The sequence below is a fragment of the Megalobrama amblycephala genome, linkage group LG12 (assembly GCF_018812025.1).
Source record: "Megalobrama amblycephala isolate DHTTF-2021 linkage group LG12, ASM1881202v1, whole genome shotgun sequence".
NCBI classification, from domain to species: Eukaryota; Metazoa; Chordata; class Actinopteri; order Cypriniformes; family Xenocyprididae; genus Megalobrama; species Megalobrama amblycephala.
Window position 1 is genome coordinate 32,606,310 of NC_063055.1, and position 121,896 is coordinate 32,728,205.

Sequence of the window (121,896 nt, forward strand, 5' to 3'; positions counted from 1 at the left end):
TTAATTCTTCACCTTAATTCTTAATTATTTTGCAGTTAACATGTGTCTTTTCTTTTCCACCTGTTTTTGTATGACCCCACTGACCCAATGAGCATTTTGCTGTCCCTTGGTCATGCTTTAACTTTGCAATTTCTAGTATTGCATTAGTATTGCGTCCTTCTCATGAGTATTTAATAATTTTTGACTTTTCAGTCCGAGTTAAATCTCTTTTTTGGCTCATTTTGCCTGTAAAAGCAAACCTGCCTTATAATTCTGCACACCTGAATATAAGGCTTTTTTCATTTCCAGCCTTCATGAACAATTTATATCTTATAAATGATTAAAAACATTTTAAATTAAGTGTTGGTTGGAATTGGTAAAATGTGCTTGGAAAAAAAATATGATCAGAAAATCAACTTGCCTAGTAATTCTGCACAGTGTATTATTACTAATTTAAAATAATTATTAATAATTCAAAATGATTGTATACTGCCTTTCACAATAATTATTAGCCCAAAGACATTTTAAAGTGTTGGTCTATATAACAGGTAGGCTATTAATATTTGAAGAGATTTCCACCTGTTTTTTCCCCACCTTTCAATTATTCCATAGAACATGAAATGTTATGTATTATAGACATAGAACATGAAATATTATGTGTTACGAGCAGTGTTGGGCAATAACTAGTTACAATAATAATATTACATTTTGCAGTAACTAGTAGTGTAACTAATTACTAATAAGATTTCAGGTTAATGCTTTATTTTACAGTGTCATTGTTACATGTTAAATGTAGTTACTATAGTATTAACTTTCAATTATGCATAATTACATGCAACTAACCCTAAACCTAACCAATCCCTAATCGTAACCCTCTAGTAAGTACATCCTGCTACTTAATATTACTCAATACTTAAATGTATAATTACAGTGTAACAAGGACACCTTAAAATAAAGGGTTACTTTATTTTACAGTGCCGTAGTTACATTGTAATTACTCAAATAAGTACTGAGTACTATTAATTAACTACTTGTACTTACTATAGAGTTACAGTTAGGGTTAGGGTTTGGTTTAGGGTTAGTTTTTTGTAATTATGCATAATTGAAAGTTAATACTATAGTAACTACATTTAACATGTAACAATGACACTGACACAATGACATTACTATAGTAAGTACATGTAGTAACATGTAACTACGGAACTAAAATAAAGTGTTACCTAATAAAGTGTAACCGATTTCAGTAAGAACAGGCACATGAAGCCACCAGTGCAGCAGGCAAGCTTGGAATATGGAAAAGTTTAGTGGATGGAAATATTGCCATTACATTGATTAATAATTTTCCTACTAACTTATGTGATTTCTTTTTATAAAATACATTATGAAATATAATCATATATGCACTGTGCTCATTATCATGAATTATCAATATGCATGGAATAACTGCATGATCTCTCCTATTGCACTGCCAAAATATGCAGCACACCACGTGCTTATCCATACTAAATAGATAATATATCCAACAATGTGCTTTCTTCTATAACCAGTGTGACAAAAGAGCCAAATATTAACCATGATTTCTAACATCTTCTTGATGTATTATCTGTAAGTGCCAAAGTTGACATTTTTACAAAAAATTGCAAATTGACTACTTCGGTGATAACTGGATGTCGCTTGTTGAGTTCATATGCAACATAATGAGGTCCTGTGACAATGTTATATACATGCTTTGCTCTTTTAAAAAATACAGTATACAGCATATACCGTGCAGTACTGTATAGTACACTAGCATTTCATTACAAACCGCCACAGCCATTGCTCATCTATATCCACACAATAAGTAGAGGAGCGCAACAAAAAAAAAATTTATTGTGAGATCAGAAATTCAGTAAGAAACCCATATTTTTCAAAAACATATTCCAGTTCCCAACATGAAAATTTAAAAAAAAATCTTACATCAACATAAAAGTAACCTTTTACAGCAAATAAAAGACTGGATTGCACTGTTATTAAATGAGTGATGAGGAATGTGTCTTTTAGTCTAAACATCTAATATTCCTATGTGTTTTTCAGCAGCTAAAATGTTTAGACATCTAATTTCATTAAAACAGAAAATAAACCGTAAAGACACGATAAAGAAGTTTTTGTAACAAAACAGCAGTTGTTTTTTTTTTTTTTTACAAGAGCAAAGCATCTTACATTTAAGAAGAGGTTTGATGTAGGGAAAATTCACCATGGTGCATTCATTTAAAGGCTTAATGTCATAAGTAGTTAGATTCAAGTTTAAACTAAAATCAGTAATAGAAAAAGAATGTTTTCATCATGCCTGTCCTGGTAAGACACATGAGAGTTTGTTACTGACATGAACTCATATCCTTCATTACACAGTAGTGCAATATTCACCAGCACAATTTAGTCTTTACAGCAAGTTTCCTCTCCCACCTTTTAAACGTCTGCCGAGCTGTTGGCAGGGTCAAAACAGTCACTAATAAGGGTCATCAGTTGAAGAAATTGTTGCTGTCAGCAGACTCGTCATGTGATCAGGAGTACGTTTGTTACATCCCTGCGAGCTCCGCCTGCTTCTCATCCTCAGACTCCGGTTGGTTGTCATCATCGCCATTATAATTAGCTACATCATCCTCTAGATCCTGACCTGCACCTTGGTTTTCATCTGTAAAACATAGAAAATTATTTGTAATTTTATTGCTTAGGACAAAAGTACTTCTGACATATAACAATGCAGATTAAACACAACTTTCTGTAACTTGCTGTCATTTACCACATAAAATAAGTCATCCTTCAGTTTGTAAAAATGACCAAAAAGTGTTAGACATGAAATTCCCTAACATCTTTATCCAATAATTTTAAAATAAAAAATGTTATTGGTTTATATCATGAATATTTCTGTGTGATGATCATGATGTTGAAGACAACCTTTAATCTTAGAGAGCTGTTTTTCTATCTCGCGCTCATTGTCGTACATAATGGCGTCTTCCTTCCCATTTGCTTCGTCTTCCTCTTTCCTGTCCCCAATTTTGACATCTTCCTCCTCCTCGTCTCCAATCCCAATGTCATTTTCCTTCGGGTCTAAAATCCCTGCATCATCCAGCACAGTATCTGCATGAAGACAGATCAAATTAGTAATGTGTGTGTGTGTGTGTGTGTGTGTTGTTTTTTAATAGCTGGATTGTCTCCGTTACCCCACCTGTGTCCTTTGAAGCCTGCCCTTTAATGTCCACCACCACTTCTGGATCTTCTACATTGGCTGGTCTGTTAAGAGTCTCATTCTTATTGGTCTGTTTGGAGATGGGGGTGGGTGAGTCTTGTGAAATCACAGCATCTTAGAGAAGCAGACAGAATGTTGTTAAAACACATGCTAGAGGAACATAGAATTTAGTTTTTGTTAAAAAAAAAAAATGACAAGGGTTAAAGGCCTGTTCACTCAAAGAACGATATCTATGGACACCAATGGACAATAATGTTCTGTTTATTATAAGCACAAGCTGCAGTAATGTCGTCTGCTGCTTTAAATGCTCATTAAAGTCGGGTAGATTCTGATTGGCTGCCAATTTTTTTATCGTTAATCAGCTGGTATAGTTTCTCTGTTGATACTGTAATAGTTGTGGTGTACACTTTGCTATTCTCTTAGAGTTAGAACAACTATTAAAACTTTGTTATCGTCCTTGAAAGAGTGATAGTACGGAATCCTAAAACTTGCGTTTTTAAGGTTGACTTATGACAAACAACAGACTATATTTCAAATTGATTCAGCTTTTCACAATACACATTTAAAGTGTTTACACTTCTGTTTATTGTTTTTAGAAAGAAGTCTGAAGATCTGAATTGATCAAAATAACATGCATTTTGAAAAAAAGAGTGATTATTAATTTCATGCTTATTTTACATGTTGGTGCGGTACTCATTGTTCTACAGGCATGAAAATCATGTGGTTTGTTGTGGAAAGATCTGCTTGTGCTAGGGCTGTGCCGGTCAACCTGACAACCACCCCACCACGGTGGTTTATATGTGAATGCTATTTTACATGAATATTACAACAGGACTGAAGCACAAAGCTTTGTTTACAAAAGAAATAATAAGTTAACAATTAAATGTTACATTGCAAACATCTGAATTCGTGAGGAATGAGAGAGGCACATGAGCCCATAAATTTAAGCCATTTGTCAGCTTTGCATTCTGTTTTGCGATCTGGTCACCTGATTTTCCATGAAATTAACAATATTCCATGAATTGTTCAACTGAACATGGAATCTCTTGTTTCTTTTCCCAAATTTTCAGTCACGTCTCACCCATTTTCACAGGGTATTATAAACGTTTCTTCCTTTCATTTACTTTTAACTACTATATTTTCATCCTTTACTGTGGTAAGGTAGAAAAACACTGCAGGAGAGATACATTTTTACTTGCACACATGCCTGTAATTTAGTTTCGCTTTTCCTGGCAGCGCAAAATCAAATATACTATAACCTAAATGTCTTGCACCGGCAGAAGATAAAATTTTCTCTTTAGACCTTTTACAACAAGTGTCAATTGCTTTGATATATTGGGAGACATTGAGATATTAGACAAGAGATGGTCTCTGTCCTTCCCGTGTCCCACACCCCTCTCAAAGTGCAGAGCGGTATATATGAAGACGCATTTATCTTTGTGGGGACATATAATTAAACTTGGCTTTGTTCCAAAATTTCATATAATTTCTATTGTTTTCCATGCTCAAGGACTTTGTATTGATTAAATATTAATGCACTTTTTAAGATTTGAATCACATTACAAGCAAAATTTCTGCACTGTGTATTATTTATGTGAATAACAGACTATAAATAATTCCAGCCACTTAACCCCCCTCCCTCAAAAACACCACTAATCGGTGGTGGTTGGCCCTTTTGGGACCCAGCACGGTGGTAAAAAACTGCCACTGTCACAGACCTAGCTAGTACTCTTACTTTTTAACTAAAAATGGAAAACTTTTTATGTGTTTTGGCCATTCATGTACATGATAATGCTGTTTTGGGGGCCTGAAAATGCAAAAGTTTGAAAACATTTTAATCGTTTCCGCGGATCCGTGTGAATTGGGATCGTTGTTGTCTGTACCCTTAAGTTATTGGACTTCTATTAAATGAGGGACTTCACCCATATATAGAGACTAGAACATTTAAACTTCTTTAAACTTGGGCCAGTAATCAACCATTTAAAAACCACACTTAAACAGGCAGCTCGCACCTTTTTCATTTTTCTCCACTACTAACTCATTGGTTTGGACCTTAGCATCATTTTTGGACTGTGAATCCACTTCTGGTTTGCTGTTTGAAGGTTCTGCCACAATTTTATCTGAATGGTTTGTGGCAGGAACATTAGATTTGGCTTTTGAAACAGAGACTTTCTGCATGGAACCATCAGCATTCTGTGAAGGACAGAGATTGTGGGGTAAGAGACACCAAATAAATAAGAATCAATATAAAAGGAGCCATTTGAGGCCATTTTTTTTCTCATAGCTATATCTGTAAAGCTACCTTTTCAGACGTCCTTTGCTTTTCCAGTTTGGCAGCTGCTATTTTCCGATTGCATTCCTCTTTCATGGCCTCAATTTGTTTGTTACACTGAGTCCTGCACAAACCACACAGCCATTATCATACTCATCAAACTCTATTATGTCTTTGGTATTGTAGATTAGAGCATTTTCAAATAGACCTACATCTCACTGCTGGCTTTCTTACTGAGCGTGTCCATGTTATTTTGACAGGACTTCAGCTCGCTCTGCATTTTACTCAGATCCTCCAGTAATGACTTCATACGGTCTAATAAAAGAAAATCAACAGAAATGTGAAGGACAGATGATATGCGTCACAGAGTACATATTATAAAGTAAACACTTACTCTTCATGTCTTGCACCATTTTAGCACTGGAGGAAATGTTGAGCTTCAGATTCTCCTATGAGAGAGAAAACGTTTAGACCTAAAAACATACACGGAGCACATCCAATATCCCATTTTGGCCATCAAAACCTAGTGACCACCTACACAGAAAGCCATTCTCGGTATCATCATGACCAGTAACTGCATGATTACTAGCTCTGAGTTTCCATCTACACTATTTTCAGTGAGTGTTTTCATACTTTTTCTTGTTTCCAGGTGTTCAGAGAGCTTTGCTGCTGTCTGTGGTGTGTTTCCTCCATTAACTCCAGCTGCTCGTTCTGTCTGCGCATCTCCTCCTCGGCCTTCTGCTGCTCTCTGTCCTTGTCTGCAGCCAGCTTCCTCATGCGGTCCTCCAGCTCCAATATCTTGCTCTGGAGAACAACACAAAGCTTCTTTCTAGACAGACCCATTATAGTTAAACAGCCACTCACATCTCCACAGACTACATCCAAACACTGAGTGTCAAACCTGCAGCTCCACGTTTCTGGAGTTTGAGACCCAGTAGTTGAAGCCGAGCAGGAGGATGCAGGTGATGAGAGCCGCCAACATCAAAGTTGAAGAGCGACCGCCACGCCGACCGTTCCCAAGGGCACCCATCATGCTCTATCACAGTCCCACAAACACCCTAATGATGGGTTTCTGAAAGGGAAAGAGTAAACTTTATATAGACATATAGCTCCATAATACAGGAAATTACAAACACGTAAATGAAAAAAGACAAAGAAATATTGGCTCATTTCCACCGAGCGGTACAGTACGGTACAATTCGGATGGTAAACCCTGCTCTGGCTTATGTACCCTTACTTGATAGGCGTGGCGTATGCTGGAAAGTAGTGATTGACGTCACTTGATTGGCATCACTTTTACTTTTGCTGCCTTTCTTCACCAATGATACCCAGGTAGGGCTGGGTATCGAATTCTATACTTTTTAGGTACCGACCGAATTTCCTCGATACTATTGAGTATCGAAAAGCATCTTGTCATTCGGTACCAAAATTTGATACCTCCAAACGGAGCCAGATTTTATAAAATAGGCATCGAAAAAGGTATTGTTCAGGAATCGGTATCGAAGTCAAGGTATCGGTATCGAAAATTTTTGAAAGATCCCCACCCTATACCCCGGAAGGTCTGCACCTCCTGGGTCGACCATGGTACATTGCTGCGCACCAACTTTGTGTTGCAACGGTATTGTCTTTTAATTGTATATTTTAAAAAATGGCGCCTCTTTTGGTGTCATTCCTGTGCAAGTGACGATTCTCTGTCAACCAATCAAAGTTCTGCAGTGAGTCCAGCTCCACCCTTTAGGTACCGGACTACTGAGCTAGGTACCTCAACTGAAGGGTCTCAAAAAAGTGCTACAGTACAGTTCTGTATTTTGGTACCAATCACAACTTCTGATAATTGAAACGGAAATGATTGCCTACTGTACTGTACCGTACCACCCGGTGGAAATGAGCCATAATTGAGGAGGATAGACAGCTGTGTGTCAAAACCAAGTGAGCCATTTTTAGCAATCATAACATACATACCTATTACCTATTAAAATAGACAGCATTTCTGTGGAATCTTGCCTACTACTTGGGTACTGTGTGCTGTTAAAGCATAAATCACTAGTTATCGCTGCGTTTTCAAGAATATTTCATTGCAGCATGTAATTGGTCATGAAGTGGGTTTTTTTTCATGCATATTTTGAACTAAATACTGAAACAAGTTTATTGAATTTTGGAAAATTCAGTTAAAGAGTTGAATTGTCCATACACTGTAAAAGTAATAAAAGCATATTGTTTCGTAAATAAAAATTAATATTTCAAGCAAATAATATTTCATGGCACTGATCAGTTGCCAATGTTATATTAATAGTAACAATCACATTGGAGTCTGTAGCTGAAAATATAGTTATTCTCTAGTTATTCTTTCTTCTCAACGGTTTGGTAGAAGTTGAGTTTTTTTAACCTTATGAAGCCCACTGTATGATGCACACATTTCGAAGGGCTCTAAATGATCAACATGAGCATGAACTTTGCTGAAAAACCTGTTGTACACAATCTACTACATGCCTTCTGTCGTCTGATTGATAGTTTACACTTTTTAGCAAGTAAAAGCACTTCAGGTTGTGGTACAAGTGTGTTTTTTGCTGTGAAATCTACTGATTTTTAGAAGTAAACGTAAGAAAAACTTGTTAGTAATATTTTCAAGATTAACAATTACTTGACTGAATCAATTTTGGTTCACCTGATTAATTAATTATGCATACATCATTTTACTGATATGTTTTTTCCTCCAAGTATGAGAGCCTCAAAAGCCTGATGTATCAAATATGATACTCAACAAAAACACATATATGAACTGTTCCATATATATATATATATATATATATATATATATATATATATATATATATATATATATATATATATATATATATATTCTCACTATTATTTTAAATGTCAGGCTTTACAGGGGTAAGAGAAGATTATTTTTATTTTCTTAAGGAACTTCAAAATGGTATACGTTTCCTATTGTTGTTTTTTGGGCGTTACCTTAAAAACCTGTTGTTCTAGTACCAACCCACTTAATTTACACCACCTGTACTTTTTGTTTACATAATTACTAAACAAATACTATATAGAGAACACCCAGTGCACAGGATGTACTGCAGGACCAAATGCAAACCAAACCAAACCAACCCAAAGCATTGTGGTGTAGTAACAGTGACTGTGACATTAATGATGTTCACCAGAGACTTTTACAGGAGGCAACACGTTTCTACTGTACTGACACTGTGCCTTTCACATGAAAGATACATTTCACTGTACGAATGATTAAATAAAGGAGTATTAGGAAATATTAATATTAAACAAGCCACACAGAGTGTAAACACATTTAAAATGTAAATCCATTTAGTACGAAACTGCTTTTGTTCTGGTAGCATGCTTGCTAATACAGCTAACGTTACTGTTATTGTTATAGTCACACTTTCCTCTTTATTACAGATAAATGTTATACATTAGCCTCAAAATTATATGAATTAGTGTCAAATTGCCCTTACCGGCGTTTAATGTGAAAGGTCTCGTCAGGAAGAGGGATAAATCATGGACATCTCGATATCCGGGATGAAATCACTCAACAAACTGCAGCGTTTTTGCCTTCAACCGCAACGCGCACGCGCACTTCATTCTGATTCACTGTTTTTCAGGAAACAGTTGTTTCCTCGCTGAATGGATCTTTAGGATACTACAGTTTAGACATTTTCCATTCCTTCTATCTCAATGAAAACCTACCATGTGAAATCTATATTATTGTGCATTACCATTTAAATTTTAAATATGCATTTTTTTTTTTTTTGGAGTATAAAAAGCTTCAGGTACTGTCAGCGCTTCTAAAACAATAACAAAATATACAGAAGACTTATATGTAAATAAACAGTTCTTGTAATTTGCAATTTAAGCTAAATCCCATTATCAAGCATTGAATTTAACATTTGTTATATGTGCAAAATGTCACCAAGCATAAATATAAAATATTTTTAAATGAACATTTCCACTGTTTGCCAGAATATAAATAAATAAATAAAAAAAATATTTAATTTAACATGCCCAGTAGGACATGTTTTCACAATGGAACTCTTATCAAAATATCAATTTTTTAGGTAACAATTATTGAACTCTATAAACTGTATTAATTAATAAAAAATTAAATAGTTAAAACATGCCCCAAACCACATTTCTCAAAAATACCCTTGTTGGGAGTACCTTCATCTCATGCCAGTGAGGTTTTATGGTGTTTGCTTGTTACCTGACTGAAAATATAAAAATATGATAATAATGTCATTTTATTATGGAGGACAACATTTACAAAATACCTTAATCTTAATTTAATCAAATTAAATTAAATAAGTAGGAATTACTAGTTGATCTTGGTTTTTAAGATCAACATGCAAAACCACTGCCAGAGAAAACAAGAATTTGTGTATTTGGACTTTTGACTGAAAACCGTGACCCAATAAACCAGTTAATGAAATACAGAGCTTCCCTGTGTGACCTATTCTCAAGATCCCTTCATTAAAGTCTAAAATGCAAGAAAAAACAGCCAGAACAGACATTTTGAAATAATAAAAAAAAAGTTATTTATGATATATATTTTATTTTTTTCTGGATGTTAATAGCAGGTCATGATTGTGAATATAAATAAATAAACATAAAACATGGATCAAAAACATAGATATTCAACATTCAACCTGATGTCTTGGTATTAAAGCATCACCGAGACAGTCTGGCCCTGCAAAACTGGAATTATTTAAATATGTTTGAACAAACAATACTATTAAACAAAATTTAAAAATTAAAAATAAGAGCCTCTTACTGCTCTTTGTGGCATACAATTTAACATTTTCAGTTCAAAGCATTAACAAACAAGCTCAAGTCTTTTCACATTTTATTAAAAACATTTGTAGCTCATTGTACATTATATTTCAGAAATTGTGTTGAGAAACAAGGTTTGAAATCATTCTTCAAAGGCAAACAGATGTACAGCTCAGTCAATTCCTGCTCAGAAACGCTTCCTCGCTTTTTCCTCCTTAAAAACAAAGATATACCAACATTATTACATTAAATCTAAAAGTACACACAAAAAAAAAAAATCATGTTAAGTTTACGGTAAAAAACAACAACAAAACAAGGCAGCTGTTGTGGTTGCCAAAAAACATATGGTGACAATATTTCTGGTATTGTACAATGGCATATTGGTGCCTGTATATATTCTATAACTTTTATAACCAAAATCTGCTTTTCAACCTAAAACAGAAAGCCACATGATGAATCAAAGTTCATTATGAGTGGCCTGTCCATAAAACATGGATAGTACATTAGACAGATGCCCCTAAACACGAGACACTAAAATAATACAATAAACATTAACCAAAGAACTCAATAAAATGTAACACAAAACACCCTAATGAACATTTACTAATAACAAAAATGAGAAAAATTATTGAAAATTATTGAAAATATAATCATTTCATGTCTTTTTACTGTTTTTCACAGTAAATTATACAACAATTCATACCTTTTAATTCCATAAACCATACATTTTACAGTATTTTACAGTAAAATTGCATACACTTATGTTGAAGTTAAACCATTTACAGTTTATAACTATATATGGTAAGATAACATAGTTAACCAATTAACAGGTTTTTACTGTAACATTTTTAGTCTTTTTCTGTAGAATTTGAGGTAGCGAAACACCGTGCATCATTGTAATTCAATTTTGAATTTAAGGATGTAGAATTAAAATGGAACGAAATTCACGCAACTCCTAGTTTAGTGTAGTTTTTAATACATTTGATCAGTATCATTTAACCATAAACATTAAGATAATAATAACAAACAATGTTTTAAATGTCGCCTACAGAAATTTAGTTAATTAACTTTAATTTTATGGACAATCATCCCCCCAGAATTTATCATAAAGCCTTCAAATGGAGCCAAATATTAATATATTTCAGTAGTTTTTGATTTGATGTTATTATTTCAAAATTTAACTTTGTTATCTGAAAATGTGGTGCTGTATTAAATTATATAATTTCAAATCGACAGTAATGAATTTAATATATTTCTGATTAAAATATTTCTAAAATATAAAACATAGAGACTAAATGAGCAAAATCAATCAAAATTAAATACAGAAACAAATGAACTTTTAATTAATGAAAAATTAGTTATATTTTGCCACAAATCTCATTATGAACTAATGAGATTCCCCAAGTGGCTTTGTGTTGTGATTTCTCTGAACAGCAATTTAGTAAATCCATATTCCTGTTAGTCCAATGTATAATCAGACTCATGAATTAGGAGGATTAAAGGATTCTTAGATTCCCTACTGATAAAAACTTGCATAATTCAGGCTCCCCAGACAAACATTAAACCTTGTCCAACAGTAAAAGCACTTCTGTAATCCAGGAATAGGTTTAATCCATGTCTGGAAAACTTGCCAATAAGGTCTCAGACAGCTCTGAAGCTTTGCTTTTACCTTCACAGCTATGCCCAGCTCAGCCAGTGCTTGCTCATAGCGAGCCTCCATGCCTTTAAGATTTTCTGGTTGAACAAGCTGCCTCTTTATGCCAGGACTGCCAGCATCTGATACCATCTTTAAAAACCTTGTTTCCTGAAAGATGAACCAAGACTAAAGGTATTGAAGCACAATTTTATGACAATCAGTTAGACCCTGTTTCCACCTGGTTTTAAGATGCGTTCTGGTTGATCGGATCACGAGTGGACGACACTAAATACAGGTGTTAACAGGGTTTAAAATGTTTTGAGCCGAAAAAGCATTTGACCGGACTGCTTTCGTAGTGTAAACACTCATGTGGTTGAATGAGTTCGAACAGTCACTAAAGACCACCTGCTCTCCACCCACTGACCTAATGCGTAAACATTATGGGAAGCGTGCTAGACAGGAATTAAACTTTGTTGGCTGAAGACCCAAGTTTGGTTTGAAGACGAAAAATGTACCAAACACAATGTTCTCTCACCATTCCTGATTTCTAACATATGCTCACAGCATTTGGCGTGATCTTGCGGCTGTCAGAGCAGAAACGAAAGCTGCTGCTCTGTGTATGTTTTTCCATCATCTCAGAATGCATTCATATGTAAATTGCGTGAGCTTATTTTGTCCATTAGATCGAAAGATCTGAAAAAGCCCATATGTTTACCCACACATAGACCCTCCCCTCGAAGAAATCAGGACAGAAGTGGATGAAAGTGGACAAAAGAGAAATGGGTATGTGTCTCCCTCGTCTACTTGTGATCCGAGCGACCAAAATGCATCTTAAAACCAGGTGGAAACAGGGCAAAAGAGAAACTTATCACAGTCACTCATTAATTATTTATTTGTACATGTAAATTGGTTTTTGCTAAGATTTGCTAATTGACTGAAACAACAAACAACCAAATCATCAATAATTCAAGTTATGACAAAAACCTGACCTGCACTTTTAAAAGGAAGGTGAACGCCAACCCAGCTTTCCCTGCTCTCGCTGTTCTGCCCACCCTGCAAATGAAAATGCATTAAAGGTGTGATATGTAAATCATAATCCTGAAATCAAATCAATGGATTTATTGGATTTTTATTGTAATATTTGACTTGCCTGTGAATGTATGTTCGGACGTATTGAGGAGCATCATAATTAATGACACATTTTACGCCATTGATATCAATGCCCCTGGCAGCAGCATCTGTGCTTATCAACCTAAAATGAAAAACATCACCATTGTTCATCATTACAGCCACACAGAATATATTTATGTATGTAGGTATGTATACATACATACATACATATTATATATACATACATATATTATATTATATACAGTATCTCACAGAAGTGAGTACACCCCTCACATTTTTGTAAATATTTTATTATATCTTTTCATGTGACAACACTGAAGAAATGACACTTTGCTACAATGTAAAGTAGTGAGTGTACAGCTTGTATAACAGTGTAAATTTGCTGTCTCCTTAAAATAACTCAACACACAGCCATTAATGTCTAAACCGCTGGCCACAAAATTGAGTACAGCCCTAAGTGAAAATGACAAAATTGGGCCCAATTAGCCATTTTCTCTCCCCGGTGTCATGTGACTCGTTAGAGTGTTACAAGGTCTCAGGTGTGAATGGGGAGCAGGTGTGTTAAATTTCAAGGTGTTATCGCTCTCACTCTCTCATACTGGTCACTGGAAGTTCAACATGGCACCTCATGGCAAAGAACTCTCTGAGGATCTGAATTGTTGCTCTACATAAAGATGGCGTGGGCTATAAGAAGATTGCCAAGACCCTGAAACTGAGCTGCAGCACGGTGGCCAAGACCATACAGTTGTTTAACAGGACAGGTTCCACTCAGAACAGGCCTCACCATGGTCGACCAAAGAAGTTGAGTGCACATGCTCAGCGTCATATCCAGAGGTTGTGTTCGGGAAATAGACGTAGGGCTGCCAGCATTGCTGCAGAGGTTGATGGGGTTGATGGGGTTGGTGGGGTGGGGTGGGGGGGTTCAGCCTGTCAGTGCTCAGACCATACGCTGCACACTGCATCAAATTGGTCTGCATGGCTGTCATCCCAGAAGGAAGCCTCTTCTAAAGATGATGCACAAGCAAGCCCATAAACAGTTTGCTGAAGACAAGCAGACTAAGGACAATGGATTACTGGAACTATGTCCTGTGGTCTGATGAGACCAAGATAAACTTACTTGGTTCAGATAGTGTCAAGTGTGTGTGGCGGCAACCAAGTAAGGAGTACAAAGACAAGTGTGTCTTGCCTACAGTCAGGCATGGTGGTGGGAATGTCATGGTCTGGGGCTGCATGAGTGCTGCACTGGGGAGCTACAGTTCATTGAGGGAACCATGAATGAGCAGAGCATGATCCCCTCCCTTTGGAGACTGGGCGCAGGGCAGTATTCCAACATGATAACGACACCAAACACACCTCCATGACAACCACTGCCTTGCTAAAGAAGCTGAGGGTAAAGGTGATGGACTGGCCAAGCATGTCTCCAGACCTAAACCCTATTGAGCATCTGTGGGGCATCCTCAAACGAAAGGTGGAGGAGCGCAAGGTCTCTAACATCCACCAGCTCTGTGATGTTGTCATGGAGGAGTGGAAGAGGACTCCAGTGACAACCTGTGAAGCTCTGGTGAACTCCATGACCAAGAGGGTTAAGGCAGTGCTGGAAAATAATGGTGGCCACACAAAATATTGACACTTTGGACCCAATTTGGACATTTTCACTTAGGGGTGTAAAATTTGCAAATTTACACTGTTATATAAGCTGTACACTCACTACTTTACATTGTAGCAAAGTGTAATTTCTTCAGTGTTGTCACATGAAAAGATATAATTAAAAATTAAAAATATTTACAAAAATGTGAGGGGTGTACTCACTTCTGTGAGATACTGTATATAAAACAGCCTCGACCAGTTGAAGGATAGACATGAAACTTTTCTTTTAATTCTTTTAAATAAACAAAATAAAATTGCATAAATTATTCTTGAAATGATTCTTCTCCCTATTTAAAGGGATACACACACACACACACATATACATATATATATATATATATACACATATATATATATATATTTGTACATTAAGGCATACGTACAGTGGGATCTTCCCTTCCTCAAAGTCTTTCAGTGTTCTTTGTCGTTCACTTGGGCTCAGTCTAGAGGAAAACTCAGCCACTTCCACACCGCCAAACAGCTTCACCAGCAAATAAAGTCTAATTAGACAAAAATACAGTAGTTTTACGTTCAGTTGATCACAGCTAAGACCCAAGTTTCTGCACATATTTGTTACTAATTTCATTGTGTACACCATCTAATCTGTGTGGTTAGGTTTCTTTGATGTGAAGAATCTTTGTGAATTGTTCATGATTAATAATTCACTCTGATATTAAAAGGAATTATCTCGGGGGCTCCTTCAGACTCCTCCAAAAATGACTAGGGAGCCTCTGGCTTCTAAAATACCCATACATATTGAATTTACTACCTAAGATTTAAAAAAAAAAGCAAAAAAGAAATTAATACTTTTATTTGGAAAGGATGCATTAAATTCAAAGCGACAAAAGTGGGAAGTGACAGTTAAGTATTTTACATTGGCACAAGTTACAGATCTGAAGGATACTGAAGTAATGATGCTGAAAATCCAGCATGGCATCGCAGTAATAAATTACTGTTTACATATATATTCAAATAGATAACATTTTAAATTGTAATAATATTTAAAATATGTAAATAATATTTAAAATAATATTTTTAAATAAATATTTAAAATATATTCAATAGAATATTTGAAATTGAATATTTAATATTTTACAAAATTACAATATTAGTTTTTACTGTATTTTTAATGTGCATAAGAGACTTTGAAAACATTTTAAATAATCTTACAGACCCCGAACTATAAACGGTAGTGTATATGTGTAAATCATAATAAAAATCGACATATACTGTATGGCATATTGCCGAATAAGCAACAATATTTATCAAAATATTATACTAAAGTAATTAATGTAATGTAATGAATGTCATGGTGGGACATCAATAAACACTTAACTAGTGACGTAAAAAAAAATTGCTAAATCGATTCAGTTAAATGGACAGATTGAAAGGATTGATTGGTGAATATTAACCAGATTTTCAGTTCTACTGCCAGTGCCGACTAGATTTCTATTTATTCATTGCTGCAAGTTTTTGTTTTTTAAATTTACAACTATTTTAGTCACAGCCTGGAGCCCTGTGTATAAATATGTTAGTCATACATCTGCATCGTGCTGGAGCTTAAAATCCATCATTACCGGTGTGCTCCTTCTCTGGAGTTTGTGAAGCACAAAGCAGGACTGAACTTGAGCCGAAGTAGGAAGTGAAGGATGATGAGCGGTTTGTTGCTTTGGTTGCAGGAGACGTAATACTCCTGCATAAGACATTCCAATATGTTAAAGGTGTGCAAAGGAGAACTGTACCAGTGTATCTGATTACAAAATTTAGGAAATGTTGTTAAACTCACAGAGAGGCCCTGAGGAAAGTTAAATGTGTCCTGGCTTTGTGTGGGGGTCTCTGAAAAGGTGTGTGTGGAACGGAAGAGTCGAGGCTGGTGCAGATCCAGCAGTTGTAGTTTCTCAGGGTTTTGTGTGAGGGTGGCGGAAAACAGCAACTTCTGCAGAGGAATCTGCGGTGGAGACAAACTGACATACAAACAAACAGTCATAAATATTGAGCTCAGTCACAGCAGTGTTTCCCACAGAATTCTGTGAGACTACGGGGAGTGGACCTCGACTGGGGCATTATTATTTATAATACATTATTATTATTTGTATTGTTGTAGTTATCATCATTATTATTATTCTTAAGACAGTTATATAGTACTTTTTTAAAACAAATGCACTGTAAAATAAATGTAAATGAAACATATATTTCAAAATAAGTATATTAATTATTATTTTATTTTACACTACAGAGGTAAAATTTCTTCACTTCCAAGAGTTAAATCCTCAAGCTTTTATTTTGGTGAAAACAGTAGGGAGACCTTTCAGTTTATGTGAAAGCAGGTTTACAAATGCTTCTCATTACAAATCTAGTGAAATGCTGTAATTGCATTACATCAAAATATGAAAAAGCGTAACTGGCGTGTGTTAAACTCGCAGCACATGCAGAGATGGAGTGAGCTGCTCTAAAAGACTTGGAAAACACCAGATCATGAGCTGAATTAAAAGGGCACAAAAACCAGCCATGTTGTGATTTCAAATTTAGTTTGATTGACAGATGCTTTGCCAAAGCAATGGCACAAAACACAATGTTAGAGACCTTTTATGTATAAATGAGGGGTGCAAATATTCTTTTGAGACAGAATTGATTGCGGTAGGCCACCAGAGGCTTGGTAATTAATGGGAAATACAGGTCACATGTTCTAGTTGTGACAGGTGTATTACTGAGTGTTTGAGCAAGACCCAGGTTACTCAAAAGTTTAACGTTAAGGTATGCACAGACACCATCGAACTGATAGTGTGAGTGGAATTGAAAATCTTTGTTCTAACTAATGGATAAAGAAGATGACATCCTACCTTGCCACTGTGATTGGTCCAGGCAGTATTCTTCTGAAGAAAGACGTCTGTGTGTCACCTGGGTTTCTGTATACTGCTTTAGTCACCTGACTGAGCCAGGACTGATGCATGCTGTCAATCATCCTGTCTGCCTCATCAATAATCTACAAAATACACATTATAAACACACTTTCTATACAGAAGATGGAAGAATACTGTGATAGAGAAAAGTGACGCGTAAAACAAAATTAATACACAAATGAAAGCAAATGCCTCTTTTTTGGACAAACATTACCACAATTCTTAATGTATAAACCCCATTTTTTTTCCTGACAAGTAGTTTGACTTTAATATCATGTATTGTTTTGTATTAAATGTTATTAAAATCTTAAATGTAAAAAAATACTGTTTAAAAAGTTGTTAAAGTTTTTTTTTTTTTTTTAAGTTTTTTTTTTACAAGTTTTTTAAAGTTCATAAGTCTCTTATGCTCACCAAGCCTACATTTATTTGATGAAAAATAGTGAACACAGTAATATTGTGAAATATTATTACTCTCCTCCTATAAACTCTCCTCATCCCTAGCTCCTATTGTCTGTGGGGTTCATTCAGGGGCTGATTCTCTTTAATCGATATATGCTTCCCCTTGGAAATATTATCAGGAAACACAATATTTCCTTTCATTTGTATGCTGCTGAAAAAGAGCTATATCTTCCTCTGAAATCTGGTGATTCTATTTAGCCTTTGCTGGACTGTCCTGATGTAAAATGTCGTTGGCAAATAACCTACTCCAAATTAATGACAAAACAGAGATAATAATCTTTGGTCCCCCTTAATCTAAATACGGTCTTGTCAATAAACTTGTCCTTCCTCAATCCTCATTTTTTATTCCTCAATACTCACAGTTTAATGTGTTCTTGCTTAAAGGGTTAGTTCACCCAAAAATGAAAATAATGTCATTTATTACTCACCCTCATGTCGTTCCACACCAGTAAGACCTTCATTCATCTTCAGAACACAAATTAAGATATTTGATAAAATCCGATGGCTCAGGGAGGCCTCTATTGAGAGCAAAGCCACCGAACCTCTCAAGATCCATAAAGGTACTAAAAACATATTTAAATCAGTTCATGTGAGTTCAAGTATTCAACGAGAATACTTTTTGTGTGCCAAAAAAACCCCAAAATAATGACTTTTCAACAATATCTCGTGATGGATGATAACAAAACACTGCTTCTGAGCTTTACGAATCTTTTGTTTCGAATCAGTGATTCGGATTTCTGCTGAAATCACATGACTTTGGTGCTCCGAACCACTGATTCGATTCGTAAAGCTCAGAAGCAGTGTTTTGAAAATCGCTCAAAAATATTCTCATCGCTTTATAATATTAAGGTAAAACCACTGAACTCACATGAACTGATTTAAATATGTTTTTAGTACCTTTATGGATCTTGAGAGGTTCGGTTGCTTTGCTCTCTATGCAGGGCTCACTGAGCCACCAGATTTTAACAAAAATATCTTAATTTGTGTTCCGAAGATGAACGAAGGTCTTACGGGTGTGGAACGGCATGAGGGTAAGTGATAAATGACATTATTTTAATTTCTGGGTGAACTAACCCTTTAATAAAGGTATTAAAATGTTCAAAATTTATATGCCAAAATATCTGCCAAAAGTTATTTTTAGGAGTATACTAGCATTTAGATAACCTCAAAGCTAACAGAAACTAATTCAGAGTATGGGTTACTATACTTAGCCTTAGACTCACCAGGAATCGTAGGTGTTGTAGACTGAAGTTGTCATTTTTGTTGATGTGATCCACTAGTCGGCCCGGCGTGGCCACAACGATATCTGCCAAACTGTGGCTAACACCTCCCCTACACAAAGATGCAAATAGTTTAACTGAAGTTAGTACTTACTTGTAGTTACACCTACTCTGGGTGGTCATTAGTCACATATTTTAAGTGAGTCGAAGCATCTATTGTTATCCTACTCCATGAGTAGAGCTGCACGATTTTAATCATTAAAAGTTTGTGATCTCAATTCAAACATCCACACAATCTCATTCCTAAATGACAATGATTTGCCTGTTTATTAATGGTGCCCTAGAATCAAAAACTGAATTTATCTTGGCATAGTTGAATAACAAGAGTTCAGTACATGGAAAAGACATACGTTGAGTTTCAAACTCCATTGTTTCCTCCTTCTTATATAAATCTCATTTGTTTAAAAGACCTCCGGAAAACAGACAAATCTCAACATAACACCGACTGTTACGTAACAGTCGGGATCATTAATATGTATGACCCCAATATTTGCATATGCCAGCCCATGTTCAAGGCATTACACAAGGGCAGGCAGTATTAACATCTGGATCTGTGCACAGCTGAATCATCAGACTAGGTAAGCAAGCAAGAACAATAGCGAAAAATGGCAGATGGAGCAATAATAACTGACATGATCCATGATAACATAATATTTTTAGTGATATTTGTAAATTGTGTTTCTAAATGTTTCGTTAGCATGTTGCTAATGTACTGTTAAATGTGGTTAAAGTTACCATCGTTTATTACTGTATTCACGGAGACAAAAGCCGTCACTATTTTAATTTTTAAACACTTGCAGTCTGTATAATTCATAAACACAACTATATAAACACTGATGCCTACGGTAGTGGGCCCCCTTTTAAAAGCTTTCAATAGCTTCTTTGGGGTTTCCCTTTTTACACACATTAAGTTTTCTTAATTATTGTTAATTTTGTCTTTAAAATGATGAAGTGTGTGAAATAAAAATAAATAAATAAATAAAATATTGACCAAATAGAGCAAATCACATTTTGAAAGGAATTTGGCGCTTCAAATAATGATTGTATCAATTACATCATTACGCATCTAGGTGCCGAGTCCACAAGTGACTGTTAAAACATGTATTTGTCATTGAATCATTCATTCAAGAGATTTGTTCAAAAACGTTGATTCATCCACTAATCAAACAAGCAAAGTATTTATGAGTGAGTCATTGAATCATTCATTCAAACCGATTTTTAAAAAAAGAATTAAAATAGACTGCAGCAATTAACATTCCATCATAACCTCTAGTAAATTACATGTTATTTTGTTTAGTGGTCTGTTCAGAATCGTGGGAGAATCGTGACCTCTAATTGAAACAAATAAGCAGCTCTATCAGTGAGCCTACAAACACTCACCTGCTTTCAGAGAGCGCTGCTCGCTCTGCAGCAAATGATTTCTGGCCTGCGATTATGACCACCTTTAGACTGCTGCCCTCAGTGTATGTGCTAAACACCTTTGACACCTGTGGGGTTGGAATCAAGGATGAACAATGAACATAGGCAGTTATGTAGATAATTATTTGATAAATAATCAACGATTAAAAAAATCATTACCTGTTGAGCTAACTCCTTGGTGGGTAGAACAGCGAGTGCACGGACCTCACACACCACACGCTTGGACAATGCCTGCGTTAGCAAACACACACACACACACACATATACAGTGCTGGGTAGATTGCTTACAAATTGTAGTCAGTTACTGACTCCAAATTACATGACAAAAATTTTAGTTAGTAATGTAATCTGTTACATTACACATTTTAGGTAATGTAATTTGACTACTTTTAGATAATACTTATCTATAACACAATGTTAATGTTTAACTGTATTTTGATTAAATAAATGCTGCCTTGGATTAGGGCTGCACGATTAATCGCATGCTATTCTCACGCGCATTTCGTCAGTAAAGCCGGTTCCCTGATTACCGCTAAATCACCATCACCTGCTTTCAAATGAAGCGGCATTTAATAGACGGAGCCGTAGGTCACTGAAAAGCCACGCAATATCGCGTTCATATCGCAGATGAATCGCCTGCGATAATGAACGCGATATTGCGTGGCTTGTCCGTGAACTACGGCTCCGTCTATTAAAAGGCGCTCCGTTTAAAAACAGGTGATGGCGATTTAGCGGTAATCAGGGAACCGGCTTTACTGACGAAATGCGCGTGAGAATAGCATGCGATTAATCGTGCAGCCCTACCTTGGATAATAATAATAATGTTCTTGACAGGTTTCATGACAAAAATCCAAAACATAAAACAATGGGGCGCGTCAATTTGTCAGAGCACATGTGCAAACTACTAAGTCACTAAGTTCCAATGCCAATATTTTGGAGAAATAAATAAAAATGCATTCTAATGCAATTCATTGTTTGTACCTGAATAACAGGTATGACGAACGCCAATGTCTTTCCACTTCCAGTAGGTGCAGAAACACAGATGTCTCTGGGCCTGTAGCCACCAGGACCCAGCAGCAGCCCTGAGCTCACACTTTCTAGAATGGCAGGGATGACCTCAGATTGAACTGAAAAACACAAACACAGCACAGCACTAGCAACGTCAAGGTCATGGGTTCTTGATCAGATGTGAACACTAATTGAAGTTACTACAGTAGATGAAAGATGATGGCAAATTCATAAATGTAGAACAGAATTAAATAAAGTTATTCTTGTCAGAGCTGATGTACTTACCTGGAAAGAAGCTCTGTATTCCATTAGCCTCTAATTTCTTCAGCAATATCGGACAGATGCCTGGCACCTGACTGATGGGAATGAGGTTATTCTTCATGTCCCTCTGAATGACGTCAGGCTGGGCCAACCACTGAGGCAATACTCTTCTGACCTGCAATTGTGCAAAAACAGTTGTTTACAAGACATAACCCTCAATACAGTTACACTCAGAACTTAAAGATATTTTCCCATGCTACCTTTTGCACCGTCTTCTCTTTGAATCCTCCCAGGATGTGGAAAGCGGTCTGGGAGGTGCTGCTTCCTGTCTCTGCTTGGATCTGATCGATCTGAGGGTCCACAGCTTTTTCAGTCTTCTTACTTTCCTCTGGGTCACTTTCAGTTGTTTCTGTGATTTCTACAAACTTCTTATTATCCAATTCATTATCTCCTAAAATCAATGATACATTTCTGTATAAAGCAATTTCCACAAAAACGGAGTTCGAAATCTTAATAAAGTCTTTTATTCCCCAACAAATGCTCAGTTAAAAGAGGTGATTAAAAGGTTTAGTTCACTTCTGAATTAAAATTTTCTGATAATTTACTCACCCCCATGTCATCCAAGATGTTCATGCCTTTCTTTCTTCAGTCGAAAAGAAATGAAGGTTTTTGAGGAAAACATTCCAGGATTTTTATCCATATAGTGGACTTCACCAGGGTACAAGTTGAAGGTCCAAATTACAGTTTCAGTGCAGCTTCAAAGGGTCTTATCTAGTGAAAAGATTGGTCATTTTCTAAAAAAAAAAAAAATAAAAATGTATATACTTTTTAACCACAAATGCTCATCTTGCACTTCTCTGCAATCTGCCACGCATTACGTAATCACTTTGGAAAGGTCATGTGTGAAGTAGGCAGAAGTACCGTGGCAGGGTGAAAAACTCCATCTCATTTTCTCCTCCAACTTCAAAATCATCCAAAAAATATTGTTTTACCTTTTTTTTTGTAAAGGGCATTTGACTTAGTCTTTCCACGTTTGCTTTGTAAACACTGGATCTGTACTTTCAACTACGTCACACGTGACCTTTCCAACGAGATTATGCCATGTGTGGTGCATCGCAGAGGTAGTGCAAGACAAGCATTTATGGTTAAAAAGTACATATATTTTTATAGATTTTTTTGTTTTTTTGAAAATGACCAATCGTTTCGCTAGACAAGACCCTTTTATTCCTCATCTGGGATCGTGTAGAGCCCTTTGAATCTGCACTGAAACTGCAATTTGAACCTTCAACCCGTTGAACCCCAGTGAAGTCCACTATATGGAGAATAATCCTGGAATGTTTTCCTCAAAAACCTTAATTTCTTTTCAACTAAAGAATGAAAGACATGTACATCTTGGATGACATGGGGGTGAGTAAATTATCAGGAAAATTTCAGTTAGAAGTGAACTAATCCTTTAACTATCAAAAAAAATTTTTTTAGCCCATATCAGAAGTTTAAATTAAATGCCATATGAGCTATTTTATTTTCTATTGTTTAATTTTATTAATATTTTATATGAGGTTTGCAATTTTTGTAACCCTGCTACCAAAATTAGAGTTTAAAACAGTTGCCCTGATTTTTAGACCCTGATTTTTGTGATTTTTTTTTTAATGACACTGACAAATAAATAGTAAGCAGACACAACAACAAAAAACAATATGGTAGAACTGGTAACAGGGTTGCAAATTTCCTTTGTAGGCATTTTGGAAATGTTTTGATTTGTAGCCACTGAAATATGTGTATTTTATTTAAATAAAGAAAAAAAAATAATTCTTACAATAACTTTGGTAACTGGGTTGAGTATTTGAGCTTGATAAATAGAATAAAACACTAAATTAGTGTAAAAATTGAGAAAATGTAATATTATTTACTTGTCTTATTGTTATGCTGCAAAAAAAGATCCAAATTATATAATTTCTTGAGTATATCAAAATTTTATGTATGTTCAGTTTATTAATGCAGGAAAGTCAATGCAGTAACAGGGTTGCAAAAAATGTGGTATACAGCTAAATATAATATTTTGGCATAATATGATATGCCAAATTTTGAAATGTCATATTCATAGCTACTTTTCAATGTTCATTTTAATATAATGTTAGATAATAGTTTATCTAACATATTTGGGAACATGGGATTTATGGCTTTATTGTTTTAAAAAAAGCAATGGAATACCCTATTTGTTCTAAAAAGTGGCAAAATGTTTTAAGCACACCAAACCAACAAGATCGACTAGTTTAAAAACAATCAAAGATAGTAGTAAGTCAGCATTACCTGTATTGACACTCTCATTTTCATTGGACACTGTTTTAAGTTTTTTGTGTTTTTTCTTCTTTTTAGTTGAACTGGCAGCTTCATCATCAAGATCAGTTTTTTTAACATTGTCAGTTTTCTTTGTTTTATGCTGCACTCCGTCAGCCTCTTGCCGTTTTCTTTTCTTTTGTTCTTTATCACTCTGATGGTGGTCTTTATCTTCTTCAGCCGTGTTTGAGACGCTCTGCTGTTCTCTGGCTTTGACCTGCTCCTGAAGTTTAGCCAGCAAAGCACTGGATCGAGACTCTCTGCTAGATTCACAGTCCTCCTCCTCCCCTAAATACCTGATCACAGGTAACACATCAATAGACAGAGGGTCACACCAGATGATGGGTTGATGACATAACTTTTTTCAACACAGATTTTAGGTTAAATTAGATCAATGTTTAATTGAAACGCCATATTTTGTCCTCGTTTTATATTAATGTGTATGTTTTTCATTCTTTAATTCACCAATTTACTTGAATAGCTCTGCAATGAGAAACTCATTTAAAAAATATAAATACTTAATGAAGTCACATAATTATACAATTAGTAATTTCAGATGAAGTGTAAAGATAAACAGAGAATCATATGCCAGACTATACAACTGAGAGTGAGAGTCATTACTTATGATTAAACTGGTCAAATAATTTACTCTAAGAAGTTCTGTGCCAGTTAACTAAATGTGCAGCGAACAACATATACTTTAATGTAATATAATATACATAACGTTACCTATTTATCATAAATAGCGCCATAGTGACTCCTGGCTCGTGTCAGCGCCACGTAGACCTTTATTTCACTCACTTACAATTATGATAACTGTCTGTATTCATGCACAGCTTTCATAAACGAAAAATTAAAGCGTACAGTGTACAGTTCTGTTGACCATGTGGGATCATGATCCTCCCGAGAACTGTTTTGCAGTCGCGAAGTGATGACGTAGCGAACCCTCACAGAAATAACAGGAGAGCAGAACGGCGATAGTCATGATACCATCTCTGATGATACTGGTCGCTGGTTACCACAGACGTAGTTTTTAAATGTTTCAATAATTTTTCTATTCTAAATCTTCGCTGTTTATCATTATTTACAAATCTAGATCGTGTTGTAAGTGGAACCAAAGACTATAGCCTAATGTAAAGGACCAATCACATTTGTTTGTGATTACTGAATAAGTATTTCAGTCATTTTTGTTGATTACTGGTGTTTAGTATAAAAATACCGATAACAATCATTTGAAAACTGACTGCGGCCGAAGAAAGGGACTTTTGGTGCGGCTCCTGAGCCGTCGAGCGCCCCCTGGAGGAAGAAGTACACAAAAACAGTAGGTAACAATATGTTCGCTCAATTAGAGCGCTAGATGGCAGTGTTTATTCTTTTTCTTTGATTAATGTCTTGATAAATTAACTAAAGGATTAGTTCACTGTAGAATGAAAATTACACCGTACCCATGATTTACTCACCCTCAAGCCATCCTAGGTGTATGACTTTCTTCTTTCTGATGAACACAATTGGAGTTAAATTAATAATCACCCTGATGCTCCTAAGCTTTATAATGGCAGTGAACGGAAACCACCTGTTTGAAACTCAAAGTGCATCCATCATAAACGTACTCCACACGGCGCCGGGGGGTTAATAAAGGCCTTCTGAAGCAAAGCGATGCATTTGTGTGAGAAAAATATCCATATTTAACAAGTTATAAAGTAAAATATCTAGCTCCCGCCAAACCGCCTTCCGTATTCAACTTCCGTGCACCGCAATTATAAAGCTTTGGAGCATCACGGTGATTATTAATAACTCCGTCTGTATCGTTTGAAAGAATAAAGTCATACACTAGGATAGCTTGAGGGTGAGTAATCATGTGGTAATGTTCATTTTAAAATGAACTAATCCTCTAAAGTTTACAAACACTCAACACTGAACTAACAGGGGTGTGTTTCCCAAAAGCATCGTTAGTCAACTATGGTCGAACGTTCCGTCGTTATTAACCCTTACGAAAATTAACCATGGTTTTATTACGAATAAAACCAAAAAACATCGTTACTATAGTTAAAAGCATGGTAACCACAAATTAACCATAGTTTTATTACACTAACCATAGTTTAACCATGGTATTTGTAGTAAAACGGAGGTTATACAAATGGTAATCAATCAGGCAAAAAAGTAACTACACTTTCAATGTAATAAAACCATGGTTAATAGTTCAACGATTCTGTGTTTCCCGAAACCATAGTCCAACCTTTTGTAGTCTATGGTTCCAACGAATATTCGCAAAAGTTGTGTGGTGGAACGACAAAAAAGCAGAATTACTTCTCAGACATGTCCGTAATTGTAACAAAAATAAATAAATAAATAATTAATTAATTAAAATCTGGAATGACTAGAGTTGATTTCTTTCACGACACATTGTACTGTGGTAGTTAAGCAGCAAGTTAATGTCTATTGTATATTACAAGCATACACACACACATACAGTATCTCACAGAAGTGAGTACACCCCTCACATTTTGTAAATATTTTATTATATCTTTTCATGAAATGACACTTTGCTAACATGTAAAGTAGTGAGTGTACAGCTTGTATAACAGTGTAAATTTGCTGTCCCCTCAAAATAACTCAACACACAGCCATTAATGTCTAAACCGCTGGCCACAAAAGTGAGTACACCCCTAAGTAAAAATGTCAAAATTGGGCACAAAGTGTCAATATTTTGTGTGGCCACCATTATTTTCCAGCAATTTGGACATATTTTAACTTAGGGGTGTACTCACTTTTGTGGCCAGCAGTTTAGACATTAATGGCTGTGTGTTGAGTTATTTTGAGGGGACAGCAAATTTACACTGTTATACAAGCTGTACACTCACTACTTTACATTGCAGCAAAGTGTCATTTCTTCAGTAATGTCACATGAAAAGATATAATAAAATATTTACAAAATGTGAGGGGTGTACTCACTTCTGTGAGATACTGTATATATATTTAGAAATATTTTGGAAATATGAAAAAGAGTATTTTTTTTTTTTTACTACTGAGTAACCTATGAAATGTACTACTCCTACTAATAATTATTATTTAATACATATTATTTAGTTATATAGGCTTATATAATAAATAAAAAAATAATAATAAATCAATACAATGACACCTTTTAAACACATTTCATTTATTACATAGAGATTCTACACCAGTGAGTGTTTTGCATAACTCAAGTATTTCCAAAAGAGAAGTGCTTCCAAATTCATTCAAGGCCACCAAACAATCATGGCTGTTTCAACATTAAACATAAAAAATATGAACAATCCCCAGTCTCACACTCATATAAAACACCTTTCCACAAAGAGCAACGTGGATACACACCTAAAATTCACCCTATATAATATAAACTACACCTTATAACTCTTAGTGTCATAGTGAAAAAGTGTATGATGCACATGTGTATATTAACAACACCCTTAATGCCTCAGTTTACACATTTGCATTTATGGGATGAAATGCTAAGGCGGCAAATGAAGAACGACAATTGTATTGAAAATCTACACAAGCAAAAGTTACGCGTTTCATGGGTTGGGACTGAATTTGCGCATACTGCATTTAATAAGAGATTGAGTGGATATTGTGAACAGCAGAGATAACAGCATCTTGGTACTCGAGCTGCCTGTTAAAAACATAATAAAGGGAATGTGCAGTGTTTATTGATAGCTAGAAAATAGTATAGAAACATTCTATTACAGTTGTGTGCAATATAATCCAGCATCAATTGGATTTAACGTCCAGCTGTATAATATGAGCCCAACACTAATGTGCTAAATGAAAAACATCATTAGATTGTATTAAATACTGTACACTAGCACTGCTCTTCCATAAACACTGTGCACGAGATCAGCTATTGCTCATTCAATATTTAGAGCTTATGTCTGCTTGCTTTTCATTGGCTTTCATGCTAAACATGATTATTAGGAAAATACTCAGTTGGAGCAAACTCTTATTAAGGGTCAAAATGAAAAAAAGGGTGATTTAACATATGGATAATTTAAAAGGTTATTGAAAAATAGATTTTAAAACTATTATATATAATTTCATAATTGCAATACATCCAGGTTTTCACAAGCATAAGTTTCAGTGAAAATGTGACAATGTGATGCTTTCCCCATTCAGATGTGCAAATGTAACATACTTAGAGCTATAATGATGAATCTGACAGAAATAACCTGTTTTCTTTTCATTGTAACATTATTTAAATTAAGCATGTTTAGACAGCAAAATAAATCTATAATATACTATTTAAAATATTAAGTACATTTATAAAGTATACATGATAGTAGTATTGAATTTATGCTGATTTTAATTAAATAAAACAATAAAAGTGCAGTAAAAATTTATTACTGTATTTTTTTTTTTTACATTACAGTAATATGAATGGAAAAAATTGTCATGAAAATAATGTTACAATTCAAAAATATTAAAGGATTAGTTCACTTTGAAATGAAAATTAGCCCAAGCTTTACTCACCCTCAAGCCATCATAGGTGTATATGACTTTCTTCTTTCTGATGAACATAATTGCAGAAATATTAATAAATATCGTGATGCATCTGAGCTTTATAATGGCAGTGATAGTATGAGAGTATGAAGCTGAACAAAGTGCATCCATCCACATCCATCCATCATAAATATGTGCTCCACACAGCTTCGGGGGGTTAATAAAGGCCTTCTGAAGCGAATCGATGCGTTTGTGTAAAATAAATATCCATATTTAACAAGTTATGAAGTAAAATATCTAGCTTCTGCCAGACCACCTTCCACATACAAGTTACGAAGAAAGTGTAACTGGCGTCGCGTCAATTACACTTTTTTCCGTAAGTTTAATAGGGAAGGCGTAGGATGTAGCGGAAGCTTTGTGAACTGCAAGAGGTTTACACTTTCTGCGTATGTTAAATACAGAAGGCGGTCTGGCGGAAGCTCGATATTCGACTTTATAACTTGTTTAAATATGGATTTTTTTTTTACACAAACACATTGCTTCGCATCAGAAGGCCTTTATTAACACTCTGGAGCCGTGTGGAGCACATATTTATGATGTATGGATGTGGATGGAAGCACTTTCTTCAGCTCATACCTATTGATCCCTATCACTGCCATTATAGAGCTTGGATGCTTCAGGATATTTATTAATATTTCTCAGATTGCCTTCGCCAGAAAGAAGAAAGTCATATACACCTAGGATGGCTTGAGTGTGAGTAAAGCTTGGGCTAATTTTCATTTCAAAGTGAACTAATCCTTTAATGATGCTTAAAACCTGTTTTCTTTTGCATTTGGGGTAAAATGTGAATTCTTCACGAAAGGGGAAAAATAATTCAATTATTTTCACAGCCCAATGTTGGCTGATAACCTTTTGTGTGTGTGTTTGAGAGACAAAATCAACTAATTAAATCGGTTTTATTTATCATAAATTTTTGGGACAGGATGTTTCCTGTTTTTATTATGATGTGTGCGACTCTGCCAGATCTGAGCCTTTACAAAACAGCCTGGCATGCCATGATAGTAGAAGTACCATCGGTAAGCAGAATAATACAAACATTTAATAGTGGGAATAATTCTTTAAGCTCATGCTCATAATAGAAAACGATCCAACATGTTTGCTAAGCAACACCCCAATTCAGTTTTTCTGTGGACGTGGTACATAAACAGTACAGAAATTAAGTTTGACAGCATGAGAATGACCTGAGGTAGCAAAAGATGTCACACAATCAAATGTTTACCCAGAGATAGACAGCCAGAGGCCATTAATGTGCTTCATTCTCAAATATATTACACTCAGGATACAGCATTTTATAATGCTAAGCTCAAAACTTTTTAAGGGGCGATAGTACTACGGTGTGGTTTCAGATGCCATTCTCTTAGCGTTTATCATGATGGCCTTTAAGGTGGAAGGGCGCCGAGACAAACGGGTCACCAGAAGCCACATCAGACGTCAGATTGTGATGATGCTCACCGCTCGGTTTGTGCTCAGGGTCTGTGTTCACGGGTCCTTCGTAGTGTCTGGAATACTTTGAAAGTGCCTGGGGTCTAAAGGGCAGAGGCGTCACTTGGCCGAGGATGCTCTGGTCAAGGGAAGAACCTGGATGGGGGTGTAAAAATCTCTGCTGGGCCGCAGGATTGGTGTAAACCATTCCAGAAGTTTCCTTCTTCCTACCAAAGGGGGCTTGGAGAAAAATATCAGGCTGTTGAGGCTGAGCTGGCGGACGAAGAAAAGGCGCATTGGTGAATACATCTCCATCGCTGTCAGCGTCTTGTCCAATCCGAAATGGAGCTTTGGAGAAGATATCGACGCCTGGATCTGCACCTGAATGTTGGGCTTGTGACACCAGCTGTGGCGAGTGGTTCTGAGGGTGGACAGAAACCAGAGAGGACTGGTTTTCAACTGGTACCTCGGATTCGGAAGACATCTGGAGGTTTCTCGAAGATGCAGGGCTTTGGTCATCATCGTCATCCGAGTCTTGAAGTAATGGTCGAGAACCACTGCAGTCCAGACTTGGAGTTTCTTCTCCACTCACCTGTGACCTTCCCTCTTCTTTTTCTCCATCGTCTTCATCACTGGAATGAAAGCAGTCCTCCACAGGGTCTTCAACATCCCCTCCCTCTAAAAGCATTCCATATCCATCACTCTTCCTTCTGGCTTCTGCAAAACAGAAAACCGTAAAAAGAAAATTGATAGTTAGTGACATTTTCGGAAAAACTCTACAGTATGTATTCAATAGCAGGAGAATCATTATGGACAATTTAATGATTGTGACCAAAAAGTATTTTGTCGTTCTGTAGATCTACAGAATGAAAAACAAAAGGTTGAAACAACCTGAATCCTCTACTGTTGCAGCCTGTATCAGGACAATGACATTACTGTGCCTCCTCTATCGGACAGTTCACCCAAAAATGAAAATTCTGAATCATTTACTCACCATCATGTCATTCCAAGCCTGTATGACTTTCTTTCTCCCGCTGACCACAAAAGGAGGAACTTTGAATTCTGCACTGGTGTTTTTTGAATGAATGCGGACTGGAGAGTTCAAGCTTCAAAAAGGAATCAAGTCTACTGAAGCCATACAGTCACTTTGTGTGAGCAACAGATTAAGCCAAATTTAAGTCATTATTCCATGAAAATCTGGACATCCAACATAGATACCATTAGGAGATCAAGTTCATGAGAAGTACAGATGACAATCATTCTTTGGAGTCAGATCTTTTCAATTGGCTGACCCAGTTCACAAAACCAGTCTGAATGATTCGTTCACAAGTCAGACTGATTCTTGAGTTCATCTCACTGCCTCAAAGAACCAGTCACAGCAGTTCAAGAGTTAACAGCCCACTGAAGAGGAAGACTGTTAATTTGATCTCTTTGGCCTTGTTTCTACCTGGTATTTAGATGCGTTTTGGTCGATCGGATCACAAGTGGATGAGGGAGACACATACCCGTTCACACTTGGTGTTTTAATCCGTCTCTTTTGTCCACTTTCAACCACTTCTGTCCTGATTTCTTCAAGGGGAGGGTTTATGGGCAGGTAAACATGGGCTTTTTCAGATCTTTCGATTTAATGGACAAAATAAGCTTATGTAAGAAATTTACATATGAATGCTACCGGAGACAACAGAAAAACATACAGAGAGCAGCAGCTTTCGTTTCTGCTTTGATTGAATGCTGGAAATCTGGAATGGAGGGAGAACACTGTGCTTGGTATGTTTTTCGTCCTCAAACCAAACTTGGGTCTTCAGCCGACAAAGTTTAAATCCCGTCTGGCTAGCGCGCTTCCCATAATGTTTATGCATTAGGTCAGTAGGCGGAGAGTAGGCGGTCTATTGGGCTGTTCGAACCCATTCGACCACTTCATGAGCTTTTCCACGACGAAAGCAATCCGGTCAAATGCATTTTCGACTACCTCTGGAAGTGGTTGAAAGTGGACAAGCTCAAAACGTTTTACACCCCATTTACACCTGTATTTAGCGTTGTCCACTTGTGATCCAATCAACCAAAATGCATCTTAATACCAGTAACAGGACCTTTGTCACAAAAAAAACTATTATATGACTTAAGAAGACATTGAATCAAACCATGAGTCATATAAATTGTTGATAGTTTTATGATACTTTTTTCTGTTGTGAAACTTGAAGCTCCAGTCCCCATTCATTGTAATTCAATAAAATAAATTTAAAAAAAGGCCAGTATTGCTCAATTTCTCCTTCTGTGATCCACTCAAAGAAGAACATTAAACAGGTTTGGAACAATATGATGGTATGGAATGATGACAGAATTTACATTTTTGGGTGAACCAACCCTCAAGATGAGGATCTGTTTGTCAAATGTATGTTTAAATGGATAGTTCACCCCAAAAATGAAAAGTCTGTCATCATTTACTCACCCTCATGTCATTCCAAACCTGTACAATGTTCTTTTGCAGAAAACAAAAAAAAAATATTTTGAATAATGTTGTTAACCAAACCATTCACCATTGAATGGACAAAAACAAGCAGAGACATTCTCAAAATGTTCTACAGAAGACAAAAAGTTATAGAGGTTTGGAACAATGTGAGTAAATGCTAACAGAATTTACATTTTTTGGGGAGAACAAGTAAATAAAATGGGGGGAAAACAAATTATTCAGGAGCACTCCATTACACAAGATGGCTACACAATAAAGCAATAGAGCAATACAGGACAAATAAAGCACATTCTACTACAGTATAATCCACAGAGTGACTAACACCACAGGAAATACCATGAACAGTAAACATCTATAACAGCTACCACTGACAAACAACCTTGTTTCCACAAACTGTCACCCTTCATTTGAACACATTTCTGAGAAATGTCAGGTCAGAACATTTAAGTTCATAAACTAATAAACAGGAAGAGCAACTACTTTTTTTCCAGGACGGTCAATATAACAGGTAGGTTGAATGTGCGATATATATACAAACACTGACAGTCCTACATTTGTTTTTTGAAAGTTGTACTAGCAACGGACAAGGTTAATCAACTCACCAGTGCTGGAATTATAAAATGAATAAATGAAATACCCTAAAAAGAGCCATGGAAACAAGGAGGTTACAGAAAACACAATGACTGAACTGAGAGATCAGAGCAGAGACGTGATGCAAGTCTTACCTTTAGGATGAAGTAAATGGTTGGCATTAAATTCAGGATTAATACAGCAGTGCACTAAGATTTAGTTAAATTATTAGTGCTTACATCCTAACACACTGCAGAGGCATGGACAGTGTTGATTATCTGTGTAAAATGTGCTTTTGTTTGCATATATATATATATATATATATATATATATATATATATATATATATATATATATATATATGAGGCGGGATGTGGAAGCGCATTATTTGAGTGCAGATATGTATTGATTTGACAAAGATGAACATGTACAATGCGGAACAAAACCACTTAAGAAGTTGCCTTAAAGGGCAAGTTCAACCAAAAATGAAAGTTCTCTCATATTTTCTCACTCTCATGTTTTCTCACTCTCATCGAATGTTTTTTTTAAAAGATGTAATATAAGTCTAAGGTGTCCCCTGAATGTGTCTGTGAAGTTGCAGCTCAAAATACCCCATAGATTTTTTTTAATAATTTTTTTTAACTGCCTATTTTGAGGCATAATTAGAAATGCGCCGATTCAGGGCCGCGGCCCCTTTAATTGCTCACGCTCTCCGCCACCTCCTGAGCTCTGGACTCTATTATTGCATAAACAAAGTTCACACAGCTAATATAACCCTCAAAATGGATCTTTACAAAGTGTTCATCATGCAGCACGTCTAATCACGTAAGTATGGTATTTATTTGGATGTTTACATTTGATACTGAATGAGTTTGATAGTGCTCCGTGGCTAACGGCTAATGCTACACTGTTGGAGAGATTTATAAAGAATGAAGTTGTGTTTATGCATTATACAGACTGCAAGTGTTTAAAAATGAAAATAGTGACGGCTCTTGTCTCTGTGAATACAGTAAGAAACGATGGTAACTTTAACCTCATTTAACAGTACATTAGCAACATGCTAACGAAACATTTAGAAAGACAATTTACAAATATCACTAAAAATATCATGTTATCATGGATCATGTCAGTTATTATTGCTCCATCTTGACATTTTTCGCTGTTGTCCTTGCTTGCTTACCTAGTCTGATGATTCAGCTGTGCACAGATCCAGACGTTAATACTAGCTGCCCTTGTGTAATGCCTCGATCATGGGCTGGCATATGCAAATATTGGGGGCGTACATATTAATGATCCCGGCTGTTACGTAACAGTCGGAGTTATGTTGAGATTCGCCTTCGGAGGCGTTTTTAAACAAATGAGATTTATATAAGAAGGAGGAAACAATGGAGTTTGAAACTCACTGTATGTCATTTCCATGTACTGAACTCTTGTTATTCAACTATGCCAAGGTAAATTCAATTTTCAATTCGATGACACCTTTAATGTTGACTAACCTTTTTTCTGTGGAACATCAAAAAAAAAATGATATTTTTGTTCATACAATGGGAGTCAATGGTCACCAAAACTGTTTGGTTACCAACATTCTTCAAAATATCTTTAGTGTTTCACAGAAGAAAGAAAGTCATACAGGTTTGGAACGACATGAGGGTGAGTAAATGACAATTTTCATTTTGGGGTGAACTAACCCTTTAATAGTGAAAATTGGACCCTAAACTAAAGTGTTACCAAAATCCTTTGTAACATTATCAATATCTTTAATGTCATGTTTCAATTGAATGCATCCTTGCAAAAGTATTAATTTCTTAAAATTAAAAATAATTAAATAAATAAAAACCACTGACCTTAAACATTTGAACAATAGTGTAATGGAATTTAGATTAAAAAAAAAACTTCTCTAAAGGTGTGTGAAAGCAAAAACCAGCATTCATGATGTTTAGTCACCGCATTTGCATTTGAATGTGGCATGCCTGATATCTATGAACACAGACTAAGACACAACTATCTGTTCCCATTGACATTTTTATTTAATATCTTCCTTTTCAGAATTTTCATTGTCGCATAAAAACAGAAGGAATACGGCGCTCGATAACATGAAGAAAAAAGGATGAAGCGATGGCATTCCATTATAGATAAGACTTTTTTGTTGTTGTCATTATTTTCTCCTGACATGGGCTGTAATACACGCTACAACACAAAGACTTCAACGTCAGACTACTTAGCCACACCGCTAGGTGCATAAGAGTACTATGAGCACTACAGTCAGATTGCATAGGTCAGCCACATTAAAACAAGCAAAGGGAGGAAAAAGAAAAGAGAAACTGACAACAAAGAAAACATTCACTTAAACATAATATTGCCAACACACTCTCATGGTAATTTGTGACCATTTTACGCTTTGGCTAATTCGAAAGAATTCATACAGTCTCATTTGTGGGTTTTCGTGCGATCTGCTTACGTCCCAATGATGGTTAGGTTTAAACAATGCTATCTCACGACCAATTCATACATATTTACGACCTCACTCGTATGAATTCATATGATTTAGGGTTTTAGGGGATATGGTTTAGGGGCGAGGTTAGGAGTAGGTCATTCATACGAATTTGCCAACTCATAAAATACATACAATTTATAAAAAAAATGTACTAATTAGTATGAGTGAGGATTAGCCACCTCTTAAAATATGTACAAATTGCAGAGAGATCGGGTTGGTTTAAAGGTGGGGTGGACCGTCAGGCTTGTTTTATATTTTTCTAAAAATCGTGCGTTTCCATATGAATCACTCCGTACAAATTCACACGAAATCACCAACTCGTGAAATAGTTACGTATTCTCATGAGAATGGGTTGAATATTATTACACAACAATGTTCTACCGATGCAACATTTGTACAAGCTTTGGACAAAACAATGACTCAAAATAAAACAATACTCTTAGCATTTAACAAAAAACATTGAAGTACACTATAAGAAGTTACATCTCAAAATAAATAACCGTGTATTATTACTGCTTCCGCACATCTAATTATGAAAATTCAAACATCATACATATACATAAAGACATGTTTTCTTAAATTGAGCTGTTTTATGTTTGATATGTGTCTCTAAAATTTGACTTTGTAAAGATTTGTCAAGAGTCAGTGTCGACATGTCTGATATGTGCTGCCTAGACACTGGTATAACGTCAGCTTCAGGATAGTGATAGACCGATATATAGGCCAATATTTGACCATTCTGAGATATTGACATTTGTTGAAAAGTTCACTCAAAGGATAAGGTATTTCTGTTGTCAACTTTTTAGTGAATTTTGAGTGCATCTGGAGGTAAATAAGTGTTTATTTAATTTTAGTCATTTTAATGTCTCAATTTGTATTAATATCAGCTTTATATACACTCTTAGAAATAATGGTTCCAAAAGGTTTCCGCAGTGATGCCATGGAAGAACCAATTAGGATTCCCCAAAGAACCTTTCATTGAGCCAATCTCAATGAAAGGACTTGCTGTGAAAAAAAAAAAATGTTTTGGTGTTTTTCTTGGTGTGAAAAAAAAATCTTAAAAATCTTAAAAATCTAAAGAGTGCTTTTCCACTATAAAGAACCTTTTTATGCAATGGAAAGATTCCATGGATGTTAAAAGGTTCTTCATGGAACCATAAATGCCAATAAAGAACCTTCATTTTTAAGAGTGAAAGACCTGCTTTCTAGATGGAGGGTTCCCAAACTTTTTGTCCAATGAATTTCCGTCACTTCTCCATGACATTTCAAGTTGTCTGTGATTACTGGAAAGGATTTTTAAAAATTAGTTTGATTCAGACAATAGCAAATGAACCATTCAGGCTGATTTGTGAACTAGTTTGAACACTGTCTTTGGACATCACAATTAGTCTATAGAAGAGCAGTATCTAGCTGATGAAGTACTAGTTAGGTGTATCTAGGCGTATCTAAAACAATTCACTGTTGTAATATACATGACTTCCAGGCCCAGAAAACACAACTTTAAAATCTCATAGATTTTCCATGACTGTGAGGACCCTGCCAATTTTGGTATTGCCTGTTGAAAAGCACAATTACTTATTTAGGTTGTTATTTTCCAGATGTAACTGAATCAATGTGTGTTTTATATGAATCTCTCATTTCTGGTAAACGTCACATGGCAGATGAGACCTCGGGAGGAGCAGACCGTCATAGGCTCAGTCCAAACACATTTACTCACAGTTACAAAATAAACACATATCTGTCTTATTGAATTTTTAAGAGATTAAGATTCAAAATAGAGGTTATTTGAGGAGGTAATGGATAAAAATAAATGCTGCCTACAGGCACAGATCATGAGGTTTTGGAACAGCTTATATTTACATTTATCATTTAGAGCTTGATGGATGAAATGTTACTGAACACTGAATTTCTTCAGAACTCTGATAGTCTGATCTGTTCAAGTTCAAGAGGCAAAATGTGACAAAAGAATATCCAACTGACAGAAAAGCAAATTTGTGCTCTAACATACAGATAAATAATCTTTATCTTATAATATTTATCTTGAGAATAATACACATTTATACAGATTCTCAGTTTTTACATTCATCCTATACCATCACGGCCTAATTTACCCTCAATATGATGCGTGCTTCCTTTTCATCTACAGATTGCATTTATCCTTTATGTGTCTTAAAAGGGGACAATGCATAACTGGATTGTAATTATAAAAATTAAATTTACATTATAGTGGTAGAACTGTGTGTCCATATGTCAGATATAGCAAAAAGCAAAGAAAAAGAAGCAAGGGGTATGAATAAACAAACAAACAAAAAAAAGACAACAAGGAAGGAGATGAGACAGAATGACAGAAAAAATAAATGACAGGATCAAAGAACATCACAGAGGAATGAAATTCAAGATGATTAATACTGTGACAGATTATAGCGACTGCAAAGGGAAACATCTGTTTAAATGTGTGTTCATTTACAGCAGTTTATACATTTATCTGTGATATTGCCTGTCTAGAACTTTGCAGGATAATATAAATCTAATGTAAACGTACATGAGAAAACTTTAAATGCAACTTCTAAGGGCCAAAACATACTCAGCATCAGTATGTGAACGCTAACAGTTCTAGACACTTCAGCTCCCGTTCTGTTTTAATGGCACAGACATTTTAAGGTAACTATCATCTTTTTGAGGACTATGGTTTGTTACCATCAGAACACTTGCTAATAACATGCTAGCAGTCCCTAACATGTTAAAAGTCTAACATTGCATGTTCTACATTACTGTTCAAAAGTGGGGTCAGAATGATTTTTTTAAGGAAAATAATACTTTTATTCAGTAATGGTCCATTTACTTAATTAAAAGTGGCGGTAAAGATTTCCATTTTAATAAAATGCTTTTCTTTTGAAGTTTCTATTCACCAAAGAATCCTGAAAAACACATATATCATGGTTTCCACAAAGTCAATGGAGTTCACACTCGTAATCCTATTTTATATGTTCATATAACTATCACACAATGATATATTCAAATAAAACTTCTAAAATATTAATACAAAGGTTTTTTTTTTTTTTTTTTTATGTTTTGTATAACTAGTTTTGCTATAGTTCATAATTTGAAATTTCAAAGAAAGTTTTTTTTAATTAACAAAATTAACGTAAGTTGGAGGTTGATGTAGTAATAACATGTTAATAACACGGTAACTTTAATAAAAAAAATTACATCACATGTTGCTAAATATGCTAAACATAATGGTTTTAGTTGAAAATTGACAATGAATGTTTTATATGCTTAAGTTCCACCAGGTCAAAGCTGACATGGGAATGCGAAGGCGTATGCTGATTTTGAATGCATTAGGAAGATTAAGAAGTGCAACTGTTGATATCATATTGATATTAATGAGAAATATTACTTGAGCAGTGTTCTGGCATTGCTAGCATGTTGTAGCTGGTTGCTAGAGTGTATAGTGTGGCCAAGCATTCGTGTCTATGTTTGTATACTTATGTAGAGTATGCTTTTGCTCTTAATGGCTCAATTTCATGAAATTTGCTTTAGTCTTTGCTTTAGTTTATTTCTGCAGCATCTTCCTTTTAAGATGTTAAACCCTAACCCCCGACTTACTCTCGTTTCTTTTGTATAGTCTGTCTGCCACTGTATATCCACATTGGGTATAAACAATGTTACAACCTAAACTGGATAAAATTGGCATTATATGCCTGGAATCATCAGTGGGCTGACCACATCAATAATCAGAGGAATCAAAATGTACTTAAATGTGTAGTTGTGCATGATTCAACCATCCACATTATCCTAAAGATGAATGATTGCTTTCATAATCCTTTAATGTAAACTTTACTCTGGATTAAAATAAATAAAGAAATATATCGTCACAGTCGGGCAGAAACCTTGTATTTCAACATCTTCATTTTTTCATAAATCATTGATATTTATCAACCTTTATGTCTGTCTGTGGGTTTTGCAAACATTTATCCAATGAAAAGTATTACTATAACTTGAGACTAAACCTTGTAACGCATTGGATCCTCAAAAAACCTCAACCTCATAACTCCACCCCGCCTCGATCTTGAATGAAGTGCCGCATATATTTAAACCGCCTCTGCTTGTTTGCGATGCAAACATGCATTGAATACAATTGCAATGCACGGTTGTTTGAATAAGTACAGCATTTTCTATATGTATAAAGGTGAATGTTTTATGTATTTAAGGAGTGGAGAAGAGTGTCTTAGTCTAGCATTTGTCATAAAGTCATAGCCAATATTGTCTAAAATAGCCTGTGTGTAACACTTCATCTTGAGATTTTGGCCAAATGACAAAAGCACACACATAGTTACAGTAAACTTTATAACCTGCAAGTTGATAAAAAAAAATGTATTGCGATGCACTGACTGCCTCAGATGCGCTTCTCTAATGACAGACAAAACGTGTGTCTGACCATATATAAAGCCACAATATAAACTTTAACAACACTTTAATTATTTTAAAAAAAATAGTGTTTTTTGCTATTCTCTGAAAAGTAGCATTTTTGGGAAAAAAGGTTTCCGCCTGACAGCAACGAAAATCTATAGGTGCTTTATCAGACAAACATCCTCATCATAATACTAATGTGTTACTGGTGGTTTCCAGAGTGTCAAAGTGTTGTTACATGGTTGTTGGGTGTTCTGAGTGTTTTTAGCAAGTTACTAACAGGGGCAGTCGTGGCCTAATGGTTAGCGAGTCTGACAGGTAACCCAAAGGTTGCTTGTTCGATTCCAGTACCAGCAGGAAATGACTAAGGGGCCCTTGAGCAAGGCACCTAATCCCCAATCACTCCCCGGGCACCACAGCAAAATGGCTGCCCGCTGCTCCGGGTGTGTGTGTGTGTGTTCACTACTCACTACTTTGCTCCTAACGTGTGTGCACTAACTCTGATGGGTTAAATACACTTTCACTAAGTTAATGTTTTTTTTTTGAGTGGTTGCTTGATAGTTGGCAGGCTAACATTTAATAAGCCAATCAAATCCCAATGGATTCAAATTCTGTCACAAGTTTCCTCCTATTGAATATTCCATTTCATTTTTATACAGTACTGTGCAAATGTCTTAGGCACGTCAGTATTTTCACCCCCCAAAAAAGGTTTTAAGCCAGTTATTTATATCTTTTGCTGTAGTGTGTCAATAGGAAATATTCGTTCACATTTCCAACATTCATTTTGCCATTAATTGTAATAATCCAGTGAGATTTTTGAATACACAAGGAGTCTGACAACAGCCGGTGCTCCACACAGTGATCAGAGCTCACCATCATCGAATCCGTCTGTGATTACATGAAGAAACAGATGAAACTGAGAAAAAGTAAATCCAGAAGAACTATGGCCGTGTCTCCAAGAGATTTTAAGAAACCTGCCTCCAAAGCTACCTGAAAAATGATGCCCAAGTGTACCTGGACAAGAGCTGTTTTAAATGCAATGGGTGGTCACACAAAATATTGTTTTGATTTAGTTAATATAAGTTAATTGATAAATAAAATCTATTTATAACAGTATTTTTTAAAAACATCCTCACTTTACAGCATTTTTACACAAGTGCCTAAAACTCTTCACAGTACTGTATCTTTGCAGGCAGGTTTCTTCAAGCATTTAGAGACACGGCCACAGTTCTCTGGATTTAGTTTGTCTCAGTTTCATCTGTTTCTTCACGTAATCACAGACAGATTCGATGACGGTGAGATCAGATCACTGTGTGGAGCACCGGCTGTTGTCAGACTCCTTGTGTATTCAAAAATCTCACTGGATTATTACAATTAATGGCAAAATGAATGTTTGGAGATGTGAACGGATATTTCCTATTGACACACTACAGCAAAAGACATAAATAACTGGCTTAAAACCTTTTTTGGGGGGTGAAAATACTGACGTGCCTAAGACTTTTGCACAGTACTGTATGTCACAGTGACAGAAGGCCATTTCATGATGTCTTTAAAGAACCGTATTCAAATAGTATTTTAAAAAAAATTATAAATTTTGACTTTTGGTTTGTTATAATTGAGATGTAAGTTTTGGGAGTTGAAATAAATCATCATTGGTTGCTGTGTTTTGACATCCTGAAGAATGAAGCATAAATCAATGATAGAGTCATGAGAATGTTTATGGATCAGCAGAAGAGAGACAAACAGCAAATGTGAAAAGAATGCCAAAGGAAATGTGCGTAAGGACGCCCAAGGGTGGACAAGGTTTATGGGATTACTTAAGGTTGAGGTTTCTAAACTCTCGCTATATTTTTAAGAATTGCACGCTGCCCTCTCCCTCTCTCTCTATTCATCTGCCTCTCTTTTTCTGTTTCCTCTATAAGTCGATGAGTTGGTCCACCAGCAGAAGAGAGCGTGCCAGCGAGGGCAGACTGGTCTCAGAACTGCCACTGTTGCTGCGAGAATGACCACCTAGAACATGCCGGAAAGAGGAAAAGAGAAAGAGTGAGAGGAGAGAGAGAGAGAAAGAAAGGGAAGGGTGTGAGTAATGAGAATTTCGAGAAAGAATGAGGATGAAAAGAAGATAAAACGTTGACGGAGGGTGAGTGAAGAATGAGGGGTGAGAAATGAAAGGAGGAAAGAGAAAAAGCAAAAAACAGATGAATAGCAGGAAAGAGAAAGCATAAAACGCTAAAAGATAACAGCAGAATCGAAGTGGAATATTTTAAAGAGGATGGCTAGAAAGAAAAAACAAAAAGCCTAGGTAACATTTTATTTTGATGGACACTTTAGACATTCTGTTGGCTATAAGTAACTTTGCACCTACATGTCAACTAACTCTCATGAGAGTATCAGTAGACTGTCTGCTTAATATCTGCTAACACTTTAGTTTGATGCTGACCAGTTCTACTGACTATAAGTAACTTTGCAAGTGCATGTCAACTTATTCTACTAACCATAACCCTGCCCCTAAAAGTCTCTACTAATACTCTCATGAGAGTTAGTTGACATGTAGGTGCAACGTTACTTAGAGTCAACAGAATGTCTAAAGGGGACCATCAAAATGAAGTGTACAAAGTCTAAAGACTTGAGGGGAATTACAGTGTGTTCGCTGTAATGCTACTTTAAGGTCATATAGTTTACATTTTAGGTATAATATATTATTTATGTAGTACAGACAACCACATACTTCAATATCATAAAAGCCATGTCATATTTCACCCCAAAATTAAAAGAAAAATAATAGCAATTACATTTTGCATAAAGAAATATAAAAAAACTAAGCAAATTTTAGGAATAATTTTAAGCACCTTTTTACTCAAACTCCCATTATACACACATTATTATACATTATTATACATTATTCTATATATATATATATATATATATATATATATATATATATATATATATATATATATGTATATATGTGTGTGTGTGTGTGTGTGTGTGTGTGTGTGTGTGTGTGTGTGTGTGTGTGTGTTTGAAATTCTTAATTTTTAATGTTTTATTTGGAATATTACAATTTTAAAAAACAGCTTTTTTTTATTTGAATGTATTTTAAAATGTAATTTATGCTGAATTTTCAGTGTTAGTTTTGAATTAGTTTTCACCTTGTCACATGATCCTTCAGAAATCATTCTAATATGCTGATTTGCTGCTCGAGAAACATTTCTTATTATCAATTTTGAAAACAGTTGTGCTGCTTAATATGTTTGTGTTAATAGTGATATTTTTTTCAGGATTCTTTGTAACATTATAAGTGTCTTTACTGTCATTTTTGGTCATATTAATTGCTGAGAGTTGAATTACTATTTCTTTCTCAAAAAAAATATTAACCCCCAAAGTTTTCAATGGTAGTGCATATACAATAAATATTATAAATAATATTTTTTTTTTTTTTTTTTGAGGATTATTTATTTATTTTTAATGAGAATAACCACTGATAATAATGGAAAAAATTTGGGAAGAATTTGGGAAAATAGATGTCACAATGCAAAACATAACTGCATATTTTTTGTCTTTTGATTTTTTGGTGAAATATGACACTGACATATTTTTGTAAGATTCACCCATTTAAAAATGACTGCGACAGGGCGAGGACAGTTTGCGATGGAGAAATTTAAGAATGTGTCAAAGGCGTGTTTCCTATTCTTTTGCATTGTTCAAAGCCAGGTCAATCAGCTTCTACTTGAACAGTTGTTTAAACAACATCAAAAACTCCAGCGTCTCAGAACAATCTAACTGTACAGTACCTCTTTCACTTTGATCACTCAAAAAGTTTGCTAACCGTATGCCTATACTTCAGTGTGAATTAGATGCATTAAATAAAGCATGCGCTCTCTTCCAAAATCTTTTGCTGTTATCCAAACTCCCTTACCTTGGCTGGAGCTTTTGGAGATAAGCACCGGAATTGGGTCAAACTGGTTATCAGAGCTTTGGTCCCCAGTCTCAGTGGACTGGAAGCCTGAGAGGGTAGAGGCTGCAGGAAGAGGTTAGAGCCACAGCAGACCAGAGGAGAAGAAACAAGAAAAGAAAGAGATTAGGAAGAGTGTTTTTTGGGGGGGGTCGAGAGAGTGACGAGTATAGATAAGCAAGAACAGGTAGGTAATGCAAGAGATGGTCATTAATATGCATCAGACTTATGTAGGGTTTAATTTGGCAAAACCTATTCTGAGCACAGAGCACAAATTTTCACCATTTTTGCTGGCTGTGTAGGCCAATTATGTTTATTTGCTAAGCAAAAAACTTTGATCACAGGCTGATTAAAATTGGTTTCTGTTTTGGTGACATTTCGTTGGGAAGCTCCACCCACTGCGAATCTCATTGGTCCTAACTCCCACTCCCATTGGTCCTAACTCCCACTCCCACTGACTATACATTGAAACATTAAATATCTCCTGATTGGCTGTGATTGTGTCTTGTCACATAATTGCTTGTCATTGTCAATGCTTTATGTTGTATGTTTGGTCTTGTACATACACCTCTCTTTAAAAGTTTGGGGTCAGTAAGATTTTTTAATGTCTTTGAAAGAATTCTCATGCACCGAGGCTGCATTTATTTTTATTTTATTTTTATCAAAAATAGTAAAAACAGTAATATTGTTAAATATTATTACAATTTAAAATAAAAATTTCTATTTTAAAAAGAAATATTCAAATTGTAATTTATTCCTGTGTTGGCAAAGCTGAATTTTCAGCATCATTACTCCAGTCTTTAGTGTCACATGATCCTTCAGAAATCATTCTAATATGCTGATTTGCTGCTCAAGAAACTTTTTTTTATCATCATTATCAATGTTGAAAACAGTCATGCTGCTTAATTCAGGAGTGGAGACAAAAAGTTGTAAATATCATTAAGATCTAATGTACTCAACAATATTTTGTTTAAACTGTTTCTCTGCCATGACAGTAGTTGAAGTGACAGAGAAAATGCACACAGAGAGTGGCAGATGCTTTTTATCCAAAGACTTTAGGTGATTACCCTGGGAAATAAACCCATCGCATCGAACCGCTGACCTTGATGTTACTTGCTAGTGCCATGTTCTATTGTTTTGATAGAAATGCCTCAGAGAGACAGAAAAGCCTAAATTTGGGTTGGGACACCATTTGGAATGCAACAATGTGTGAAATCAAACTTGCATAGCTATTAGTATTATCCCCAGATGATGGGATAAGCCAAAGCAGAGCACATTTTGGAAAAAGCTTTATTAAAAAAAAAAAAAAAAAATTATATAAATAACTTTACAGTCTATGGCTCGTTACATATACGACATGCAACTGAGGTGAGTGCATATAGTTCTTACCCTGGTGGGACTGTCCACTGCTCAAAGCAGTAGTGGTAAACTGGTCCATAGATGGTGCACGAAGAGATGAGGGGGATGAAGCCAGTATTAGACCCCCAGTGGAAGGAAGGGAGAGAAGCGGCCCATCCAAAAGAGAATCCTGTCCAACCAAGGATTCTGGAGGACACAGGGCAAGCAAGAAGAATAAAGAATGACAGAGAACAGAAGGATGAGTGACAAGAGAAATAAAATATTGAGAATATAAAGAGAGAGTTCCAAACAAAAAGTTCAGGTGGGACAGATAAAACAGAGCACTAAGGAAATATGAAGAGGATGGGTAGAAGGTGGCAGTGAGAAATCAGAGAGAAGTTCTGCAGCAGAAGTGAATGAGGCCCACAACATACTCTACGAAAGCTTGATTTTGCAAGCTTGTGTTTCATAATGTGTCAGAACACATAAGTATATGCAGTAGTCTCATTTTTTTGGGTCAGTATTCTCTTTCAGGTCAACTACTGTCATGGTAGAGCGATAGTTGCACACACTGCTAAACTGCCACCGTGTTTATAGCAACACACCTAGTTTAATGGTAGGCAACATAACCATCCCCTTGACATAGGGCCCTATGAAATCAGTTTTATTTTCCTCCAAATTCTGCACTTTCCATTTTAAAGTTTATGATGTAATACAAATTTATAATCAAAAACAGTGGTTATCAAATGAATGTATAAAATGTACCTATTCATTTAATCTTTTAAAATGTAACAAAGAAATTTGAAAAAATCCATTTGTGTAAAACAAAGTGCTGCACAACAGAAGTTTACTGTTTAAATCAAAACATGGACAAAATTGTGATATTCCTTAAAATATTATGTTTTTTTTTTTTTTTTTTTATAATAATAATGTTTTAATAACTGTATTATAAACTTTAAGTACATTAAACTGTATAATAGTAATATATTTCTGTAATCATTTCTTCAAGTTAAAAAAAAAAAAAAACTTTTATTTTGGTGGGTTGTAGTGAAGACCTTTGAGTTTCTGTGTATCTGACGATAGTTTTATCAAAATAAATAGTAATATGCTGGTGAAGTGACTCTTGGAGCAGCTCTGGAGGTGACATTCATGTCTTCATATAGTAAGACGGCAGATGCTGAAAACACCAAGAATGTTACATGTGCTTAAGTATGTGTAGTAGATGAAACCACAAAGCTCATTCACACAGAGACATGCAGAACATACACACTTCATATGTAAATAACAGTCATTTTTTAGAGGTTTAATATTCACACAAACTAGTCTGTATCGTGATTTGATTATGCATTGTGCCCCATTTATTCATCCAAATTTTGCGACATTCTGTGTTATACAGTAAATTCCATTTTTATGACTGGATTCCATTATTCCGGATTGTTACCCCCAGACCAATGAGTACACTTTAAATATGTACAGCGGCCAAACACTCATGTCTGAATTCTCACACTTCTGCAAATTATGTTTGAGGCCTGAGACCGCTTGAAAGAGTAAAACAATATTCCTGACAAAAATAAAGACTAGTGAATAAATGCTATCAAGCTTCAAAATAGTTTTTGGGGCCACAACGATGTCAGTGATGCCAATCAAACAAATAATAACTACTAGTGCTACAGCATAGGCTGTAGTACAACTACAGCCAACAGACCCACAATAAGACACACACTGGGAATAATCTATGAAGTTATGTGAAATACACTGGGATGTAGTAAGCTATCTGGTCACCAGGTGGCTCTACTCACAATATAAACAGACAGCAACACAGTCCAACCTGGACTGCAATATCCAGAAAGATGACACAGCACTCTGAGGATTTTGAAGAAATATTCTGTAGGTCATCACCCTAGTATGGCCAACAATGTGCCATTGATTAATTCTTTTTGCTGCCAAAATAATTAAGTACTTATTCAACCAAACCATCCACATGTTCTCATCAACAAGCGATGACAAGTTATTTCACTGCTAATAAGGACAGATGAGGTCATGTGGTTATTGTGCAGAAAGTATCAGCATGTTTTCATCAGGAGAACCAAACTGCTGTTCTTGAATCCCTTTTTTAAGAAAGGGAAAAAGATCCTGCTCTATTTCACGGTACATAGAAAACACTGGGCTGTAAATCTAATAACTTCAAATACTGATACCTGAAACAGAGCAGAAAATCTGCAAAACCAATCATAATAAAATTATAAAATGTTACACTTGTTACAGTAATCACAAACCTGTGAACCAGCCAGATCAGTGAGAAAGGTAACCCTACTAAAACAAAAAGTACCATGCGTCAACACTATCCACGTGCTGCTTTAGTAGTGCTTATGATTAAAATGTAAATCATTGGTATCTAATTATTTCAATGGAGGTTCATAACTGGCAGTGATAATGTCCTCCAGAACACCTTGCAGATTTTCCTAGCCTAATGTCAGCAGATTCAGCGCTTCAGTGAGCCGCTGTATAAAACATGGGAGAATATTTACCAAATTGCTGACCTGGTAGTGCAGCTGACCCAGGATCAGTCTGTAGAGGATCCAGACCAGGGATCAGAGAATTCATCCCAGCTGCAGAAAGAAAAAAAGAAGAGAAAAATATGACATTTTATGTAGCAAATGTAAATGGGGAGAGAGATGGTTGTGATGTCAATTCACTCCATGCACGAAGCAGCACTCTTTAAACCAGATCATTCAAAGATATACAGATGTCTGATGAAGACAAAGTTTACAACAACTACACAGACGGAGAGATGAAACTGCAGTGGGGTTATAAGTACAGACAGGAAGGAGTAAGTCAGAAATGGGGACGACATCCAGAAGTTCCACGTGTTACTCTGAGCTGAACTGAGAAAACAATCACCATCACAAGACCAATGAAGGCCAGTGAGGCGATGAATCAGTTGTAGGGTTATAGGCAAAAAAACAACACTAAACAGACAAGCGGCTAGTTACCATCACTACAGTCTGCAGGGCTGAAGGGGTCATTCAAGGGAAGGTCAGGGAGGGTCAGGGAGGAAGAGGGCTCTGGAGACTTCAAACCCTCGATCAACTTCTCTACTCCATGAGCGAAGAGGAGAAGGGAAGAGAGAAGAAACAGTGAGGAGAGGAGAAAATAAGTGGAGAGGAGATATTGGGAGAGATAGTGAAAAGAGAAGAGGAAAGGAAAAGAAATGAGTCAGTGAGGAGTAGAAGAGATGAAAGGAAGAGGGGAGACAATATAGAGAAAAAAAATAGACAGGAGAACAGAGAGGAGAACAGAAATTGTGAGAAGGAGAGGGGTAACTGTGAGGAGATTAGGCAAGGACACAGTAAGTACAGGTGAGGAGAGAGTGATGAGAAGAGACTGTGAGGTGGAGTGTAGATGAAAGGAGGAGAGGAGATGACGAGGAGAAGAGAGGAGGCAGGAATGAGACAGCAAGGAGAGGGGAGATGGTGAGGAAAAGAAGAGACAGGAGAGGGGAGACAGTGAGGACAGGAGAAGAGAGTAAGTAGAGGAGAAAGTGAGATGAGGAGAGACAGTGAGGAGAGGAGGCAGTGAGGAGAAGAGAAGTGAGACAGAGAGGAGAAGAGAAAGTGAGGAGAAGAGAGTGAGTAGAGGAGAGAGTGCGAAGAGGAGACAGTGAGGAGAGGAGGCAGTGAGGAGAAGAGAGTGAGTAGAGGAGAGAGTGCGAAGAGGAGAGACCTGAGTGAGGAGAGGAGACAGAAGAGAGAAGAGGAGACCATGAGGGGAAGAGACAGTAAGGAGAGGAGACAGTAAAGAGATGGCAGGAGAAGAGAAACAATGAGGAGGAGAGGGGAGACAGTGAGGAGAGAAGAAGAAAGGAGAAGAGAGCAGACAGTGAGGTGGAGAGGAGACAATAAAGAAAAGAGAGTAGTACAGAGATAGTGAGGAGTAGAAGAGGAGACTGTAAAAAGAGGCGACATTGAGGAGAGGAGACAGTGAGGAGAAGAGACAGAAGAGAAGTGAGGAGAAGATAGAGGGGAGTGAGGGGACAGTAAAGAAAGGAGAGGAGGAGAGAGGGGAAACAGTGAGAGAGGAGAAAGTGAGGAGGACAGGACACAAAAGGAGGAGAGAGGAGAGTGTGGACAGGAGACAGTAAAGAGAGGAGAGACAGTGAGGAGGAGAGGATACAATAAAGAAAGGACAGGTGAACAGAGATAGTGAGGAGTAGAAGAGGAGACCATAAAAAGAGGAGACATTGAGGAGAGGAGACTGTGAGGAGAAGATAGAGGGGAGTGAGGGGACAGTAAAGAAAGGAGAGGAGAAAAGAGGGGAAACAGTGAGAGAGGAGAAAGTGAGGAGGACAGGACACAAAAGGAGGAGAGAGGAGAGTGCGGACAGGAGACAGTGAGGAGGAGAGGATACAATAAAGAAAGGACAGGTGAACAGAGATAGTGAGGAGTAGAAGAGGAGACCATAAAAAGAGGAGACATTGAGGAGAGGAGACAGATGAGAGGAGAGGAGACGATACTGAGACAGTGAGGAGAAGAGACAGAAGAGAAGTAAGGAGAAGATAGTGGGGAGTGAGGGGACAGTAAAGAAAGAAGAGGAGAAAAGAGGGGAACAGTGAGAGAGGAGAAAGTGAGGAGGACAGGACACAAAAGGAGGAGAGAGGAGAGTGTGGACAGGAGACAGTAAAGAGAAGAGAGACAGTGACGAGAAGAGACAGAAGAGAAGTGAGGAGAAGATAGTGGGGAGTGAGGGGACAGTAAAGAAAGGAGAGGAGAATAGAGGGGAAACAGTGAGAGAGGAGAAAGTGGGGAGAACAGGACAAAAGGAGAAGAGAAGAGCGTGAGTAGAGGAGACAGTGCAAAGAGGAGAGACAGTGAGGAGAGGAGAAGTGAGACAGTAAGTAGAGGAGAAAGTGAGGAGAAGATAGTGGGGAGTGAGGGGACAGTAATGAGAGGAGAAAAGAGGGGAAACAGTGAGAGAAGAGAAAGTGAGGAGGACAGGACATAAAAGGAGGAAAGAAGACAGTAAAGAAAGAAGAGATGAGACAATGAGGAGAGGAAAAGTGAGACAGTAAGAAAAGGAGAAAGTGAGGAGAAGAGAGTGAGGAGAGGAGACAGAAGAGAGCAGAGGAGACCTCGAGGGGAAGAGACAGTAAGGAGAAAAGAAAGGAGAGGAGACAGTTAAGAGATGAGAGGAGAAGAGAAACAATGAGGAGGAGAGGGGAGACAGTGAGGAGAGGAGGCAAGGAGAAAGTAAGGAGAAAAGAGGAGAAGAGAAGTAAAGAAAATACAGCAGACAGTGAGGTGGAGAGGAGATGGAAAGGAGGAGAGGAGACAATGAGGAGATGAAAGACAGTGATGAGAAGAGACAGTAAGGAGAGGACAGAGTAAAGAGAAGAGACCGTGAGGAGGAGTTGAGAGAAAGAGGGGAGAACAGAGATAGTGAGGAGTAGAGGGGAGACAGTAAGGAGATGAGGCAAGGAGAGGAGATCGTAAAAATAGGAGACATTGAGGAGAAGAGACAGAAGAGAGGAGAGGAGACCGAAGAGAAGTAAGAAGATAGAGGGGAGCGAGGGGACAGTAAAAGAGAAGGAGAAGAGAGACAGTGAGGAGAAAAAGAGAAGTGAGGAACAGAAAAGAAAGCAATGAGTGAGGAAGAGAGGAACGCTGAGAAGGAGACGAGGAAGTGAGGAAGATAAGAGACATTAAGTAGAGGAGAAGAGAAAGGTAACAATGAGGAGAGGAGAGAGGAAACAGTGAGGAGGAGAGGAGACAGCAAGAAAAGAGAGGTGACAGTTATGAGCAGAGAGAGGAAACAATAAGGACAGGAGAGTAAACAGTATGGAGAGGAGAGTTAAATCAAGGGTGTCCAATCCTGCTCATGGAGGGCCAACGTCCTGCAGAGTTTAGCTCTGACCTGCTCCAAAACACCTGCTTGAAAGTTTTAGTAGAGGTCCTGAAGACCTTGATTAGCTGTTTTAGGTGTGTTTAATTAGGTTGGAGCCAAACTCTGCAGGTCAGTGTCCCTCCAGGAGCAGGACTGAGTTAAGTCAAAAGTGTTGCTCATAAGAAAAAGGATATTTATTAAGACAGTTTAAGCATTAATCATACATAATCCCGCAGACAAAAACACAAACTAACTGAAAACCCCAACAAAATCCTTTAAAACAAACAACAGCAAGAGCAAAGACAAAAGAGAGAGTGAGAGTAGCTGTGTTCCGCATGGCATACTACATACTACTTGCACCATTTTGTCAGTATGCAGCATGTATACAGTGCAAAGTATTTTCTGTATGCTTGGAATAGCCAAATGACTGACCACATTTACTAAAACATGCAGTATACAACAGAGCACACTGTGTGAAATACTGTACTGGGGTTGTGTAGCAAAAGGGTTCTCAACCCCCCGAACACTGCACATTTAGAATATCTCATCTGCCCAATTAGGGATACATTCAAAATGTGCAGATTTGTTCCAGTAACAGGATTGAGAACCACTGGTGTAGCATACTAAGGTTTGAAAGAAACCTATTATTCATGTTAGACAGACAATCCATTCTTCACAGGCTCAGGGTTATAACTCGAGCAGAAGGAAGAAACAGTACTCGACTACCAGACAAGCTATTAGTTTTGGAACGTTTGGAATAGTGCAACTCACTGTTTCATTCAAACAGATGCATGCGGATCAGTTGAGAATCGGACTCTTCGTTACAGTGCTGGAGTCTTACTCACAGTTTTTTTTGATTGAAAGGAGGACTTTGGGATGAGAGTATGGGGAGAGGAGAGGGGTACTCAGGTCACAGAACAGCAGAATGCTCGCTTTCCCCCTTTCACTAAGGCAAGAAAGCAAACCATCAACCTTTAAACAAATTAATCAAGGAAGGTCTTCAAATCTTAGAGAACACCACTCCTACTTTGAGCAAACAGACTCAACTAAGGTGTTGTGAATGGCTGCCAGGGCATAGCTACAGAGATTCTCTGGCATTCTGAGTGGGTTTTAGTTATATTGTTGTGCAGTTGCCAAGGTGTTCCAAGATGATTGCTTACTGGTCTCAATTGGTCCCTAGATATGGCTACTAACTATTGTTGGGAAAAATATGCGTGTCATAGATCTCCATGGAGCTACAGTACACATGATTGCCAATTTCATGACCTTGCATCCTACTGCTCTCAAAAGGTTTACCTGTGCCTTAAATTTACCCAGCATGATCTGGTGTGTGTCATCAGTTCCAGAGAGGATTACCAGACTGTGCTTATGTAAGACTTGCAAGCGTTAATCCACTCTCTGTACTTTCTGCTTAGAATCATCACACATGCATCTCTTTTGCAAATTCTAAAAATCACTAAAAATCAAAAAGAATATTTTAAAAGAATAAAAGATAGAAGAGTATTTATGCACCATACTGTGTGATTATATGCAGTGTAGCAGAATATGTTGTTTAAATATAATGGCTAATGTCTGTTTTTTTGTGGTTAAATGGCAATGTGAGATGCATGGTACTTTCCACAAATAGCAAAAGAGGACCTGTAATTCATACAAACCAAATAAATCAATAATAAATTAAAACCAAATAATAGTTACACTCGCATGCTTCACACAAAGGCCATGAAACATGTACCATATTTGTGGAGAGTGGTATATATTTACTTTAGGCTTTTATTTTTATTATTATTTTATTATAAACATTGAACAACCCACCACATACATAGATAAATATGGTAAACGTCAGATCAACTGTATTTGAACAAACATCACTGATTCTTGTGAAATTTCAAATGTGCTTGCCTGATATAAGAACAAACCTCATTGGTATCACTGGAGGGTGGAGGAGACATTTGAGTTTTTCCCTCTTTTGTAGAGAGGCTACTCACTGCAGAGCCATAACCTCCAGCTCCCCGTCTCTGGAGCTCCGGCTCCCCCTCTCTCGACCTAATGTGGGCATGACGGGTGGAGCTGCATCCTCCAACCACACCATAACCCTACCCATAACCCTATCTCTCCACCCATTAAACAGGCTAAGCTCCACCCTTGAGCTCCAGAGAGGTGGAGCTGGAGGTCATTTTGCTCTGCAGTGAGCAGTACTTGCTTTTGTACCTTGCTTTTAAATCGTTAATTTGAAAACTAAAGTAAAATTACATGGACATTTATAATGGTGCGGAGCAGAGTGAACGTTTTCAATTAATTCCTATTGAAGTTCAATTCGGGGCCGGCAATTGCTTGAATGGGTTCATTATTATTCTTAAACAGTAGAAAACAAACAGGCTTAAATAGGCACTTTTACATTTCGCTTTGAAACCAAATCTTCCTCCATCGGCTTATCAGTCAAGAGTGAAGGCGATATTTCTGACTCCTGCTGCGACTCTTTCAGATCACGCTGATTTAACAGACATGTTCAGATTTTAATTGTTGTGTATGTTCTCTACCTGAACTTATTTTTATTAAAAAAATAAAAATAAAATAAAATAAACCGTCAGTGTGGATGGTGCCGCAGTGGGCAAGTGATGTAACCAGTGTTGAGGCTGAACACCGGTAACGGCAACACAAACTATCGCAGCAAGCCTAGTGTTGATCAATGTTTATATGTAAATAAAAGCCTAAATTAAATCTGTTCATCATATAAAGTGATCGCATGTCTTCAGAAGACTTGGATTAACCGTTGAGTTTATGATGGTTTTACACATTTTAAGTCCATTACCATGTGGCAGATTGAGTGTTCTAAGTGGCGGCTAAGGCATTGCTCGGCAGTTGCTTATACAGACTCATGTCAGAAGAGCCCCAAGTCCCAAGTCTCTATTGCCGTTTTTCCACTGCGTGGTACTACTCGGCTTGGCACGGCACGGCACTGCTTCAAAGTGGGTGGGATTATATACTGATCGTATAATTGCGTCGCCTCTACTGCCGTGGATCCGCCCCTCGTCTACCAACGAGTCTGCACCTCATCTACTGACTACAATACAGCCATTTCTTTTTTCAAGTTGCTTGCGATGGTCATTTAAAGCAAGTCGTTTTGCGAACAAATGATACTGCGGTGGCTGTTACTGACTATTTAAATCTAGCAGGTTTGGCATCTTGTGTTTCAAAACCAATGAGGCTGGTAGTGATGATTCTCTCTAACCAATCAGCGGTCTGCAGTGTTTGCACATCACATGTAGTATCGGTACGGCACGCTTGGAACCGTACCGTTCCGTACAGAGCTGTACCATGCAGTGCAAAAATGCCATATGATGTTCTGGTCTTTGGATATGGCTTGAGTTCCTCCCTTTATGCAAGTCTATGTGATTTTTGATAGTTTTATCATCAACCAGGCAAAGCTGTAAGCCTGATCACTTCAGTAAAGAAATCCTGCAACAAGCCGCAATCTGTCGGATATCATTCATGTCTGTAGCACAAATGCCGCTTCAGGGAGAGTTGCAGTACTCACCAAAGTTCGCCTAAATCCCTAACCTTATATTGGCGCAATAGTGAAAAAGTCTCACCAAAAGTTTCACATACTCCTTTTGACACAAATCACTACAAAGAGAAACTATACCCTTTAAAGGGGACATATCATGAAAATCGTACTTCTTCTGTGTTTAAGTGTTATAATCAGTTCTCCAACCCAGAAAACATGAAAAAGGACAACCCAGTAACTTTGTTTTGGTAAGCCTTTCTCTGCAAGCATGTGAAAAAAACAAGGCACTCAGATTCACTCCACACCCAAAAATAGGCAGTTAAAACATGGTATAATAAAAAATCCATGGAGTATTTTGAGCTGAAACTTCACAGACACATTCTGGGCACACCTGAGACTTATATAACATCTTGTAAAAAGGGGCATAATACTTGACCATCCAGTCTTTATCTCTATAAATAGGAAGAGGAAAGGCTTATCACAAGGCTGCTAGCAGGTGAGATGCACATGTTACTTTATTTCTGGAAGGCTAGATGAGGTCAATTACATTTACTGCTTTTTAAAGTATCTCAAAAGACTTTGAAAGTCATGAATCAACATTCACAACCCATTTTACTTCTGCAACGTGGCATGTTTCTGGGTGAAACAGGATATTCAAGACAAAAATGTAGGGTGGGACTTGATCCATTGGGAATTACATGGATTGTGAAAAATTGGCATTCCATTCCAGGGTTTGCAGTAAATTGTGGAGGACTATCCCCCCCTCCAGAAAATCAGGCAGCACTCACTGGTTGAATCTGTTTCAGTAGAAGTTAACAGCATTTGTGGCATCACATTGCTTTGAAAGTGGAAAAACAACTGTTTCCAAACTAATTTTGCAATGCAGTTCTGTCTTAAGCATTAACAGACTCCCAGCAAGCACTGAGACAGACATAGAGAGAGACCGAGAGAGCGAGACAGAGAGAGACAAAGATAAATAGACTATACCTCCTCCCTGGAGAAAGCCTTTATTGGAAGACGCAGACTGCAACCCAGAAATCAGATTTTCAGGACAGGATCTCTCTGCCATCTTAGCTGGAAACACACACACATGCACAAGTATTACTGAAGTCTCTCTGTAGAGGTTTGTTTAAATAAAGTGTGCAGAATAACTAAATATTGTGCTAAAAGTGACTTAGAGTACTTGATTTCATATGAAAACATTGTTTTTACCATCCAGTTTGGCAAAATCCTTGTTTAGCAGCTCTTCTGCTGTGAGTTTGGAGAAATTGTCATCACCAAAGGGGTTCCAGGATGCTGAAGCTCCAGCTGTAGGTCCCGAAGCCTCCCCTGACTGATAAACACTCTGCTGTGATGAACGTGGAGAGCCAGAGGGTGTGGTGCTAGCTGACCTACAGCCGTGAGGAGAAAAAAACAAAAAAACAAAGCAAACTTTAAAAAGTTCCACTTCAAGGTTTCTTGCACCAAAACTGTCATTTGGTTTTGATGTCAATTTTTCTATCTTTGCTACTGTAACTTCAAGGTGGTTATGCCACAACCATGAGACATTCTAAGACATTGCTCTGTCTGGGGGAGCATAACTCCACAATAAACATAAAATAGCAGTATGCTACATAGTTCTCACATGATCTCAGCATGTTGCCAAACTATTTGCTTTTTCAATTTGATTGTGTGTAAAAACATCTAAGGCCATCACACATCAAGTCAACGGTCGGTCAGTGTTGGGCTGTTGTTGAGCATCTGTCGGCCCAGATTTTTTGCGGTGTGCTCTGGCACTAGTCGGACCCCATCTGAGCCTTTTCGGCCAGCTGAGCGTGTTGAACTGCAGTCAAAGCCATCAGTGAGGGAAATCAGTCTTAAGGGGCTTTCGCACCGAATATGTCTAGGAACTCAGTTATAGGAACTAGCCACTAGGATAGTTCCCCGGGAACTAATTTCTCCCTCGGCCCATGTTCCTGGTTGCATTCGCACCGAGAATATGAACTCTGAAGCGACTGACAATGGCATCTTTATGCGTGGCATTTACAAATGCTAAAAACCGGTGGATGGAGGATGCCGTGATCTGAACTGTGTTTGTTGTGGATTTCGTGATAACAGAGATGGAATGTAAACGCAGAATTTACGCAACTGAAAGAGCAGAAAAGTGGGGTTAAAGACAAAATCTCCAATGACAACTTTCAGTATTACATATCATCGAGGCGGATAAAAGAAGCCCCTTTAGTGAACAAGTACACAAAAAAGAAAGAAAGTCAAAAGCAAGCAAATGATCTCAGCATGTTGCATGCGAGAGGCATCAAGTTATCATCTTGAAAATTAAAAACTATTTCAATTTAAATTTTGTGTAAAAACATCTAAGACCATCAAACGTCAAACAGACGGTCAGCCATCGACCAATGTCATGCCGTCAATGAGCGTCTGTGCGGTGTGTTCTGCACTGATGGCTCTAGTTGGACCCTGTCTGGGCCTTTTCTGCCAACTGAGAGAGATCACTCTGATTGGCTGTTCAGTCTTAGTGAACCAGTTCACGCGAAGAAAAAAAAAAAAGCGTTGAAAGCAAGCAAATGACGGTCATGAGCGCAAACAAAGGTTTATCTAATTTTACATCTTCAATTCATCTCACCATTCAAATATGCTGATATCAACATGATTCATATTAAAATGATAAGCAAGCATTGTTTTTTTTAAGGGGGAGTGTAATGCTATTTCATGCATTCTTAGACTTATTTACACTGTTGAAAAGTTGGATTCTCATGCTAAACATGGCCAAAGTTTCAAAACACGAGTTGGACGTATGATGGAGTATTTCTGTGCCAAATGACTACTTCCGGTTTCAGTACAGGTTTTGAAGAGTTTTTTTTCAAATATGACCTGTATGACGTCAAAAGAGAGAGGAACTCCTTGTATAGGCACTTCTCCCTGATAAGCGTGCACACACACATCACCAGAGCAAGAGCAAGAGCACGCCCATCAACCAGTTTCGTTCGGGATACGGAAGCCGAGAGATTTTTCAACAATGGCTGTGTCCCAATTCAGGGGCTGCACCCTTTGAAGGCTGCATTACGTCATTGGTCTCATTTAAGAAAAATAACCATTAGATTGCAACGTAATTGGACCTCACAATGAATATCTGTCAATTTTATTATGGTTACTTTTCTTAAATTTGACATCCTTGATGAAGTATTATGCCTTCAAATGCGATCTCCGGAGGATGCAGCCTCCGAAATGAGACGCAGCTCCTGTCAACAACAGAGTGTGTTTTTGGTTGTGAGGGAAAGATTATCTTGTTCAGCTTCCCAAAGAACAGTGGATGAAGTTTGTTTTTCCGAGGCAGCAACGGAGTTGAGCATGTATGTTTGTTTGTTCCCGGGATTTCGGTGATGAATACTTTGTAAACAAGTCCCAGTTCGGTGCTGGATTTGCAGATCGCGGGTGGTGAGTAAGGCTGCATCAGATGTCTGTGTTTTGTTGGCAATCGGCACGCAAGTGCATATAATGTAAACAACACGAACACTTTTGTTCCCTTTGTATTTATAATGATGTCACAGACATTGCAGAAGCTGCGCGTGCTCTTTAGCTCGCCCACGGCACTGATGGCAGATACGCCTACAGGATCTCAGCTTTCTCCGGAAAGACTTGGTTTAGCGAATCTTTTATAAATATGACCAAACTAAAGACTTTTCGGAGATATGAAGGATGCATTGTTACGCTATATGTACTCAAGATTAACATGAGATTGGCAGAAACCTGTGTGTGATACCCCCCTTTAATGATGTGTATATCCGCAGACAAACCCTGCGTCTCAATCAGCTCCCTAGGTCGTGAATCAGTATATCATGTAAATGAATGTGGCTGATTCCCTGATCAGTGCCCTGACTGCTGAACTAGGGAGCTGATTGAGACGCACCCCTAGTCTCTTCTTTTTTTTTTGAATGACGAACACAGACTACTGCCACCTGCTGGTATGGAGAGTTATTTCCTCTCACGCCACAAGTTGTTTGACATTGGCTTGGTGTGTCAAGGCCTTAAACATTTAGCAATCCAAAAATAATTAATCAACCCTGCTAAAAAATATTTAACAGCTTAAACCAGCTTAAGATGGTTTCTATAAAATTAAGTATTTCCTTGATTTACTTGGACTTGTTAAGGCTGGCCTCTGCAGCAGCAGCTTGAAGCAGCTGAGTGGACTTGCTCACAGGAACTCCAAATATGGTGCTGTGTGTGACATCACTCAGAATTCGTCTGTGGCCTCCCTTTGGGGCGGTCTTAGGAGAAGAGGGTGGAGTCAAAGAGCCGACTTTATGCACCCCACGGCTTCCAGCGATGGACTTTTACAGAAATAAAGACAAAGCAACATTAAAGCCTGTGGAAGCTGAAGAATATTTATAGGGGAATTTAATTTCAGACATGACAAAAGAGTCTTCTGTAGAAAAGATGGTGGTCTTTGAAAGGTAAGGAAAGAGAGCTTCAGATACACAAAACAAGACAAATATGATATCTCACTGATTTGTTGAAAAAAGTTGATCTGTGAAATGAGAAAATACCAAAAAAGTTCACCTTTGAAAGATTAAATGTCTGTTGTTAGATGAATAGGTCATTTCTATTCATTTGAATAGAAATGTTAAATCTGTTGAAGTATTTAATTTATTCACCCTCATGTCATTCCAAATCCATATAATCTTCTTTTTACATTTGATCCGGGGTACACTTTTTTTCCATACAATGGAAGTGGATTTGGACTCGGGCTGTTGTGCTCCAAAAATGACAAAAACACCATAAAGCCTCACTGAAGTAGTCCAAAAGATTCATGTGCTATATTTCAAGTCTTTGTAGGCCATAGGATTTGTGTGAAGAACAGACTGAAATGCAAGTCATTATTCAAGAAAATCTTGTCCTCTGCCATTGCCCTCAAATCTCCTTAGTGCCAAACTTAGAGTGTTGCGACCAATATACAAACACAAATTAAGCTTGTGGAACAGAGTAGAAGGCTTTTCACTGAATAACATTTCAACATTTGTTCGTCACACAAAGCTGACTTCTGGAATTTAAAAACACTTTCACTTAATGTGAATATTCTGCTAAACTTCTTGTCTGTTTTACAAAAGAACAACAAATGAGATGTGTTTAGAATGACATGTGAGTTAACAAAGATGAACTTCAGATGTGTCATGACAGTTATAGATTTTAGCCAGGGCAGCATCATATATATTTTTTTACAGAAATGAAAACGAGGCTGTCAGGGATAGACATACGCTGTGTTCAGTGGCTTGTACTGTTGTACAGTGCCAGTTGTTCAGCTGACAAAACACCTTAATTCAATATTTAATTAAATAATATGCACCAAGTGTTTCAGTGTAAAGGGCAGCACTGTTTTCTTAGACGCGAGTAGTTCATTATCCGCCAGTGTTTGCAGCGTCTCAGAACGAATCGGTTACAGTAAATAGGAGAGAAGTTAGGCTTTCCTGCGATTTCCTGACAAAATAAAAGCTTGATGATTTAATGTTTGGAAATAAAGACAGGCATAAAATTATTGTAAGTTTAATAGTAATATTTATTATTTGGTTTTAATTTAGTATTTAGTAAAGTAATAATTATTATTACTATCAATACTGCAGCCCAAGTTGAGTTTACAAATTACACTTGATTTAGGACCTTAATATAGGGCATGCCATTGTATGCCATCTCTCATTTTCATATAGCTAAAATTCAATATGACGACAACCCTGACTAAGGTCTATTAGATAGAACAACCCCACCTACTGATTTTATGTAAATCCTAGAAACAATTTGAAAAAAAAAAAAAAAAATGCATGAAAAAAATATTTGCTAACACTTTAGTATGGAGACCAATTCTCACTATTATCTAGGTGCTTATTAGCATGCATATTACTAGCATATTGGCTGTTTATTAGTACTTATAAAGCACATATTAATGCTTTATTCTACATGACTAGATTCTATATCCCTTAATCCTACCACATACCTAAATTTACCAACTACAACAACTACCTTACTAACTATTAATAAGCAGTAAATTAGGAGTTTATTGAGGCAAAAGTCATAGTTAATAGTGAATATGTGTTCCCCAAACTAAAGCGTGACCAATCTTTACAACAAAGAATCCCTATGAGCAAGTCAACAAGTGGAGGAAAAGGCTCTAGAAAGCAAAGAGAATCACTCTAACAGAGCAGACAGATGTTCGGAGGGTTACCCTCTGCTCTGGGTCCACTTCAGAGTCAGCGGATGGTGCTGAGGTGGTTTTAGGTGGAGGAAGGGTGGAGGCATGCAATGTAGGGGGTGGAGGTGCCATTGCTTTGGTTTTAGGTTGGGCAGAGATTTCACCATCTACGTTATTACTATGTGAACACTCTGCAGGTGGAGCTGGGGACATTGCTTTGTTTTTTGTCTGTGCAGTTGCTGATAATGTCAGGAGGTTGGTTTGAGGGTGGTGTATGGGTGGAGGGGGGGCCCTATTCTTAGGTTTAGAGTGTGTAGAAACAGGGGTGGAGGATGATGCAACCGTTTGTGCAGGTGCGGCGCTGGTCTGCGTTGAGTGATGCTGCTAAAATAGGAGGTAGGTGCAACAATTGACATCACATTGTACAAAAAAAGTTCTTCTTTTTGCAAAAGTAAAAACCCGTATGACCAAAAATGACCACTTATAATTCCACTATGCAGCATTTCCCAGATGATTTATCTTAAATTCACATGAAACCACAATCACAACCCATTTGACATATTTATGAGGAAAATAGGGTATTTGATGAGGTAAAAAAAATGCAATGTAGACGTAATTTTATCCATCTGGATTTGATTAGATCATTAAAAGAGTGTCAGATCTGAATTTGAGATTGCAGTGCATTAAGTTCACAGTAAGACATGAATGTGTATTAAAGTAAATAGGGTCAGTTCTGATTTCATGTGGACTTTAAATTATATTTTATATTTAAGATTATATCCAGAATGTTTTCTGTAGCAGTTACCTGTTGTTGAGCATTAAAGAAGGCTGTGTTTTGCTGCTGTACAAAAAGTTGTGCGTGCTGGGGTGTGGTCTGGGGTGGAGAGGGAGTGGCCTGTATTGGAATAGGAGTGGCTTGTTGCTGAGTGACAGGAACCTGTGATTGGGCAAGAGCAACAGGCTGGGAAGCCATGTTAACACCTGTGAATGAATAGAAAAACACAATTAAAACACAAATTTAAAATGAAAACTCAAAACCCAAACACCCCCGTTCTCACAATATTCACAATGTCATTTTGATGTTTCAAGTAAATTTGTTTAGATCTGTCTCTATTCAGTATACTTTAAATTGTTCTAATCCACAGCAAGATATACATGTATACATATTAAGTCTTATTCTCTACTGGAAGCCCTTAAGATGATCTCTCTTATTATTTAGTACTCAGCATTTTTAGTAATTCTACACAGTAATTTAATCAACAAGTTATGGTCAACATGTTAATGTGTTTACATGACATATTCCAAATATACATGCATCATATAAAGTGTTTATGTGATAAGGAATTACGATTAATACAGGTATAAGCCACCTGTTTTATTCAGATTTCCAGAAACCAGATATTCACTTACATTATGATCACCAAAGAACCATATAACTGTTTTCTATTTTAATACACTGCCTGGACAAAAAAAAAAAAAGTCGCTTGGTGAATGATTCTTCATGCTCTCTGAATCATTCTTTCACAATTTTAACCCTGGTGAATCTTGACATTGTCATCCTGGAATATGGCCATGATACATCTTAACACATGGCTGTTTAAGAAATGAAAAGCTGCACACTCCATCTTTAAGGGTTAAAAGAACCGTTGCCAAATATATAACATGCTAGAAACATAATAATCACTGTCATAATGATCCATTCATAGATTCTTAAGTATTTGCCTATTAAAATTCAAACAGCGACTTTTTTTTTTGGCTGGGCAGTGTATATTTAAAATGTAATGCATCATTACTCAAGTCTACTCAAGTGTCACATGATCCTTCAGAAATCATTCTAATATGCTGATTTGCTGCTCAAGAAACATTTCTTATCATTATCAACAGTGTTGGGAGTAACGCATTACAAGTAACACAAGTTACGTAATCAGATTACTTTTTTCAAGTAACTAGTAAAGGAATGCATTACTTTTAAAATTACAACAAAATATGAGTTACTTTTTCAAACAAATTGTGAATTTCCCATGTTTTGAGTGACAGCTCTCTTATCCCTGTGTTGAGAGAAATTGGAAGTAAGTGCAGAGGCGTTGTGTGCTCTGTGTAAACATGATGGTTATTGTAGTTCTAGACCAAATGTTTTGCTCAAGTATTCCTCAAAATGACTAATAACAGTGAAATGCAAACTCAGAATATCACACAAACCTGCAATAATTAAATGTTAAATAACACAAATATATTTATTAACCAGTGTCTTTGCTGCTGACCTTCAATGTTCCAATTTAACCATACTAATAAGCAAAAATGACTTTAGATAAACATAATATTTGTGTTTTATTTATTTATTTATTTAATTTATTTTTACTGCTGAAGTAAGAATGTTGAACTTTCTTTTGTTGCATCCTATTCCAGAATGGCAGCACAGCTGAAAGGTTTGTTTGAGCTGCGCCCTCTACTGTTCAGGCGTAAAATGGCCTTTGTATTTGTTTTGTTTTTTGTTATAAAAAAGAGAAAAGGTAACGCAAAAGTAACAATCCATTATTTTCCATAAAAAGTAACTAAGTAACAAAACTAGTTACTTTTTTAGGGAGTAACACAATATTGTAATGCATAAAAGTAACACTGGTTTTCCCCAACACTGGGGGCCCTATCATACACCCGGCGTGACGCAAGTGTTTTTTGCTAGTTTCAGCCCGACGCAGTTATCATTTTCACGTCCTGCACCACATTGTTTAAAATGCAAATGCACTTGCGCCCATTTGTGCACCCATGGGCGTGCTGGTCTGAAAACGAGGTGTGTTCAGACACATTGTTGGCACACTGCTATTTTGAGGCAACTGAAAGACTGTGCCAATGACCAACAAAAACCTAGTCTAAAGCCAATGGCACAATATTTGTTTTGTTATTTAAAGGGCGCGTTAGTGATATGCGCCTATAGGCGGGTGCACAATGTGTGTACACTCTGCTTGTTACACACACAGGGACACACAGCAGCACACAAACATGCCAAATATTTAAAATAAAAGGATTACAATGTAAAAGATTATTATTGTGTGCATAAAGCTAAAAATGCTTTGGTGGAATTCGGCTTGTCCCGTAGATGATCTTATCGCGCGCTTTAACCTCGCACATGAGCAGATCCGTTTCCTCGCTGGAGAAGCGTTCAGTTTTTCCGCTTGCAAATTCTGCCTTATAAATAGCGAATCCACCATAGCACGAGTGCAACAGGCTTTTAAAGAGAATGGGAGATGAGACTGATTGGTTTATTGCACGTTACGCCCAAAACACACCCATTACTCATTAAGAGAATAGGGACAACCCTTTTAGACCATGCACCGGGTTCGCCGACCATTTTCCCCATCGTTAAACTAGCAAAAGTGGATTCGGACACGCCCTGAATCCCTGAATGCACTTGCGGAGTGCGCTTTAGACCATGCTCTTAGATCATTAAAATAGGTTATCAATGTTGAAAACAGTTGTGGTGCTTAATGTTTTTGTGGAAATTTTTTTTCAGGATTCTTTGATTAGTCAAAAGTTCAAAACAATAGCATTTATTTGAAACTGCTATTTTTTATTTACTGCCATTTATTGTATATTACATTGTATGTCATTATATTGTATATAAAAAAAAATAAATTATAGTCTGTGTGGTTGCAATTTTGTTGCTTTGTGTAGCATTTTCAGTGATAATAAATTACTTAATACAAATGAAACGTCATCCTAAATTAAGTCATGGTATTACCTTCCAGACCCAGATAATCTGGTGCTAAAACATTGCAGGAGGATAATATGTCAGGATATTCATTACCAATGAAACATGTAGGCCTTTAATTAGCATTGATTTCAGAAATAATAAGTGAGATGACAGCTCAATAGGATTCAGTGTGTCAGGCTCATTAGTGAGGTTTTGAAAGCTCTCTCTAATGACACACTGATTGAACCAGTGGGAATACTAGAGCCGTGTGTGTCAGCCAAAGACACATGCCGCTCAATACAACGTGTGAAGTGTTGTCAGGGGAAGAGTGTAAGCATAAGGAGATGAAGGACTGTAGCCACACAAATGCGTTTGTTGTGGTGGGGATGCCTAGATAGCGTTTGATTTTGGATGAGGGTGAATAAATGAACACTCACTGATTGGTTGGCTGGGTCCTGCCGGTGCATTGGCTCTTTTGCGAGGGGTGAGTGCTGGTTGGATGGGCAGGATGCCTGCGATTGCTTGAGCTTGGCCAGCCTTGGGACGTTGTCGTGGTGCTATGGATGTCTCAAGAGTGGGGATTGGATCAGTGAGCCTGAATGACAAAAAAAGTTCAAGTAAGTCAGAACTACCATTATATATGGAGATGACATCAAAACCTGGAAGACTTTCCCTCAGAATTTCCCTTTGGGTTATTATAATGGGGTTTTTATAATAATTTATGAGTAAAGTAAGGTCTGTGGTAAACATAACTTGACAATACTTGAATGTTTTGGTCTACATCGTAAACTGCACACACCCATATCGAGACGTGAATTTTGATAATGTTATGTTTATTTTAAAAAACATATGTTTCTAATATGTAACTAAAGAAGTTTTGGGTGTGAATGTGTGCAGTTTACATTGTAATCGTCAAGTTATGTTTACCGCAGACCTTATTTCACGTCATCCCTGCACCACTATATGCATCGAAAGACTAAAAAAAAATATATGTCATAAAAATGTAAAAACATCTGAGATAAAAGAAAGTCTCACCTGGCTTTGTTTTGACTCTTCTTGGCCACAGCTTCGCTGGCTCTGATTGGCTCTGGGAGTTTTGCTGGAATGGGTGAATTCTAGTGGAATGAGAGGAATATTACTACCATTCATCACATTGTTATTTATATTTTGTATTTGATTGTCTTTAGTCAACATGAAACATTTTTCTGAGATTTCTGAAATTCAACACAAAAACATGTTGAGTGGTATATAGAAATTTACTTGATTGTGAAAAGTGGGCATCTACTGATTACCAATATGGAGAGAGAGCAGAAAGTGAGTTTGCAGGTAGCAGAAAAGAAAAGGTTTCAGATGCGGACCAACTTTTCCAAAGAATTCCAAAATCCAAACATTTTTGGAATAAACAACAGCGTAGTTATTGTTAATTAAAACCAAAATTAAAACTATTACAAATTGTTATAAGGCTGAAATAAAATATAAAGTTTACATTAAAAACTTAAAAACTTAGTAAAAAGTAAAAAACCTACAATTTTGTTAAAAATTTGAAATGTTGCCTTGGCAAATAACTTAAATAAAATTAGTTTACAATTACTGAATTTACTAAAACTGAAATAAATAAAGCTAAACAGAAATATATTCATATATTTTATTTTTATAAAAAAAATAAAAAATAAAAAAAAATGACAAAAGCACATATCAAAATTACAAAAACTTGAATGAATTGAAAACTTGAAATACTATAACAGTACATAAAAAAAAATAATAATAAAATAATCACAGAATAACTTGCACCAATTATTTGTGCATAAAGTCCACTAACATTTTAAGTTAATTAAATAAGTTTCTTAATTTACTTCAATTTAATTTAAGTTATATAGTTATTTAATATAGTTTCCCAAGTGTCTCATTCCCCAAGTGTCATAATTTAATTTCCATGAGTGTGTAAAAATAACTGAAGATGACATCAACAACAAAAGATAGGCGTGTTGTTGGCACAAACACAAGTGTGTAAAAAAGGCATGTTCATTAGCTCTGATATTTATTTGTAGACGCAGTCTGAGCCAAACACCCTCATGCCAGGGAAACCTCTATAACACTGGATTTCCCTACCCTAAAATAGCTGTTTACTTTACAATAAGATTTTCCATATGCTTATAAGAACAAAAAAGTGCCTTATATTAAACTAGTTTTTTCTAAAAAGTCTTTTTGTAGCAGCAACACTGAAAAAAACAAAAAAAAACAACCTGTTTGACAGAGGTCATTCCTATTGAACTCTAAACAACACTTTGCGGTGCCAATGTTAATATATCTTTGATCATGACTCAATGCTTCCATTATGCTATCAATACCGCACAGAGTGGGAGGGGCCACTGGATCTGGGCCAAATGGCAGCCACGAGCGACATTCCACTTCCTCTGCGTTACGTGCAAGCACTTACGATATCTACTGAAAAGGATGGGCATGAATTAAACATGGATTAAGAAGTATGTGCTAGAATAGAGAACAAAAACCCTGTAAAAACCCTGTATTACAGGAAAATAGGTGAGAAGATCAGGGCAAATGCACATGGGAGTTTGTCTAGTTATAGCACAGGAGGAGGGGAGAGAGATCTTAAGTCATTTGTCTGAATGAGCAAGTCTTACATCAATATTCTGTACTGGGCATTCTTTCCGTGCCAGTTTAAAGGCGAAATAGGACACCTGGTAGATATCTGGCCTTACATCAGGGTCTGGCTCCAGCATGTAACCTGAGATGGAAAAAATGAAACAAATCAAAACAAAAAAAAGTCTACTGGTAAAAATAAGTTTTGGTAAATCTTGAAAACTTTTTTGTTCCACAGATTTTTTCTCTTTTTGTTATATGAAGGTCACATTAAAGTGGACCTTTTTTTTTTTTTTGCTACTTTTCAAATGCTTACATATATTTCTGTCATGACAACTCTCGGAGTGTTTGGCATGATAATGGCTATGACAAGGTAGATATATTTGGTCTTGGCAGAATAGATCTGCTACGCTGCTGCTGCTTTATTGCTGCTTCTGCTGTTGATTATTGCTGCAGCTGCTGCAAAGCAAGTACGGGACTGCTACTGCCAACACATACACGACACGCTGCTGTCAGCAAGTGAGACATGCTGCTTCTGTACAATATAGCGTACATGAATTACCCATAGCAGATTTATAAAGGTGGAGCTGGGGAAGGTGGAGGGTTTCTGAAAGCACGCTGCAAACTGTTACAGCAAATGCTGACCAAGTATTTGCAGGTTGAGCAGTGAGCTCATTGCCTACTGATACAGCAGGAACCAATCAGCTGTGCCCTATAGAGAATGATGTGATTGCAAGCAGATTGAGCTAAGGACCTATCAGCCTTTGCCATCTAGAGTTTCATGACAGAACTTTGTATATAGCCTCTAACCTAAAAACACATTATCATTCAAAGAAGCGTCTTATGCTCTTGACGTAAACTGTAATATTGTAAAATAATAATATTAAAATTTCAAATACCGGTTTTCTGTTTTAATATATTTTAAAATGTAATTTATTCCTGTGATGACAAAGTTGAATTTTCAGCATCATTACTCCAATCTTCAGTCACATGATCCTTCAGAAATCATTCTAATATGCTGATTTGCATTTCTTATTATAAATTTTGAAAACCGTTGTGCTGCATATTTTTGTGGAAATGGTGACCTTTTTAGGACAAAAGCTTTTCAAAAGAACAGCATTTGTAACATTATGAATGTATTTAATGTCAATTTTATAGAATCAAAGTATTATTTATTTATTTATTTTTAAATCTTACAGACCTCATGATGATGTGTCCCCTACATCAACTGATGACCCCTGCCATCTACTAGTGTTTGGCATATTCCAGCATTAGTGCACTGCAAAAAACACTTAGGACTATGTTTTAAAAGGGACATTAATCATTGTCCTATGTATTCAACTATGTTGTTTATGAAGTGTTTTTAATATGCTTTAAGACAAACCATGTGTAAATTCATAAGTCATATCATTAGTATATAATTAACTATGAGGAGGGTCTCAGAGAATATATCATGGTATATTTTACTGTTGATATAAAAAAATCATGTAGATTTAACAATGTAGTGGGTGTACGATGTCACAATATAGAACTATATGTCTTTCTCCACTGACGTTCTGAGTTGTTAAAAGTGTTTCTAAGGATACTGATTTTTAGAAGGCATACTCAGATGGCGAACGGGAACATGGTTTGTGTACTTCAGCAACACATTATTAGCTGTTTGATAAAGTAGTCAAGCAAAAGGCTAATCATATTAATTACAGTCATGTGTCTGACGTTGTAAAAAGCGATACCGTTGTGCAGCGTTTACCTCAGTAAGTTGACCGAGTGGATCTCTGAGCTCGTGCGAGTGAGTGGAGGTGGGGCTAATTAGAATATTTATAAATCCATGTATATTAAAAAAGGAAAGGGTGCATAGTTACGTTCAGGCTATTTTAATTTTTTTGTCACAGGAATTTTTTTTTAAATATGTCACTTTGGTGATCAAAGATGATTTTTAAGGGATAAAATTATTGGCTACAGGGGGACTAAATATTTCAATACAAAATATTTAAAACTAGGATAATCTACACAAAGAGTGAAATAAACAAAACCACTTCAATATTTATTGTATGAAAATTATTCACATTCTTTCAAAAATTATGACTGTCCTCAGTTGCGGTGTCTTTTCCACCAACAGTTCTGTCCCTAATAATGTTTTCATTAAAACATAAATCATTTGTGAACAGATTTTTTTGGGGACATTATATACTTCTAATTTAAGCTATAATTTTGCAAAACTATGCAAGCATAAAAATATTGTTTAATTGTGTGCATTTAGGACATGCACATAAAATGAAACTAGCAAGAAGTGTCTCCTCAAGACAATCTTTCAATAAAAAAAAACAAACAAATCAGATAGCCAACTTACGGATGAGACAGTGCATGTCGTGCGAGTAGCGGGAGTTGTCTGGGATGGTGAAGCTGCCGTCACAGATGGCCACCTGACTCTCTCCAAACGGCAATGTGAAATAACACAGCTTATACAACAAGCAGCCCAAAGCCTGAGGACACAAACATACAAAAGTCATTGTGTTTCTGAACACTGTAAAAAGACAAGACAATTAGCATTCAAAAGGACTAAACGTCCATTATAATGTCAAAAGGAAGGGTGGCTGAAGACAAAAGCTTTGGTTGCTACTGATATACACTGTTGTTGTAGAATTATTCTCGAACAGTCTTCACCTATTTAACTTACCCATATATCTGCTTTGGTAGTGATAACCTTGCCCCCATAAAGATTCACCATTTCTGGGGCCCGGTATGAAAGAGTAGTGTACCTTAAAACACACAGAGAGTAAAAGATTTAATTGATGTAAACAAATATTGGTGCGCAATATAAACAAAGAAACTGAAGCTCACTTCTTAATTTCTTCTTCTACAGCCGCCACGCCTTCTGTTTGTGGATTCTGGGAACGGTTAATGGCACTGCCAAAATCACACAGTACATAATGACCTCTGTCATGCAGCAAGATGTTCTCCACCTATAAAAGACACAAAGAGAGGAGGTTGTAAAACGGGTACAAATGTAAAAGGGTACAAACATAAAAAGTAAAGCCAGATATTAACCCTATAAAGTCTACTGTATTTTGATACACAAATTTCTAACGTCTCTAAATTATGAATATGATCAAAACGATGCTTTATTTATATAGTATGTATATGTTTATACTTTTTTAGTAAGTAAAAGTCTTTCAGTATAATTGTAAAAATGTCCCCCATGAGGTCGTGTTTTTTTTACCGTGAAAACTTTAAAAGTTAAATGTAAGAATAACTTTTATATTGTTAGTAATATTTCAAGATGAACATTTACTAGACTGAATCAACTGATGTTTACTTGATTATCCATACATAATTTTGTAGAAAAATCATGTTAAAACATGAGTATCAAGTTTGTTTTTTGAGGAAGGTTTATTTGTCTCAGTCATCACTGTATTGCATTGCATTTGTTATTTTTCAGACTATTATTTCATATGTCAGGCTTTTACAGGGTTAAAAGAATAGTTCACTACGCTCAATATGTTTTAAAATATTAAAATTTGATGCATCAAAACATCACACCAGGTTGGAATCAATGGTAACATCTTTTTGATGCTTTGAAAAACACTATTTTTAATTGTGTGGAAAAGAACAGCAAAAAATGGTAACACTTTAGTATTGGCACAATTCTCACTTTTAATTAGTTGCTTATTAGCATGCATATTGCTAGAATATCGGCCGTTTATTAGTACTTATAAAGCACATATTAATGCCTTATTCTGCATGACCATATTCTACATCCCTTAATCCTACCAATACCTAAACTTAACAACTACCTTACTAACTATTAATAACTAGTAAATTCAGAGTTTACTGAGGCAAAAGTCATAGTTAATAGTGAATATGTGTTCCCTAAACTAAAGTGTTACCGGTAACATATATTCACTATTAATTACGACTTTTCCCCTCAATAAATTCCTAATTTACTGCTTATTAATAATTATTAAAGGAGTTGTTGTAGTTGTTAAGTTTAGGTATTGGGTAGTATTAAAGGTGCAGTATGTAAGAATTCTGTCCGCTAGAGGTCGCTAGAGGCCTATTCAAAACAAAGGCGTGGCTTGATGACGCCAAGTTTGAGCGCGGAATCTTGGGACATGTGGTCTTTACCTCAACGGCCGGTGGAAACAATCGGGATAGGACTCGGGAAGAAATCATGTTCATGGATGTGATTATTAATGTTACTGTAGTATGAAGCAGAGCAGGAGCGAGTGTTGTGGGAGCTGAACGAGGCCACTGGAGCGATTGCGCAACACACGCCTCATGAGCAGCGGGAATTTTATTATGTCACAGTCGCTGGCTCCGCTTCCGCTTTTCCAGTCATGAGTATGAGGGAACGCAGCTCTGTTTATCATATTAGATACATTTGAGAGTGTTGAAAATGATGTTATAACGTTACTTTATGTGTTCGCTCGGCAGCCACTGTGAGACACTGTTGCACACTGCAGTAAGACACATCATAACGCAGGTATGATGCAATTGACAGGCGACTCCTCACACATCCTGCAACTAGTTAAAAGACCCTAAAATAAAGTGTTTACCCAAAAAATATTTAAAACTTATTTTGTGTTTCCTAAGAAAGTCATATAGATTTGGAACAAAATGGGGGTGATTAAATGATGACAGAATTTTCATTTTTCTGTGAACTATTTCTTCAAGAAAGAAATAGAATAATAAATGTCTGGCGAGTTCATACTTTGAGATCCCGGTGGATGATGGGAGTTTTGCACTGATGTAGTCGAGCAACAGCTTCACATGTGTCACAGAAGATCTGCAGCACCTCTGGCTCACTGAATCCAGTCTGTAAGCGCTGGTTCATCAGGTTCACAACCTGCCCACCTGGATTATACACACAGAAATATGTTGCACAGTAGGTCCAGACCACTAAAAGTAGTGAGAAAAAGGGTCAGGATCCCAATTTGCAAACCATCTTGTGAGAGGAACACACACTGACCTCTACAGAAGTCCATCAGTATGAGAACTTCCCAAACATCTCCTGATCCCACTGCTGTGATGCTGGAGTCCAGGAAACCAACAATGTTTTTGTTACCCACAAGGTCCCTCTGTTCAAGAAAATCAACACATTTAGGGCACGTTTACACAACATCGTTTTCAACTAAAAATGGGAAACTTTTTATGCGTTTTTGCCATTTATTTACACGACAATGATGTTTTGGGGGCCTGAAAACACAAACTTTTCACAAAAGTGCAAGTTTTTGAAAATGATAGCATTATTGTCTCTGTGTAAACTACAAAATCGCAAATCTGTAGAAACTGTGACATCATGCATATGTGTATTAGTGCCTGTATCTCGTTTTGAAGGCTGCGTCCTTCAAAAGGTCACATCTGTTGTCTTATTTCAGAAAAGTAACCATTACCATAATTGACTGTTATTCCTAGTGTAGCATAAATTGTTGTAATTTCTTTATGACTTTGGAACGTAGTGGTCAGTTTAATGACAAGAAGCAGCGTTTTTAGTCGTTTTAATGGATCCATGTGAACAGAGATCGTTTTGATAATGTACACGAAAAATGCAAAAGAAAAACTTTTCGATTTTCAGTACATCATTGCCGTGTAAACGTGCCCTTAGAGAGCAAGCAAAAAAAAAACAAAAAAAAATGTGTACATGACATCTCTCAAAGAAATGAAACTTTTGCACCATTGATGTAAAAATTACAACCTAAGCAGTGCCACGGAATACTAAAGTTGATGCAAAGTCCGTTGATGCTTAATAAGCTCTTTGTGGCCCATGGCTCTTGTAGTAGCAACCAAAATGTCAGAAATATCTTTCAAGAACAGATGAGATTTATTTGAGTCATTTCAGGTGAAGACAGGTGCGTACTATTTCACATGAACTTGATAATTAGTTCATTCTGAACACAGCCACATACCCAGTTATAAAAGTGTTTGCAAACAGGTTATTTTAAGTTTTCATGTTTAGCTTTTTTTCCTCTGAAATGTTACTTTAGTTCTCAATGGCATTACATATATTGTAATTTTTACATTAAAATGTGCAAAAGTTCTGATATTATCCTTCTGTTTCATTTTTTACATCAAAAAAACATTTGTTTAAACAGACTTTTTATATCCACTGTTTGTGTGTGTGTGTGTGTGTGTGTGTGTGTGTGTGTGTGTGTAATGTCCTTTGGAGAGTGGATTTCACACTAGATAAACACTAAGTGACTATTTACAAAGTTAACATTAAATGGAAAGACTCCCGATACAACCTTAATTTTTGTCTTAACTCATTTAAATCACTAAATTCGTTCACTAACAAATGTTATTTTCTCTGTATATAAAGGCAGTTTATTTGGTGTACAAATAAATACTTTGTATTTATATGAAATTCCTGAAATTAAGGTTTGTCAGAATTACTAAACAGTGTCTGAAATGTGAAAGCTCACTTTGTTTTCCAACCATTTGCTAAAAGCTCAGACAATGATCCTTTGAGGCGACTATGTCAATGCTAGTTTTTAAATGAAATAGCTTAGCTGGTCAATGTCCTTTCAAATCGACTCATTCATTCACAAATTTGAAATGCCCTCAGTTAGTCGTCTATTTAGGAGTGCACTGTGAGCAGCTGCTCATTTTGAAACAGCAAGACACTTTGTGAAGCTAAAACAGTGCTGACATTTTCCTCCCTGTCTATTTAGTAGGGCTCACAGCGAAATGCACTGGATTTCCATTCGAAACTCAATCCCAGAGGACACGAATGACCTTTACCAGCACTGAACTGTTCTCAGCACTGTATTTACTGCACTACATGCAAACTGGGGAACAGTGGACCTCAAATCCTTTTAAGATTGTTCATGGCTCAGTTTTGAAGGTCTAACTGTAATGGTATTAAGAGGATAAATCAAATAGAGGACAAATTGCAATGGGGGAGGGAATCTACAGAAAACATCTGTTTGGAACAGGTTTAAGGAATAGTGTGCCCAAAAAGGACATGATAATGGATGAACGCGTCTGAAGCCATACGATACATTTGTGTGAGCAAATGACTGAAATTTAGTTCCTAATGTACAAGATAATAATGTACAGCCAGTCAGTTATGTTAGGAATAATTGACGAAGGGCCATTGAATTATTAGAAAATAATGCACTCCCGAGGTGCTAATGCCGCCATGACAAGAAGTGTTATTTTCTAACAGTCAATTATTTCACTTATACTAGAGTTAACCCCTCAAGACATTGTTCAGATACTGTATTTCAAGACATTTGTCAGTTCTTTGTCCTTAAAATGCTCTTGTGTGTAGAACTAATTTCTTATGCATCTCATCCTACACCTCATTTTAGAGCAAGTAACAGAGACTTGAGCCATTGATAGCAGAATAATGCAGTTATCAATGCAGCTAGAGAGAGAGAGAGAGAGAGAGAGAGAGAGAGAGAGAGAGAGAGAGAGATCGATCAAGCGTGTGTGAATTACCTGAGTCGGTGAGTCTCTCTACAGTGTTCAGTAGCAGTGCCTTTACCAAAAGCAAAATTGTAAGTTTATCTGCTTCAAGAACATCACCGTCATTACCTCATTAGTATGAAATATCATGTAGCTTTAAGTTGCTAAACTATTTTACTAATAAAATCATCAGAGCAGCGCTGACAACACGTTTCTGTTCAAGTGTGTGTCCGTACTGTATGTGTGAGCATTTGAGCATTTGAGAGAGAGCAGGAGAAAGGGTAAAATGCAATTTTGAGGCAAAAAACATGGAAATAATTTGTTGTTTTTATCCTATTGTTTACTATATTTATTTGCTTGGTCGGTGTCATTATGGGTTTTGTTTCTTTTGCAGTTGTAGGCTGTAAGGTCCTTTGAAATAACTGAAATCATTTGGCGAAGTGATATGGAACGCAATGCGGTCAAGACCTGCCTGGAACTACTTTAGCCGTGCGTTTCCCTGAAAATAGTTGCACACCTTAGAACGTTTGTCAACCAATTAGATTAAAGCATTCAACAGCCCCGTAGTATAACACAAAATAAACTGTAAAGGCTATTAGTGAAATACTCAAGTTTAATTTTCAATACAATTGATAATTGTGATGCAAGATTGGCACCAGTTGTGTTCCCAAGGGAATTAATATACATATAATATATTTGGAAAACAAACTAAAAAAGTGTGTGTGTGTGTGTAAATTTTTTTTGAATTGTCAATTTCCATCTATAAAAAAAAAAAAAAAAACACACTTTTTTTTAATTCTCTGGGGAAAAAACCCTTTACTTATTTTAGGCATTTTTTCCGTTTTGCATGAGATTTGCTATATATCACGTAGAGTCCCTGCTGACAAAAAATTAATAAATAAACATAAATAAATACAAATCACAGCTATTTTGTCAATTTTTTTTGTTGGCAAACAAATGCTAATTCAGTTTTTGGCCATGACCCATAATGACTTGGTCTAAATACCTACTGAACACAAAGTCACATCTGCATGAAATTTGATAGGCATCAATAACAGGATATGTTGGGGACACAAATTTCCACCAGTAGGGAACAGCATAAATAAAATATCTGTTAACTGAAATTCACAACCGTAAATATTCTCTTATGGCAAATCTGGAAATTGTGGTCATTATCTCCCCTTTTTCAAAGAGCCTGGAACCAAATAATTGCTGCCTGTGGTGATATGCAATTGACATTCATTCATCTGGCAGATGTTTTTCCCCCAGAAAAGCTATAAATATAAATATATTTTATCAGTATGTTCGTGCTTTTAGTGTCATGCTCTACCAGTTGAGCAGCAGGAACGTTACAAAAATGTGTAAGGAATGTAAAGAACCATGTAAGGGAGTATCTCACCATAATCTGAATTTCCCTGTTGCATACTTGAAGGTCATATTCATTGTTGACATACATTCTCTTCAGCGCACAACGGACGCCCTGATGAGTCCTCACCAGAAATACGATAGCAAAACCACCTGTGGAAAGAAAACCAACAGCCTGAAAATCTTTAAACACAGGACAGTTGAGCTACTGAGAGCTCACGTGCACAGAAAGGCAAATCGATCTCATTTGTGATTCAACAAATGTAACAGCACCACAAGGAACACTGGCAACCTTTGTCCAGGGAAATAAGGAGGTATTGAACACTGGTTCCCTTTTGCTATCAGAGTAACTGTCAGTGGACACTAAGTGCATAATCATATTACAGATAGGTTAACCTAATTTTAATTATATTATGTCTGACAGTAAGAGCAAGTCCAAGTACTCACAAAAAACCTTTGACTGTGCAAATACAACCCTCTGTCTAAATGAAAAAGAAGTGGGGGTGCATCCTAATAACTAATGCTCATACTTGGGATTAATGATTTAAAGTTTAACAAATAACTCATCACGGACAGTTTGTGAGACGTGCTATTACTTTTAATCTGTTTCACTTTCTCTTGAACCGTTCATTTCACTGTCATTTGGATGGTTTAGAGTTACTGCTTATTTAGGGGCCATTTACACGACTAAAAATAGGAAACTTTCTATGCGTTTTGGCCGTTCGTTTACATTGGAACAGCATTTTGGGGGGCTGAAAATGCATACTTTTAAAAACGGGTTTTAAAGTACAAGTTTTTGAAAACAATATCTTTATTGTCTGTCTAAAATACAAAAACATGAATTTGTGAAAATGGTGACGCCATGTGCATGCGTATTACATGTTCAGTATATATAACACTATAGGAGCGTAGTGTTTCTTTACAAAGTGACAACGCAACTACTGGCAACATAACACAATGTCTAAACCGGATGCGAGTGATAATCAGTGATATTGTCTACACTAAATGCGGCGCGACACAAATTTCCGACAGTAAACGGATTCCCCGTTCTATTTCTGAAGTAGTCCAAGTGCTTTGCAATGGTCGGTTTGTCGCGTTCAGTTTAGACAGCTTTTAGCAGTTGCGGCGCAGAGCAATGCGACTTGACAACAGTCGCGTCTGGTGTAGACATGGTGTAATACACATTCTTCTGTACGTGAAAAACACAAAAGGAAAAACTTTATGTTTTTAGTGCATAGTTGTCATGTAAACGCACCGTTAGACACATTATTTCATTAGTAACCGAACAATAGGAAATTATATAAATGCAATCCACAAATAAAAGAAAAATATTGATACAAAGTATAAAGTAAAGCTCAAATAATAATAAAGTATGCTCAAATATCATATAAATATCATAAGAAAATACATGATTGAATCAGCCAGCCTAACTAGCAAACCAAAAACAACCTAAAAACTGAAAGGCAACATGCTAAAAAAACAAAAAAAACAAACACCTAGTTATGGCCCATTTACAGTTCTGCTCATACGTTTACATAGCCCTTGCAGAATTTCAAGATGCTAATATATATAAAAAAAAAAATAGAGGGATCATAAAAATTGCATGCTATTTTTTAGTACTGTGCTAAATAAGTGCCTTTACATAACAGATGTTTACATATAATCCATAACAAGACAAATGAACCATTTCATAAGTTTAAATACCCTTGAATCTTAATACTGTTTGTTGTCTGGATGATCAATAACTCTTTTTATGTTTTGTAATAGTTATTCATGAGTCCCTTGTTTGTCCTGAGCAGTTAAACTGAGCACTGTTTTTCAGAAAAATCCTCCAGGTCCTGGCCATTCATTGGTTTTCTAGCATCTTTTGTATATCTGAGCCCTTTGCCAACAGTGAATGTATGATTTTGAGATTCATCTTTTCACACTGAGGACAACTGAGCGATTCATACACAACTACTAAAAACTTGAAAACATTCACTGATCTCTCAAGACGGCAACATGATGCATTCTTTTGCTTAAAGATCATATTATTTTTCATTTAGCACTGCCCTTCAGAATCTACCTAAGATGTTCAATTTTGTTTTAGAAGTAGGATTTCCGACCTTGTAGAGAAATGTGAGAGATGAAATGTATTAAGATTCAAACCGGATGATGCCGGATAAAACCTGAGATCTTGTTACAACTCATGCCAAAACCTTTTCCCAAATATATTTTGCATGTATTTTTAGCTGTGCATGTATTTGTGCAGACATTGAATATGAAAATTATGGAAACAATATGGCTGACTTTGTGATGTTTCTCATCAAAAAAGAAACAGATACGATCAATGCTGCTGTTAAGACCAAGAGTTACACCTGTCATTTTCATAAGAATGAAAGTTATAAAGTCTAGCATATCCTCTAAACTAAGGTTGAACTGGTTGGTCTACTGCATGTCTGCCCACAGGCTAATCAGTCAAGTAAAATATTACCTAGAGATCAGCAATGCAACAATATCCCTTTTAACATCTGACACTGAAGTTACATTGTGGCAACAAATCCTCACTTCTTGACTGTCGCAGTGTAAATAGTTACGCTGACACAGCAAAAGTATGATCATCAGATTATGCTGTCAGCTGGGATGAAGCACCATGAGGTCCAACAAAAACAAAAATAAAATGTCACAAACGTCCGTCCAAATGAGCATTTGGACAAGAGGAGCTCTGTCCAGAAACCTGAACACTGTCAAAGGCCTAGTGAGTGTAACAATGAACTTTACTGTCAGTAAATTTTATACGATTTGCCACAAATCACATAAAAGTCTCATGTCTTCAGACTTTTGATTTTCAGCTAGTCTTTGGTTAGATTGTCCATGAATAGTCATGACCGTACCCACCACTTGAGGTTTGGACCTCTAGATTTTTTATATATAATAAAAGTTGTGAAATTGGCAAATGATAACTGTACTTTGGTTCTGCAAAGATACTGTACAGTGCCAAGATTACAGACTGATCATCTGAACTCTCTAATAGGGCTCAACAATGTCAAAATCACTGAGATGGCAAATCAAATCAAAGTGGTGCTCTAGATGTAATGGTCAAACTGTAATGGCTGGCTGGTTTGTTTTTTTAATAAAAAAAGAAAAACTAAAGTTCTATTGTTGGGACCATTTACACTAAAAGTGAAAGGAATAAGCCTCAAACTTTAAGCTGTGCTGCCATTCTGGATTGTAAAAGAATAGGACACAAAAGAGAAGAATGTTCAACACTCTTACTTCAACAATAAAAAAATAAATAAACAAATGTGATGTTTATCTAAAGTCATTTTTGCTTATTCATATGGTTGAACTGAATCATTAAAGGTCTGCAGCAAAGACTTTGGTTAGTAAAGTGAGATTAAATGCATATTTGTGTTATTTAACATATTTAATTATTACATTATTTGCATTTAATTATTTGCATTTCACTGTTTTTATTCAATTTGAGGAATACTGATTTCTTTTGTGCAAGTGAGTAAATGCATGTTCACATTTAGTCTAGATCTACATCTAGCATTGCTTTGTTAGTTACCAGAAAAAAAGTAATCTGATTACAGAACTCATGTTATTTGTAATTCATTACCCTACCACCAACACTGTTCGGCCCTAGGTAGGGTATACTTCGTTTTTTCGTAGGGTACGTACGTCATCTTCTGATGACGCAATTCACATCGCACACTGTAAGCTGACCCTCGCGTGCACATAAAAAGTGAACTATACTTCAGGCTTTAGTCATTAAGATGGCTTTCACACTGATTAAGATTATAAGATTAAGGTGGTTTTTACACTGGGCTTGTTTGCTGTGGTCTGAGTCTGAGCGCAATTATTCCCGGCGCCCCCCCACAGCGTTGGTCTGGTTTCACACTCACTTGATTCTATTGGACCTCGGTGCATTTGTGTTCATCTTACATCATCACAAAAGTGAATGGTGCATGATAGAAAACAAAGCACAGGTCAATATATTGTGTTTTTTATTATTTGGTGCTATTACATGTATCAGAGTGAACGTCGCATGAAGGTGGCTTTCTGCTGCTTGCAAACAAACTCTTTTAAGGTGACAGCCGAGACAGCCGCTCTGATTGCATCCACTATGCGCGATTACACTGCAGGCTCACTCTCGCTCGAATCCAAAGTAAAATCTTCACCACTGTCATCCCTTATGTGTTTTGTTAAACTAATGATATTGTCATCGGCTAAAACGCATGCACAGTTTACTTTTTTAAGTATTTTTGTGGGAACCATGATACATCCTTTGATAAATAGAAAGTTTAAAAGAACAGCATTTATTTGAAATAGACATCTTTTGTAACGTTATAAATTTCTCTACTGTCACTTTTGATCAATTTAATGAATCCTTTTCTTTTTATTATAATAATATTTAACAGTTTTAAAGCATTTTTTTTTCTTCTTCAAATTAATGCAGCCTTAGAGAGCATAATAGAGTTTAAAAATCATAATTATTCCAAACTTTTGACCGGTTGTGTGTGTGTGTGTGTGTGTGTGTGTGTGTGTGTGTGTGTGCGTGTGTGTGTGTGTGTGTGTGCGTGTGTGTTATACATATACAGTGCTCAGCGTAAATGAGTACACCCCCTCTGAAAAGTAACATTGTAAACAATATCTCAATGAACACAAAAACAATTTCCAAAATGTTGACAAGACTAAGTTTTATATAACATCTGTTTAACTTATAACATTAAAGTAAGGTTAATATTATAACTTAGATTACACATTTTTCAGTTTTACTCAAATTAGAGTGATGCAAAAATGAGTACACCCCACTCAAAGTCTCTGGAGCAAAGCTAAATTTGAGACAACAAATGTCTAATTTAACAACCACAGGTGAGTCTAATTATACATTACACAGGTATCCAGCAGATAGTTGACACGTTAGAACACGTTCCCATTTCATGCTGTCAGCAATGGCACCACATGGAAGAGAAATGTCACAAGACCTGAGAAAGAAAATAATTTCTTTACACCAGAAAGGTGAAGGCTACAAGAAGATCAGCAAAGCTTTACTTATCAGTCAGAATACTGTAGCAAAAGTGGTACAAAAATTTTAAAAAGATGGAACTGCAACCATCTCACAGAGACGTCCAGGTCGTCCACAGAAGTTAACACCTTGACAGGAGCATCTTCTGATGAGAAGGGTTGAAGAAAATCAGCATGAAAGTTCACTGCAGTTATCTAAAGAAGTAGAAAGCCAAACTGGGGTGACTATTTCCCATGACACAATATGGTGAACACTGCAGAGGAATGGCATGCATGGGTGCCGTCCATGAAAGAAGCCTCTCCTAAAGCCCAGGCACAAAAAAGCCCACCTACAGTTTGCCAGTGCCCAAGCTGACAAAGATGAAGACTACTGGGACTCTGGAGTGATGAGACCAAGATAAATGTTTTTGGAACTGATGGCTTCAAAACAGTATGGCGTGGCAAAGGTGAGGAATACAAAGAAAAATGCATGGTGCCTACAGTGAAACATGGTGGTGGCAGTGTCCTTATGTGGGGCTGCATGAGTGCTGCTGGTGTCGGGAGCTGCATTTCATTGATGGCATCATGAATTCACAGATGTACTGCTCTATACTGAAAGAGAAGATGCTACCATCACTCCGTGCCCTTGGTCCTCGTGCACTTTTCCAACATGACAATGATCCTAAACACACAACTAAGGCCACTGTTGGATTTCTGAAGAAGAACAGGGTGAAAATGATTCAGTGGCTCCTGATCTGAACCCAGTCGAACATCTATGGGGAATTCTGAAGAGACAAGTTGAGCATCACTCTCCATCCAGCATCCAGTCTCTAAAAGAGGTCATTCTTGAAGAATGGAAAAAGATAGATGTTGCAAAATGTCGCCAACTTGTTCATTCCATGCCTAGAAGACTTGGTGCTGTCATTAAAAATCATGGAGGCCATACAAAGTACTAGGTGTTGAAGTTTTTGTTGTGGGGTGTACTCACTTTTGCATCACCCTAATTTGAGTAAAACTGAAAAATGTGTAATCTAAGTTATAATATTAACCTTACTTTCATATTATAGGTTAAACAGATGTTATATTAAACGTAGTCTTGTCAACATTTTGGAAATTGTTGTAATTTGAGATATTGTTTAAAATGTTACTTTTTCAAAGGGGGTGTACTCATTTACACTGAGCACTGTATATGTGATCCTGGACCACAAAACCTGGACCATAAGGGTCAATTTTTTGAAATTTAGATTTATACATCATCTGAAAGCTAAATAAATAAGCTTTCCATTTAATGTATGGTTTGTTAAGATAGGACAATATTTGGACAGGATACCACCTGAAAACTGGAATCTGCGGCGTCGAAACAATGGCGGACTGTTGACAGCTCACTCAGGGCGGGTCTATGCTAATACGGCAGTGTCCATCAACAGACGTGGGAGGGGCCTGTGCAAATTGACTTCACTTTGCCAAGAATCTGTGAACGGCTTGATTTGACAAAGTGCTTATGATTTGTGGGGATAAAAAAAAAGCACTGGGTGGGTGGGTGGGTTTTAATCATTATAGGGTGGTTGTGTAGACACACTACCAACACACATTTATGTCCAAACACCAAAAGTGAATTTTGCATCTGATGTCCCCTTTAAAGGGTTAGTTCACCCAAAAATTCTGTCATTAATTACTCACCCTCATGTTGTTTCACACCTGTAAGACTTTCTTTCATCTTCAGAACACAAATGAAGATCTTTTTGAGGAAATCTGATAGATTTCTGCTCCTCCATTGACAGCTACGCAACCACCACTTTGACAATTCAAAAAGTTCATAAAGAGAACATAAAACTAATCCATATGAATTAAGCGGTTTAGTCCAATTTTTCTGAAGAGACTCAATTGCTTTATATGATGAACAGATTGAATTTAGGCTTTTATTCACATATAAACATTCATCAGCTCACACATCAGTTGTGGTAAACAGAAGCTCAAGCATGTTTGCTTGACGTGCGAGAACCAATGAGGTTCATTCTCGAGTGTTATGCAGCACGTTTGAGCTTCAGGTTTGTTCTCGCGTGTCAAGCAAGTTCAGTTGAGCTTCTGTTTATGTTCACTGATCAATGTTTATATCTGAATAAAAGCCTAATTAAATATGTTCATCATGTAAAGCGGTCATGTCTCTTTAGAAAATTTAGACTAAACCACTCAATTCATATGGATTAGTTTTATGATCTCTTTATGAACTTTTTGAAGCATCATAGTGGTAGTCACGTAGCTGTCAATGGAGGGTAGGGCTGGGCGATATATCGCATGCGATTGTCACGCGCATTTCGTCAGTAAAGCCGGTTCCCTGATTGCCGCTAAATCGCCATCACCTGCTTTTAAATGGAGCGGCATTTAATAGACAGAGCCGTAGATCACTGATAAGCTACGCAATATCGCGTTCATTATCGCAGATGAATCGCCTTCCATAATGAACGCGTGACAATCGCATGCGATATATCGCCCAGCCCTAATGGAGGGAATATCTTTTAAAATATATCCTATATCCATCTTTATTATTTGAAATATCTTAATTTGTGTTCCGAAGATGAACAAAAGTCTTACAGGTTTGGATCAACATGAGGGTGGGTAATTAAAGGATTAGTTCACTTTCAAATTAAAATTTCCTGATAATTTACTCACTCTCATGTCATCCAAGATGTTCATGTCTTTCTTTCTTTAGTTGAAAAGAAATGAAGGTTTTTGATGAAAACATTCCAGGATTTTTCTCCATATAGTGGACTTCAATGGACCCCAAACGGTTGAAGGTCAAAATTACAGTTTACAGTGATCCCAGACGAGAAATAGACTCTTCTTCTTCTTCTCTGTTTGAATTCCAGCAGTGTAGACGCTGCTAATTGTATTACTGCCCTCCTCAGGTCAAAGTTTGAACTAAATTGTCATATACAATATGCTAGTGCAAGTATATAAGAATTAGTTCAAACTTTGACCTGTGGAGGGCAGTAATACACTTAGCAGTGTCTACACTGCTGGAATTCAAATAGAGAAGAAGAAGAGAGCTAGTTCAAGATGAGCATTTATTGTTAAAACTTTTATATATTTTTTTTTTTATTATTTATTGTTTTTTAGAAAATGAGCAATGATTTCTCTAGATAAGACCCTTATTCCTCGTCTGGGAATGCTTATGCTCATTTGAAGCTGCACTGAAACTGTAATTTTGACCTTTAACCGTTTGGAGTCCATTGAAGTCCACTATATGGAGAAAAATCCTGGAATATTTTCATCAAAAACCTTAAATTTCTTTTCGACTGAAGAAAGAAAGACATGGACATCTTGGATGACAGGAGGGTGAGTAAATTATCAGGAAATTTTTATTTGAAAGTGAACTAATCCTTTAATGACAGAATGTTCATTTTTGGGTGAACTATCCCTTTAAGAGGGCACAAACAGTTTCATATATAAACCAGGATGTATAAATCAGGACACAGGTTGTTCAACCTGCTGCCAAAAGCTGATTAAATCAAATGCTCTCTGAAATAGTATATGCACACATACAGTACTCAGCTCCGCACACACTCTGATCCCTGTATCCATCCTGCTGCTTCAGTCTGCATTCAGATAAACACACGGAAAATGGCAATTACTTCAAAAATAACAAACCACGCCTTTGTCCTCACCGCAAAACACGCAAGCAGCACACACACAGTGCCTTCGGATGAGGTGTGGTGTAGTCGTAAGTAAACTGAGAATGTGATTATGTAAGGGTCTATAAATAACACCCCACTATCTTGTTTATGCCACTTACAAAGAGTCTAATAGGCTAGACTGAGAAGCTTACTGTACTCAAAACTGCAGCATCTTAAAGGAATACTCCACGTTAGACTCTTAAACGTTACACGTGTTGGCATGAGACTGCAAATTTATATCCAATCTTTCAACTTCTGCAGTGCAGAGCTAAAAAGTAAATCCGGTTACTTCCACATGGTTTATGTGTGAGAAATGGACATGGTGTGGACGTAACTCATGTCAAGATACCAGTACACCAGTACTTTACAGTAGAACCTTCCCAGTCGTTTATTTTATCAATAATAATAATCAATGACAAGAACAAAATGACAAGTACTCGCTTTTCATAATTAAAGGTGCCCAAGAATGCTTTTTCACAAGATGTAATATAAGTCTAAGGTGTCCCCTGAATGTGTCTGTGAAGTTTCAGCTCAAAATACCCCATAGATTTTTTTAAATTAATTTTTTTAACTGCCTATTTTGGGGCATTGGGGCATATTAAATATGCACTGATTTATACTCGGCGCCGCCCCCTTAAATCGCGTGCTCCCTGCCACATGAGCCGTCGACTATATTACAGCGCATTTACAAAGTTCACACAGCTAATATAACCCTTAAATGGATCTTTACAAGATGTTCGTCATGCATGCTGTATGCATGCTTCGAATTATGTGAGTAAAGTATTTATTTGGATGTTAAAGTTTTATTCTGAGTGAATTTGAGGCTGTCCTCCGTGGCTAACGGCTAATGCTACACTGTTGGAGAGATTTATAAAGAATGAAGTTGTGTTTATGCATTATACAGACTGCAAGTGTTTAAAAAATGAAAATAATGACAGTCTTGTCTCCGTGAATACAGTAAGAAACGATGGTAACTTTAACCACATTTAACAGTACATTAGCAACATGCTAACGAAACATTTAGAAAGACAATTTACAAATATCAGTAAAAATATCATGCTATCATGGATTATGTCAGTTATTATTGCTCCATCTGCCATTTTTCGCTATTGTCCTTGCTTACCTAGTCTGATGATTCGGCTGTGTGCAGCTCCAGACGTTAACTGGCTGCCCTTGTGTAATCCCTTTCATAATGTTGGGAACATCATGGGCTGGCATTATGCAAATATTGGGGCGTACACCCCGACTGTTACGTAACAGTCGGTGTTATGTTGAGATTCGCCTGTTCTTCGGAGGTCGTTTAAACAAATGAGATTTATATAAGAAGGAGGAAACAATGGGGTTTGAGACTCACTGTATGTCTCTTCCATGTACTGAACTCTTGTTATTTAACTATGCCAAGGTAAATTCAATTCTTGAATCTAGGGCACCTTTAATTTCTTTGTTACTGATTTCTTGAAGAGGAAAAGCTTGAAGCTATGTTTACTTAATTGACAAACACGATATTGTATTGTTTTATTTGTTAATATTTATATTTATATTAATTTGACTTTAAATAAAGCAATAGAGTTTGTTCAAGTATATTGGTTTATGCTGTGGTAACAACATTGGTATAAAAGAAAGTAGTATTTTCAGGGTCAATAACAACTTTTTCTGAATCTCAACTGAATCTATTACTTTTTCTTCTTTTCAAAAATACATTACAAATATAATTAATCCATACAATGACTTAAACACACCCTATGATGGATATGTTTCATTTCTGGATTAAAAATCCAATTTTTTTTTTTTTTTTTAGGGGCATAGTGTCAAAAACTGTGCTGAGATTAAACACAATATAAAATAATACAAACAATAGTAGTTCAGAACCTCATGAAGCTTCGAAGCTTTACGAATCTTTTTTTTTTTTTTTCCTCGAATCAGTGGTTCAGAGCGTGTATCAAACTGCCAAAGTCACACCCCCCTGTGGTGAACCATTGAAATTTAGAAACATTACATAACGAAGCCTTGTTTACTGAAATCACGTGGCAGTTTGATACACGCTCCGAACCACTGATTCGAAAGATTCGTAAATCTTCGAAGCTTCATGAAGCAGTGTTTTAAAATCGCCCATCACTAGATATTGTTGAATAAAGTCGTTATTTTGTTTTTTTGCCGCATGAACGGCAATTTTGCCTGACGTGTTATTGTTCCCAATTATTTATTTATTTATTTATCCATCATTTTTTCTTTTTTTTCTTCTTCTTTGATGGAGCTATTCTGGAGTTCTGGGAATTATTTGGAATACTCGTTCTGTGATGATTTTTTTTGCCAGATGTGTGATTATTCCTAGTATTGTCTTTAATTGTGATTTGTTGTTTCAGATGGACTTAAACCAGAGTCTGTGGACTGATTATCTGATTGCATGAATTATGATCATGTGAGGATTTGTAGTGCATTTTCTATATTTTTATTAAGAGTGAGTGAAATTGTTACACTGATGAAGGTGAAGAGCTGAAATGTTTGTCATCTTATCTCCTGTATACCATGATTAAAGTGCTTCAGAGTGCAGACCTCTTTTGTATTCTTATTGTGATATAGGTCTCAGCACCTAATTAGCTGGGAGAGCGTGGTGAATGCTTTGATTTTTTTATTTTTTTTTGGCGCACAAAAAGTATTCTCGTCGCTTCATAACATTAAGGTTGAACCACTGTAGTTACATGAACTGTTTTAAATATGTCTTCAGTAGCTTTCTGGGCATCTGAAAGTGTTAATTATCTTGCTGGCAATGGAGGCCTCACTGAGCCATTGGATTTCATCAAAAATATCTTAATTTGTGTTCTGAAGATGAACGAAGGTCTTACGGGTGTGGAATGACATGAGGGTGAGTAATTAATGGCAGAATTTAAATTTTTGGGTGAACTAACCCTTTAATGCACCCATGAAAGTAGTCCCCCACCTCTTAAAGATGACAAATTACAAATAACAAAAGACAATTAACTAAGTACAGTAACTACAACTATCAAAAGGCTGAGAAAACAGCCCATTTCATTGAAAACATGGTCTGTGACTGTTTCTGTGCCATCTCTATTGTGATGTGAACCCTGTGTCCCAGCATGCACTACTCAGGTTTCTTCACAGTGTCTCACATGTCATTTCTGTATTGTGTTGTTTTACAGAGGTACAGATATAAAATTACATGTTTCCAATTCTCAAGGGCAAATGATGAAATTGAACAATGCTTAGAGACATTTCTCTCTACTGATTTGAAATCCAATTTTTTAATGAGGCACTGCCTCTCATGCCTCCTCCTTCATTGATTACTGTTAGTATGCCATTCCATTCATGGGTTTATCTCCCTCAAAAGTGTAAACACTGAACCTCCCAGGCACCATCAAAACACTGAGATCCATCAGTCTCTTTCCAGCTCAACCTTTAGCGAGAGTTTGGGGCGTGGCTACTGTAGCAGGCAGAGCCAGAAGGTGTTTAACTGGTGTGGGACCATGGCTGATCCGTTACATGGGGAAAATAGGCTAATTCAGCTTCGGTTACAGACGTGCAAGCCAAAATTCACTGCATTTAGACCTTCAAAGATCAAATGGGTTATTTCAAGCAAACGGGGCATTGCGCTAAAATGGACTCTGCAATACCATAATACAACATCATGCAACCCTTCAGAGCGACATATGTACCAGTTTATATTGTTTACTTTGGTGTGTCTAGACAGCCTCAAACATGTCAAAAAATGCTCCTGGTGCGGATGAATATTCTTTATTTTTGCAATACCACAGGGTGCCAAAAGTGTCGCAAAAGCTAAATACTTCACCTTTAACTTAATGGAAGTAAATCAAAAACAAACAGACACACACAAACATAAAATCACACAGACAGTGACTCAGGACTATGCTAAATTTAAACAGCTTTGTTGGAGAGGAGGTATCGTTTTCCTTTCACCCTCCATCTCTCATTTCCTGTCGTCCCTCTTGTGTGTGTTAGAAATCTCCTCGCAGGAGGTTGAAGCAGGCAGAACTGGCAGCATAACTATGACTCATCCATTCAGCATTGACTCGCACACTCCCACAAAAACACTGTAGACCAGCATGTGTAGCACTGAGCCAAACATTATAAAAAACTTGCGTATATCCTACTGACCTGAGTCCTCAAACATACAACTATTAAAAAGAAAAAGATTCTAGCTAGTAGCTACACTACCTTGATTTCACATGTTGTTGTAACTCAATTCATTACAAAAGGTAATTTTCAAGGTTTGCCACCAGGGGCACAGTATTCTACAGTTTTCTCTTTTATCTAATTTCATGGTGACGAAACAGTCTGAAGAGAACCTTTCTGAGCAAGTTCATTAAGGTCCATACTTTGGGAGGGGGGGGGATCCAGGTTTGCTGTGCTTCTTTGTATGGCTGCACAAATTTGCCAAAAAAATTTTGATTATATGTAAACATGGCTGTGAAATAATAATGATAACTGTTTAAAGGTCATTTTTGATTATTTAAATCACAAGAGTTTTCCGGTATTTTGGTGCTGTGTGTGAATTGTATCTTAAAGGGTTCCCATGATTTACTCACCCTCAAGCCATCCTAGGTGTACATGACTATATTCTTTCAGATGAACACAATCGGAGATACATTTAAAAATATCCTTACTCTTCCAAGCTTTATAATGGTAGTGAATGGGGGCACATTTTGAAGGCAAAAAAAAAAAAAAAAAAATGCATCCATCATAAAAGTAATCCATACAGCTCCAGGGGGTTAATAAAGGCCTTCTAAAGCGAAGCGATAGGTTCTTCTAAGAAAAATTTCCATATTTATAACTTTATTAACTATAATAACTAGCTTTCGACAGACGACCATACGATGCATCGATGTGCGGCAGAAGAGTGACCTCTGACCCGACGCATGAGGTAATGATGAACGCGGAAGCTCAGAGGATAGAGCAAAACAAAACTCCAGTCACGAATTAGAAGTCAAAAACGATAATTTTTAAAGAGAAATGTCAGAGGATTTCGATATAAGAGAAGAGGAGTTTGAGTTTGTTGTCCAGCCCTATTTGTTTGAAAACAGAAAAGTCTGGTAATTTCATTAGTTTATAATTTACCAGTATAACGTGTGAAATGGGCTACTGATTTATCTAATGGACTATTACTTTTAATAAAGGCTAAACCCAGCTAGACTAAATAGACTACTAGACTAACCCAACTAAAACCAACAGAACCCACTAACATGATAAGGAAGAAACAAAACACACCAGAACACACTGAGCATGACAGCTGAGGGCCGACAGATGGCGGCCATTAGAAACATTAATGAATAAATCAGTTGTTGACCATCTATTATTCACAAACACACATACACACACAGTCCCACTGAACAATCAGAATGAGGCAAAGACGCTCTCCTAGGGCAGTCTGATGTCTACTCAATGACAAAAACATCAACGATGACCCCAGAGCCTCGAACAGAACCAAGACATTTGCTAAATCCCAATCTGCCAACTTATACTATGCCCTAAAGGTATGAAAGTACATACATTTTGATTAGGAAAGTTTTGGGACATACTACCGCATCATAATTGTGTCTTTAACGAACCACTCCTTTGCATAGTCAAGTCAAATTTAATTGTATAGCGCTTTTCACAAAACACATTGTTTCAAAGGAGCATTCAAAAGGACTCAAAAAGACAAACAAATCATAAGGTTGTGCTACAAATAATCCTTATCAGTCAGTTTGAATGAGCTGTCAAATTTCCTTTATGTTCTCACGTTCAGACTTCAAGAGAATACGCAACGCTTGGTAGTTTAATGTGACGTGGTATGACAAGAATATCTATAGCAAGAGCTCTTTTCAGTCGCTGCATTCTTTTCCTCGTGTTTTCCACCGTAACAGTATAAAAAAGACAGCATATACTGTGGTCTGCTCTTCCGATTTAATTTACAATATATCCCATAAATAATTCACTGAAATGCACTGAAAAGAATCTCTCGTTTTTCTTCCCAAATCCTCACGTCTCTTTCCAGGTTTGTTTTCACACGGATGCTTTAAAATATAATTGTCTCCCCTTTTCACTTTTAATCCCTATTAGCAGCGTTTACTGGAATTTTTCTAAAGCAGGTAAATATAATATTTATTGTCTGGCACAATGACGGAAATCACTTTAAATTAGTATCACTCAATGTTCCAGTTAATTAGCATTTTTGATTAAGGCAATGTGTTACACAATACAGACATATTACTACAGTGATATTTAACATATCCATAATATTGCTGTGGAAGTAATTCATGGTCTGTTGTTGTAATTTGTTAATGCTTTTACACTTTTAAATGTCCTTTTAATGTTTGATGGTTGAAGGGTGAGTAGAATAATGTCATCTCATCATACCCAGTTTTTGAAAATGATTACTGTGTTCATAGAGTGAACCTTTCGCTGATTGTTTACAGTTTAACCAAAGTTACTCCTATAAATCGCACAAATCGTCATGGGACATAGGAAAGAGGTGGACAGTTTACATTTTTTGCTGTTATAACAATCAAGCAGTTGAGATTTTCTATATACATATCGCTTAACATGAGTGTACTGTATGTATCCAGGGAAGGTTGGATATACTTATAGTAGTTGTATAACTTATTAATAAAATTAGCATTGTTACATGCACACTCTCATCGTAAACTTGATGATTTTTAACCAGCTTTGCGTTGTTACAGTGTCGGTAATGAACAATGTGTCTTTGTGTACCTGCATCTCCATTTATTTGTCAGCCAATTTCTGACAATTTGACTGAGGGGTGGTGCCAAAATCAAAAGTGTATTATAGGTGTTGAGTTTTTTTGGCAAAAAGGGAATGCTACAGCCCTTTTTCTCATGTATTTTGTCATGTAGCACCAACTAAATTTTTTTACTACTGCATAATTCAAGTATTATTTAAAGCCCATCTTGCCAGCAGGTAATTACCTCTTTAATTTACGCAATTCTTAACAATTCTTCCTACCGTATTGGAGGGAAAAGTAGTAGCATGATGATCTGCCAGTCATGATTCTTTCATGCATGAAACTCATTTATTTTTTTTCATAATGATGCATTTGATGGCCAAATGTATATTTATAAACTTTACAATGTTGTTGCATATGAAATATAACACGGATAACATTTTACCAAAACCCTTTATCTAAAACTCACATATTCGCCATGTTTGTAGTTTTTAACACTTTTTATTAATGTTTGTAGTTCTGAACCAAATCCTCCTCCAATGGATTGTGGGCAATATTAGCTTTTAGAATGTTCATGGATCTTTATTTCAGATTTTCACCGGAAATAGTAGACCATCCGTGTACCTTTGGGATCCATCATATAATTTAGGACACGCTAATTCTAATTTTCAATACTGGTCAGGGCGAAAAGTACATGAATTGGGATGAAATGAATTGCAGAAACTGAAATTGCAACAAATTCTAGATCCGAATAGAATGGATTGACATCATGACGTTTAAAGGGATAGTTCACCCAAAAATTTAAATTCTGTCATCACCCTGTTGAAAAAAACAGCATATGCTAGTTAGGTATGCTTTGAAGTATGGCAGCTGGTTTGAGCTGGTCCTTAGTTGGTCCTTAGCTGGTCATGAGCTGGTTTAAGTTGGTCAAGTGCTCATCCTAAGCTGGTCCTAAGCAACTACCTCCAGCTCATGACCAGCTTAAACCATCTCATGACCAACTAAGGACCATCAAAAACCAGCTGCCATACTTCAAAACTTACCTAACCAGCATATGCCGGCATTTACTCACCCCCAAGTTGTGATAAACTTGTATGATTTTTTTTTTATCTGCTGAACACAAAAGATGATATTTTAAAGAATATGGGTACCAAACAGTTAATGGGCCCCGCTGACTTCCAAAGAATGGAAAAAATGCTATGGAAGTCAGTATTTGTTGACTTCCAACATGGAAGTCAACAAAAATCTTTTGTGTTCAGCAGAAGAAAAACTCATACAGGTTTGGAACAACTTGAGGGTGAGTAAACGATGAAAGAATTTTCATTTTTGGGTGAACTATGCCTTTAAGTAAGTGGTGTTTAGTTATTTTGGAAATAAACATCTGTTTTGCCTATTTATTTAAATTTTATTTTTTATTTTGTTACTTATGGCAGTAAGATCAAATAATAAAAGGGATATTTGTGAAAAATTGCAGATGATATGGCTTCTGGTGTGTTCTTCTCATCTTCTGTTTATATTGAGATGATCGAGCACATTGTGCAGTGTCATTTGTATATTGTGCACAGTATACATACTGCATACTACATTATTTCAAAGATAGTAGGTTGTATACCAATGGGAACATACCCTGCACATGCCCTCTTTGGTAGTGTAGCCAGCGCACACGTTATTATTGTATCAAATAACGTCTTTACGCTGAGGCCACAAACATTCCCAAGGTCACAAAACTCCTAATCCATCTAGCAAAGCAACTGTCTCCGATCCAGCCCATGTGTCATGGGCGACACTCACAGCTGTTGACATTCAGCCATCCTGTTTAATTTAAGATCTGCCTGCAGTAAAGATCATGTAACACACAAAGCATGTGCTGCAGTCATACACACAAACTCTCAGTGTTATGTAATTAAATACGCCAGGCCTTCATTTCAATGTCTTCAGTGTGTTAATCCAATTTGCTTCAATCCACTTCTATAGTTCATAGACACTTAACCGCTGAGCTTCCCATAATGAAGCTGTTGAAGTCAAGCATCATTGCAGAGTTTACTGCTTTGTGGGTAATTATTCTGAAATGAGCCTGCAGTGTTGACTGGACAATTATCTCCTAAATACTATATTTAGCTAATTCACGTTTTTAATTTTTAGTTCATACACGTTTTGACTGCATGGGTGAGTGTTTAATGACAGAATTTTTATTTTTGGGTCAACTATCCAATGTTTTGACACAGAGTCACAGTGTTTACACTTAACGTACCGATGGATTATTCAACGTGTTCTCAATACGGAACCATATTTACACTGCGGTGGCCAAGTCGTATGAATTCTTACATTCATTTGTAGGTTTTTGTACAATCTGCTTATGCGCCCCACTGGCGGTTTGACACATTGGCTTTATATGGTTTTCAAAATAAGTTTCAGCTTAATAACTAAGAAATGTCATGTGGCATAACCAAGTTAAAGTAATAAAATATTGTCTGTACACCTTGAATGCATGTGATTGATCTTAATCATTATCAAAATAGTTTTTAAATATGTATTTAAGGTTAAGAAGTATTTTTTTCCAAACAAACATTCATTCATTCAAGTTTTTGAGAAGTTGCACCACATGACATTTTACTTTATTTTGATTTCACTGAACTAACCTTCAAATGATCTGATATTTTGAGATTCACCCAAAAACAAACATTCTGTCATCAATTACTCACCCTTGTGTTGTTCCAAAACCATAAGACTTTTGTTTATCTTTGGAACGCAAGATATTTTTACAACACCATTCATAAATATTTAAGTTTTTGGCGAATTGGTAGCTAAAGGCACGTTTACACAACAACAATGTACAAAAAAAACTGAAGAGTTTTTTCTTTGTATAGATGACACGGATCTGTGAAAACAACTAAAAAACGTTGTATTATGCATGCCAGACCAGTAGTTGGCGATGTCACTTTGAAAAGAAAGACTACACGCCTGCGCACACACATTTACAGTTTTGGTTGTTTACACGGAGATGATAACGGTATTGTTTTCAAAAACTTGCACTTTGAAACTCGTTTTCAAAAGTTTGCATTTTCAGGCCCCCAAAACACAGCTGTTGTTTAAATAAACGGCCAAAGCGCATAATAAGTTTTCCGTTTTTAGTTGAAAATGGTGTCGTGTAAACAGCCTCTAATTACTATGATTGTTTCCGTACAATCTGCTTATGCCGCACTGACGGTCATGTTTAGGGGTGGACCTTCACGCTTGCTTTTCACAGTGTACGAATTCATCAGAAATTGCCACCTTGTAAATTAGTTACATTAGCTACATGAGATCAGGTTTAATTTTTAATATTCAACATGTGGCAATCATGGCAATTCACAACAATTTTTAAGCTTTGGCGAATTGGTGGCAATACATATAAATTTGTACATGCAATTCATACAAAATTGCCACCTCATTAAAACGGTTACATTTTCTCATTGGATCGGTTTGGATTATTTATTTAGATTTATCCCAAAGCTGGGGATATCTTCAGAATCTTGCTGAGCAAGTTGATCTGTTTATAGCTGGCATCCTGAAGAATGTGCAACAGAACCACACACTTGCAAATAGTTTGGCCAAACATTTGTGTCTGCATTTGTCCACTTGTATAGAGTGTTCTAGGCCATGCAGTGTGGGTATGCATGCTTGTAGAAACCTCCAACTGTTCCTGTCAGTCTTTTAGAGAGTGAAAGGTGACAGCCTGACTCAATCAATGATGTAATGGTTTAACAACATTGAGATATCGCTTGAAGGCCTCATGTCACGAACTCATCCGGATGACTAGGCAGAAGCCAAACATCCAATGAACTCTGCTTCAAGGTCAAAGCCTCTAGACCTTGAGAGTTTTTCCTTGACAAAATGGCTTAGACAGCATAACTGGCCACTATACTAAGGTGGCCGACTGCCATGAGCACAAGGTTGGATGCTGTTCTTCAGAGGAGCCAGCTGAAATCATTCACAGTTCAGCTGTTGTGTTAGGCTTCCTAAACTCCCCTGGAACAAATGCAAGTGACTAAAATATAGTGCATTTTCTGCTTCTCTTCTATTAAAATGTTATTTCGAAACTACATTTGTCCATCATAAAAAAGGAATAATCTTTAATAAAAAAATCTAGGTTTAAAAACATGTGTCAAGTTCCAAGAAATATACCCTTGCATTAAAGGTTTAGTTCACCCACAGTGATTTGGAGCGCCAAAGTCACGTGATTTCAGCTGTTTGGCGGTTTGATACGCAATCCGAATCACTGATTCGATTCGTAAAGCTCTGAAGCTTCATGAAGCAGTGTTTTGAAATAGATATTGTTAAAAAAATTGTTATTTTGTTTTTTTGGCACAAAAAATACGTGTTTAAAGTTGAACCACTGTACTCACATGAACTGATTTAAATGTTTTTAGTACCTTTTGGATCTTGAGAGAGGAAGTACCATTGCTGGCAATGCAGGCCTCACTGAGCCATCGGATTTTATCAAAATATCTTAATTTGTGTTCTGAAGATGAACGAAGGTCTTACGGGTGTAGAACGACATGAGGGTGAGTAATTAATGACATTATTTTCATTTTTGAGTGAACTAACCCTTTAACATTGGCTTCATAAAAAATGAAATGTGAGTGATCTGAATTAGGGCTGTAAAAAGATTAATCGTGATTAATCGCATACAAAATAAAAGTTTGAGTTTGCCTAATATATGTGGGTGTACTGTGTCTAATTATTATGTATATATAAATACAAACACATTAATGTATATATTTGATAAATATTTACAAGTATATGTATTTATTTATATTTTTATATAATTTATATTATATATAAATAAAAATATTTTGTACATAAATAACATATTTCTCTTAAATATATACATAAATTTGTGTGTATTAATATATACATAATAATTACACACAGTACACCCACATATATTATGCAAACTTTTATTTTGTATACGATTAATCACGATGAATCGTTTGACAGCCCTAATCTGAATCATTATTATAAAAGGTTTTTAAATATGTTCAAGGTAAAAAGTACATTTTTAACCAAATATCTTAAGTTTTTGAGAAGTTGCACCACATGACATTTAACGCTATTTTAATTTTACTGAACTAACCTTGCCTAGTCAAGACATCAGTCCAAAGTCATTTCTGTCATCAGTTACTCCCTCATGTCATTTCAAACACATTAGACTTTTGTTTATCTTTGGAAGATAAGATATTTTACAACGCAAATTCAGCTCGTAACTATTTTATGTTTTTTGTGAATTCGTGGCTAATTAGTATGTTTTCATACAGTCTGCTTATGAATGTCTTATGGGTTTTGAACAAAATCAGGGTGAGTAAAGGCCCGTCCATACCATGCACGATAACTATAACGATAAAGATATAGATCTAAAGATCGTTATAAATCCAAAATAATAGCAGAGCCCACACCACAGCTATATAATGATAACGACACAGAGAAACTATATCTTTAGAATCATTTTCAGAGTGATTTTTTTCTTGCTGATGAACATACTAGCATAAAATCAGAATCCATCCTGATTTAAGAGCTCAATCATTTAAAGCGACAGACGACATAACTGCAGTATGTGCTTAGAATCCACAGAACAATATCGCTGGTGGAAAGGCTAATATAGCTGTTATCTTTATAGTTGTTGTTCTTGATGTAAACAGGCCTTAAAGGGATAGTTCACCCAAAAATTAAAATTATCCCATGATTTACTCACCCTCAAGCCATCCTAGGTGTACACGACTATCTTCTCTCAGACAAACACAATCAGAGTTATATTAAAAAATATCCTGACTCTGAAAAATTCATCCATCATAAAAGTAATGCACATGGCTCCAGGGGGTTAATAAAGACCATCTAAAGTGAAATGATGGGTTTTTGTAAGAAAAATATCCATATTACAATTTCATAAACTATAATAACCAGCTTCCAGCAAACATTTGTAAGCAAGTCAACTGACGTAATGACGAACGTGGAAGCGTAGAGGATAGAGCAAAACAAAACTCCGGTCATGAATTAAAAGTCTAAAATGAGAATTTTTAAAGAGAAATGTTGGAGGATTTCAATATAAGAGAAGAGGAGCTTGAGTTTGTTGCACAGCCCTATTTGTTTGAAACGCGAGAGGCATCTAAGCTTATGATACTTCTACATCCTACGTCAGAGGTTATGCTTCTGCCATAAGTTGACTTGTGTATGGATGTTTGTCAGAAGTAGGGCTGGGCGATATATCGCATGCGATTCCATAGTTCACTGACAAGCGACGCAATATCGCGTTCATTATCGAAGGTGATTCATCTGCGATAATGAACGCGATATTGCGTAGCTTGTCAGTGAACTATGGCTCTGTCTATTAAATGCCGCTCCATTTGAAAGCAGGTGATGGCGATTTAGCGGTAATCAGGGAACCGGCTTTACTGACGAAATGCGCGTGACAATTGCATGCGATATATCGCCCAGCCCTAGTCAGAAGCTAGTTAATATGATTCATAAAGTTGAAAATATGAATATTTTTCTTACAGAAGGCGTTTATTAACTCCTTGGAGCCATTTGGATTACTTTTATGATGGATGAATGTACTTTTTTGGGCTTCAAAATCATGAGCGCCATCCATTATAAAGCTTGGAAGAGCCAGGATATTTTTTAATATAACTCTGATTGTGTTTGTCTGAGAGAAGATGGTCATATACACCTAGGATAGCTTGAGGGTGAAATAATGGAATAATTTTATTTTATTTTTTTTGTGAACTATCCCTTTAAATCATGAAAGAATTTTCATTTTTGGGCGACCTATCCCTTTAAGAGGTGTCTCTAAATTTCCAAATAAGCTTGACTGGAATGGTAGTGGAATGAAAGACAAAATCAACCCCAGATTTTACATCAAAAACCTGTTTTGTTGAAACACACAGAAGCAGCAGTTCAAAGTTTGTAAGAAAATATTAGGTTGATATGGTTATAAAGCACAAGGGTCTGAGAAGGACATCACAATGCATGTGTCTCTAATGCAAAATGGAAACATATTTTGTGGCAAAATGTAACTTTGAAGTGAATCCCTTCACGGACAAAAACACATTATTGAATACTGAATTATCACATACAAAATTCTCACTCGGATGTAGACTCTTTTTTTTTTAATGCCAGGATGCCTCAGGTCTCCCATGAGACACAGTGACTCCAAATGTGCTTACAGGCAATAACAGAGATGACTTGTGTAAGGCGTTCAGAAGTCTCTATGCATTGAGGTCAAGACATGAACATATGACAGTCGGTTCTGTCTCTCAGCCTTGATAATATCATCTGCATTACATGGTGAGTTGGGGGACAGTTCATCCTTTGTAACTCTAAGACGTAGCTTGAAATTTCTCTCACACCATAACTAGTTTTGAGTTCCTGATGCCCTGATTACGAGGCCCTATTAGGATTCGTCTGCTAACATCTCAGTGCATCAGCAGGGGGAATGACTTCAAATCTGCTTAAGAGACTTAAAGCTGATGACTCATGTAATGCATCCTGTGCATTCAGTACTTTCCATGCACAGTTCCAGAAACCCTGGTAAACGCATAGTTTTTAAAGGAATTTCTGACATATATGCTCCTCTAATATCTTTTTTTGTGTTCCATGGCAAAATGTAAGTCATCTGGGTTTGGAACAACATTAAAGCGACGTTTGAGATTTCTAGACGTGGACATTACAGAGGGTCATGTGCTATGCTTGCATGCATCATGTATGACGTATATGTTTTTTAATGAATTATTTATTTATATAATTTTAATTTTTTATATATTAAAAAACACATTTAAATAAATTCAAAAGAGTTTATAGTAGTGGCTGTTTATAATAAACTCACATATGTTAGCAGAGCTCTATTTATTAATTTTATAAAAAAATTTTCATAAGATACCATCCATATTAAAATGAAGGCATGTGGAAGATGCGCAAATGGTAGCTCAGGTAGGTCAAAAAACACAAGAGGAGAAGCGTTAGGATGATACAACTTCAGCAATCACACATATTCGCATTCGGATGGGATGAGATTTCTCAGAGGACCATTAAGTTAGAAACAGTAATTTGCTCTGGAAGTTTTACATGGCAGATTCGGATGTGATTAAGATCACAAAGTGTGCCTGTGAAACAAATTTCTCTAATGTCCTCCAGGAAAAAAATATATATAACACACATTTGCATTACAAAACACACAAGAGCCAATAAAGTTTGGCATCAAACCTGCTGTTGACAGTTGGATATGTACAGACTTAGGCAAGATTTTCAGTGAATAATGATTTTAATGATTTTTATTTTCATTTACCAATCAATTTTTTGGGGGGGGGTTTCAGGCTAATTTTTTAACTTTATATATCTCATATTCTCACATCTCATATTTAATAGGAATATATATAACCTGCTGTTGACAGTTGATGCAGACTTGGGGCAAGATTTTCAGTGAATAATAATTTAAATTTCAGACCGTTCCTCACATAAAACTATCAGAATACTTGTAATACAAATGTACAAGTCATTTTTGGTTACTTTAAAGGTGCAATATGTAATATTTTCTGTCCGCTAGAGGTCGCTAGAGGCCTATTCAAAACAAAGGCGTAGCTTGATGACTGCAAGTTTGAGTGCGGAATCTTGGGTCATGTGGTCTTCACCTCAACGGCCGGTGGAAAACAATCGGGATAGGACTCGGGAAGAAATCATGTTCATGGATGTGATTATTAACTTTACTGTAGTATGAAGCAGAGCAGGACCGAGTGTTGTGGAGCTGAACGAGGCTGCTGGAGCGATTGTGCAACACACGCCTCACGAGCAGCAGGACTTTTATTATGTCACAGTCGCCGGCGCCGCTTCCACTTTTCCGATCATGAGTATGAGGGAACGCAGCTCTGTTTATCATATTAGATACATTTGAGTGTGTTGAAAATGTTATAATGTTACTCTGTGCGTTCGCTCAGCGGCTGCTGTGAGACATTTGTTACACACTGCAGTAAGGCAGATCGATCGATATTAGAATATCATATTAATAAATTCTGAATGGCTTGTGTTGATAAATGGCATGCAATTAATTTTAAAAAGTATTGTATGATGGAGAAAATGCTGTATTACTGTTACTAAAAATAAAGCTGCATCTGATTATGCTGTTAGCTACTTCACAAAATTGTGTTTTTCTCTGAGGCGTGGTAAAGCATGGTACTAATCGCAAATAAATCAAGAAAATTAGCTTTAAACAATAAGACTAAACGTGTTGAGCTATATAACAATAATTAGTTTTCAGTCGATAAATATATCAAAACAGTTGTTCCCTTGTCTATTAAAACATGTAAATATCAAAGCGTCTTTCGTGTTTCCATGGTTTCTACAAAATAAATCCGGAAACCGAGGGTAACGTGGGAATGACGCAATTGACCAGCGACTCCTCACATGTCCCGGAGCCTTGGATAAAATTGCAATTTTCTCACAATTTACAAATCGTTGCAAACATTTGGGATATTGTAAGTACTCAAGTGAACAAAATATATAACACTGGCCTAGTGGTTTTTGGATATTTTACTGCAAAATTCTTACATATTGCACCTTTAATAGTAGTCTTAAGATGTTTTTTGTCACTTTTGGACATTTCCGATCTCCATTCGCTTTCATTCTTTTGGAAAAGAGCAGCGTCGACATTCTGCCAAACTTCTCCTTTTGACTTCCATGAAAAAAAGTATATCTTATGGGTTTGCAACAACACAAAGATAAGTAAATGATCAACAAATTTTCATTTTGGTGTTAAATATTAAAAGAAACCTCCTCTGCTGAGGCAGCACGCCTCACTACATGCAGTCAGCAAATATTAAGATGACGCATGACTGAGACGAGTGACGACAGAGGCTCGGAGTCATTCATAAGGCATCGTTATTTATACAGACATGGACCGTAAAAGCAGCACCAGTACACACATTTAATTCAATATTTGTCCATATGAAAGCATAAAGTCGCTTACCCTCCGCTACAGTCTCCTCCACGGTCACTTGATATCGTCCAATGGAGAAAACGCGTCCGATAAACGCGCCGGACGCCGCGCTGCCTCCCGCACCGGCTCCAATCGCGGGCCCGGAGCTCACCATCTCCCGTCGGGTATCGAAGAACTTCTTCATTGTCCAACCAGCAACACTTTTTCATTAAATCATGAAAAACAAACAGACTCTCGCGTGTTCTCCAGATCCAAACAAAGGTTGACAGTCGGTGAGATGCAGAAATGATCTAAAAGCGCTTTAATCTCTTAATGTAATACAGTCCAGTTAGAGACTCCGGGGAACAGGCGAGCTCAGCGGACCCTCATCACAGTATCAACACAGGCTGCGTTAAACTAAACCAAGTGTTAGAGATCCGAAACAACTCAACTGCATGAAAATGAGTCGGTTATCAGACCAGTAGGATGAGTCACCATTGACATATCTTCATACTTCTGTACCAATAACAACAGCTTATAATAACATATCTGATGAGTGCCAACGCACTCCTGCCAGCTCCATAAACAAGACAGCAGGGAAGCAGCTTTATCCAGGAGTCCACGCTGTCTTTTGTTATGCACTTGCTATTCAGCAACGATTATCGGCAGCCCAGCATTCAGGAGTCGCTCTCTCCTCACCGTTTGCTCATTCAATCTTCACAGCTGATCCTCAGAAAAGACGCTTGCCCGAAAACCCGGAAGTGCAACGTATACGCAGGGAAACAGCCGGTTCGATGGGGTTTTCACTAAGCAAAGTGAATAATAGTGTTCGACCATTGTCTGCTGACGAGGTTAAATTAAGGAAACGGTTATATATAAAATAAGAACGAGAATAAATCGCGTGTTAGGATGGACTCGGTCGTCTACAGTCAGTGAAGCTCTGGTAGATGTAGTTTAACAGAACGCGGTTACGTCAGCGGGGACGCGCACGTGCGTGTCCAATAAGAGCCACTAGAGGGCATCAAATACACACGCGACATTTTTATGTCGTTATTATTAAAGGGTAAAGCTGCGTTCACGTCACCTCGTATTTACCGGTATCTTGAAATGACAACACGTGACGTTATATTCGGAGCTGTTCACGTTCTTTGACTGGGAATTAAGCGTTTCCATGGCACCACTATCAACGCCTAAATGAATCTACAGCGGTCAGGTGGTACAGCGGCCACGTGGTACATGTGGGAGCTTTCAGAAAACTCCCAGCTTACAAGCTGTAATTACGATCTCTACGAGGACGTGAACGCTTTTTACAAGCTAGAATCTCGTAACTACAGGAATTACGAGGCCGCGTGAACGCACCTTTAGTTCACCCAAAAATGAAAATAATGTCATTTATTATTCACCCTCATGTCGTTCTACAGCCGTAAGACCTTCATTCATCTTCAGAACACAAATTAAGATATTGTTGATGAAATCCGATGGCTCAGTGAGGCATCTATTGAGAGCCATTCAAACTCTAAAGATCCATAAAAGTACTAAAAACATATTTGAAACAGTTCATGTGAGTTCAGTGGTTCTGTCTCAATATTATAAAGCGACAAGAATACTTTTTGTGCGCCAAAAAAACAAAATAATAACTTTAACAATATATAGTGATGGGCCGATTTCAAAACACTGCTTCTGAGCTTTATGAATCTTTTGTTTCGAATCAGTGATTCGGATCTCCTTTCAAACGGCTAAACTGCTGAAATCACGTGACTTTGGCGCTCCGATTCACTGATTCGATTCGTAAAGCTCTGAAACAGTGTGTTTTAAAAAATCGGCCCATATAGATATTGTTAAAAAATCTTTTTGGTTTTTTTTGGCGCACAAAAAGTATTCTTGTCGCTTTATAATATTAAGATAGAATCACTGAACTCACATGAACTGTTTCAAATATGTATTTAGTAGCTTTATGAGAGTTTGAATGGCTTTGCTCTCAATAGAGGCCTCATTGAGCCATCAGATTTCATCAACAATATCTTACTTTGTGTTCTGAAGATGAACAAAGGTCTTACGGGTTTAGAACAACATGAGGGTGAGTAATTAACAACATTATTTTCATTTTTGGGTGAACTAACGCTTTAATTAAGCATTAGAAACATTTTTTTTTTTTTTTCCATAAGAGTGCTGAATTTAATCATTCAGTGAATGTCAGTCATTTTTAAAGACCAAGGAGAGGGAGTTGTCATGGTTACACCTCCAAACATTTGGTATCTCTGTACAGCCCTGGATGGTCTCTAAAATATAGGCTGTCTACAGAGGAAAAATTCTATCCCTGGAGAATAACATCACAATTGAATTTTAACATATGTCAAATTTAATGAATGAATCGTCGCAAAATGTATCATAAATGCATATAATGGATAAAAGCTCTTATTCCATGCACTTGCCATAACGACACGGTGTCTGTGGCATTGCTGCCCCCTACAGGAAAATGTACAATACCACAAAGTCAGAAAGTGAGTGCAAGGAGTGGAAGACCATTTAAGGGTTAGTTCAACCAAAAATGAAAATTCTGTCATTTATTACTTACCCTCATGCCGTTCCACACCCATAAGACCTTCGTTAATCTTCAGAACACAAATTAAGATATTTTTGTTGAAATCCAATGGCTCAGTGAGGCCTACATAGGAAACAATGACATTTCCTCTCTCAAGATCCATTAATGTACTAAAAACATATTTAAATCGGTTCATGTGAGTACAGTGGCTCAATATTAATATTATAAAGCGACGAGAATATTTTTGGTGCGCCAAAAAAACAAAATAACGATTTATTTAGTGATGGCCAATTTCAAAACACTGCTTCAGGAAGCTTTGGAGCACAAATGAATCAGTGTATCGAATCTGTTGTTCGGAGCGGCAAAGTCACGTGATTTCAGCTGTTGGCAGTTTGACACGTGATCTGAATCATGATTCGATTAAACCGCCAAACTGCTGAAATCACGTGACTTTGGTGCTCCGAACCGCTGATTTGACACACTGATTCATAATGCTCCGATTCTTCCTGAAGCAGTGTTTTGAAATCGGCCATCACTAAATAAGTAGTTATTTAGTTTTTTTGGCGTACCAAAAATATTCTCGTCGCTTTATAATATAAATATTGAACCACTGAACTCACATGTACTGATTTAAATATGTTTTTAGTACATTAATGGATCTTGAGAGAGGAAATGTCATTGCTCCCTATGCAGGCCTCACTGAGCCATTGGATTTCAACTAAAATATCTTAATTTGTGTTCTGAAGATTAACGAAGATCTTACGGGTGTGGAACGGCATGAGGGTGAGTAATTAATGACAGAATTTTCATTTTTGGATGAACTAACCCTTTAAGATTAAGGGTTTGTCTAGTTGACTATTATTTGATCTTATTTACTCATATTTAACTTATTCACTGTCAAATTACACACATCAAACCTTTGACAGGCAAATGTTTTTAGCATTAAAAAAAACTTAACACTTGCTATTCGAGTATGGGCTAGTAAGATGGATCCTATATATCTTCGCATGACTATAACGACCGGCACATCTAATCCCACGCTCCCTTCCTGTTCAAAATAAAGATAACAAACCCCAGTTCTGAGAAAAGCGCTGCATCATGTGTTTGCAGATGCCAGATGGTTTGATGTTTTGTTATCTAATGCAATGACATTCATGCATTTTTAGGTGGAACCCAAGTGTCTTTTGGGCGCTTCTGTACTGTAAATGGAAATGCAAAATGTTGTAAGATCGTGTTTATCAAATTTTCATATTACTACATACAGAATATAATGCACAAAGTGCATCTATTACATTACACTTTATCTTAGATTCAGACTCAAACAAACACTCTTGCAAGTATAATACAGAAATACATTACACTTTATTTGGTAACACTTTATTTTAAGGTGTCTATGTTACACTGTAATTATACCTTCATGTACTGAGTAATATTAAGCAACTACATGTACTTGCTCTAGGGTTAGGATTTGGGTTTGGTTTAGGGTTATTTGCATGTAATGCACAATTTATAGTTACTACTATAGTAACCAGCGTTGGGAGTAACGAATTACAAGTAACACGTTACATAATCAGATTACTTTTTTCAAGTAACTAGTAAAGTAATGCATTACTTTTAAATTAACAACAAAACATCAGAGTTACTTTTTCAAATAAGTATCGCAAGTTACTTTGTTTTCCCATTTATTGACTGACAGCTCTCCTGTCCAAATGTTGAAAGAAATCGGGAGTGCCGAAGCGTTGTGTTTAAACATGATGGTTATTCTAGACTAGTTCTATACATAATATGATAATTTACTCATTTACATTCTTTTGTATTATAAAATGGCATCACAGCTGAAAGGTTTGTTTGAGCTGCGCCCTCTACTCTTCAGGCATGAATTTTCATTTCCTTCAGCCTGAGGCTTATTCATTTCACTTTTGGTGTGAAAGAGCCTTAACATTCGCCAAAAATATAACTTTTATGTTGTTATAAAAACAAACAAACAGCCCAGCCCAGGTGAGGAAAAGTAATGTAACACTACTTTCCATAAAAAGTAACTAAGTAGTGCAATTAGTTACTTTTTTGGGAACACAATATTGTAATGCTATTACTTTTAAAAGTAACTTTCCCCAACACTGACAGTAACTACATGTAACATATGTAACAATGACACTAAAATAAAGTGTTACCCTTTATTTTAAGTTGTCCTTGTTACAGTGTTATTACACAATTAAGTGCTGAGTAATATTAGTTAATAACGTATTTACTATAAGGTTAGGGTTTGGTTTAAATGCATGTAATTATGCATAATTTACTGTTGGTATTATTATAACATGTAACACGTGTAACAAGGACACTGTAAAATAAAGTGTTACCAGAATTATCAACACACTGCAATTGATTTATTCACTAAACTTATAAAAAAACAAACAATAAAAACAAAAAAAGTAATAAGCAGTGAAGGGACACAGCCTTTTAATAGCATTTGAAGTGAAAAAATTTACACTTAGTTATTAAAATCATCTTGTTTTCTCTTAACCAGCAGCACAAGAAAACCTAAAACATGCAATGTCTTTACAAACCTAGGAATTAACAAACCTATTAATTTGTTTTGATGAAGATTAATTTAATACAGTAAAAATGGCATTTTCAAAAACAAAAAAAACATGCTAACCATTTTTTTAAAAAATTATACATTATACATTTTTTTATATATATATCTCCCCCTCCAAAAAACAAACAAACAAACAAAAAAAACTGCACTTTATTGGGAAAATGTATCCTCATCTCAAATTTTTATTGAAGTTACTGAAGTTCTCTCCATTTGCCCTTTAAAAAAAAAAAAAAAAAAAAAAAAAAAAACTATACTAGTTGTTATGGCCCAGCACGAAAAAAAAAAAAAAAAAAAAAAAAAAAAATAATGGAATAAAAAAAGAAAAACAAAAACAAAAGAACATCAACCTTCAACCCTCTCCATCCATTTGTAATAGTTAAAGCACTCAACTTTATGTTTCCTCTGTAAAAGAAAAAAGAGAGACAGTTTTAATTGGGAATGCTTATACGATAGAAACATACAGCCAGTATTTTTGTATCAATATTTTAATGGAATGCAGGCTTGCTTTAAAAATCCTGACATACAAAGTGAGGGGGTTTGAAACAGTTTACCTACTGAAGAATAACTTACAAACAGCACGAATGGATGTGATTAAAGTGGACAACTATGTACAAAAATTAAATACAATGCTACAGCACATTAAGAGAATTATAAATGTTCATAAAAGGCAAATATTAACATGTGGCAAGATGGAACTCCACTAAGTCCCAAAGATCAATAATGTCTCCTCTCTCTTCATGGAAGCTTCTTGCGTTAGTCTGAATACTGAATCTAATGTTATTATCGATGAAGGACATCAAATGTACCATGGTTTGAATATTAAACTTCCCACAATTTTATATTATATTCCCATGTTTGTAAATTATAAATCAGGAAATAGTTCAACCAAAACTCGTTTCTCACCCTGATTTAGTTCCAAATCAGTATGACTTTTTCCATCAGTGACACACACACACACACACAGAAAAAATGGATATTAAGCAAAATTTTCATGCTGCCATTTTCCATAAAATGAGAGGTATGGAAAAGAGCAGCAGGGACATTCTGTAAAATTTCTCCTTTTGTGTTCCACTGAGAAAAAGTCATACAGGTTTGAAATGACGTGAGGATGAGTGAATGATGATGAAATTTGCATTTCCTTTTAAAATCCATACTGGAGATGAGTCTCAAATCCTCTAGGTTTGAAGAAGAATGGGGACCACTGAGCAAAAAAAAAAGTCAAATCTCATACTTAGTTGTCCAAATATATTAAAATTTGCCAGTGTAGAAGCTCTCAACAGCATTTCTCAAAAGGCCCAAACCCCAAACGCTTAAAGGCATCATTACAGTCTCAATGTCGATCAAAAGTTTCAACAGGCTTGGCTTTTTCTTATTCAGAAGAAGAAAAAAGAAAAAAAAAAAAAAAAAAAAAAACCTCAACCCCCTTTACGCACCATTCTTCATCAATAACTTTAATTTCGGGAAAGGGAATTTTAACTAGCAAAGGTTTTCCCTGTGTCTTCCTTGCCTCTGTAAGTCCTCTTCCCATGTGTGAAGGGCAGGTATCTATACTTGATCATGTGCTGTAGAGGAAACAAAAACAGTGTCAAAATCTCGACAATTCAGCACAACATTACATCACTGGAACTCTGTTTTAAGATAACACTGCTAATAACTGCTCAGCTCAGCTATATGAGCCAGAAAAATCTCAAAAAAGAAAAGCTTCCATTGCCGAACCTTGATCTGCCGTTTCATGGTGATGCAGAACAGCATGATGAAATACATTACGAGGATGGGCCAGAACACTGGCACGTCAAAGGCGTCGAAGAATGTGCAAATCATAGCGATGACGATGCCCTTCGTCGCTGAATGCCTGAAACGTCAACCAAAAAACAATAAACACATTAACCGTAGCACATGGAAGGAATATACAACATTTATGTAATTCATACATAAAGGAAACTAAGGCCCGGTTTCACAGAAAGGGCTTAAGGCCTTTGCACACTGAGTCAGAAATTTTCGCATGCCTTTTTTCATATTCGTAATCCTAAAAATTCGTCACGCACAGAGACCTTGCACACTGAGTCCGATGCATATTAAAGCGGAACTCAGTAAGATTTGCGAAGCTCCCCCTACAGTTTCCTTCAGTGAATCACACTGTCGTAAATACGCAGCTCTGGACTAAAACGACTACAACGCTCACCGGCGCAGTAGTTTTGTAAATACAGTACAAGAAATCTCGATGGAGGTGGGTAATTTTCAAAATTGTCTTATAAAGTCATAATATATACATTGTTTTTGAATTACCGTAAAGCATTTTGTCACTCTCGCGTGAACGTGAACATGAGGCGAGATTGTGTCGGGTCGGTGCAGCTCAACTTGCAAGTGTTGTATTCTGGTGTAGACGTGCCAGAGGGGGTTAGTGCTCGCCTCAAACACACCACTACAAATCAATTAACCATCATAAGGACTTAGAAAACTATTTATGAAGGTAAAAAAAGTTACTTAGTTCTGCTTTAATGAATGCGTTGCAAGAAGAAAAAAAAAAAAAAAAAAAAAAAACGCAAAACAATACAAAATGAAGTCTTCAAGCAGTGAGCACGATTTAGTTGTCCTCTCTTCTTAAAAAGAGGAAATATTGGGTCCATCCAATTTCGCGATTGCATAGAGAGAAAAGAGAGTTTCACCTCATTATCCCGTGCGTTTCAAAGTTTACTTCAGGATGTCAGTGGCTCAGTTTGATGCTTTGCTACTGGCACAATCTGTCTTTGTATTGCGCACGTTGTTTGTCATACAGTGCTGCTGGTTTGTGCTGTAGGCAACGTGGATCAACTTGTCAGATGGCATTCGGGATTTTTGCGTTCGCGTACGGTGACTCTGAATTGTCAAAACTTCTCTCAAAATGCATGCCACGGATGCGAAAAAAAACAGAAAATTGAACCTGATCCGAATGTTTTTTTGACGGACGAAAGTTTCGGAGGCAGTGTGACATAACGTGAGGTCGAATTTATTTTTTAACGTGCGAAAATTTCGCATGCGAATTTCAGACTCAGTGTGCAAAGGCCTTTAGCCTAAGCCAGGATAAGGCCTTAGTTCAATTAGGATATTTAAAGGTGCTCTAAGCGATCCTGGGCGGAGTAACTTCCTGTTGACGTTCAAAGTGTTGTCAAACAAAACAGAGGCTAGCTAGACCCTCCCTCCTCCTCCTCCTCCTCCTCCTCCTCCCCCTCCCCTCCCCTCCGTGCTTCCTGAAACAGTGATGAACGCGCATTTAAAATCATTCTTGTCGGTTATTGGCTGGAGCGTGTTTATTATGTTTCGTGGTCCAGGCTGGACCAGTTTGTTTTTGTTGCCGTTTTTGGAGCTTGTGGCGACTACAGAGACCACGTTTTTTACAGTGTGTTCAGGGGACAGGCAGCTAGCGGATGTTTGCTGTATGTGACAAAAAATGTTTTGGCCTAAAAACGCGTGACATCGCTTAGAGCACCTTTAATCAGCTTTTATAAACGTTCACTTGAAAAAAAAAAATTACTGGTATGCATCTTAAGACAAAACAATGGCTCCGACATATTTTAAGATCTGTCAGTGTAAGTTACTTTCAGTTAAAACAGCTCAAACATTCATTTTAGTTTAGGACTTGCTTAAGCCTTGTCTGTAAAACCAGGGGTTACAGGGTTTATGCAGGTTTCAGTAAGTCAAATTTAAGACCTTTTTAAGACATTTTAAGACCATAAAGATTGAAATTTAAGACCTACACGACGCATTACCAAAAAATATTAAAATCAAAGAAATTCTGAAAAAATCATTTTATTTCAATGAATTCAGTCATTGAAAAAGCATTAATTTAATTTACAGATAAAGCAATCACATTAGTAACCTTCCACACACATCAATGTGCCAAATGCCCAAAACTTTAGGCCCAAAATGAAAATAGGCTAAAACAAACTTGCCCTCAAATAGAATAGATTTCATCTCATATTTATTTACATTACAAAACAGCATATTAATAGCCTAATAAAGATTGAACAGGCTACTTCAACCCATGTAACAACCAATGTAGCACACACACACACACACCAGATAATCCATTTTAGATAGATAGATAGATACTTACCTCGGGATAATTAGAGTATCTATCTAACATGGATTATCTGATATATGTATGTATGTATGTGTGTGTGTGTGTGTGTGTGTGTGTGTGTGTCCCGCACTGTCCCATGAACTGTGAGCCCAGGTACCTCGACTTAACAATTCCATTGTTCCAGAACAATGGCCTGGTGGTCTGATTTTGGCTTTCATTGAACGTTACGACACACGGCCCGGTAAGAGTACGAATCAATTCCCTCTTTATAAACTCCCCCAATCCAAATCTCGCCACATAAGTGATCTTGTTGGGCCCGCAAGAGAACGGCTTCGCGATTACTGAATTAGGGAACATCACTTGGAAGAGATCGCTAATCTCACTGTTGCTATTAAATGAGTAGTGTTTGTTTAGTCACCGTGTGTAGTATACAAATCACCTCGGCTTTCGATGTGTCAGTCGCTCCAAAAGTACCCCGAAGGTTGTTCGACGGAGCTGTGATGATATTGCGCTGGAGACCGGAGGAACCAGGCATTGAGGAGGACGACGGCAGTGGTGAGGCTAATTGGCCGAGTCCGCTGAAGGGATTTTGCGGCTAGCTTGTGTTTCTCCGCTCTGGCGTGTGACTCCAGCGCCTTTACACCGCTTCACACCCAGACTCTCTAATTGATTTTTTTTTTTTTTTTTTTGAAAGTTTGCAGTGAGCCTCGTACCTGGAGCTGGGTATCGCTTGTAACCAACAGCAGAAATCGCTGTGATCTAGCCATGTCTCGTTGAAAGTACACTTTCCCATTTTCCACACGTAGCCGAACTTTAACAAACTCTGAGGAGACGCAGACGTATTTCGCGGGCAGGTATTGCATTTATCACGGGATTTGTAGTTTTATCACCGCGTATACCAACACCAATATACCCCAGAAAGAACTACGACTCGCTACTTTTTTGCTACTTTGTAATAACTTTCAGCAGGTAGCGTTTCTGGAAATGGGTAAAAAAAATTTAAGACCTGACTAAATGAAATTTAAGACCTCGGATGAAAATCTGGCCGTTTTTAAGACTTTTTAAGGCCTTAAATTTAAAGTTCAGAATTTTAGACTTTTTAAGACTTTTTAAGACCCCGCGGAAACCCTGGGTTAATGTCTAAAATTAAATAAATATGTAAAGCCAAGAGCCTTAAAAAACAGTAACGCACTAAATCAAAAGATATTTATAGTGGACAACTGATATATCAGAAAATGTGATAAATTTGCAGACATTTGTAATTAAGGCCCGAGCACCGGTGGTGATCCTATTGTAATTGTTCGGTCAATTCTTCTTCGAAATGAATCACATTTTTGAGGGCCTAAACATGCTTGAAAACTCATGAAACGTTGCACACACGTCAGAAGTGTTAAAAATTTACGTCTGATATGGGTTTCTGAATTAGGTGTGGCAAAATGGCTCAATAGCGCCACCTACAAAATTTCAATTAAGCGCCCTTCGCGCAACGTTTCACGTACAGTTATGAAATTCGGTACACAGATGCAATAGCCCAATACTTACAAAAAAAGTCCAAAATCTGTAAACCCAACAGGAAGAGAGATATTTTGAATTTTCTCTGCAAATATTTTGCAGTTTTTGCCATTTTCAGACGTACTTTAACGAACTTCTCCTAGAGATTTTTATCAGATAAACATCATATTTGGTCAGCCTAATCTAAAGGCCTTCGCAACACCCATGGCAGCCTGACAAAATTTGTTTTTCTGCCCTGAAACAGGAAGTTGTTGTATTAAAACAATTTAATATTTTAAAATGCAATCAAATTAAATCTGAACAGCTCTTTTAAATTTTCGACAAAGTTCCGAACAACAGAGGTTTATTAAAAAAAAGAAAAAAGAAAAAAGTGATTGTGTAATTGTGGTAATCCTTAAAAAAAAAGATGTATAAATAAACTTTTTATTATTGTTATTATTAGTTTGGGAAGTGCATTCTACAGTACAACAGAAATCATTTCTGTCATAACTTCTTCACGTTAAACTTTTTGTTGGGTTGTAGTGCAGTCCATAGAGTTTCTGTGTGTATCTGATGATCGTTTAATCAAATGAATGGTGAAATGCTGGTGAAGTGACTCTCAGAGCAGCTCTGGAGATGAAGTTCATGTCCTCGTATAACGAGACGGCAGACGTATTCATATTTAAATAGCTTAAGTAGTTTAATGACTAATAACTGAATAATTAAAAATGACTAATCAATGACCAAGTGTACAGCCCTACTTTTTGTTCATCCATATTTTGCCAAATTCTGTAACATTATGTATTATACAGTAAATTTCATTTTTATCACTGGATTCTGCCCATGTTGGGCTCTATTTATGCTCATTTCTGCACATCACTGGATCAAGTTAATCCACTCATCAAGCCATTTCATGGGATCTTAAAATGTCACCCATAATGTGAAAACTCACCAGAATTTGAATTCTGGCAACCTCCTAATGAACGGCCGGAACTCTTCGTTCTGTTTTGTGGGTAGTGCTGGACCCTCATCTAGTGAAGAGACACATCGATTAGGGGGAAGAAAAAAAATCATCTCAGTGATGCAAATGTCACTGATGATAATAAGATCACTTATTAAATGCCGGTCTTACCTGGATCATCAAGCAATGAGGGATCCACTTTTGGTGAGAGGAAAGCAATGAAGAGGTTAAGGTGGTAGATCCCAAGAGCATATGTGACTATGTACCAGCCCTAATAAAAGACACAAATGTTTCATTGCATTTGATTAATGTTTTGTGATAAAAAATGCACCAGTTACTCAAATCAAATGAACTTTCTAGACCTGCAAGGTACAATTACACAACAAGAACATTATCATCAGTCTACAACTGCATGATAACTCTACCCATATTGTCAAAGTATATATGAAAGTTAAAATTGAAGTCATGTGCAAACATTCCCAAACAGATGGTGTTTTTACCTGTAGAATATATACTCTGATCATATATATGGCCGTTAGAAGAAGAGTGACCGCCCATCGGACTGCTGAGAACGGTGTCGACTTGTCCAACCATGACTGATAAACCTGCATTTAAAAGAGAAACAGTACTTCTCATTATCCAACAACACTCAACAGAGGTGGGCAGTATACCAGTAGGCACGATAAACCGGCAGAAATTAGTCAGCCAGTAGAGATTTTTGACTATCATCTCTATCGTGGTTACGCTCACGTGACATTGCTGTGCTGCATGGTCATGAAAGCTTATCATTTAAATGCTTTTTTTTTTAAGCATTGTGGTTTAAAAACAAGTGATTTTAAACTGTTGAAGTGCAAATAGCAGCGAAAGAGAACTCCTTTCACTATATGTGCACGCTGTCTGAAACCTTGTGCACACGGGACGATTATCGCATGCTTATCGCCAGCGTTTTGAGACGTTTCTCGTCACGTCTTTGTGTTCATATCCAAGCAATTTTCACTGGCGATGCACCGAGTGAACATGTAAATTCACTTCCTGACAGTATATGGCACTTGTGCTTAGTGCAAGTGAACGGTAGTGCAAATAAACATATTTTTCTTTCTGATGAACACAATCTGAGTTATATTAATGAATATCCTGATGCGTCCAGGCTTTATAATGGCAGTGAACGGGACCAACGAGTATGAAACTGAAGAAATTGCATCCATTCATCATAAACGTACTCCACATGGCTCCAGGGGGTTCATTTTCCACCAGACCGCCTTCCGTAACGACTCTTACAGTTCAAAATGCTTAAGCTACGTCCTACACCTTCTGTATTCAAGTTCTTCGTAAGTTGAAAACGGAAGGCGGTCTGGGGGAAGTTAGATATTTTACTTTATAACCTGTTAAATATGGATATTTTTCTTACACAAACACGTCGCTTCACTTCAGAAGGCCTTTATTAACCCCCAGAACCGTGTGGAGTACGTTTATGATGGACGGATGGATGGATGCACTTTCTTCAGCTTCATAATCGTTGGTCCCGCCCACTGCCATTATAAAGCTCGGATGCGTCAGGATATTTATTAATATAACTCTGATTGTGTTCATCAGAAAGAAGAAAGTCATATACACCTAGGATGGCTTGAGGGTGAGTAAAGCTTAGGCTCATTTTCATTTGAAAGTCAACTAATCCTTTAAGAAGGGGTGTGTGTGATACATATAGTCTAAATAATATCATAATTGTTGTTTTAACAATGTGCAATATGACATTATCAAGTATGTCCCTCACTTTGCAAAAATCAAACAAAAACATGTGTGACAGTCTTTTTGGTTTAGGTCAGACTACTGCGTGTGCGCATTTAGTGCACGCTCTCACTGCGTGATTTACTCCATTTATATTATATCTATCGTGATTTACAACATTTATATCATATGATATAGTTAAGCCTCACACAAAGAGTGCCCCCCAAATATCAGCACGATTGCAAATGTGATATTATACAACAGTTTAAAAAACAATTAAGTGACTTGCATTTTAGACACAATATTACATGTTTTGCTCTACTTCACTGCCAAAAAATAGTTCCAAACAAAGACACGGCAGAACTGATTTGCATCTCTGAGCAACACACAGCGGTGTTTCGTTACTGAATGAATCAGTCCATTTGAATGAACTGGTTAAGTTAATGATTCAATGATTTGCTGATTAACATTGACTTGCTGCTACCTACTGGTATTCATATTTGAAGTATCTTTTTGATTTTAAAATCATTTCATATATCATCAGTGTTTCATTTATTTTAAAACATCAAAACATTATTTATGCATTTGTATCTGCAGGTTAAGTGCATTTATGGCTCCTCTGAGCTGCATTAAACAGTTTGTAAATACATCTAAACGTCACTCAAGATGCAGCTTCTGTGTTTCAACTGCATTGCAAAGACGGATTTTGTTGATACTTATTTCATTTGATTGGTAACAGCCATGTGGTATATTATTCTAACTGAATTTATTGATTAAATGTAATAATTGCTGCGAACTAACCACCGCACAAAATATGAAACTTTAGGAGTCAGCTGCCACAGCAGTCCTAAACCTGCCAAGGTACCAGCACAATAACACACAGCAAAATATCGCCTGATCATCATCATCAACAAAATCCCAGAAAGTACTGAGATATTACTTTTTGTCAATATCGCATACCCCTCGTCTTAACTGAACGTAAACAGTTGAGAAAGAAAACATATGTATAAGAGTATACTGGATTCGTGCATTTGGTCTTAAAGTGACAGCAGCCTAATAATCCTGCTGTCATCGGTGTCGTCAGGGTGCGAACTACGGGGGAGCTAGGGGGAGCTCAGCTCCCCTTAATAAGACATGGGCTCCCCTGAAAACGTGATTTGTGAAATTTTGGGAGGTCTCAAATAATATTGACAATGTGTTATTTTGACGTGCAATTTCAGTTTTGTGTAATGTGATCATCGTGGATTATTATGTGTAAAATTGCAAAAATATCATTCATTCATGCATGATGGCGATTTAAACCTAATTCACTTCAATAAAGATAACTATACATGTCATGAGCATCAAGGTGTGGGGGCACTGCGGTGCAAATTCCACTCATGTTTAGCACATGTTAACTCGAACAGCAAAGGAAACTGACCCCAGGCCTGTGTTAAGGTGAGGCATGTTTTTCGCAATTATGTGTTGTGGCTGGGTTGTTATAGGTCAGCGTGAATCTCGATGTATTAGACCTAATTTAACGGAGGAATTTTGGTATAATTCTGTAGCCTGACGAGTAACTTTAACCGTTGTTCATGTGAACTCAAAGACAGCTTGATGCATTGTTTATTGACTATTTGTGGGTGGCTGTTTCACCTATCCATTTGTCTCGATAATGTATAGGGTAAATCCTGTATAGTGCTTGCATAAAGCAAGTAGTGTACACAGTCGTAGCTGTTATGTATCTTTGTAACTCATTATAAGCCCTCTTTTGAAGCACGCGCACAAACGTTCTACTTTGTTCTACTGTAGTTTGTTGTCCTATTGATTGTAATTAGTTTTCTTTGTTCTTATTATCACCAACTCTTTACTTGTTTTCTGTAAGCTTGAGAGTTTGTTTTTACTTAGGCTAGTATTTTTTTTGTGATATTGAAATTGGTGACAAGAATTTTAAACCTTATTTAATGCAAGAATGACATATTTTATATATATATAAAAATGTCATTTTATAGTCATTTTATAGTCATTACTATATATAAAATCACTCATATATTGTGACATAAGATTTTGGTCATATCGCCCACCCAAACACTCAATGTTAAAATGACTTGAATAGTCAGACAGTGGCATTTACAAGAGCCTCACCTGCCCGAGCCGTTTAAAGAAGTTTCCGATCGCTGATGGTTTCCCATGGATGGATTCACCAGCACTGTCTCCTTCTGGCATTCTGTCTGTGAATGTGGAGGAACATAATGAGGGTTCAGTGAAAAGAGGATTATTTTTGCATGCTATTTTTATATTTACAGATAAATATAAAAAAAAAAAAAAAAAAAAACAACCTTTCTACCTAACGACCCTGAAATAACACAATATAAATCTCTTCAGTGAGCTCAGCGTCTACACGAATCTACATTCAAAACTGCATGAAAATCATTCTACCATTTAGAAGTGTAATTACACAGTTCCATCCTACTGTAAGCATGCTTTTCTGTACATTATAACTGTTCATATATATATATAACTTATAATGGTGTTGAACAGCTACACCAATGCAAATTCCGAATGTTTTGCGCCCAAAGCATGGAGAATTACAATCTGATACATTCATTTCTAAGCTGTAGCAAAATTAGCATGACTAGTATGTGGAGCCTTCATTTAAAAATATCACTCTAAAAAAAAAGGAATGTGATAAAGCTCTCATTTTGTTTTTAATCATTTTTATTTTCTAATTTTCCCTAATTAATGTCTTATTAAGGCAGTGATTTGAAGCAATACCTTATCAAAAATTCTTAAAAAAAATATTTTATTTATACATATGTATAAATCCTTTACTCAATTTCTAGAAATCCTATTGAGACCCAACCAAAAACGGAAAATCTGACATTCATTCAGGATATTTTATTCTTCAGCCCTACTGAATTGTGTATGGTCTACTATATCTCTTCACATAAAAAGATACAACAACTGAGACAGTCTTTGGACATAAACTGAGCAAATTTCACAGACATTTTAACAGAAATTGAATAATGAATCTCTGAACAGAGCGGGGTCAAATATTAAAATGCAGCAGTCAGTATTTAATGTGACCACCGGCTGCTTTAAGGACTACAGTGCATCTCATCCTGCTGGACTGAGGCCGATTTGCCAGCTCTTGCTGCGAGACGTCACTCCACTCGTTTACCAAGACACTTTATATGTTATTGAAAACGTCTGTGGGGACATGTGGTTACACATAGTTTGTCACTGCGAGGACAATCATCTGTCCATTTCATTATGGACATTACAGTTTATAGCTCTGTTCACATCTGCAGTCATCATGCCTTGCAGCAGGACTATGACATATTCAGGTGATCAGGGACGCTGGCCATCCTTCTTCTGGTGTCACTATAAATATCTCTAAAGTGTCCTAAGTAGAGATCGACTGATATAACGATTTACCAATATTTTCCCGATATTTAAGCATTTTACCATAATCGGATATCGGTTTGGTAATAACGGATTTACCGATAAACGCCGCCAACTTGTGGGTGTTTTGAGAATTGCACGCTGGATCGCCATTACAGCGCATCTGAGGGGAGACAAGACAACGGCGTGCACAGGTAAAGTATACTTACCTGATAGTAAACTTTATTTAACATAACAGCCATTAATGCACAAATTAGAATTACAAGCTCACGGAGTCACACAAGATAATCCGCCAAGTCCTCCTGTCCTAATAAAGATGCAACTTTGCATGAATTAAATAATACAGCCATGAATGAGCACATGTTGGAAATAAAAGCGCTGAATTTAATTCTCTCTCTGTTATCTATGCTCATCATCAGTCTCGTGAAGTCATCTGCATTTTGCTGTTCACTCAGTGGGTTGACGCTCAGGAAATGCTCCAGGTCACCGCATGTAACTTTTAACAAGATTCACTTGTTTAAATCACTGTTACTATATAACCATTAATTCGCTAATAAACATCAACTCTATGGAAATTATTAATTATTTATTATCTCCATGAGCGATCGCAGTTTGAGTATAGTTCTGTGTAAATGCATAGATAAACAGCGCTTTGTCAGCAGATATTTCATAATCTAGAATGACAAAGACATTATTAATAATTCTGATATAACATACCAGTTGAGAAATGCCAATAAAATACGATGTTTTGTTTGTCATATTCCAATATTCCAGAGAATGTCCACATTATCCAGCAAATTATTCTTCACTCTTTAGCCTATTAAACAGCTTATAAATCTACTAAAATTGTAGTTTAAAATGAAGTTGACATGACTCCTGTCTTTAACTTATTTTCTCCATTTGAAAACATTAGACATTCATTATTTTGCTTACTGTTAACATTAGTGTTGCTGCTGATGCTTTTTATAAATATGATTTTTGTAATATGAAGATCAAAATTAACATGAAAGACTAGTAATTTTGAACAAAAACAGTTTAGTAACAGTTTGTTTTGTTTTCTATGCAAGGAAGGAGTGATTGTTATAAATAAAATGGTTTGTTCAGTTCAGTGGTGTTGTAATCGTGTCAAAAACAGAAGTATAACAGTAAATAAATATCGGTTCTGCATATCGGTTATCAGGCACATAAACACAAATTATCCGTATCGGTTCTAAAAAAAATATATATATATATATATATATATATATCAATAATCGGTCGATCACTAGTCTACCACCTGTAAACTGTTAGTGTCTTAAAGGGTTAGTTCACCCAAAAATGAAAATAATGTCATTTATTACTCACCTTCATGCCGTTCCACACCCGTAAGACCTTTATTCAACACTGCTTCATGAAGTTTCAGACATTATGAATCAGTGTGTCGAATCAGCGGTTCGGAGCGCCAAAATCACATGATTTGAGCAGTTTTCCGGTTTGACACGCGATCCAAATCATGATTCGACACAAAAGATTCATTATGCTCCGATGCTTCCTGAAGCAGTGTTTTGAAATCAGCCATCACTAAATAAGTCACTATTTTGTCCTTTTTGGCGCACCAAAAATATTCTCGTTTCTTTGTAATATTAATATTGAGCCACTGTACTCACATGAACTGATTTAAATATGTTTTTATGTCTTTATGGATCTTGAGAGAGGAAATGTCATGAAGGCCTCACTCAGATATCAGATTTCAACAAAATTATCTTAATTTGCGTTCTGAAGATTAACGAAGGTCTTACGGGTGTGGAACGGCATGAGGGTGAGTAATAAATGACAGAACTTTTCATTTTTGGGTGAACTAACCCTTTTAGGACCGTTCCACAGGTTCATGTGCAATAATTGTTTATGGTTCAATGAACAAGCATGAAAAACATTGTTTTAACTCTTTCCAATAGAGATCTGTAAAGCTTCTTTGGATTTTACAAAATTATTGTTAAAATGTCTTTCTTCTTATATAAATATATGTAAAGATCAGGAATCCAGTTATTTTTCTCTCTTTGGATCACCTGATTTGCTCTGTACTGACTGAATGACATGTCATAGGCGGGGTGTACTATTACGTTTAGCTTCGTAAGTTAAAAATCTAAATATTTGACGACTAAATCATCTACCCTGCGGATCAGTGCATTTCCCTATTTCAGTCAATGGTAATATACGATTCACTTACATGTGCGCTTAAAGGAATTGATTTCCTGGTAGTAAAACAGGGGAAGCCTCCGTGTGACAGATATAATGTGAGGCAAAGTCCAAAAAAACGACCACGTCAATGAACAACAGCTAGTTCGAGTAAAATAATAAGCCTAAATCAAGATCACCTTCAATAAAACGGCGCATAAAATGAATGGCTTGGTGTCTCTGCTCAAGACTGAAGCCTCAAAGCAGCTCATCAGCCTTATTTCCCTCATCTTTCAGCGACAGTGAAAACTAATGCCTCATTGTGGTGAATACCAACATGTTTATTTATATGTCAATTAAACTGTAGTAACCTACAGTTCTTGGTCCAGATGCGTCTATTACAGCAAGTATGCAAATGGTCACTAGCTTTAGTTCCGGTACAGATCTGTTCGGAGTCTGTTCTCATTAGTGAACCAGAACAACACACTTACCTCAATGTTTATTTCATAAACTTAATGTTAATGTAACCACCTAACTAGAAGAATAGTGGTCAGACCTTGTAAGCTAATTTGCTATTTAGCATCGGTTTGTTAGCCGTAGCTTATTCCTTTAAGGCGTAAAGCATGCTGGTTAATGTAGTTTCTAGAACAGGTCTTCTGCGTTGACACAAAACACGGACGACGGCTTATAAACTACACTTCCCATTCTACCATAAAACACGGCGGAAACTCACTGGTTGTAGTTTTCGATTGCAAATGTGTCGTTGAAATGCATAGAGAAGGAACTACAAAGACCAGCAGACACGCACAAAAGTGGACAACTCACTTCCGGGGAAATCCGAACGCAGGCGAGGGGTAAACTTTGCTAGCACTACCTTTTACTGCATTTTATAGGAAATATAATTTTACAATCGTCATGCCACGAGCGGAAAATAACATTAGGCGGACAATTAACATACTCTAAGAGTCGGAGTGCCTGTTAGAGGTTCATAAGAGGAGTGCGATGGCAGGAAATCTGTTTCTCTTACCCGGTTGTGCCGCTGTGTCACTCTCGGCTGCCGATCCGCGCGTCGCGCTGCTGCTCTGTGAACACGTCAGTGCTTCTGTAACCGCAGCCGCATCAGACCGCGCCAGTCGAGCGCAGACAACATCGCTCCCCGTCAGCACCTCCAAACTGAGCCAATTATTTGTTTGGGATGGCGATACTAAACTTTTTTTTAACTTGATACGATACCATTAGAAATACTGGTACTGATTATTTTTAAATGGGTGTGTATTTTTTTTTTTTTTTTTTTTTTTTAGAAAAGAAGATAAGTATCTATGTGCCCATCAATACAAATTCATATGTACATATCAAAAATTCAACTAGATGGGGGGGAAATGTCCCCTTATCCCATCGGAATGAGATGACTCTTGGTGACTTTTGTCGCATTAGCAATATGAACACACAAAAAATCAAGGACATGATTTGGATATGTTAAAGGGTTGTAAAAAAAAATAGTCACACTTACCTTCT

General features: G+C 36.7%; 4 protein-coding genes across 25 annotated transcripts; all 4 read right to left on the bottom strand.

Annotated features, from left to right (window-relative positions):
• Positions 1-1,820: 1,820 nt before the first annotated feature.
• On the bottom strand, positions 1,821-9,114 carry golm1 (golgi membrane protein 1). Its single transcript, XM_048210672.1, has 10 exons — positions 8,960-9,114; positions 6,379-6,549; positions 6,111-6,281; positions 5,872-5,926; positions 5,690-5,792; positions 5,508-5,601; positions 5,218-5,398; positions 3,185-3,319; positions 2,914-3,096; positions 1,821-2,650 (listed from the first exon to the last, which is right to left on the bottom strand). Exons 2-10 carry the CDS (start codon positions 6,508-6,510, stop codon positions 2,535-2,537), a joined length of 1,170 nt encoding a protein of 389 aa, XP_048066629.1. The 5' UTR covers positions 6,511-6,549; positions 8,960-9,114; the 3' UTR covers positions 1,821-2,534.
• A 1,213-nt stretch (positions 9,115-10,327) lies between these two features.
• On the bottom strand, positions 10,328-25,309 carry ddx51 (DEAD (Asp-Glu-Ala-Asp) box polypeptide 51). Of its 2 annotated transcripts, none has more exons than XM_048210673.1 (16): positions 25,079-25,309; positions 24,323-24,645; positions 22,273-22,463; positions 22,037-22,187; positions 21,725-21,870; positions 20,903-20,974; positions 20,705-20,811; positions 19,268-19,376; positions 17,526-17,668; positions 16,472-16,649; positions 16,263-16,378; positions 15,069-15,185; positions 13,058-13,159; positions 12,897-12,960; positions 11,941-12,075; positions 10,328-10,485 (listed from the first exon to the last, which is right to left on the bottom strand). In XM_048210673.1, the coding sequence occupies exons 1-16, from the start codon at positions 25,099-25,101 to the stop codon at positions 10,459-10,461; spliced, it is 2,004 nt and encodes a 667-aa protein (XP_048066630.1). In that variant the 5' UTR covers positions 25,102-25,309; the 3' UTR covers positions 10,328-10,458. The 2 variants fall into 2 exon arrangements, with proteins under 2 accessions (XP_048066630.1, XP_048066631.1); XM_048210674.1 differs by having other exon boundaries at positions 22,273-22,421; positions 25,079-25,308.
• Positions 25,310-29,553: 4,244 nt separating this feature from the next.
• On the bottom strand, positions 29,554-102,537 carry aak1a (AP2 associated kinase 1a). Of its 18 annotated transcripts, none has more exons than XM_048210677.1 (20): positions 101,520-102,535; positions 76,203-76,321; positions 72,366-72,474; positions 72,108-72,250; positions 70,238-70,359; positions 70,074-70,155; positions 69,747-69,879; positions 67,438-67,541; positions 65,831-65,910; positions 65,233-65,390; positions 61,913-62,088; positions 61,141-61,491; positions 59,064-59,257; positions 56,145-56,323; positions 55,920-56,006; positions 48,541-48,642; positions 48,088-48,156; positions 45,599-45,754; positions 44,174-44,275; positions 29,554-31,024 (listed from the first exon to the last, which is right to left on the bottom strand). In XM_048210677.1, exons 1-20 carry the CDS (start codon positions 101,671-101,673, stop codon positions 30,243-30,245), a joined length of 3,402 nt encoding a protein of 1,133 aa, XP_048066634.1. In that variant the 5' UTR covers positions 101,674-102,535; the 3' UTR covers positions 29,554-30,242. The 18 variants fall into 18 exon arrangements, with proteins under 18 accessions (XP_048066634.1, XP_048066632.1, XP_048066639.1 ...); XM_048210675.1 differs by having other exon boundaries at positions 48,076-48,156; XM_048210690.1 differs by lacking the exon at positions 29,554-31,024 and adding an exon at positions 35,352-37,124 and having other exon boundaries at positions 48,076-48,156; positions 101,520-102,537.
• Positions 102,538-106,450: 3,913 nt separating this feature from the next.
• rer1 (retention in endoplasmic reticulum sorting receptor 1) lies at positions 106,451-121,563 on the bottom strand. Of its 4 annotated transcripts, none has more exons than XM_048210698.1 (8): positions 121,409-121,563; positions 116,968-117,053; positions 113,619-113,723; positions 113,290-113,389; positions 113,110-113,188; positions 108,323-108,458; positions 108,114-108,168; positions 106,451-107,008 (listed from the first exon to the last, which is right to left on the bottom strand). In XM_048210698.1, the coding sequence occupies exons 2-8, from the start codon at positions 117,046-117,048 to the stop codon at positions 106,998-107,000; spliced, it is 567 nt and encodes a 188-aa protein (XP_048066655.1). In that variant the 5' UTR covers positions 117,049-117,053; positions 121,409-121,563; the 3' UTR covers positions 106,451-106,997. The 4 variants fall into 4 exon arrangements, with proteins under 4 accessions (XP_048066655.1, XP_048066653.1, XP_048066652.1 ...); XM_048210696.1 differs by having other exon boundaries at positions 108,040-108,168; positions 121,409-121,562; XM_048210695.1 differs by having other exon boundaries at positions 106,451-108,168; positions 121,409-121,562.
• Positions 121,564-121,896: the final 333 nt, after the last annotated feature.

Excerpts from the sequence above, each read along its gene's own strand:
- ddx51 (XM_048210673.1), bottom strand. The coding sequence starts at position 25,101 with ATGGCGCTATTTATGATAAATAG. Across the intron at positions 24,646-25,078 it reads GCGCTATTTATGATAAATAG|GTATTTAGGGGAGGAGGAGG; the intron begins GTAACGTTATGT and ends ACCTGTGATCAG. Across the intron at positions 17,669-19,267 it reads TACAACACCTACGATTCCTG|ATTATTGATGAGGCAGACAG; the intron begins GTGAGTCTAAGG and ends TGTATTTTGTAG.
- golm1 (XM_048210672.1), bottom strand. The coding sequence starts at position 6,510 with ATGATGGGTGCCCTTGGGAACGGTCGGCGTGGCGGTCGCTCTTCAACT. Across the intron at positions 3,320-5,217 it reads AGTGGAGAAAAATGAAAAAG|ATGCTGTGATTTCACAAGAC; the intron begins GTGCGAGCTGCC and ends TGCTTCTCTAAG. Across the intron at positions 2,651-2,913 it reads ACAGCTCTCTAAGATTAAAG|ATGAAAACCAAGGTGCAGGT; the intron begins GTTGTCTTCAAC and ends TATGTTTTACAG.
- aak1a (XM_048210675.1), bottom strand. The coding sequence starts at position 101,673 with ATGAAGAAGTTCTTCGATACCCGACGGGAGATGGTGAGCTCCGGGCCC. Across the intron at positions 65,391-65,830 it reads AAGAGTCAAAACAAAGCCAG|GCTCACTGATCCAATCCCCA; the intron begins GTGAGACTTTCT and ends TTTGTCATTCAG. Across the intron at positions 62,089-65,232 it reads AGGACCCAGCCAACCAATCA|GTGTTAACATGGCTTCCCAG; the intron begins GTGAGTGTTCAT and ends ATTCATTCACAG.
- rer1 (XM_048210696.1), bottom strand. The coding sequence starts at position 117,048 with ATGCCAGAAGGAGACAGTGCTGGTGAATCCATCCATGGGAAACCATCA. Across the intron at positions 113,724-116,967 it reads TCTTTAAACGGCTCGGGCAG|GTTTATCAGTCATGGTTGGA; the intron begins GTGAGGCTCTTG and ends TTTTAAATGCAG. Across the intron at positions 113,189-113,289 it reads CTCATTGCTTGATGATCCAG|ATGAGGGTCCAGCACTACCC; the intron begins GTAAGACCGGCA and ends TCTCTTCACTAG.